Source organism: Hippoglossus stenolepis, chromosome 8 (assembly GCF_022539355.2).
Source record: "Hippoglossus stenolepis isolate QCI-W04-F060 chromosome 8, HSTE1.2, whole genome shotgun sequence".
In the NCBI taxonomy this organism is placed as follows: domain Eukaryota; kingdom Metazoa; phylum Chordata; class Actinopteri; order Pleuronectiformes; family Pleuronectidae; genus Hippoglossus; species Hippoglossus stenolepis.
Genome location: NC_061490.1, coordinates 863,686 through 985,865, shown reverse-complemented (window position 1 = coordinate 985,865; position 122,180 = coordinate 863,686). Strand labels below are relative to the sequence as shown.

General features: G+C 39.5%; 1 protein-coding gene across 6 annotated transcripts; it reads right to left on the bottom strand.

Moving 5' to 3' along the window:
• Nucleotides 1-2,302: 2,302 nt before the first annotated feature.
• Nucleotides 2,303-77,770, bottom strand: LOC118113466 (neurocalcin-delta A). Of its 6 annotated transcripts, XM_035163198.2 has the most exons (8): nucleotides 77,582-77,770; nucleotides 75,000-75,127; nucleotides 57,715-57,772; nucleotides 41,747-41,857; nucleotides 23,269-23,679; nucleotides 14,509-14,614; nucleotides 5,889-6,008; nucleotides 2,303-4,588 (listed from the first exon to the last, which is right to left on the bottom strand). In XM_035163198.2, exons 5-7 carry the CDS (start codon nucleotides 23,644-23,646, stop codon nucleotides 5,911-5,913), a joined length of 582 nt encoding a protein of 193 aa, XP_035019089.1. In that variant the 5' UTR covers nucleotides 23,647-23,679; nucleotides 41,747-41,857; nucleotides 57,715-57,772; nucleotides 75,000-75,127; nucleotides 77,582-77,770; the 3' UTR covers nucleotides 2,303-4,588; nucleotides 5,889-5,910. The 6 variants fall into 6 exon arrangements, with proteins under 6 accessions (XP_035019089.1, XP_035019088.1, XP_035019090.1 ...); XM_035163197.2 differs by lacking the exon at nucleotides 41,747-41,857; XM_035163199.2 differs by lacking the exon at nucleotides 57,715-57,772.
• Between the last annotated feature and the right edge of the window lie 44,410 nt (nucleotides 77,771-122,180).

Here is a 122,180-nt window from a genome sequence, read left to right as displayed (position 1 = left end):
TTGGCATCTGATAGTGGTGGCGGACCACGATCAAGGTGGCAGCTGATGGTGGATCCTGATGGCAGCAGTGGATCATGACTGTTGTCTATGGTGGCATCAGATCTTGATGGTGGATCATGATCGTGGTGGCTGCTGACCGTGGGCTATGATTACAACAAGACTGCTTGATATACAATATTTCTCCTCAGATACTCGACCATTACTGACAATAATCCATCATTTAATTTACCTTCTATTATGCTACAAAGTGTTTATTCTAATCAATGCTGCTAAAACCTTTATCTTGATGTTCTCCTTTACACTTGACATCTATTGCACTTCTGTCCGTCCTGGGAGAGGGATCCTCACATGTGGCTCTCTCTGAGGTTTCTACTTCTTTTTACCCTGTTAAAAGGGTTTTTTAGTAGTTTTTCCTTACTCTTGTTGAGGGTTAAGGGCAGAGGATGTCACACCTTGTTAAAGCCCTATGAGACAAATTGTGATTTGTGAATATGGGCTATACAAATAACATTTGATTGATTGATTGACATTAGCATTCAGCTCAAAGCTGCTCATTCATTTGCAGCATCGAAAAAGTTGTCAGCATGGCTCTAGCAAAGGGCTGTTAAATTTGGTTGCTGCTATGCATAATCCAAGATTGCCCCCCACCCCTGGCTAAATTAACCACCCAGGCATTAAAAAGAGACTGTAGTAGAAAGGAAAGAAAATGGAGAAAACAGGTTTACATGTATCCTATGACATCTGGAAATCTGCAATGATAACCCACCAAGCGACAGTTGAAGACGCAAAAGCATCCTTCTTTTTTAACTTGATTTTAATCAATTAATCTAATCCCAGAATTTTATTTAAAGTAATAGATTCCATCTATCCATCTCCAAAATCAAACCATTCACACCCAGACTTGGAAAAAGTAATTCATGCACTAGTCTTCTCTGGACTGGACGACTGTAAGTCTCTCCTCTCTGGCATCAGCCAAAAGTTACTCTCCCACCTCCAACTAGTTCAGAACGCAGCTGCCCGGCTTCTCACTGGTCTTAAAAGGCAACATCACATCACCCCGATCCTTGCTTCTCTTCATTGGAATCTGTCCATTTTAGAATTGATTTAAAGATTTTACTGATCACTTTTGAAGCATGCCAGGGTCTGGCCCCAAGCTACATCACAGAATTACTGACCCCTTATGTGCCTGCACGCAGCCTTAGATCCTCAGGTGGAGCCCTGTTCGCTGTTCCAAAGTCGAGGTTGAAAACCAAAGGTGACCGTGCTTTTGCCATCAGGGCCCCTCGGCTTTGGAACAGCCTACCTGAGGAGATAAGGCTCGCAGAGTCAGTGACTTCTTTTAAATCACTTCTTAAAACCCACTTTTATAGACTTGCTTTCATGTGATACTGTGATTTTATCGTTTTCTTTTCACCTTTTACTTTACTTGTTCACTTATTTTTATTGTAATTTTACTGCTTTTACAAGTTTTAATTTACTTTTCTTGCTTTGTTGTCAAAGCACTTTGTAAACTCTGTTTTTAAAAAGTGCTATATAAATAAAGTTTATTATTTATGTTATATAATGTATCGTACTGAATAATCTTTTGACTGTATATAATATACAATATAATACAATTCATATACAGTCCATGTTATCAAATGATAGTGTTTTTCTTCTGTTTAGCTGTAATGCTCTAACACAAAAGCCTCTTCAACAGGAGGAATATGAAAAAAATTGAACTACACTGCAGCTTGACCTGTGGTGGAAAGGAACTAAGAACACATATGACAGTACAAATCTTAGGTACTTCATTACACTCACTACACACTGGAATACAGTGAAAATTTGTTAGCACCCCTGGTCAATGGACAATGCCAAGTTTAGGGGGACTTGGAGATATGAGCTTTTACCAAGTAGCTTCTTAGGGCGAAGGCTATGGCTTGTTCATGTTCATCATGGTTGGAAAAGGCAACATGATTAAAAGCTTGTGACTCTTAAAACCTTGTTCCAACATTCTGCAGCCATGAGCAACTGGAAGATGCTGTGTAGCACTCTGAAAATGAAATGAAATGACTCAAGAGTGTGAAGTGCATTGTTCTACACAAATATGACCTTCATGGAATCAGACCAAACCTTAACTGTGTTCTCCCCACATAGTTCAGCATTTGAGCTTTTCAAAGAAATGTCAAAACACACCTGATGCAGTCCTGTGGACTGATGAAGTTATACTAAAGTTTTCTGTACAAACTATGTAAATGCAACACTGTCCCTGATCGAAATTATCTTCAGCTATGGTCAAACATACAAGTATAAACCAATATGATATCTGAATAATAACACTGGCCATGATTTATTCATCATGCTAGAAATGAAAACCACAATTACACAACTAAACAAACATCATTTGAATGGTTGCACACAATAATTTGTAAATTTAATTCTAGCCTTTTAAAGTTGACAAAAAACAGAATCCTTTACCAAAAAACTGCAGTCACTAAAATACAGAATACCATACAAAACCTACAAAATGCGACAATTACAAACATTTTGTTCAACAGATAACATTTGTACAGTATAAATTTATACAATACTGTTTTTTGTTTTTATTTGGCACAAGATGCTATTTTGTGTTTTAACAGAAATGTTTTACCTGACACTGCTTACAAAGGAACTAAATTATAAAAATACAGTAAAAGCAACACATTGTGACAGTGTCATTGCAGTAGTTGTGATTCTCCGTGTGTTTGTCTGCATCTTTTTCTTCTTTACAAAAAAACAGCAGTTATTTAATAAAACATTCAAAGCTTTTCTAATCGGGAACCAATGTAAAAACTGAAACAGCTTTGCTCAGGTACGTTCCCGGCTCCTGGCTGAAATTCCAAAAAGTATCTAAGGGGGGAGCAAGGGAGCTTCCTCCTCTTTGTATATGTTTCTAGTTGCAGCTGAGCTAAGAAGGACGGCGTGAGGAAGTGAGAAAACCTAAAATCAATGATTTGTTGTAAGTGTTTTATTAAGTGGGACACCAGCACTTAAGTTGCCATTAATTTGATGTAATACTATAAATTGTGTAGATGCCATTTAGTTGATAGTATATACTTAGAATTGGGCAATTTTAAAAATAATTACTGAGCTCAACTGCAACAGAAAAAATATATCTTTGCTGAATAACCAGCATCTCGGCTGAACAGCATGTGTCATTATGTGTCGTTTGGTGTGCATGGCGTTTGTCCTCATGGTTTCCCTCCATAAAGTTATGAACCTTCAGATGTGTCATCTTTGGCAGTCCATGCACCAACAACACTGACTACTGGTCGTACTAATGACAATACCAACATACAGAAGTGAGTACAGAGCTGGGTGGACGAATAGTCGCCGATAACCATAAACACACATTAAAAACACACACATGCGCACGAGCCACATGCATATGTTATTTAGTCTATGCACTGCTGTACCCAACTGTTCCAACAACTGATTCAACATGCAGCATTTAAAGAAACCTGAACGTGACTGTAAAGAAATGTGTGTCTGTTCTTCACATAGTACATGTCGAAAATAAAGAAAGTGGTTTGCATGCTTGATATCCTGCAACAGCTTAAATACACAGACAGATTTTTAAAAATTATTATTTCACAACATCTGTTATGAACTAAGCATTCTGGACTATGTAAATTTGCTTTACAAATGTAGTTACACTTTAAAATATCTACACTACTCATAATACTTTAATAACTAGTTTTCTATTTGACCTGAAGATAGAGCACAGTGACACTGTAGCTCTATAATTTGTCAAATTCTAACTGGTATGAAAAACCACTGGAACAGATGATGGGGATAGATTTCATCCTTCATTACATCAGCGACAGGTCACAAAATCAGACTTTTGATTAGGGTGTACTGTTTATGCATAGTAGCATAATATAACATGTTCTTGTTGTCCCAGAACAAAATATGAAACAAAATCTATCAAGTTTGCAAAAATACTCAAACATGCGTACACATTCTCACAGTAGAAAAGAGGAAACTAAAAGCAGTACTCATTCTGAGTGAAGGACAAACCGTCCTCTCTGTAGATTCAATGATCTCACCTATGATACGTGCTGTTGTTCAACACCATCATCCCTCGTCTGTTGTCTCATGCACACAATCCATCTATGATACATGTTTGAGTGATGGAAGCTCTGTGTCACCCTGGCTGGAAGCTCAGGGGGCACAGAGAGCCAAGCAAAGACACTGATACAGATACTCCAGTTTATACTGTATATATACAACCTACTGTAGACCTTCTTCACACTCTGACATGCCTAAAGGACAACTGAGGATTCCTGGTCAAATACAATCAACGGGGTTAGAAAACCTGATGAGGATGTGGGAAAGTCTTCAGGTTTTTGTTGGAGTTTGGAAGTTTTAGAAAAAAACATCTTTAGGTGAAAAAACTGTAGGATGTGGCTCCTGTGTCTGTCTTTGAAGTCCTCAGTGCAAATTGATGGCCTCTCTTCATCGTCATCGTCATCATCATCATCATCATCATCATCATCATCATCAGCTCATCTTCCTTCATCATCAGTCTGCTCCATGGTGGAGAGTTAAGGGCATTTAGAGTCACCTAATGAAGCAATGCGAGGAGACAAGGTGAAGATGAACAGTCAGATCAGCACTGAGACACACAACACAACAGGTCAGTGGCTGCCAGGTCAACAAACGCTGTAGCCTGGCTCCGCCCAAAGAGAATAATAGTGCCCCAATCCGCATCTCCATCTATTACAAGAAACACAAGCTGTGGATTTATGGAAAGTAGCCAATTGGAAGTAGGAATGCATTATTGGACTCTAGAGTTATAAACGCATGCATCCTATAATATTCTGTAACTGTTCCTTTAAATTATGAAATCAGTGTTTGGTTCCTTAAAATGTCTCTTTCCTTCTAGATCATTTGTAAAAAGGCTACACACGCACGCATACATACACACATAGGACAAAATCATCATCCATGATAACAAAACACTAGAACTAAACAGAATTAAAATAAATCATGTCACAAGAATAATTTACACCTTTACAACATGGACATTTGACATCTCATGTCTGTCTACAGTTCATCATTACTAGACTTTTCCTCGCCCCCTTTGTAACACAACTTCTTTATTCATCTATCTGTAGTTTGAGGGAATATGTGGTAGTTCGAAGAAGAAAAAGTCCAAGCAAACTCTAGAAGACCTACTGTAGTCTCCCCCAGGAGAGAGAGGGCTCTCACTGCTTCTTGTAGAAATAATAATCATCATCACCTTCCTCATCGTCATCATCATCTTGACATTCAACTGAGAAGTAAAGTTGTAGCCCAAGTTCACAGAGTGATGAAAGAAGTAATCTCTCACTCATCAGAGCTCAGGGTTTAAATAAACAGCTATGGGAATACTGAGTTTTTAAATTTTTTTTTTACAAGAGTTGCCCACAAAGACAGTACTTCAAAAATCCTACACATGGAGGCTTTACAAAGAAGAAACTTCTTAAACAACTTCGGTGCATGTTTCAAAATACCAGGCCACCTCCTACAAAGTCTCTCATATCGGTCCATGAGCTACAAATAGTCACACAGCCAGTGACACTGTGGATGACCCATCCCACATCCTGCACAGTGCACGCAGCCTCTGAATAGCTTCCCTCCAGCAAGCCTCTTCACTGCCTGGGAGGCACAACTGTTCGTAGGAGAAACACCTTCATTCCTGAAACCTGAACTTGAGCTTTCCAACGGACACGTCCTGTTACAACACCAGTGCACTTTAAGTAACTATCACCTCTCTGAACCTGCTGAGCCCTGCAAATTTTTTAACATTTCATTTTAAGTACAGGGTGAAAGTGACATATGCTCTATGATTTTGAGAGTGAGTTGCTGACTGTGAGACCTACAGGTTATGTCCGAGCCTCAGGTTTAGAACTGTCCTGCACTGCTGGGGTCGCACTGCAACAGGCGGACGATGGAGGGGTCGCTCTTAGCTCCTTTGATGAACTCCTCCAAAGACAGTTTACCTACAACACAGACAAGACCAGTGTGCAATAATCATTTTGTTATTTTTGTCATTTAATATATCTATAAAACTGATGGATAGTAAGGAAAAAAAGTCTGCATTGATAACATGTAGGATTGCAAGAGCTACACTTCTTTCAACACATAGTTTGTTTCCGAAACAAGCAGATTCTGACAGTATGATGGTGCCTTTGACGTCCTCATTAAAGCTAGGGTTGGATCCTGGAAAAGCTGGCAATTGCAGGCTACACTGACTGACAACTGCTAGAAGCCGACTTTATCATGACTTGCTCGCTAAATTCTGGCTTTCATCTCTGCTTCAACGTTGAATGTCTCTCCGCCTTCCCAGCTGAAGGCTCCGGTCATGTGCATTGAGAGCACTGGCAGAGTGTGCACAGGCCGGCAGATCTGTTGGTGACAGACGGGTACACCAGCCAATAATTTAATTCAATCCAAATGTAAGGATTGGTCATGTTTATCACGGCCCTATGACAGCCACAGACATTTTATTTCCAGGCTACCTCATGCAGTGAGGAAGTACATGTCCATGTCAGTGCAATTCTCTGGACCGTGGAGCAGAAAGACCTAAAAAACTTTAGACCCGTTTGCTGGAGCGGCTGATGAAATCTGTGACATTTGAAAAGTAATTTAAATGTGAATCTTCTCTGTTCTCACTTGAGATTTCACCTCCTTCATAAGTGACTCTTAATGATGTCCCTTTTCTCACCAAAAGGTGGCAGTGTTGATGATGTTCTTCTTTCTCTTGACCACCCACCATTGTAACAGAGACACTCGAGCTTCCTCTCCCCCGCTTTTGAAGAGAGAGCGAGAGCGAGAGCAAGAGCAAGCTCCTTGCTACTTGTTATTTTTATCAGAAAGAAAGATAAGACATTTCCATGTCCAGTCCCAACACTGTCTTTCTCCCTGTTGCACTTCTGCTTCCTTCCATTTCCTCTTCTCTCTCCACTATCTTCCACTATGTCTCCTCCTCTAATTGTCCATCTCTCCTCCTCTTATTTCTGTGTCTCCTGTGCTCAGGATCACCTTTGGAGTTGTTCTGCTGTATGAAAGGGCTTTCTGAGTACATGCACTACAATTGTGTGTGACTCAAGTGTGTTGTATATGACTGGAATCAAAGTGTGAATTCTGCCATCAGTGAAAAGCTGCTTCAGACGGGAGAATGCCTCAGGTGTCAGAGACCAACTGTTCAATACATTTGCTTTTAAATGTCTGTAATGTCTTAATTCACTGAATTCACTATCACTCAATCAATCAAAGATTTCTAACCCTAACCCTTTTAAAGGGATTTTCCGCATCCTGATAGATAAACAATAGCAAAATATAAGGAAAATATGTGCATGTTGTAATGGCAGATTTTGCATTTGTGTAATGTTTAATAGAAGAACAGATATGTATTTAGAAGAAGTAGATAACAAATGTGTTTCTGTGACTTAACTACGGGAAGTTGCAGAAGGAAGTGTTTATGGCCCTCACGTGTGTGTCTTAGCAAATGCTTCACTGCAGGGGTGTTACTTAGTGTGTCTGATAGAGATGGGTGAGGGGAACTCTGCATTGTATACAGGACTGGGGTCTTTTGATGTTGTAAATCTAGATAGGGGATCTCGGAGACAGATTGTCTCACACCAGAGGTCACACCAGGGGTCTGAGACGGAGATCTGAGACAGGAACTCTGCCCAACCTGGTCAGACATCAAGAGGCTGAAGAATACCTTTTGGCTCCTCGCGGGGAGGGGCTTCTGATTGTATAAGTGAAGTGATTCTCCTGTGCTCTGTGCTCATTCTATACACGTCACACTAGGTGGCTGTGTGGGGTGAGCCCACCTGCAGGTGTTTTAGTTGAACTTTCCGAGAGACAATGTTATGTGTGTATTATTATACAATAGAGTATCATTATTCTACAGAAACTGCCACCACAATTTTGGCGTTGTCGGCAGGGTCCCTCGTGTGAGCAGACACTCTGGATCTCAACGCTGAGGAAAGTCTGGGACTCATACCTCAACAAAATGAGGGCCGAATGCTTGAGAGCCAGGAGTGCACTCACTGAGGTGATCCAACGGACCTGGTGTGGAAAACAAGCATTGTCTCTCGGGTAAGTAAAATTAAAATGTTATGACCTTTAGGAAAAGGTCCAATGTTGTGATCTATTAGGAAAAGATCCACATTTGTTATGACCTTTAGGAAAAGGTCCAATGTTATGATCTTTAGGAAAAGATCCAGGAAAAAGAGATTCACTCATTCATTGTCAGGGACAGACGTGTCTGCACGGCAAGGTTTTGGAAATCGGTGTAGGATCCATGAAGCTTCGTTTCGATCTTTAGGAAAAGGTCAAAAATATTATAAATAAGATTGGGCTCTGATGTCGGGCTCATGACTAGTAGTTATTATTAATATATAGTAATATTATTATTATTTTGCAATAGAGGTGTAGCTGGGACAGAAGGACCAAGGCCAAGTCCGGATCGTCTCAGTACAGCAATCTGTTGAAAATCTGATAATTCCAGTACATGTTATACCTGCATGCGTGGTGCTAAAGAGAAGTGTGGATATGAGATTTCTCTAAGGCATTATATCAGGCAGAGTATTTAAAATGTATTAAGGAATCAAAAACGTAGGAACAATAATGGAGAAATTTGCCAAGTGATCAGGAATTACAAGAGGTAATTACAATTGGCAACATTATATTGGAGATGGGTTTTATTGTTCCTTACAAAAGCATTTTTTGAAGGTTGGTTGAAGGTTAAAAGCATTTTGGTGTTGGTTGAAGGTTTAAGGTTACTAACACTAAAACACTAATAAACTAAAACTTAACAAATTTTGTTGATGATATGTGTGACTGTGAAAGAAGAAACATGTAGAATTTGATGAAACTGAACTGAGTATTTAAGCTGAGGATTTCAGCTGAGAAAGCAGAGGAGAAAAGAAAAAGAGAGGAATCTGAGAATCCTCAAACTGGAGAAAAAGGTGAGTATATGTTTAAATATATTTCGGGTATAATTGTTTTTTTTTAAAGGCTAATATTAAAAGGAAAAATAAACAACCTCATAATAAATCTTAAAATATTTTTTTTTAAGAGAGAGAAATGATTTGGTTAAAAAATTAAATTAAGAGACTTTTAAGTTCTTTTCCCATATAAGCAGAACTTTATTTTCCAAATTTCGTATTCTGCTGAACAAACCAGAGTTAAATTTATAAAATAAGAGTCGGGTTCACAATTGCTGAGACAACCTATTTGAGAAAATAGGTTTAAAAATAGAGAGGATGACTTTTCCGAGCATGGGAAGTTTGAGTTTAAATTATCTTTGGTAACTAAAAACTAAACTGCGTGTGAAAAGAGAGAAATAAAAAGAATAAGAACGAAGTAGAGAGGACAAAGAAAAAGGAAAAATGAAAGTAGGGATATTTGTGCTGGATTGAAGAGTGTATGGATGTTGTTTAACTGAAGTGAATATGCAGGAACTGAAATAATCTCCAGTCTCAGTGTCTCCGACTAGATTCTGATCTGGACTCAGCTCCACCAAGAGGTGGGCAAGAGAATGCCCTGGGAAGCAGCGCACACAGTGCAATTTGATTATCGGTGAGCTGGGGACAGTGAAGGAATTCATCTGGTGAGGACACTAAGATGGAGAGAGAGAGTTTCAAGCACGTCACTAAAGTAAGAACACGGTTACACACACACCATGTGAATTAATGTTAGACATAGAACAGATGATTAAGATTGCTATTGACCATTGTGAGCTTGATCAGAAGATCAGTAGAGAGAGGCCTACTGTACTTTATGCTAAATATTTTCACAATGATGTGTATAAACTAATGCCCGAACACACAAATCACAGTGAGTGGTAGAAACATCACATATATTTGTAGATTCAGGAACCGGAATCAGTTAATAAATGTGAAGAGTGTGATATTACTCCTAAAATGAATGTTGGATATCTCATAATGATTGGAGCAACAGGTACAACAGTGATAGAGAGATGCACTGTACAATTGCTATTTTTCATCATGTGGTTGAAGGGATTTTTAAGATTCATTTTTGTTGTCACCACACTGCCTGATAAATCTTATGGGTAAAGATTTGATGTGTTCATTGAGTGGTATGTTAAATTTTAAACACCGCAGGGCATTAGAGGTAACTGGAGTCCAAATAACATCTGCATTTGTTAGATAGAGAAAGGGGGATTTGACACTAGCATATCAATGGGAGGTCTAGACTCTTTTCTACTCTCTGGAAGTAACACCCTCTTGCGAAAGGCAGAGGCAGAGAGACTTCAGACAAATGTGAACATAGATGTTATTTACTCAGAGAAGCGGACTTTTAAGTAAGAGCAATCTAAGTTTAAGAAGGTTGTAGAGGATGTTAATTAAAGAAAGGATAAAGTAAGTTGGTTGTATTGAGATAGTAAACACTGTGTTGTCTTAGTAGTTTTGATAGACTCATTGGCTAAAAGATTTGTTAAAATATCAACTTTTGATTAAAATACTACTGGAGGGGAAAAGACATTTAATACCAATAAGATATTTTAAAGAGGGTTAAAGGTTAATCGCAAACGATTTTCCATAGTGATAAATGAAATTAGGAGTGTTGAACTCATTCCTGAATGTGGTAAATCTTTGATAAAATGTATTAATATTTTTAGTTTTGGTGTAAACAGTAATGATATTCCTGAGTTGAAACAGGTACCGTCATGTTTGTGGACCGGGCACAAATATGTTTTGGGTCCGATCAAGGGATAAGACCCAAATAGAAAAGAATATCTGAATCCTCGTATGGAATATGTAAAGATTGTCTGTTAACACACTACTTTTTTCCTGTAAGGAAAAACAAAGGAAGCAGAGCTTCAAACAATGTTTTAGAGTTTCGACAACTGCTGAGAGAGCTGTGATATTTGATGTGTGATATGTGACGCTGTGATATATGACTTTACTGGTGCCAATATGCTGATAGGATGATTTTGCTTGAGCAAAATACCTCCCACCTTTTAACAACCAGGTGGCTCAGATATGGGACAGTATTGCCTTAGATGATAGACATCACTATTTAGAGATGCAATGTTTTTAACTATGCGACTCTCTTCCCTACATCAGTGGGGATAGCCACATGATTGCGTAGCAGTTTTCTTAACTAAAGAGAAAAAAGTTTTTTTTCTCCTAGTTTAGATTTAGATTTAAAAGATAAACAGCTGATTATGCAGAAGTGATAGTTGTTTGGTGATAAGTTCAGCATCAAAGGATGCAGCAACTGAGATAACCAAGTGGGTTTACGACTGTGTGATACAATAGAGGCTAAACCACTCCCATCACACTATTGTGCATTGACTGAAGAATGCAAATATGCTAGGGACAAGAGTGTTAAGAGCAACACTAATAGCAGGTTTGCATGGGGGTGGCATGTGATTTTGGCCGAGTTGACTGAATAGGAGATTCATGAACCTATTTCACTTCACACTTTCATCTGTGTGCTGATAGATGCTGTGTTATTATGCAAACTGTATGCAGTCTGCAAATGAGGAGTGCATATTAAAGATTTTAAATAATAACACTTAATGTAGGTTATAGGAGCTATAAAAAAGGGTCAATCGCAATTAAATAATTTTTTTAAGAATACAGATTTAATTTAATAAATTTAAGGAGTAAACTGTTTGGTGGATAACAGTTTGTTTGGTGGCTGACAGACTTATGATGTGGGTCACATGGATGATATTGTTTAACTTATGTATGTTTCTTCATTAGTTTGAATTGACACATGACTGTAGTCAGTGTGTCAAAAGGGAGGAATATAGATATAGGATATTGGGTGTACAAGAAAAACACTCTAAACAATACTCAATAAAAATTTTTTTATCTGAGTCGTGTAATTGAATTACAATTAAAATAGGTAAAGAAATCCAGATTCCACAAAGTGAACAATCCACCACCAAACAAACAGTTTGATCATTTATAGAGGAATTTGATAAAGATTAACTTGAATTAAGTAAGTTAGATAAATAAATAAATACTGTCTTGTTCTTGTTGACATGTATGCTATGCAAGTAGAAGCTTTCCCCACATCTAAACAGGATTCTTCAGCAGTGGCGCAGACACTGCTCGGAGAACTCATTCCACGTTGGGAAATTCCAAAAAGATGTCCACTGATAATGGTACACCATTTGTAAGCACAGCTTTAAGGATGCTGGTGAGTATGGGTATCGACACGAGGCAACATCGTGCCTATCATCCCACCAGTGGCGGGGCAGTGGAAAGAAACAAACAGTGGAAAGAGACAACAACACATTGAAAAAACGAACTGGTAGATATTGTGTAAACCTGTCCCCTGTACTCTTTAAAATCCACAGGCAGGTGATGGACTCCCTACCGAAATCCATAGACAGGGAAACTGCATGATCTGAGACCAGGAGACTGGATTGTGGTGAAGGACGTGAGAAGGAAACCAGGAGAGCACGTCGATGGAACGAGTGCAAACCAAGTGCCTCTCACCACACAGACGGAAGTGAAGGTCAACCTGGAGACATGCAAGCCATTGAAGGAGGATTTCCGGAGCCACGAGTGGATTCTACAGGACGGAGCGTGCGTTGTGTCAGTGTGCGAGCCTTCAGCCTTCAATTGTTTTGTGTTTGCAAGCAAGGAGAGGTGTGGAAATGATTAGGGCCACACGTCTCTAATCTCAAGAAGAGGCAACACTTTGAAGAGGGGTTGGCGAGGGCACTGCTGATACAATAGCGCCGAAGGGGAAAACAACGACACCTGATGGGACGACTGGGATGCAGTTCGAGGGAAAAGATGGTTTCCCTGTTCATGAACACCGTCATCGTCGTCCTGCCACCAATAATATGGCATGTGAAACCTTGGCAGGAAGAAAACCACGAAATATAACCTGAGCATCAAAGTCAGGACAAAAGGAGAACTCATGTTCGACTTCCCTGATGAACTGACAAAGCCTGGAGAATGCATGGTTTGAGACCATGAAAATATCAGAGACCCAAGCTCACTAACAGATTCAACTCATTGTGTGTAATCAAGAGATAAGAGTTCCACAGTGTGAGTGTCTCCAGATGAAAGGTTTTGAGGACTTGCCCTGGGAGCACTGTGAAGAACACACACAAACAGATGAGTTTGCTCTGGAGATGGAAGATTAACATCTTTAGAGGGGGGCTGGGTTTTCAACTCTTTCTCCCACTATCTAGAGTCAGGAATGACTCTGCATCACAGGATGGCTTTGAGAAAAGATGCTAGCCAAGAAGGTGTTTTGTCACATAATCAGGACGAATTGTGGCACATACACAGTGAACATTTTTGACAATATGATGCATATCGTTTCAAATTTTTAAATGACCTATTGTCCAGAGAAAGAACAAGGACACTCAGATTCCTGAAGGGCGGAATTGATGGTCACGCCTACTTTTGAATGATTGCAAAATATGTTATTGAAGTTTGTTGAAACCTATTTGGATTTTCATGTGTGTACTAGTGTTGTTGAACTGTTGTATTGTCTTTTGAGTTTAAGACTATGGTTATTTCCTTAATCAAGTCTATGATTGGACGATATGTTCAACTTCCTGAAACTCATCTATCCTGGATGCTTCCTTCCAGGATGATGAGATGGTATAAAGATGTATAAAGGATATTGAGCCTTTTAGGCTCAAAGGGGGAATTGTAATGGCAGATTTTGCATTTGTGTAATGTTTAATAGAAGAACAGATATGTATTTAGAAGAAGTAGATAACAAATGTGTTTTCTGTGACTTAACTACGGGAAGTTGCAGAAGGAAGTGTTTATGACCCCCACATGTGTGTCTTAGCAAATGCTTCACTGCAGGGGTGTTACTTAGTGTGTCTGATAGAGATGGGTGAGGGGAACTCTGCATTGTATACAGGACTGGGGTCTTTTGATGTTGTAAATCTAGATAGGGGATCTCGGAGACAGATTGTCTCACACCAGAAGGTCACACCAGGGGTCTGAGACGGAGATCTGAGACAGGAACTCTGCCCAACCTGGTCAGACATCAAGAGGCTGAAGAATACCTTTTGGCTCCTCGCGGGGAGGGGCTTCTGATTGTATAAGTGAAGTGATTCTCCTGTGCTCTGTGCTCATTCTATACACGTCACACTAGGTGGCTGTGTGGGGTGAGCCCACCTGCAGGTGTTTTAGTTGAACTTTCCGAGAGACAATGTTATGTGTGTATTATTATACAATAGAGTATCATTATTCTACAGAAACTGCCACCACAATGTCAAACCAGTTCACAAGTTACAATCACAGATATTCTCTAATACCTGATGATTTTCGTTTTTTTCAGCAGCAGAGTCAGTTTTAACTTGATGCAGCATGTTTTGGCTTTAAGCAGAGTGGTGACGCCAGTGGGTGTTTTTATGATCTTAATACAACATAGTCTTGTCATCAAAATGACCAACATGTTGTTTTACAATTATCAATGTGAAACTACCTCACTTAAAATAAGATAATCAGTAGATGGAGTTCAGCCTACCATCCCTGTTGGTGTCCATCTGCCTGAAGATCTTCTCTGTCCTCTTCTCAGGTGTAGACTCATCCTCAGGCATCTTCATCACTGAGGAAACCATCTTATAGATTGCCTACATGGAGACACAAGTGAGATCATTTAATCACAAGAACTTTAGTAGAATATACAGTATACATATATATCTGTGTATTTCCATCTGACTGTATCTGACAAGTGTTGCAAATTTAGGAATGCATTTACTCCCCAACACACTTGATCCTGTCAACTATTCATCTTTAATTTTGATAGTGGTTTTACTGTGGCACATGTATGCGCTCTACTAAGTGGCATTGTAGTTTTGTATCACACTATTTTAACCCTTGAAGGTTTACAAGATACTGACAGTACAGTTGCAACGGTTATACATTTTGAAACATTTCATCTCAATTCCAACACTAATGGTTATTTTAGAGCTCAATCTTAAAAATATTCTGCCTTCTCTCTTAATCTTAGCAAGCAAAATCTTTACAGAAAAAGTTTCATTCCCTAAGCACAACTCAAGTTTTTCCATAATGTTTCGAAATAGAAGAAAATAACATTAATAAAAGGTAAAAAGTATGTTCCTTATGTCCTCATAGACAAGACAGTAGACTTTCCAGTTTGGAAAGAAGAAAACACGTTTGAAGAGTTCTTTCATGACATTAACTCTCTGTCTGTCTTTAAATAAATATTAAACAATAAAAACAATGCTAACCATGGTTCTTTATCAATTCAGTCCCTACATCTGCACACTTAAAAGATCTCACTCTTTAAAATTAGAAAATGTAAAATCTGTCTCTGTAATCAGTCACTCAAGTTAACTTGACATTTTAAGTTTATTAAACTTAAGATGAACTCATGTTTAGTTAACTCTAGTTTAACATTTTCAAAGCTCATAAAGTTACACAAACTCAATTCATTCATACCTTTAACCTTTAAGTTTACTCACATTTTTAAGGCATCAAGGGAACTTGAAACTATTGTTTGGGTTTTTCTGTACAGATATTTAGTCCCAAAGATGCTCAACCACAATATGAATATTAACTTCTTTTCTTCTGTGCTGAATAGGAAACCTTCACCATACTTTCCTTTTCAGCTTGCACAGTTGCTGCTGTGCTACAGTTTGTTCACCTGAAGATTAATTCACTCTCACAAAAGGGGAGCTACACCGTTTTCATTTGTTTTTGAAAGAATTAAGAGAAAGTGTAACAAAGAGTGTAAAACAAACAGATGATAATTAATTTACTGAAACGAGTAACATTTATTATGCTCTTTCACAAAAACAAACACAGGTGTGTCATAATAGATTCTCAGAGTTTGCACCCACTGACAGGAATGTTTTCGTATATGTCAGCTCGTAGCACTGCTTCACCGCTCTGTGATTACATTTTCACAGTTTAGGTGGAGGGGTGGAGACAAACATGTGCACATACACAATCCCACACAGACTATTCATCAGTGTTGTGTCTCCTCTGCTCTCTGTTGCATTACAGGCTGTTTGACAGTAAACAGTGAAATCACAACCCACTCTCTAATAAAGAGGCGGGCTTGAAGGGAATGGGAGCTGACATGTGAACAGAGGATGTTTGATTGTAATTACAGTACGGTGGGAGCTTTAAATAGGTGCTGGCTATGCCTCCTATTAGAGGCAGGGCGGCTCAGCTTCTGGGTCAAAGTGGAGCCGAGAGACAAGCAGCATCCATGGTTAATATCAGCCTTCATTTCTATTTGGAGCTCGGTCAGTCATTATTCAAAATCCTTCAACCTGCTGGTGAGTGTTTAGTACATTTAGCCAATATAACATCATGGGGATTTAGCTGCTTATCTAAAGCTATGCAGTGGAATGAACTTAAACTTAAAAATCCCAAAATTACAAGCAACCGATACAAATTTGAATGATCTGCAGCTTATAGACACAATATTTCGGACTTTTTTGTCTCGATGCTCTGTATTCTACACTGACATCTAATGAATGATTCAAATACACAACAAACAAGGACTGCTTGATTTAAAGTACAAGTCTGTTGATGCCATTATCTTATCATTTCTTTTGTGTGTCTCATACATCTTATTTTTCTTTGACACTGAGTGCTACTGCCATTTAAAAACTATTAAAACAGTAAGAAAAAACACACTGTAGTTTATTTAGACTCAATCCCACATGCATGACCTGGTGGCTAAAGGTGCCAACCAATTCTGTATTAACCTGTGGCTGAAAGCAAAGCCTTGTCACTCACATTTAAAGATTTACATTTTTGCCAGGAACAACTGTTCCAAGAAAGGGATGGAACTAGGGTTGGCTACCAAAGTCCGTACTTTTAAGGGTTCTGACAAAATTACGTTGGTACAACTGAGAAATGATAGATGTTAAATGAAATGGTTCCAAATTTTGGTAGCTAAGATCAACTTCTGGGTAAGAGAGTGTAGAAAGAGAGAGCGAAATTAATTTAAATCCACTTTAAATCTGGAAATTTATTTAAATCCACTGTGGCGATAATGCACCTGAAAGCTGAAGACGACTAAAGTGATATGCAGTGAGTCATTACACTTTTCAAACATGGACGCAGGCAATGGTTGCTGCAATATTTGTTATGTTAATGCTAAAGTGGCCAGAGCAACATTTATTTTTTATTGATATTATATATTTTATTGACAGTTACAAAAATAGAAATAAATGCTGCAATATCATTTAGAGTCAGTTTTTAGATCGCATATTTGAGGGTGTTAAATTATCGGGCAGATTAATTCTCTTATATCTAAAGTAAAACCAGTGTAATTCAGGTTTCTTCTGTATCCACAGAACAGAATCTGTGTTGAAACTGTTTGAAGCTTCCCATCTTTTTTCCCTCTCAAGATGCCCTACCTGTGAGGTATCCTCCCCTGTATCCCGGCTCCCACCTTATTCTATACATTATTCTTTATTTCTCATAAATCTAACAACAACACCTCAACCTTTTCCCCTCTCTGTCAGCAATCTTTCCTTTATTTTTTGGTAACAAAATGTACATTTTCAGACAGATTTCACCAAGCAGCATCCAATCTACAACTTGAATGCTCCAAAGAGAAAAACAAAGGTTCCGTCATTCCCTTTCAGCCAGTGAGTGCGGAAAGAGAGAATAAAAGGGACAATTCCAAGGGCCCAGCACAGACAGGGGCCCTCAGAAAACACTATTATTGTTATTATTATTAATAAGTTAATGCAATAAAAATTATATATATATATATATATATATTTTATACATGAAATAAACGTGTGTTTTTCTCTCCATATTTGTCAAAACAGGATAGGCTTTATATTTCACCCCTCTCTCTGTTCACTGCATGGTTCAGTCTTGCTTGTTTTCCAGTGGGCGCTAGAAGCAGAACAGAAGGTGAACTGTCAGGCCCTACCTACCTAAATACCCTTTTCTAATTTTTATGCATCATTCTCCAGGCAGCACTTTATGACTAATTTGTTGATTTGTGTTTAAAAAAAGCATTTTATAGATATATTGCCCATCTCTATCGCACAATAAAGTCCATAACTCACTTTTAAAATGTATTGAGTGGTTATCTAGCTCATTTGGGGAAGAGTGTTGTTCTAGTGCACTGTTTTCTGTCTTTCTTTCTTTTTTTCTATTATTAAAGGGATAGTTCACCAAAAAAATGAAAATTCACTCATTATCTACTCACCACTATGTCGATGGAGGGGTGGGTGAAGTGTTTGAGTCCACCAAACACTTTAGGAGTTTCAGGTGTAAACAGTGTTTCAGCACAGGCGACCACTTCTTAAAACAACCGAAAAAACCTACTGCTTGTGTGGTGTCATCCAAGTGTCCGCAAGCCCAGACATTCATATTCGACTCGAAACGAGGTGTTTTAAGCCTTAAAGTCCACTACCGGAGGTGGCGATGCTAGTGGACGCAGCCACACCATGGTGTGCCTGAGGCTCCATTAACGCACCTGGGAGGACACTATCAGTGGACATTTAGGCTAAAAACATGGTGTAAATGACGCTGTTTCGCGTAGAATATGAATGTTGGGGCTTGCAGACACTTGGATGACACCGCACAAGCAGTATGGAGGCATGTTACGTTTTTTTCTGTTGTTTTATTAAGTCTGAAGAAGAGGGCACAATTAACTTCAATTGTATTGGATTCGGCTGCTATGCTGTTTGAGACTCCAGAAGTGTTTTGTGGACTCAAACACTTCACCCACCCTTCCATCGGCATAGTGGTGGGGAAGGAGTGTCCAGTATTATATTCTTTAAGGGGGCCCGACATTTCTAGCAACTATGCCTCACTGATCACTGATATTTGTGTTTCACACTGAAGGTAGGAATAGAAGGTTAGAAGTGAAAACTATTGAGGATCGGATGAGACGGATTTATCTTTCTCCCTGCTTTCACATTTGGTCATTATCTGAATAGGATGCGCCAGGCTGGCTGTGATCCATGTCATTCAATTACTCCCACAGCAAGGCTAATTATGAGCATCACCAGCATTTACACACACTCTACAGGAGAACATTTTCTACCCCCCAGTCACTACAGCAAATGGAGGTGAGTGAGAATAGAGAACATGGAGAGCACCGTGGGAGGCATGACCGGGCCCTTTCGGTAAAGCATTGGAAAAGTGCTGCCCACAAATACTGGTGTGACAGAAAGAATAAACTAAAAAAACTGGGCTACCTGCTGTCATTTGAGGATTCAAATAGTTATTTCTGTAATGGCCAACAATGCAACAGGCTGCACAAACAAGATTCAGTACAGGAATAACAGTCTACACTATCAAATGAACTGCATGTGCAAAGAATTCTCCTAAAACCAGAATAACATTGAAATATCCTATATATCTTCATCAGAAAATGCTAGACATTTTGATGTTTATTTGTCTGTTAGTTATCAGGATTAGGCAAAAATTTGTGAATGGATGACCATGAAACTTGATGGTAGGATGTGGCATGATCGGGAAACAACCCATTAAATATTGGTACGGATACAGATCCAGGAATTCTTTCACTTACTTTAACGTTGCGGGAATAAGCATTTTTCAACCATCAGGCATATTTAGAGGAATAAAATCTATGAGTGTATGTATGTGGTGCGGCTGGGTGCCAGTCTAGTTTCTATAATCATTATTATGCTAATTATCTTGTATGTAAGCACACCTGCAAAAAGAATGACTAATGAAAGAAACTAAAATATTGGACAAATAAAAACTTTGATCTAAGTTCATACATTAACACTTGTTGGCTTTCAAGAACTGAAAAACGGTTGTTTTTGCTTCAAACAGCGTTTCCAGAATTAGCTGGTTAGCATGGATGTAGCCAACAAACCTGCCAACAAGCTCGCTAGCGTTCGCTCTCAGTAAATGCCTGTCCCTTGAGTGTACTAAAACTGAAGAAGGTTATCCATTGTCAGCAGAAAGAGTTCATAAATAAAATGATGACAACTGATGGTCGACAATATTTAAATTAAACTTTTCAAGAGAGCAACAGCCTGGATGCTCCACTACACCAAAATGACATGGCACCATCTAATCGGATGAGTAAAACACAGAGTTCCTGCTGCTAAATTGCTACAGCTACAATCACATTTGAGAGTTAACTACAATACTCGATAACAAATGCAACACACACACACATGCAAATTTATTAGGCAATCAAAAACCCACTCAACTTTTCAACACTCTTGTTCACTCACATTAATAAGCCCTGCAGAGAATCACGTGAGCAGCGACACAATTTATTTATTACTTTCTATCCTTCTGTGCAGGGGAACCGCACCACCCTTTAATGAAGAGTAGGTGGAGGGTTTACATATGTCATCAGGAGGCAGATAGAAGTGACAGGCTTCAGTCTGAATCACTGCAGGCGGTCTTGAGGTAGGAGTTTAATCTTAAATTGACAGTAGGTGTGATGCATGTGAGACATTATAAACTGATATTTACTTTGGAGTGGCTACTTGGACATGACTCAGAAGACTTGGCTTAATTAGCACAACTTTATAGCTACTGTAACTATATAGCAGTGGTTCAGAGAAAGCTTCTAAAATATAAACCAATGCTCTGTGAGATTATGATGGGAGTGACATAAGAAGAGTATTTACTCAAAACTATAACGCAGCTTTAACACAATGGAAAAGGTATATAACGATGGACGACATGATGGCTCCTCAAAAGTGAAGCCCCGATTGCCCTCTTGTGGCTGACTGTATATAGGTCATGAACCCTGCCTCCTCCATGTTAGTTGATGGGATATGGGTGAAACATTGACAACTGAGACTGACTCACGATTGGTCGATTGTGTATCGGCGGGACCTCGCTACTACGGCTTCATCCTCCACCGATCGCTCCTGCTCTAAATGCACAACATGGCAGCATTCGTATTCTAAATATATTTTGGCATAATTTCTGGATAGTGGTAGGAAATGGAAAAACATTGTCCATCTACTGTATACACAGTCTATGGTTTACAGTTACTTCTAGCTGCGAGGTTAAAGACATTTAGCATGTATATCATCTGAAGAACTGAGGAGCCATGTCTCCCATCTTACAACACCAATAAAGTCAGAGTGTCATTGAAAAAGAGTAAAAACCTACAAAAAAGCAATGGTTCGAAGTTGCACGAGGAGTTATTGGTGGAAATATGTCTTTTGATAAAAAAGTAAGCAGGGCCCAACAGTTTAAAATCTACTTATTACTATGAATTCCACAATCTGTGTACAATGTCTATGTTATATTAATTTTTCTGTTTGAGATATTTGTTTCTTTACTATTAAAAACAAATTTGCCAGCTCTATGGCTTGTCTCCAATAAGTAAGTATGCAACTCATTTCCTCACTTAGGCAAACACCTCATGTTTATAAAAGGACTCCCAGCATAAAGACAAGGTGAGAAGAACTAAAAGCGAGTTGAATTTGGGTGATACTGAGGCGAGAGAAACCGCCTGCTGTTACACAAATGTCCAGGAAAAAAAAAAGAAAAAAAGATGAAAAGCAGGCTGACACACTCACACACACACTTAGACTAGACTAGATATACTGCATTTGGGTGTGCGCGAATGGTGTGTTTACTTGAGGAGCTCTTGTACAGGAAATGCCAACCTAACCACTCCCCCTTTTCCCTTGCTGTTTTCTTTTTTTTCTTTTTTTTTTTAAAGGTGAGCTGTGCCCTGCTATTGAGCTCAGAAATAAAATGTCAGTTTACACACAAAAAGTATGTTTGCAAGATGTATAAATCATGTTTTGGTCATAGGAAAAAATAACAAGGGTTTCTGAAATTCAGTCAGTAATATCTCTTTTCAAACACCAATATCTTGCTATTAAGTTTGAAATCCATCCGAGTCGACTGACATGTATCTTTATTACCTTTATGAATAACAGGTTAATATGCAGGCTGGGGTTTAAATATCCTTCCTCATGTTTCCAGCATAAGGCTGTTTTTGGCAGCTAAAAAAGAAAATAAGTAGGCTTTACAAAATATGCCAATGCTTGTGATGGAAAACAATAGTCTTAAAGTGATAGCTAAAGGGATAGTTCACCCAAAAATAAAAATTCACTATTTATCTCACCACTATGCCGACGGAGGTGTGGGTGATGTGTTTGACTCCACAAAACACTTTTGGAGTTTCAGGGGGAAACAGCGTTACAGCCAAATCCAATACAATTCAATTAAATGGTGACCGCTTCTTGAAACGTATAAAAAAACAAAACATAAAATGCCTCCATACTGTTCCTGTGGTGTCATCCAACTGTCCCTAAGCCCCGACATTCAAATTTGATGGTCATTTACACCGTTTTTTAAGTCTAAATGTCCTCTGATATCCTCAGCCCAGAGCCGTGTTCACAGAGGACATTTAGGCTAGAAACACGGTGTAAATGACACCATTTCGAGTCGAATTTGAATGCCTGGGCTTACAGACACTTGGATGACACCACAGGAGCAGTATGGAGGCATTTAATGTTTTTTCAAAAACGTTTTTATACGTTTAAAGAATTGCTCACCATTCAAATGAATTGTATTGGGCTGCAACGCTGTTTACCCCTGAAACTCCAAAAGTGATTTGTGGCCTCAAACACAGAGTGGTGATTAGATAATGAGTGAATTTTCATTTTTGGGTGAGCTATCCCTTTAATGCAGACATTAAGCCATCCTTAGAAATGTTCAAATGGAAGAATGTATACACTAAACAGCAGACATGGATTAGGCTAAGGTTTACTTCCGTTTGCTCCTGTAAATGGTGCGGAGCAGATAGAAAATCTATCATTTTCCTTTCTTGATAAAGCTACAAGCCACATGTAAAAAAGGAGTAAAGCTAATTAACCACGTTCTGAAACTGTATCCATGTGCAGGACAAGGAACATTTCAAATGAGTCTAACTAGTCCTAATATGTAATTTTGAAAAGCACTGACATGAAGCAGAGCCATAGGTCCTCCTGTTTTTAAAATGCCTGTACTGTCATAAAGAGTGTGTTATGGATACACGGGCCATACTGTTAATACAACGGTGGTTAAGAGTCAGTGGCCTGGCTAATGTCACAGTTGAGTGGATGTTTGAATATCTGTGATTCACGTGATTGCAATTTTTTTCAGAATTGAATGATTCGCAGTCAAAGGCCACCTGAGGCCTTTATGACATCAACACTTTCTTCTTGGTGCTACAATTTTCTTTTTTGCACTTTTCAGTATGTTAGACACTGAGAACTTTGGTTACTCATTATCTGTTTAATATGTACTATTTGTGTACACAGATAGCATGCACACTCACCTGTACTATCTCCAGCATCTCAGCTTTACTGATGTACCCGTTCCCGTCCAGGTCATACATACTGAATGCCCATTTCAGCTTCTGCTCCAGCTTGCCACGTGATGTCACACTTAGTGCAATGATAAACTCCCGGAAGTCTATTGTCCCATCACCGTTAGCATCAAATGTGCGAAACACATGCTCGGCGAACTTTGAAGCGTCTCCATAGGGGAAGAAGTTACCATAGATCTTCTTGAACTCCTCCATGGACAAGTTCCCGCTGGGGCAGTCCCTTAGGAAGCCCTTGTACCACTCCTGGATCTCATGCTCGGTGAAGTCGGTGCTCTCAAGCAGGTCCTGCATCACCTCAGGACGGAGCTTGCTGTTCTGCTTTCCCATGTCTGTCAGTCCTTTTGATCAATCAGCTCACAGCTGGAGGGGACAGAGAACAGAGAAGGAGATGCTTTTAGGATGAGATACATGCAGATATCAGTTCATATCCTGAGCAGCACTATGGCCTTTTGATTACTAAGTCCCAGCTGAGCGACAGAGATAAAAAGAAAAACTGTTTACACATTTAATTAAACAAACAAAATTAATTAAAAAGAAACTTTTCTCTATAGGTGACAACATCACAAAGGGAGGAAAATAAACTTGAATGACTGAGACCTTATGAGCATATCCACATGATGAGTTGTTTTTGTGACCCAAACTGCATGAATTTAAAAAAGTAATGGTTGGAAGTGTTCAATATTCCAATAAGTGCAAACTTTGCTCTTAGCATCTATTTGGTCAGAGAAATTTAATAAGCTGGTTGATGGTTTCACATGCCCAGGTACCCCCTTCTATCCCCTGCTTTGCCCTGGTCCAGGTGAAGTGACACAAAAAATACAACCTCCATCAGGGTTGTATGAATTGCTTTGAGATTGACCCCTCCACGAGGACTAATTTTCTTTGGAAGACTCTACCAGGGGCTGTTGACCCGACAGTGCAGCTCCTAGGATCAACAGGACACTACATTATTGTGGTGATTTTCAGATGAGAGTCAGCACCTCTAAGTCTGAGGACCTGGTTCATGGTTGGAAAAGGGTTGGCTGCTGCCTTTGGGTTGAGAGTCAGTTGATGCCTCAAGTGAGGAAGTTTAAGTATTTCAGGGTCTTGTTCACAAGGGACTTTTGTGTAGTGACCGAAAGAATGACATCGCAAATACATGCTAATTTAGTAAAATGATGGGATTAAAATTCCCTCCTTGGATGGCTGGGTTATCCCTTGTAGATATAGGAGCTCAGATATCGGAAGGGAGCAAGGAATAAAGCTGTGGGTCCTCAGCCATTTTAGGTGGTTCAGGGTAGATCACTATGGTTGGTTTGTAGGAACTATCCATTCAAGTTTTTTTTGGCACGGTCAACTGGTAGGAGGGCCCTGGGAACACCTTGGGGTCCACCAGCAGAAACTAGAAAACGCTGCAAAGGAAACAACATCTGGACTACTCCACCTGCTGCAACTGTGACCAGTCGCAAGCTAGACAGAAAATAAAGGGATAACATTTTGTGGCAGTGTGTGGTTTTACCACACATCTAACTGGTGTAATTCTTTACACCGTGAGCCCCAAAACAAATAACTGGTAATTTTACCATGTGTCCTTCTTTCTGTGCCATTTCTTTCATAAACTACAGAGTAACTGTATCCCTGTTAAATTCTACTTTACTTCAAAAGCGTAGTTTAGCAATTGGTTCTACTGTAGGGTGTTGGTTTTGAGGTCTGATTCTGATCCATGCATCAGCTACATAACCACCAGACTAAGCTGAGGAAGCAGCTGCTGCGTCCTCAAGTGGTTTTGTCGAAGTATAAACCAAAATGTAAGCAACCGTTCTTTATAAACTAAAAACTCCAAAGTGCCATATGCCTAACATGGATTTAATTAGTCTATAAAATCTCTAGACACACATTAAACTTGGCTTTAACGCACAGGGAGGCAAAAGATGTGTTGTCAAATGACATTTAAACTGAGTTGCTCGACAAACACAATTTAGATTCTCTTCCTGGAACTGGAGTATAAGTGTTTGTAGTGCCAATCTTTATGAACAGGATAAAGCTTATAATCCCTCTTCACAGTCAATTCAAATGTTCATTTAAAATGAGAAATAAAACATTGACTCTGAATATTAACAATGATAAGTCATCATCTATATGCAGTTGATCCAGCCACATTGCTTTACTTTCTAACAATAAACTCATGCTTATCAAAGTGACTGTTTTCTGTCTGCCATGTTAAGTGATTAACATGAGTACACACTATTCTGGTAGGATACTACCATTCCATATTGATATTATATATCATATCCATATTTTATGTCTGTGTGCATTTATGTACCTCTTACACAATGTGTATATGATGCTAGTCATAAATACATATTTTATCACTAAATTACTGCTACTGTTTTATTACGGATATTACTATTCTATCTATCCATCGATGGATGAATGGATCTATCTTTTTCATCTATATGAGACTATTTCTTATGTATAAATACTTTAAACATTGACACACCTTTCCATTATGCTAAAATCTGTTTATTCTAATCAATGTTGTAAATATTGTCATTTTGTTAATGTGTTCAGCTACACGTTGAATTTATTGCACTTCTGTTCTTCCTGGGAGAGGGATCCCTCACATGTGGTTCTCTCTGAGGGACAGAAGGGAGTTTTGGAGTAAAAGAAACATTGACAGTGACGAGAGACACAGTGAAAGAGTTCTGAGTCTGTTTTCTATCTTCCATTTTGTTAACACAAACAGGAAGTGCCTGCTCCATGGTCTCAGTGATAATGTGCTCTAAAGTAACCACCCTCTATATTTTATGGAATAATACATTATTATATTTTATCATGTGTGTTATAACAAGTGTTTCTGTAAATACAAGAATCATAAACATGTTTGAAATGAGACATGCAGTAGTATTATTAACATTCTTTTGTGTTTCTTGTGTGTGTTCAGGTTGTATGGACATGTACTGTATTTATGTATGAGTTCAGCCCTGTGCATTGCCCTGTTTGCCTTGCTCTGGCCTACAACTCTCAGAAGATGAGTCACTTGTGTACTCAAATGTAGCAAGGTCTTTTAATACTACTGCACTTCATGAAACCATAGGAAACGACAATAGCTTTACTGCTATAATTTCATATTGGGAGAATGGAGAAAACTGAGCAGTTCAATGTATCATCAGCTCAAGTTCAATTATGACAAATAGTTAAAACACTATTCTGCCCCCAAGGTTCAATCAAGGCTACCACTGAGTAGAAATTCCATACAGTAAGCAAGGATATTTGAGAAGTGATAACATATCAGAGCCTCTCAAAGTCTAATGGAAAATCTCCAGCTCCTAGCGTTCTGTAAAACTCAGTAAAATACCCAGTGAGGTGTTCGACAGCTTCTACCTGTTTTTGACAAACAGGATGATGAACACAGCTCTTATGTATGGGTGGGGCAGAATCATAATGAGAGTGAAATCACTTGAGTGGCTCATGAATGAATGCAAGAATGATTTTCACAGAGCATTATTTTTTGACACTCTCCTTTGTTTACCTCTATCACTAACTTATTTGTACAGTCACACTGAGCTCTGTAAAATCAACTGATCAACATTTAAACAGCAGCATATGGAAAATGTGTGAAGGGAGATAACATGGAAATAGATAACATTTCACAGGCTGCACATACAGTATATCAAAAAAACAAGATAACATGGAGACTGGAATTAACACAAGGGAAAACTCTTAATGCCATGTGGACGTTAGAAGTTAGAACCCAGATACTAATACACATGGCAAAGCATATTTGAGTAAATGTTGACAAATTTAATAAGACTGAGAGTCAGCCATATTAGCAGGTCTGTGAGCCTGTGTTTAGTTGTACACTGGTGCTTGTAGCTATATGCTAACAAAAGCATGCTCACGAAGACACTATGTTTAGCAGCTATGCTTATCATATTTTATTGTATATGAATGCCAACATTTGCTAATTAACACTAAACACAAGTAACATTTGAGGCTGATGGGAATGTGTAAATTGATATTTTCACCTGATGAAAATTTAGAGGATCAACAAAGATTGTACATATCATCTCGTGGGAAACATGAACCTGTCTACCACAGTTCATGGGAATACTGTAACTGTCAAGACATTTTCCTCAAAACAAAGTCATTCGGATTTATTCTATAAACCACAAAATGTATTGCAATTAATCCAATAGGTGCTGAGATTTTCAGTCTGGATTAAAGTGGTGGACTGACCAACAGACCATCCAGCCATGCCACTAACCTGACTAAAAAGTAGAAACAAACTGCATGACTAAATGTGGATACAATGCCATTTGAGAATGATAAACGATGAGGTAGTAGTAGTAGTTTCTACACTAAGTCCAGTGTTACAATTTACAAATACTATTCAGACAAGAAACTTAATTACTTTTATGCATGTTCTCCACAGTAATTTAAATTTATCTGCTTGATTTTTACTGAATCTAGTAAGCAAAGAAAGCGCAAGACCTTCTAAATGAAATAAAGGGGTACAAAGATTTTACATATTGCCTTTAAATAACATCTTTTGATTAGTAAGTTTTTGTTGTTTAGTTACGTTTTATTGTCTTTTAATGGCAAAAACTGCAAAAAAAGAAAAAACTACTTTTTTGCCAATTACTGTACTCTTTATAATACTGCTACAGCGACTGACCCTCAGAGTGATTACGGTAATGGAATGACATACAGTACATGTGCACACACATGCACTCACACACACATGCACTCACACACACATGCACGCATGTACGCACAGGCGCGCGCGCGCACACACACACGTACATCTTAATTACTAACCCACTCTGCTCTGTCACCTGGTATGAGGCACTTTCCAGTCCACACACAACTTTAGCTATACAACCTCTGATGACATGCTCAGCCAACTGAGCGTGAGTGTAAACTCAGCAGAGGAGATGAGATGAGGAAGTGGCACGACTCAATCAAACACAGACATGCAATCTGGAGCCTTGTGAACATTGTAAATATTATTATTCTGTTGACTTGCTCTCCTACACACAACATCTATTGCACTTCATAACATCCTGGGACAGGGTTCCCTCACATGTGGCTCTTTCTGAGTGTTCTACTGACAAATCTTGGACAGCAGATCACAAATCGAAGCAGCATGATAGGGACTGCTTTGTTGCACAGAGGCAACTCAATAAAGAAATTAAAGTTAGTGTTATTTCCACACTGCTGTTGCATCCAGTCAAATTTTGTCTCTTGAAGCAAACTACCGACTATCTCTACAGCCAACAACAGATTATTGTTCAAATCGAGGGTGCAGACAGTGATTCAGATTCTCACGGGCCTGAGACCCGCTGCTCACGCAGGCAGTGTGGACACTCTAACCTGATAACATGGGTGCCTAAATGAAAAGCAAGACGATCAGCGACGCGCATGCGCAGCTCACGCAGCCAGTGTGGCCTGTGTGTTAGTTTACAAAGACACACCAGTTAAGCTGCTGATGTTTTCCAATCACTTCCTTTTTGGACAAAGTAACTTGACTTAACTATGAAAACACAAAGCTTCTCAATGATGAAAGGCTGTGTGGACTGTGATGATGTTAATGACGTATGAATACATGTTTATAATCTATTACAGTATTTATTCCATTTTAATTTATAAGAGAGAGAGGTGAAGAGACTGCAGCAGTGAGAGTAAGAGGAGACAGGGAGGCAAGATGAAAACAAATGCATACTGTATAGTGTGTATGTGTACACGTACACACACACACAGACACACAGACACACACACACACACACACACACACACACACACACACACACACACACAGTCTACTCAACCTTGTCTACACCTTATTTCATACTCTTTATCCTCAGAAGACCAATTCACTCCCTTATGAAGAAATATTATTGCAGTCACCATAGTAACATACAGCAAAGTCTTCCAGCCATTGACTAGCTTTCTGGCCGAGCGCATACACACACACAGTCTCTAACTACAGGATGTGTGTGCCAGTGTATGTAGGTGTATGGGTAGTTGTGTGGGTGCATCTCCAGTAAGAAAACGAGTTAAGTTACAAGTAGCAAACTGTGATGAACACATGAAAAAATTCAGAAAAGTAATGAAAAACCCAATAATCAAATAATAACTGAGACACAAAATGATCAGTCTATTTTGCATTTATCTTTTCATCTGAAGCAGTTTTTTCTCTGATGAATTACAATCAGCAGTATATAGACAAAGTAAAAAAGGAAAACCTTTACAAACAATTCTCACCTCATTTCTGAATGCAAGGATGCATTAACAAGGGGGACATCTCAGTCTTTTTATTGCTAAAATTTTCAAAATCCATATATTCACAATTAACTTGACAGAGTGTTTGCAGTTTCCATCATGTCTTAGAGCTACAGTCGCCAGTCGCCGGACTCCCTTGCAGGATATTTCAAATACTTTATCTCTTTTTAGAATAACACTGGAGAATAGCAGGGCAGCAAATATGGATGTGGGCTCTCTATTGCAGCTGTACACAAAGGCAGGCCCCTGTCAATGACTTAAATCTTTGGATCCCACTGTGCAGAATGCACACCTTCATCTGGATTCAAAGAACATTCAGCAAAGCCTTGGTGACCTAGCTGCATTCTGGTCTACTCACAATGTGCAAGACTGTTCAGTTTTACACAATACAAGACATGCAGAAACTATACATAGAATATTGGTATGAGTATAAAAGATATTTAGAATTAGTATTCAAATGGCTCATGCCATAATTGTACTAATAAATGTAGTAACTCAATATACAATAGCCTTTTTTAAAAAGTCACTAATGTATGAATACATATGGCACTAATTAAAAAGTAATTAACCTGTATCTTTTTACTCACTGAAGATATTTCTTAATGAAAAACATTAAGAAATAGATTTAGTTTGTGGAGCATAAATGAGAAAGAAAGAGCCCCCCCTTTTTGTTTTCTTTCCAAAAACATATAACCACTTTGTTTTTCTAAATGAAAGGCAGCAGCTTGAGTCTTCAGGACAACAGGCAGCAGGACTGACAGGAGTGGGAATGGGGAGGAAAAAGACACACGCACACACCAATCTATCCACAGGGTTAGCCGTCAATGTATCTGTTTATGCTTTTCCAGATAAAAAAAAAGTCCAAATGCATCTTATTCTACCCATTAAGCTATAGCCTCGGTTCCAAGGAGTCCTTCAAAAGGAGAAACATCTCCCCTCAATGCTCTGAATCTGGGAATTGAAATAGGAAAACAGGCAGTGGCAAACAGCCAGGCAGTAGCTGGATAGAGAAGCTGGATAGAGGGTGAACCAAGAGGGGGGCAGATGAGTTTGTACTACTTGGACTGAAGCCAACATTTCTAGGATCGGCTCCTTCATGCTTCCCTTCCCTTTTGTAATAAGGCTGACCGTTGTGTAAGCTTCTTCCAATTAAATGAACTCTGAACCTGATACAGGAGACAAACAGTGTGTGACTCGAGTCAGAGTGATTGGTGGCTGCTACCTGGTGAGCGTGATGCTGTCGTCTTCAGCCCTTATACTTTTAAATGGCCCTCTTATCCTTCATTAAGTTGCTATGGTAACAGACCTGAGAGGATGTTGTGGAGGAGGCAACCACACATTGTGCCTACTGATTCTGGAGAAGAAGAGTGTACCAGTGAGAGGCAGATGACACACTTCCTCAAGTCAATTTCATAATCAACTTTAAGGGTTATGCAACTTAATGTGTGAAGCCCCAGTGCAGAGGTCCGTAGTCCCAGCTATGTGTAATTGTTCAGGTATTAAATAAGGATTATATAACAATGTTACTATTTATACTGGCGTCCATTAGATATACAAATGTGTAAAGCTTTACGATAACCACGGACTAAACATTTACTCAGCTGAGTCACATTTAAAACTATTCTGGTGTACTGTTGTAAGAGTCACATCTGTTTGAGTCTCTGGGTGGACTCTCCTTCTTCGTCCAACAGAAAATAACCCGTCTTGTACACAGAGGTCATAACTACTTTCTTTGGCTCTTTGTCTGCAGTGCCTTGGTGGGAGCTCCCTGCCTGCCAGGCAATGGATCACTGGACCTGGTTAATTGGATGTCTAACTGCTGGGTCCCAACAGGGGGGAGACAGTATAGATATCCCCCTGTCTCTTATAAATTATATTACAATTCTCTGCCGCCAACATCAATAGCTTCAACATGAAGCCTGACTCGTCTGATTCATGTCACTAAACATTTGCAAAGCCCAGCCACATTAGTCAATAATCGTGACAGATTTCTAACTTTGTTTTCCAAATGATTTTACTTCCTGCTCACACATATTAAACTGGAATTACCATGTTACAAGACGTAACTGGTAATATAGTCTCCTGTAATATACGTGATTTATGGCACTGAATAATGTCCAGAAAAGTGTTTTGATGTCATGCATATAGTTCAGAAATGTATTCTTTTGAGGTATCCCTGCTTCCTATAGGACTACAGACATGACCTTAAGCTGAGAGATCAAAAATGTATTTATGATCATTTGATAGGAATGATGCCGTCATGATATAACCATGAAGTCAGAAAGTAACGTCATATAGTGAGGCCAGTAACTTTTGCAACAAATAAGTTAAACTAGTTAATCATTTGTCATCATACGGAATAAAGATATCATGATGACATCATTATGAAATGTTGTTATTACAGCATAAAAAGTTAGCAGTGCCTGATTGAGGTATAGATGGTGCCCATGCAGTAAATGCTTTTCATTAGTCCTAGTATTCAAATGCAAAATGTAAACAAAGAATGTTAAATAAATTTCTTACACTTCTCCTTTTGTAGTTTGGTTTTGGAGAGGGTAAACAATAACAAACCACCATCAAAGCTGTGTATAAACTAGCCATGCCTAGCTACACTTTGTAAGCTAGGACTGGATGTTTGGTGTTCAGTGTCGTGGCTTAGGGAACTGTCAGACAGTTAACCTTACATGTGCTCAGTTACATACCCATCTGTGTATTAAACACATCTGAATAAAATGCTCCTGACAGACCAAAGATAATGGATAACTTTCTATAAAAACTTTCAAAGAAACTGATGGTGGATGATAACAAAAGAACTGCCTCACACCTGCTGGACACACGCACCCATTAGTATTGTTAAAGTTGAAGTGAGTTGGCTGTAAAAGGAGACAAAGAACCATTACAGATAAGAGTTGTTGAGAGCAGCTGGAGAATGAATGGCTGTTACAGGATGAGTGCAAGGTCTATCATGTCTTATAGTGTATGCTTAATAAGAGACAGAGTGTAAAAAGAGCGTGGGACAGTAAAAAGAAAGGGAAGGAGAAAACATGGAGATGGTTCTGATTGAAGACTGCCCCAGGGGATTCAACAAAGCTTGCTCTGTTTCCTGTGGTCAAGAAAAATATAGAAACAGGATACAACATCATGGAAAATAACAGAACGGAAGTTACATCACAGTAGAGGTCATGGGTCACGATGAACATAGGGAACTGGGATATGCTGAACAGTGAACATGTATTAAAGCCTAAAGGTTACTGAGAATTCACATTAGTGGACAGTTACACTGAGTGGTTTTCATTGTTGTGAAATCTAATAAAAAAATTGGAAACGGTTTAATGTGTATATGTGTAATTATGGTTTTGGGCAACCATCAAAGTAGCTATATGTCACACCACGGGCACTGCTGCCAATCAATGATAATTTTCACTTTTTGGCAATAATGGATTTACAGGATGTCTGTGTAAACAAAGTAAAGTAACTTGGATTGAATGTATAAACACATGTACAAAGTCATAAGTTGTGAGACAGAAGGAGCTAAGAGTGGTTCTGACACGTCTACCACTGCTGTTGTTATTCAAACTCAGTCGTACACAAAGAAAAACACACTGACATAGTATGTAATCACAAAACTAATTCAGGATCTCCCTTCCACATATTGCATTCAAGTTACTTTTAAGTGAAGATTCAGACATGGCACTCTTCTCCTTCTCCTTTCGCCTCACATATAAGATGTACATTCTGACAGCCAAAGATATCTGCAAGCACTGAGGAATTCCAAGTAGCTGTGTATTAGAGATCCATAACCTCCCTGCTGCTACATAGTCATTTACTCTCATCCACAGTGGCTGAGAGCTGTGTCTGAGCTCCATCTGAAAGGTAAAAAAATCGGATAGAATCAAAATAATGTAGTGAATAAATTGATTTTTTTTTGTTATTCCCCCAAAAAAGATCAAATTTGATGTTCAATTAGGTGAGGAGTGAATTATTAAATTATTTTATTCCTAATATCTAATGTGTTTTCAGTGACCCAGTACCAAATGTTCTTTCATTAAGTCTTCTATATCCAAGTCTTGACAGTAATCGAGAACCATGCCTCAACAAACATGAAGAACATTCGGGTCAAGTAAGCACATAAATTAAATTTAGCCTTCAAGAAACGCTTGGAGATTTGTGATCAGAACAATAGACTATGGTGCAAAAGAGCCAAAAAACATGCAGATAATTCATTCAATAACTATGCTAAACTTTTGTTGCAATTCAGTATCTTGCTAGACAGTGGTTTATTTTATGTACCATGAATGACACAATTCAGCTCCTTACCTTATAACTGAGGTTAAAACTATTTTCTGCATGGTACCTGTCTAGAGCTGGAAGTGTAATTATTTTGCTCTAGAAATTCAGTTTCCTCTTTCCTTTTTCTGACAAATGCTTCAAAAATGTTGTTGAGGCTGGGGGTTGGGCTGGGATATGGACCCAAATAAATGGGCAGCATCAGGAATTGCTTTCACCTGCACAAAACAGCAGCTGAAACTATGAGGTCAGATTGTCTGTGTGGTAACAACTTAATGGATGATAGCGTGTGGAAAATAGTGAGCACAGCAATACAATGCAGTGGCAGAGCAAAACACAAAGTTCAAGATCTTTTATGTGATTATAAGAAGTGTAAAAAAAAAAATTAGGGTTCATTATGAAACTTTGGCAGGGCAAATAAGAATATGTCTAGAAGGAACACTGCTTTGAGCCCACTTATAGTTCAACTTTGTCCCTACTGTGTGGGACAGAATGAAACTTGGTGGAGTAAAAGCTACTAAACTGAGTCAGTTCCACAGCTGGTAATTTTGGTATTGATTGTTTTTCCTGCTAAGAAAATAGCGAAGAAATTAAACTGAACTCACTTAACTGGACTTTTCAAATGTTCTCATAGTAGGCTAACAATCACCTACCTGACTAAAGCAAACCCTAACCCTTTTTTATGACTGTTGTAGGACTGCATCCATTGATTAGTTTTTCTTAACAATTATTCTGCTGATTAAAGAAACTGCAAAAACATGCCACTCACAATTTCTTTAGGTGATGTCTTCATATTGCTTGTTAATTTAAAAGACCAATACTCTAAAACCAAAAGATACTCAGTTAACTATAATATAAAAAAAGCTAGTGTTCTGTTTAATTACTGAAATCATTCATTGATTAGCAAAAATAATCCAAACCATTACTGAAAATGTACATTATTTGTTGATTGACCAATTATGAATCTTTTGGACTCAATGACCACAAAGCAGCCTTTAATAAGTACTATCAGATATGAAGATTCCAGTGCATTGTTTTTTATTCTGAACATTGATGATTTTTTTGAAAAAAGAATTAAAATTACAAATTCAAAATAAAACTTGGATGAGAGTCATTTAGTTTTGTCTAAATATCTGTACAGCACTATCACATGCTCAGATGTTGTCGTTTTCCCATGCTTCCTTTTCAACATTTTGCAAATTGTTCCCCATTCCCACAACACATTCTCTTTCCATCACAACAAGCAGATACATAGAAACACATTCCTTTTATCTGTGTAGCAGTACATTATTGCTTGTAAAAAGTCACTGCAGCACCAACTACCATAACTAAATACCTCATAACTAAACCTCATAGGGAATGTTCTTCAACATTATGACAGGGGACTGAAGGAACACATTTATCAAGTGCCTGGCCGTTGCCTCAGTTGCTGCACTGTGGCTTCAAAGGTTAAACAACAGGTTTAGTTTCTGGCAAATCTTTTCTTTTTTTCGATTCACAGAAGGTGAACTTTGAGTAGTAATTTCCAGTGTAGTGAAACTGACTCAAATTACTTCCCTTACTATAGGGTGCATTCTCAGTTATGGCAGCCAATAAGATCTTGTTTGAGCATCAAGTACAACCAAGGAACACAGCGACAGGCTACAGGAAAAGAACTTGTTTTTTTCCCGTGTGTCCTGCATGACACAACAGTCTGTGTGAATTCCTCTCTGTAACTAGAAATAGAACATCTGTTTCCCATAGTTTGCCTAAACCAATGCCTGGCAGCCTATAGACCTAGACTTTCCCTTAAAAATGATATATGTCAGCGAGTGTCTGTCTGTGTGGAACCTTTTAACTGCAGGCAGCCTGAGAGAGCATTCTACAGCCTACTGAGGCTGGATTTGGGTTAAATGACCTATGACCTCTTCAAATAAACACCCATGGGAGAATGACAAAGAGCACGGATGACCAGCTGTCCCTTGAAACTAGCTCTAACATGTCTGTCCATAAGCAATTGCTCTTGCAAATCACAGAGATCACGACTTTCGCAGAAGATAGAGAGTGCAATTATTTCTACATGGCTGCTCTGAAGGAAATTTGTTTTATTTGCTACTATTCCACGAATAAACTAATCTCTAGGTCAATTACAGCCCAGCAAAACACAACTGAGAAAAACTACTCTTCCATTATCCAGGCTAACAATGACCAACAATACAGAGCATTGCTGTTTGTCCAACGTGCAGTGAACACATGAATATTTCCATAAGTGTGGCTGATGTCATATTTCTAAATGTGTTTTTTCCTCTCCTTACAATCACTGATGAGTCCCAGGCCACAGCTGCTCACACAGGCAGCTTAAAACATCACAATACCTTGGCAAAGAAGTGTAATTGTACCCCAACTGTCCTGGTTGCCCTGTCCCTCTTGTTTTGACCTGCATGAGGAGTGCATTCAAAGTAGTGAAATATGTCACAGCCAACTCAGTGACGGGACCATGATGTCTGACATTTCCACAATTCAGTTAAATGTTTGAAAATGTTCAATACATTTGAATTAACACTGTACAAACGCATTAAATGCCATTGTCATTGTTGAATGCCCTTTTAGTCACTCAGGTACACACAGAGACAATTATGTGGACAATGCCCCATGTCTCATAGTTTATCTCTTTGATAAAAAACAATGGCTGAGTGGTAGAGCGATTGCCCTCCAACCAGAAGATCGGCAGTTCGATTCCTTGGGCAAGATGCTGAACCCCGAATTGCCTCTCATAGAACAAAAAAAAGTGCTGCTAATAGATGCACCGTATGAATGTGTGTGTGAATGGGTGAATGGCAAACTGTACTGTACATCAAGACTAGAAAAGCGCTATATAAATACAAACCAAAAAAAAACAAGTATATACCAAGCCTAATGCTAGAATGTGCTCGGTGAGGGTATTCTAATGCAACAATGTGTGACAAACATGTTACCGGCTTGAGACCTCCAATTCACCCAGGGAAGCTTTTGTTCGGCTTCCGACACAAGACACAGTGTAGTAGAGGGAGCTCTTATTGAGTGGGTGTTTATGTGAGAAAGCCCACATTTAACAAACTCTTCCAAGTGCTTCACAAATCATTTGTAAGTTGTACCATAAAACTGTGAGTGGTGCTGTATAGCAGTGTCTTGATGAGTAGGTTTGTATTTTGTGTCATGTATGTGCAAATGCATGATGCAATAAATAATTTGTTTAACCATTTTATGTGATGAAATAAATAATTTCAGCTATCTGGCGACAGAAACAGAAACATTTCCTTTTATAATAAAGTAAATATAATAACAGCCAGTCCCTTCAAAGTCACTCCTTATCTACTCACCACTATTGAGGTAAATGGGACCCCTTCTTCAGACGTAATAAAACAATAGAAAAAAACACAACATCTCCATACTGCTTGTGTGGTTTCATCCAAGTGTCCATAAGCCGCGGCATTCAAATTTGACTCAAAACAGCGTCATTTACACCCTGTTTTAAGCCTAAATGTCCTCTGATATCTTCCTCTGAGGCACGTTTACGTTCTCATGGGCACACCGGAAAACCGCATACACTGCACACAAGCTCTCGCCTAAGGGCATGCGTGGGGTGCGTTTAAAACACGGTGTAAATGATCTCGTTTCTAGTCGAATATGAATGTCGGGGTGTGCGGACACTTGCAAACTTACAAATAACAGCGGTGAATCCAGAGGGTGCAGGTGATTTGTGTAGGCTTCTTGTGATAATAACTGTTAAGTAGATAAAAACACTTGCAGCTTTAGAGCTAGAACCAGTTGGTAACTGATGTTGATTTATTATGTTATTCTAGAACCCCCTACCATGCCATTTTTTATTTTCAATTCACCTGAAATTCCTGGTCTAGTAGTATAGAAGACAATTCTTCTGCTACATCTAAAAACACACCTGGGGCCTCATTTATAACTGAGAAAGTATATAACTGAAAGTTGCATACGCCACTTCTCACGCAAACGTTGGGATTTATAAAAACAAAACTTGACAGGAGAATGTGCGAACTTCTGACCCATGCGTACAAACATTTTGGAGACGGGAAAATGACGATGCTGATGTGACTTACATTAAAACCAACAGCGTTATTGGTACTTGCTTGACATAACTGTTCCATACGAACAACGAACAACTTCAATTGAAAATTATATAAAACAACTTACAGCAAATTATATTCCTATACCATTTAACAGCAGAGTTGCAGAGTCATTAATAGTTTGTCATAATATCTTCTAACAATGTGCGTATATAATCAAGTACAAGTGTGTGTAAAAACACTTGTGCGTAATTCTGCGTGATGGTTGCACTGGCACTGATAGAGTACGCAAATGGAAGGATTAGGAGGAAACAAGAGTTCAGTGATCACATATATTTGTTGTCCCATGATGCTAACTAATCAGCTGATATAGATTCTATAAATCTGTGATCTTGGACCTTTGTGCTGAGTCCAGTATTACACAGATCGACCCGACGGAACCGAACCATCCCAGTACAAACACAAGCTCTCACCACTCTAGTTTATTAGCTGACAGGTATGTGTGTAGCATGATTAACACTGTATAATATTCACATACCTTCTATGTAGAGCCTCTTTTAATCATTAAAATAATAATTCTGTTAAATTTTATAGATTGGGGACATTTTTTGCCTTCACCTTTGAATTAGATTTTTTTTACTTATTTCAGGCTCCATTCTCTTGAAGTCACTCTCGCTCACTGTATTATCCGCAGCAGCAGCAGTGTATCAGTGTATTTCTTTATTAATGACATCCCTGCTGTGGCCACCAAACAATCCGTCTGTCTTCAACTGCAACTCACTAACAAACACCTCGATGTCGGTGTCAGAAAGTTGCTCTTCTTCTTTTCATCGCTTAATGCCACGATTCACCATGGAAACCCATTGGTCAGCAGGACAATTTAATATTCATGCTTTGCATTGACCATTTATGGTTGAATGTGGGATATGAGGCAGATTCACGTACGAACGTTTCCAGGTGGACTGTGATTTATACAGGGAAAATTCTGTTCAGGTGTGCGTGTGCACGGTTTTATAAATGCGATTTTTCTTTTGCGTACAGCATTTTCCGTTTTCATGCGCATGTACATTTTTCGTATGAATGCTACGCATTGTTGTATAAATGAGGCCCCTGGTATTTTTAGTTCCTAAAATTGGATCATTATCTGTGGTTGATGATGATAATGATGATTTCTAGTTGTGTGATGTACTGATGGTGACAAAGTAGTCTTTGTCTTTATTAAGTTCCTTATGTTAAAATAACGGCAGCCCTGCCAGCTGTGTTGCTTCGAGGTGAAGTGTTGAAATTTACCAACATTTTGGTAAAGCAAGCAGTTTCAAACATTGTGAACCATGGCACAGGACGCTGTAGCTGTTTCACATTTCCAGGTGGAAACCAATGGTTGGTTAGTGAAAGCTTCATCTCAGAACAAGTTGCAGGATGTGTTAAGTGTTTAAACTGCAACTCTAAAAAGCAGTAAGTTCTAGCAAGTAAAATTGTTTCAACTCTGCATTATTATGCTATCCATCCCAGTTGGATGTAATACACTGGTGTTAAAGATATAAAGAAGTGCTTATTTATAATTTGGATGTAGAAAAATATACACAATATCAGTAAAGCAGTTTTGTTGTCTTCACACAGAGGATCTGACCCAGAGAAAAGGACAACCACAGAGAATAAAGCTGGAAAAAACCTGACGTGACACGGTGTGTGTTCTTTGTAACCGAAAGGCTGAGAAAAAAATGAGAAAATACCATGGTAACCATGTCGCCAATTTTACATGACAGATTTAAGTTAACTGTTCAATACGTAGATCTAGCACTTGCATGCGTTTGTGTGTGTGTGATTCTGCCTCAGGGTTATCTGCTTAGTGTAAAAATGGTTTCACACAATGGTTTTGGCATCACTCACTGTATATATTCATTCTAAATAACAGCACATTCATATATTTTGAATTCATATTTTCATGTGAAATCAATGAGCCATTGTGTCAATACAGCACTACAATAAAAGCTGTCACCGCCTTCATTTTATGAATTCAGTCTCCGCATGTCAATGTTAAACTTGCAAGGTTATACAATTACTTTTTTTAAAGTACTAATTTGGGACAGTATTATATTTATGTATTTTCATCTGTAAATCTGTCTGAAAAACATTCAACAGCACAAACACAACGAGACGCTCCGAGACAATCCACTGCAGCAGGATGTCAGATAAAGCTACAGGCCGAATTGCTAGCGGAGTGTGTGTGTGTGTGTGTATGCAAGTGACAGTGCTGCCAACATGCCACAGTTTATAATGCGCACATGATATGCAAACACATAAAATCTAGATAACAGTATTTTTGTGCACAAAATTGGGAAATGACACTAGTCTCCTAATTCAAAATGGCCTCTTGTGGTATTAATGCAGCTAATTTCAGAACAAGAAGACATTTCGGGAATGATGTGAGCTCAGGCTCAGGGGATTGTTGGAACTGTTGAACACAAACCATAAAAGGTGGAGGAAGACTAACATACCTTATAAAATGTAGCTTGAACAATCTATTAAATGTCACAATTCGTAGAACTTTCAGTCTGCTTCTGAGGATCCTGAAGGAACATTTACATTTTATCATAAAGCAGCAATAAAAAGTATAACACATACCAACTCCTTTATCTAACCTAAAAAAAACTCATTACAATGGACAATATAAGGTAACAACTCCTTCCAAAAAAAAACAACCATAAATCCCATGTGATCATCACCTCAAATTCCAGTTTGTGTCCTTCAGTGATCTTCTACATGTTACTAATGGGCATTCACAGTAATTATAGTCAGTAGATGTGCGACTATGATAATTCAGGTACAGAGACAATGACCTGTTATACGCATGTTTGTTGGGTTGGAGGAGGGAGGCACTGCTGAAGAGGAGGAGATAAAGTCTCACAGCAAATGAAGAGCTATACTTCTAGAGAAGTAGATAGAGAAGAAGGTGGAGTATTGAAGGGAAATCTGGACAATTTGTAATCCTTGTTTCCTTTCCACCCTATTTGGGCTAAATGGGGGCTGGCATGCCTTTGTTTGAGGCACGCAGGGAGTTGGGGGTGTGTATGTGTGTGTCCGGGGGTGGGGGATGTCTCAAGCGTGACATTTCTCGAGAAAATTCCTCAAAGAAAAATAAATAAATAAAATAAAATGACCTGATCTCACCCCAGTATTAAATATCTTTACAAAAACAGAATGTCTAAACTGACCTTGAGACTATGAGCGTTACATTTTTGCAGCACATACCTCTGAGGCTTTCCCATCCCCACTGAGGGAGGGGGGCAGGTGGCAGCTGCGCTGCCCCTCTCCCTGCCTCTGATTCTCTGGCAGACAGAGCCAGCAGCTCCAGCCCACACTACTGCCTCTAACATTAGCAACACTTTGGGGGAAAAATGTGGAGCTGCCCATCACATCCAGCTACATGCATATCACACTCAGCCCCCATAATGATCAACCTCCCCTTCTCTATGCCTTCTCTCATCAGTCATTTCCTGCAGGGTGAAGGGGGGTTAGTGGTTGAAAACAGATCTGGCTGCATTTGCCAGGAAATGAAGCAGCTAGTCTTCTCCCCCCCCATTGAAACCTAAAACATTGCACTACATGTGTGCACTAATTCGATTCTCAAGTTCATCTCGGCCATTACAAAAAGAGTTCCCTCACATTCACAGAGACTCATTCACTCGCTGTCTGACTATTCATCTAAAAGACAATCTCCCCTCTGCACAAGTATGTGACTCAGAGGCAGGAGCTACAAGCTCTTCTGGAAGAAACCACTGGCTTCTAAAGCACACAAAGAGAAAACACAGGAAGCTTACCTCGCGTTGTAGCAATGTAGCTGCTCAGCAGTCCATCACCGAGCACTTTCTCCCTAGACTAAGTTTGTGTCAGCAGCAGCTGCAGGACAAGCAACAGGCGAGGAAACAGAACTGCACAAGAGAGAAACAAAGATGAGAGGAAAAGAAAGGGAGCTTGAACAACAGAGAGGGGGGGTGAAGAGCAATGAATGAATTACTGAGACAGAGCTAAAAGGTACACACAGAGACTCCTAGCTTGGGCAAGAGGTTTGTTAAAAGCCCACAAACTGACTAGCTCTTCTGCCTGCCTGCCCAGCTTGACGTCAGAGTGGTCACATGACCTCAGTCTAGTGCGGAGGGGAAATGAAAATGGAGGAGAGACAGAGGGAGAGAAGGACTGAGAGACTGAGAAGCCTGCGTTGCTGTGGTAACAGGCATACTGCACCGCAATGATTTCAATAGGTCATCTGACACACGCACACACGCACACACATAGATTGTAACACAGAGGAGCGGGTAAAAGCCAAGCTGCGTGCTGCACAGACAGACTGACCCAGACAAGATGAACAGAATGAAGCAACTTGAGAGAAATAAAGAAGAAATTTAGAAACTGAGACAAATTTGTTTCAAGTTTACTATATATTGTTTTCAAAGTTCTCAGAAACACATGCAATCAAAAAAGGAATGTACACAAGACAAGCTGCACTTTTAAACTCGTGCTTAGGCTCCTTGAACCAAAATATATGCATGTTTTTCCCTGATTTGTTGCTTAAGATGAAAGGGCTGATGCGTATGTGACAAAATAAAAAAAAAATGGCTTTCGTTATTGGAAATTGAATTAACCTATATATGTTGCCACTCTAATCCAAAGAATCCCTTACTCCATAGGATTCCAGTTATTCATTCAGCACATGACTAACAAAATAACTATATATACACAAAAGAGTATGGAGAAAAGTAAATAAGCAACTAAATAAGTTTCATTACTCATTCATTAAGAGGAAAAAAAAGTAGCTCCAGTTAAAACATTTTTTATTTCACACACACACACACACACACACACACACACACACACATATATATATATATGTATAATACTGTGACATGGGAAACAATCAAACCTTAACACAAATAGCTAGGTTTAACACTATGACCAACAGCTAACCGGCAATAAAAATTAAATCAATGGTAACAATTAAGACTGGGGTATTGGTATGTTTACAATGTATCGTCTCATTAGAAGAGTGGACGTTATGTTGTCACTAAGGCACTTGCTTTATACAAATTGACAAAACCTGCACATTAAATTCTATTTTCACAGTGAAGACATCCAAAATCAATAAAGGGTGCAATGTCAAAAAAACCTTAAGGTCTGTTTGAAATGTCCAATTGCAATTTGTCAAGTATTAAATCAGCAACTTTACAGATAACTGAAAAAAAATGTATAGTTCCATGAGTTCTCAAATGTGTGACACCGACAAAAAAATACAGTTTGGACAAATCAAGGAAATATTTTCTGATGAATCAATAATTCAAACATTTGTTGGTCCCAGCCACAGTAGTGTGTACTTTAAAGGAGCTCTATTCAGAGCATTCACAATTTTAAGATTTTTAAATGCTGGTGTATGTAAGTATCAGCCCCGCTCTAGTTCAAAACTTCCGAAATGTGCTGTTCATTGGGTCAACTTTATCAGTGTGTGTGTGTGTGTGTGTGTGTGTGTGTGTGTGTGTGTGTGTGTGTGTGTGTGTGTGTGTGTGTGTGTGTGTGTGTGTAGACTAGACAAAGACCAGTTTGAAGAGAAAAAACATTTCTAGGCCAACCAAAGACCCTCCTTATCCCACCCTCCACCATGCTGTGAGTATGAACAGCTTTGGTCTGATTACATTCATTTGAATAGCATCTGCTGGCCAGTTGAATGGAGTGCTGTGGGGCCCAGAGCAGGGTGGGGTCGTGTGAAGGGTGGGGCTAAGGTCAGCCGAGTGAAACCCCCCCCCCCCTCTGGACGACTGTGAGTAAGGGTATGTATGACTGACTCAGAGCCACATGGACAGGGACACAAGATGAAATGCCACAAAGGGTAGAGAGAATTTGCAGAGGACTGTGAAAAGTAATTTAATGAAGCCTGCTGCCTGGATAAATATACTGAGGAGAAGCAAGAGGCAGGACTGAAAAGCCAAAGCACAGAGGCTTAGATGATGTAACAAAGTGAAACAAGAGTCTGTGGCTTAATTGACAGAGGGATGAATTATAGTTAGATTAAAGCCTTAGATTAAATGGTACTTGGATTAGTGGGCTGACTGGTGATGCCTTAATACATGGTCTTTCAGAATAAGTTTTAAAGAAGCATTATCTACTATGTTAAAAAGCTAAACTGTATATACTGTTTTATAAGAAGTGCCTCTGAAGGTCCTCATAATGAAGGGAGGGGGAATGATAAAGGCAAAGTTTTAATTGGTATAGAAACAGGCTTTGGAAAATGGCAGCAACATTCAGTTACTGCACTGCACAACATTTTCACCTCCCATTGATAACTGAACCCATCATTGTGGAAAGTGGGAACAACTTATAGGTTTGTATTAACTGTAGACCACCTTTTGTGACTGTGGATCTGGAACGACAACCTTATGTGACTTTTTGAAAGGTGCTTCACTGCTTTGAGTCTCTTTTGGAGGAGCAATTCTGTAGAAGAATGGTAACAGCTTTCTCTATGTGTGAGTGTGTGTGTGTGTTTATGTAGGGTGGGTTAACAGGCGCTAGAGGGAATTCCTTCCTCCAGAAGGCTCAGGAAGCAACAGCATGAGAGGAAGTGAAAACAACTTCTCTTTCCAAGGCAAACCCTTCAGAAGTTGTTCCTTTGGAAAAGGAAACGCTCCCTGCGCTGTGTCAGTGTTCTCACTTCTAAAGACCTCCAACATTGTCTGCAGCATGTAACTATAATCAGTAGTTACATTATAGTTAGACAGGTATGAAACAGCAGGCTCAAACTCACACATTTCTAGTATCTTAAATGAACCAAAACAAGCAGTTGTTTGTGTAAATGTATGTTTCAAATTGGAAGTGGTTTTGTAAGAGTTAATTGTTATGCCATTGTGAGACCTTGAAGCTCAGGGTTAGACCTGTATCAGAGAGCTGTCATGTAAATCTCAGTGGATTGGGGGTATTACAGATTATAAAATAGATTAGATAAATAGAATAGAATCCCATCACTTCCCCTCTCGACTGGATTATGATGGATATTCTGATGGGCATCGGCCCGTCATCCTAATCCTGTTTGCAACTGATGCAGATGCTCTGGCTGGAATACTAACTTGTAGCAAGAACTCACTGTACTTGCATCCCTACACTGGCCACTGGTCAAGTATAGTATTGAGTGTCAGTGTTCTTTCTTTGTTTCTAAAGTTTAACATGGTCTGTTGCCCCACAACATCTCTGTCCCCTTTCTATCCCCAGATCTCTCAGATTCTCAGACCAGTTGCTCCAGGTTGTCCCTTAGTTGACGTGAAGGGGTAAGGGCAATTGTGCGTTGGTTGTAGCTGCCCTCAACCTTTTGAACTGTTAACAATTAAGTGTTCCTCCACCATAGACATGTTTAAGACCAAACTGAAGGCCCCACATTATTTCTCAGGCTTATATTCTCTTCTTCGCTTCTTATCCCTTTGTGCTTTACATTTTTAAACTGTTCCTTACTTGTGTGTGCACCTATTATGGGACTGGGCAATAAAAATATATCAATAATTATCGCTACATAATTTCCATCAATAACAATTTAAAAAAGGTTCAATATATACCACTATATTGCCTATTCATTGTGCAAGAATTCTCCTTATGTTATATTACGAACACTTGGCTGTTATATGTCTATGACTTATCAGCTGCCAAGGAGGGACGGCCCAGAGATGTTAACAAGGTTTGAGTGCTTAATGTAACGAACCAACTAATGCATACAAGAACAAAGTGATTCCTCAACAGGTTTGAGATGAAGTAGAAGGTGATGTTGGTGTTTCACCATTTCGCTCAATGGTTTAAGAGCAACATGTGGGAAGCATGTTTGTAAATGCATCTACATCAATCAATCAATCAATAAAATTGTATTTGTATAGCCCATATTCACAAATCACAATTTGTCTCATAGGGCTGAACAAGGTGCAACATCCTTTGTCCTTAACCCTCAACAAGAGTAAGGTAAAACTAAAAAAAAACAACCTTTAACCGGGGGAAAAAAACTTTGAAACCTCAGAAAGAGAAACATGTGAGGATCCCTCTCCCAGGACAGACTGAAGTGCAATGGATGCCGCATGTAACTGAACACATCAACAAAATAACAGTATTTAAAACATTGATTAGAAGAAACAGTTTGTATGAATTGAAAGAGTTGTGAATGAATGTCAGTCATGATGAGTATGTGAGTAGGTGTATTGTATGTCAAGCAGTCTTGTTGTAGTCATATTCCAAGATCAGATGCCACCACTATCCACAATCCATCTACATGCTAAGTTTTGTAGCTATGAAAGGAAGAAAAGGGATCAGAGCTCTACAAGTAAACTTGTGGACAACATGTAAACTGAGTCTCAGGAACATTTGATTTAGATTAAAGCTCTTAAATCAATGCTGGATTTTTACACCTGCAGCACCCTGTACAGTGAGCAAATGTAGCCAAAGTCTAGTTTTACTTGATATAGGCTCTCTCACCTCAGTAACTTAAGCTGTTAATATACTTTAACTACATGTTCTCATGGCTTGATGGAATCCAGTATATCCAGTGTTGTTGTTGATCATTTTAAAACAAACTTTCAAAAGCTGCACAATTATCCTTAAATACTACAGTGATGATAAGAATGTGGTGTTGCACAATTAATAAGTGTACCCTCTCTATGTAGCTGCCAGTAACAACACATAAATCAGCAAAAAAAACTAGCCAGCACACAGGAAAGTGACTTCATGTTCTACACACACCATATGGCTATGACATGTAAATGTGCAGCCATGCATAACCTTAAGAAACCTTTTTTTACAGAAGCTTCACTGTGTAACTCTATTATCACCAATAGAGACAACCTCTGACAATACATACTCCTTTATACGACAGCACTAATACTCAGTCTCTTGATAACAGCTGCTGTTCTCATACTTTTGCATGTATAAGTTAATTCATTTAATTAGCTGCTCACTGAAATGAGTGGACAAGATTGTTTAAAAACAAATCTCATTTGTTACATTACTGTGGTACATGAGGTGGGCGAACTGATGCAACTCACTCATCAGGCTAATCTAATGTACGACAAGGCTTACCAAAACAAATAGAAAGAAAGTATCTTAAAGGTCTATGTTAAAGGTGGGGTTGGTAGGTTGTTTCTGAATTATTTTCTTTTTCTTTGTTGAATTCAACTTCGATGATTCATTTGTGAAATTAACGCATGCGCAGAATGACCCGCTCCATGTACCCATACCTGCCCCCACTCACTCGCTCAGAGCGACACACGCAGTGAGATCAGAGCTCGTTCACGTGAAGCAGCCGATCAGTGACTTCGTAGAAGAACAGTGAAATACAGAGTTTCTCTGGTCAGAGCTGCTCAGTGATCAGCGGCGCTGCGTCATGATCAGAGCAGAAGCTGCAGTTGGTTTGTACCGAGCTGGAGTTTCTGTGTCCTCCTCCACTCTGCTCTCACTGTAACTAATAAACTCATCACTAGTTATCAGGACCTGATCAGCACATGAAGTCACTTAGTGTTTGTTTGATTCGCTCCAGAGTTTATGAGGCTGCATTTAAACATCATGAAAATGACTCGTCAACATTTTGTGCTCAGTACAACACGAGACGTGACACTCAGTCAGGACGCAGACATGATTTGACACCATGGATTCCTAACCAAACACATGACTGTACGTTTGTCACCTTAATCATCCCAATAAAAAATGAACTATGAACGTGAACCAGTTCATTTTCACCTGCATGAACTGAACTTGGAACTCGTTCTTTTTAAGTGTGAACTGGCTCAACACTGCTTCTACAGATGGGCTCAGATTCAGATTTCACATTCACATTTAATTGTGTAAAGGTTTGGTTGTTTGTTTGATATAAAAAAGAAAAGAAAAAAGTTTTATTCAACCATCCTATATTTGCTTAAAAAAAAAGAGAGCAAAGGCTAAGATGCCCCAATTGTTAAGGAAAAAGGTTATCTTTGAGTTTGATAAAAAAAAAAAAAAAAGTTCTAAATAACATCATCCTATGTTTGCTCAGAGGCATAGCAAAGAGACACATTTAATTATGGTGTGGTATGTTTTAGTTTGATATTTTTCAATCTTAATAACTATCATTTGGACTTGTCATCAATAAAAAAAACAAATGTTAAATGTATATATCTTTCCGTTACCACAACAATATACAAAAATGGGAATTTTTCGGGCATTTAGAAATGGTGGTTAATCGTGATTAAGCTACCCTGTGATTAATCTGATTAAAAATGTTAATCGTTTGACAGGCCTAATATACACACACACACACACACACACACACACACACACACACACACACACACACACACACACACACACACACACACACACACACACACACACACACACACACACACACACACACACACACACACACACAAAAGTGCCCACTCTCGCTGGAGTGAACGCCGCTCATGTTCATCATTTGTAAACTGATTTGTTCGGTTATATACAGTACCTACCTACTTTGAAAACTAAAACATAATCACTTTATCTTTAAGTCTACTCCGCTCCTCCGCTCCCTTCACTGGTTACCGGTGGCTGCCCGCATCCGTTTCAAAACATTAGTACTTGCGTACCGTGCTGCGAACGGATCGGGTCCAGTCTACATCCAGGACATGGTCAAACGTTACACCCCAGCCCGTTCACTCCGCTCTGCTTCAGCCAATCGGCTTGTTGCTCCCGCACTGCGAGCTAAACACTCATCAAAATCACGACTGTTAGCTGTCCTGGCTCCTAAATGGTGGAATGAGCTCCCCATGGACATGCAGAAAGCAGAAAGTTTAAACATCTTCCGCCGCAAACTAAAAACACACCTTTTCCGACTATACCTAGAATAAAATTTGAAACTAACAGTTTAGTAGCACTTAAATGGCACTTACTTATAGCACTTTGTAGTTTAGCTTTTTTGAAGAAATTGTACTTTCTTGATTCTTGTTGTTCTGGGTTTGTACCCTCATGGTTGAATGCACTTATTGTAAGTCGCTTTGGATAAAAGTGTCAGCTAAATGAAATGTAATGTAATGTAAAAGTCCAAGTGACAACTCATCAAAAGTTGAAGAAATTCCCTCAAGCACTCTAGAGATATCAAATTCAAGAGGCAAAAAACACGTTTTTGGAGCCACCGTGACCCTGACTACTGAAATCTAATCAATTTATCAGTGACTCCAAGTGAATAGTGCCAGCGGTAAAGATATTCCCTACGGGCAGTCCTAATATATCACATTTATAGTAACATGAGGTCACTGTGACCCTGACCTGTGACCTCCAGGTACCAAAATCGAATCAGTTCATCTTTGAGTCCAAGTGAAAGTTTTTACCAAATTTGAAGACATTCCCATAAATTGATCTTTAGATATCATGTTCAAGAAAAACATAAACATACTTTGTGAGGCCACCGTGACCTTGACCTTCGGCCTTTGGCTACTTAGATGAAATCCAAGCTCAAGTGAATGTTTGTGCCAAATGTTAAAGGATTTCCTCAAGGTGTTTCAGAGATATTGCATTCACATGTAAAACATTTGCTTTGTGAGGTCACAGTGAACTTGACCTTTGACTTTTGGCCACCCAAGTCTATTCAGGTCATCCTTGAGTCCAATGTTTGTGCCAGATGTGCCGGAATTCTCTTTGGGCATTCCCGATATATTGAGTTCAAAACAATGCAAGGTCATGTGACCTTGACCTTTAGACCACCAAAATGTAATTAGTTCATCTTTGAGTCAAAGTTAATTTTTGTACAAAATTTGATGACATTCTCTCAAGCTGATCTTAAGACATACTTTGTAAGGCCACTATGACCTTGACCTTTTACCCTTAGCTACCAAAATCAAGTGAGATAATCCTTGATTCTAAGTGAATGTTTGTGCCAAATGTGAAACCCTAACCTGAACCCCCTAACCCGAACTGCTTGCATACCTATCCGTCATTACCTGGCAGATTTAAGTTAACTGTTCAATACGTAGATCTAGCACTTGCATGTGTTTGTGTGTGTGTGATTCTGCCTCAGGGTTATCTGCTTAGTGTAAAAATGGTTTCACACAGTGGTTTTGGCATCACTCACTGCACATGAATGGAATCTTTAGCTGGGCAGACATACATCGCTAAAGCATAGACGAAAGCCAGTGAGGGAGAGAGTCACAGAAAAGTCGGCTTTTAACCAGTTGTCAGGCAGTGTGCATTCATGTTTTGAGAGCGTAGCTTAGATGAGAGGGCTGCTGGGAGGGATGGGATGTATTGTGGTATGTAATGTGTAAAAAACAGAATATGATGTACATTTACCTATTAATCAAAATCATTGAATATTCAAAATTACATTTAATTTACTCAATCTGTAACAATAAAAGAGGTGCACACTCTAAAGAGATGCACTGAATCAACATTAGAAGAGGTATTTAAATAATTGCTGATGGGAAATGGCACAATATGCATTTAAGCTGATGCTGCTGTATTAAAACTGTGAATAAATTTAGTAAAACTTAAATTAAGAGTGCATCTCTACGTATATTTTTTTGTCTTTCTCACTCAGATATTGTGTGAATTATGTCTTCTGATCCAAATCTAGGAAGAGAACTGTAACTGCAGTCATCAGCCAAAATAATGTCTGCCCACAGAGAGGAAAATTATCTTTATTCTGATCAGTAGAGGATATGTTATCTGTAATGACACACTGAGATAATACCATGAGGGGAAAAGATGAAGAAAATCATTCATCATTCAAACACTTTTGTCTACTTAAATGCTACGCTTTTACACCCTTACATGACCTGCTTTGGCAAATCTAAACTTAAACTTAGAAATAAAAGATTTTTTTGAATTCAGAAAGAAACATACATTGCCGGCCATCCTCCTCCATCTCTTGCTTCATACTTGCTTTCCATCACCCTTGTTCAACCACGCTGACTAGACACACTGCTGCACTAAAAGGAAAAACTTCAAGTTGTCAGAGCTCTGGGCAGTTACAAATATCTTTTCTTTCATGCTGAAAGTGATGACCGCAAGATTTTGTATCAAGGATTTTTATGGAGAGTGAATAGTTTGGGTGCTCTGACAGAGTAGTCTTAAAGGAGGTGAAAAAGACAAGGATACCATCATGAAATCTCATTTCAGCAGAAGAAATATAGTACTTGTTGGGCCATGGTTCTTTGTGAAACCACACTTCGGCCTACATGTGCCATCAAAGCCTGAAGCAGCATGTTCCCCCAGGACTCAGTCTCCCAGGGGCCATCAAAAACCAGAGCAAGGAACTCAGTCTCCCAGAGGGCATCAACTTCACACAGAGGGGTGAAAACCCCCCCAGGGACACAGGTTTCAACTCCCATTGGTCAGTCTGGACCCCATGACCTGTGAGGTCACCGGGCCAATATAAGCCTGTTTTCCCCCTCTTCTGTTCTCTTTCTACACTCCCTCAACGGAGAGAAGGCTGTCGAGCCTTTTCCTGCCTCTTCCCACAATCCTTCCACAGGAGGGAAGGCTGTGGAGCCTCTTCTCCAGCTCACATCTTCTCTTCCCATCCAACTCTTCGAGAGGAGCACAAAGGTGCAGCTTCCAGCTCATCTCACCAAGGAAACCTCCTCGCCCTCCAAGCTCTACCAACGTCCTAGCAGCTATGCGATGTCCTGCTTGAAAACTTCCGCCAGCAACTGAGCTACACAGCTCAACAGAAACCAGCAAGACGACACAAAACTGCGAAATGCACAGCAACTTCCTTTTTCCCCTTTCTACGGACTGGTAACACAACTGGGCTTAATAATTATACTAGGCTAAGCAAGACTGTTTATTCGATTCTGTGTGAGGTTTATAAGTTTGATTTGTGGTGTTGTGATATTTTGGGTACAAGTTATTGAGAAAGTAATGTTAGTCTGTTATGCTCTTCACAGTCTTTCGTTGCATCCAATCTAGTAACTTCCTCTAATTTGGCACACACACAGACACACGCATAACTCTTCACCTCATTATCTCTACAGGTCGTAAACATTCCAATAGGGGGGGGAAGGGTGTTATCTTTTTGGCCAGCCACCATCTTGAAAGCACGCTGACTCACACAGACACACACATACCTATCTTTGTTTAGCAATTAGACCATTAGTAATTTGTGTTTTTATACTTTATTATATTCATAATAAATGTTTTTCTTTCACAAATGTTTTTTCATTAATGTTGCATAAGTGAATTTTGCCAACCTCTACACTGTCAAGAACCCCATATCCTTCAACTTAGCTAACTATCTATATGGTAATTTTGGTTATAGTTATTAATTTAATTGTTAATCAGAGTTCCAAATTTGTAGTTAGAACCTTTATGAGACTTTATTCAATAAATTGGCTATCTTTTCCCTTCCTTTGAAGGGTGGTGCCCCGAGGTGACTTTAATCAATTAAAGTTATTATTTAATATTAATAATAAAATATTAATATTTAATATTTTATTTTGATAACCAAATTTATTGAATGCCGAAAGGCACACCATTTTATGGTATCACGTTTAATGCATTATGGCACAACATACTATTAACAGGTGGAGATAGAACTCAAAACAAGACAATGCAAGAACCCACTGTGGTCAGTTTGTGAAATTGAGGATGAAATCTGTTTTGGAAAAGCTGTAAACAACTACTCTCGGTGGAAAGGGTTGAGCAATCATTGAGCCAACACCGTGATGCCCAAGCCCTCTCATTCGACACTGACATAGGGGTGCAGCCTACCCGCGCAGACTACAATTTCAGTGTCTACTATAACTTAGAAAAATATATTTATTACTTGTTTGTGGGATTTCCCGACAGATCAACTTGAGCTGTAGAACTGATGAATATGTAGGCTAGGCTACTTTAACACCCGGGGGACACAGGCTGCAGTTTCACCATGGAATGGCTATGCCACGGTTCTTCTGCATGTCTTGGTTTTATGTTGTTCACACTGGCACGTGTCTGCTGCTAGTATAATGACTGTATTTCCTCGAATAAAAGTCGGGTTATGTACTAAACTAAACGCAACAAAAGTACAGTATGAAGCCGTGTATCTTCCAGTCTTGTGATAAGAACCAAAGCCTTGTTAAAACGATGAATGGATGCACTGAAAAGCAAGTGCTTTTTTTTTTTAAGCGGGTACACGAAGTGTTGCAAACAATCATGTTTGTGAAACATTCAACAGAAAAATACTGAAACTGTGCTGAAAGATCATTTTCACAGCCAATTCTGCTGTGAACCTTGCATGGTACGCAGAAAATCGGCGAGACCTCAAATCTCGAGAAGAGCAGCGTTGCTTCTGCGGCTGAACTACAGCTGAACCGTGGCAGAACCGCAGGCAGTGTGGTCACTCTAATCTGTTAACATGGGCGGGAAATGAAAAGCAAGGCATCACGTGGCAATTCCGCGGCCGTTCTGCAGCCAGTGTGGCCTGGGTGTGAGAGCTATGAAATGAGAGATCTGTATATTCTAATTATTAGCCTATAGTAGCTCCTTACACCTGATTTTTACATAATAAATCATTTTAAAATAGCTGTTGTTTGGGCTACATTTATGTCTTCAATGTTCAACCAGAGAGAAAGTTAGAGGCTCATTTAAGTCTATTTGCTCCATTGCAAACAATGGTTCAACTTTACTCCGTCACATGGCATTCAGCTGGCCAATGGTGTAAAACTCAGTCGGTCACTCAGTCATAGATATTCACATTTCTAGGGCTAACCTCACTCCTGCCATCTTGGCAACAACACTTAAGCTTAGTGCTTGCGTACAGTTCCTGTCCTTGCGCACTGCGTCGGTTGCCAAAAATGCACCTCTCATGCACCTGCCCACTTTTTGATCTTGCTGCGGGCGGCGCTGCTAACATGGATGAGCTGGAGGCAAGAGTTTGCCAACAGGTCTGTCTCTACAGAGATCTCTCTGCTCCTATGCTCCCTCCAGATGGCTCTTGGAGGGAGATTGCAGAGACTGTTGGTAAAGACTAGGCATTCTGCAGGAAACTATGGAAATACCTCTGTGAGTATAAATCGAAGCAAAGCGCACACAAGCCTAAAGCAATGCTCCTGGAGGAAACAGGCCGGTGCCAAAACTGTGTTGTGTTTCTTCTTCTTCGCCTCAGTGGCCACACCTGTTGTTTAGGAGAAGACTGCACTGAGTCACCGCACCTCTAGCACAAAACAGAAAAGTGCCTTGCAATGACAAATCTGTCAGGGATAACTGTGACTTAGGCTTTTGAGTGTGGCTGCTCCTGTACATTACAAAACATCTGATTTGGTAATTGGACTGAGAATATTTGTCATACAAAACAGCCTAGTTACAACTACAGTCTACAGTCATGCTAGCGGCTCTGTGAAATGTGTTTCCTGTTTTCAAACAATCTAAGATGCAGGCACATCTGAATGAGTTAAAAACACATTTTCTAACAAAACTAAACAAATAAAATGAATCTTAATGGGCTCTTGAACAATCAACATAGTCTTTCTTCTCAGGAGTGTCTACGCACCACGACGACTCTTCTCTCCTGGTAGTCCTTGTAATTACATTAGTGTGTATGACTCAACCTTTGATGTGTCTATATTTCTTTACAATCCACAGAGGCGAGAAGAAAATTATTTACAGAAAGTTTTATTCAATCCAATTTGTAGCTGTTATACAATCTACAGTGTCACAAGAGTTTCTCAACAGCATTGCAACCCACTCCATCCTTGGTGATTCAGGAGCTATAAACAGAAGCCAGAAGAATAGCCTGATGACCAGTCTGTCCCATCTATTGTTTTTCATGGCAGACAGCAGGCTGGATGCAGGGCGAGGATTAGCCAGAGCCCACTGTCTCAGTCTCTCTCTTATCAGAGAGCAGGTTGAGAACCAGGAGCGGGAAAAAGACACATCACCTCCTCCCTATTAGTCATGCTCACTATACTGATACACACATTGACTCCGCACACATATCAGTAATATTTACACAGAAACAGAGCAGTTGTCCCTGCATACTAATGACTGTCTACTGGCATGGAAAGGATGGACAGATGCAGCCAGCCTATCAAATGTCAGATATTACCAGATTCATGGAGTAAGCAGCAGCCAGGCGCTTCCTGTGAGTCACAGTTTTTTCTCACTTTGGACAACTGGAGATTTGAATCAGGAAGAGTAACTTAACTCTTCTCCATTCACTCTCTTTCTCTGTTAAACCAATCAGATGATTCCCAGCATTCACAAGTCCATCTACTGACCTCATCAAAGATCCTGCTCCAAATTAAGCCTACCCAAGTGGCAACCTACCGTGACGTCACCCATTGGTTTGTGAACTGCCGTTTTGAAGCCGAGAGTTTTTAATTTGATCAGCACCATCTTGGCAGTTTGAAGCCAGAAATGTCCATATTTGGTAAAAAGGAGGAGCTGGAGGGGTCGGTCTAAACGCTGACCTCTGAACCACAGGAGTGTAAACACGCCCAATTACACCAGATACTGACAACATCGAGCTCCTGACTGCGTTGTGAAAACTAGCTATTAACACAGTTAGCTTCCATCATCCGAGTTAAGTTCATAGCTGAATGTTAAAATAATATGAGAAATATGTCCAGATTACATTTCAGAGCAGTAATAAATTGTAGCTGAAGTTAGAGTGTATGCTAAGGTTAATTAGTGCTGTGTTAAATATTTTCTAACATGTGTTTTATTCTGCAGAACATGGAGAGACTTCAGATAAGATGTGGGGCATGCCTTCTGATCATTGAGCAGCTGTTGATCATAGAGGAAACTCTGTGTTTTCACTCCAAGCACAGACACACACACACACACACACACACACACAGACACACACACACACACACACACACACACACACACACACACACACACACACACACACAAAAGTGCCCACTCTCGCTGGAGTGAACGCCGCTCATGTTCATCATTTGTAAACTGATTTGTTCGGTTCAGCATTCACCAAGAATATGAACAAACTATCAATAACTCTGAACTCTCGTAAACTAGCCAAAACTCTTCACCTTCTTTCGCTCTCTCCATGCTCTCTGAGTCTCTTCCCTCCTCTCCTGATACAAAAATACGCATGAGCGCAGGAGAGTTTTCTGAATGGACAGGGAGTGAGCTGTCTGCTGTGAGAGGGGCATGAGAAGAGAAAAGCGAATTTCATGCTGAGGGCTTCAAACATTCACGTGAGAATACGATATAGTCATCTTATACATCACACGTAGTACAAGCCACGATACATTGAGTATATTCGATATATCGCCGAGAGAGAGAGAGAGAGAGAGAGAGAGAGAGAGAGAGAGAGAGAGAGAGAGAGAGAGAGAGAGAGAGAAGTGGGCATTGGAGTCAGTGTGCGTGTGCCGTTACGTTTCCCTCAAGTTCCGGGACTCATAGAGAAGCTATGTAATTCGTTTATAGTAATCAACTGCTTATTGTGATCAAACAGAAAGTTATATGGAACAATATTTAGTTTAAAAGTTGCCAGCTAATTATTACCCCTGTTCTAGAGTTTAAGTATCAAATTGAATGAAATAGCTTAATTTCAATGAGACTGTTTGTGGTTGTCCTCTTAAAAAAGTTCAGAGGTTTCACTGACAGCAAGCGACCTGACACTTGCAGTCGGCCCTTGTTGAAAAGTGGGCCTCTTAACTGGACAAGCTGCAGCTGTCCCTTAGTCTGAGAGCCCCCTCAGGCCAGTGTGTGTGTGTGTGTGTGTGTGTGTGTGTGTGTGTGTGTGTGTGTGTGTGTGTGTGTGTGTGTTTGTGGTTGGCAAGTTAAAGTTAGCATATCAAACCAAAAGTGTGTGTGTGTGTATGTGTGACTTTGTGTAATGGCCTGTGTTTGGAGGCATTTGAGGGCCTGGGAACTGTGTGGAAATCACATTGGGCTTCGTCTGGCTCATCTCAGAGTCATGGGAAACAACAGTACCAGAAACAAGAGGATCTATGCACGATGCAGCTAGACCACCAAACATTTACCAGCTTAGCCTAAACAAAATACACAAGGACTATGACAGGAGAGAGCAGTTTTGATTATGATTATGATACTATAATTTCATCACCAAGAAGTTACAAAGATATATTCAACATGCCACATTTAAACTTATGGGATATTTATCATTCTGAAATTTTAAAAAGATAGAAAACTATGTTTTGAAGCCTTGCATAATATTTTAAAAGGCTGAAAAAAATCTCTGAAAACATTATTTTATAATTGAGTTTTTCATTCTTCAAAACTGTTCACCTATAGTGCTAGTAACTTTGTGGACGTATGACATATTTATCCCTATAAATTCATGTTTTTCCCCATTTAGTCAAATCTTTTTCCCTTACCAGAACAAAATCTCATTATCTAAAAATATGTATTTATATATGTATTTACATATTTGATCTTGTTCTAACTTTGCAAAGCCCTTTTTGAATTTGTTTTGAAAACAGCTATATAAATAAAGTTTATTATTATTATGTCTGTGGTCTCCCACTTTTTGAAAAACCGGTCAAGAGTTGAAACTCCTCTAGTGTGCAGCAGCCCTAGGCAGATCCACATAGTGATCTAGGGTAAGAAAATAAAGTCTCACTTTCATTCAGTATACTCTTCTCATGCTTTCGTATGTCACAATGTCCTTCATGTCATACAAAAGTCTTTGAACCAACACAACCAATGAGCAGTGTGTCCCTCCTGACTGCCCCAATGATTTTTGCATCCACAAAATAAAAAAACCCACAATAAGGCCGTCTATCCAGGATGATTCTCTGAAGATCAAATTACAGAATAATGATAAAAATCTGATTTAAATCTTTTTTGTGCAAACCTTTAGCGTCTTCGTCTCTCACAGTGTAATTTCTGCCGATCAGACAGCACAGTCGGATCTGTGGAAAACAAGGGAAATGTTTCAAATAGTTAAACAAGGCTAAGTGCTTACAGCCATGCTAATACTATGGCACCTAGGGATAAATGCTGATGAAAGCATACTCTCTTTCTGTCTTGGACAGATTCTGGAATATTATTGATTTAGTGCTTTTCTATTAAGGAGAGTAACATTGGCGATTGTCTGAAGAATGACCATTTATAATAATAGTAATTAATATTGACCAATGAACTGAGCAGTAAACTAGATAGAATGTGAGGAGTATATGAAGCTGTTTTTATGGCATGTCCTGTGGAGGATGTCCGGAGAATTGGGTCAAGACTTTCTCCACAGTTTGCATATCAACACACGCAACACGCTGCAGGGGGTTCTCTGCTCAGACGAGTTCACAACAGCAACAGATTCTCCACAGGATTCAGGTGAGTGGTGGTGTAGCAGGCGGAGGCAGGATGTCACATATTAATTTTGCTGCAGGGATCATGTGATTTTGTTCACAACACATGGACGCCTGCGTCGGTTCTTATAACCACAAACTCTATTAACATCTTTGTTGGTGTTTTCTACATGTGTGACACCACTTTTCAATCTCAGTTATTTTATATTTTCTCTCTGTTTTTCTCAGCTATGACAATACGATGCCATTTAAGCCTTTTCCTGTTGGGTGCCTGGAGAAGGGGAAAATATAAAGAAATCTAGCTTCCTAGTTGCAGCGGATGGGGAACACACTTCATCAGTGCTAAGGAATGCAAAAGGCATCAGGCTTGTTTTGATGTTACTTTGCAAACTTACCACAGTACAACATGAGACGTGACGCACACTCAGGACTCGGTGTTAAAGTGAGGGGAGCGACACGCAGACATGATCGACACCATTGATTAATAACTAAACACATGATTGTAACTTTGTGACCTAAATCATCCTGATAAAAAATAGAACAAATGAACGTGAACCAGTTCATTTTTGGAATCGGGAACTTAGTTGAAAACTTAATTTTTTTTTTTACTATGAACGTGATCTAGTTCATTTTCATCTGCATGAACTGAACTTTGAATTAGTTAATTTTAAGTATGAAGTGGCACAACACTGAGTACAACTATATATAAAACCTTATAAGCTGTGTTATCAAATATGTTTTGCGGTTCCAGACAAATTTTATTTGGTGGAAAAGAGGGCAAAATGGCTCTTTTGATAGTAAAGGTTGCCGACCCCTGCCCTAGCCTCTAGTAAAGATGATTGTGTACAAGCCATAGCCCTAATAAGCTACTTAAAGGGATAGTTTACCCATAAATGAAGGTTCACTCATTATCGACTCACCACTATGCTGATGGAGGGATGGGGTATGTGTTTGATTCCACAAAACACTTTTAGAGTCTCAGGGGTAAACAGTGTTGCAACCAAATCCAATGACAAACACAAAATGACTGATGATAATACAGACACAATGTACAGCATGAGCCAATATCCAACAATCACTAAGCCAAGCAGGATAACATCACACTGTGCTACTTTTAGACAATATATTTATAAATAATATGGACGAAAATACAGTTAGCGTGCTATTTATAAATGACATAGTGACCATTTGCCGGTGTTTACAATTTATGACCGTGATATTGAGAAGGACATGGAAGATAATAAAGTAGTAAGGACTGGATTGTTTTGGCCATGTAATCAACGATACAAGCCAAACTTGAGGGTACACTGAGGCTAAAGGTAAATCGGACTGGCTACTGGCTTGTATGGGAGTACTATGAAAGCCATGTGGCCCGCTCAGTAGATCAGACACCATTACCTCTATGCCTATTTAAACTAAACACTGAATATCCCTTGTATGTTCTAACGCACTAATTAATGCCTACCACCAGTTGATGTTATCAGGTGTTAGTGACCACCAGCGGATGTTAGGGACATGTTTAATCACAAGACACCCTCTTCTAAGGCAGGCCCACCACAGGTTAATCAAACCTGGGTGCATCTTAGGGCCCATTTGGGATCTTTCCTCCTTATCAAGAGCCATTAACTGCAGCGTTCTGCAGGAGAGCCTTTTCTGCAGGATGTGCCCGAGGGTAGGTGGAGTTGAGCATAGTGGGCAGGATGGATCTTCGTTCAACCACTAGTGAAGGTTTTTGGGTGAGGGAAGGATGTCATAGGTATCCTGCTTGCTTCCATACCCCACAGGTCCTTCCAGCTGATCTTCGTTTTCTCTATGCTCTCCCATTTCCTCCACTGCCCCTGTTTTGCTTGAGTGACAGCCTTTGCACATCTTGCTGGTTCTTCCTGATGCTGGATTTCCAGGACTACCAATTTTCGCCACTCTGAAGGAGTTGCCTTGTTCCACAGGGTTCTACTCTCCCCGAGGCCCAAACCTCCTCGTGCTGCTTTTGCCTATTAAGTTGCTTCTTTTGGTCTCTATTTCCATCCTGATCGATGTTCTTAAAGCTGCTGCTGACATCCTACTTCAGTTGCTGGACCTGCTCGCGGATCTTTGAAGTAGGCTTTAATCAAATTCAACATTACAAAATAACCAAAGTAATATTAAGGGCATATGGAATATATTAAATAGTATTATAAGAAAAGGATATTTAGTTTATCATTGATTATTATTGATAATGAAAAATATGAATGGTATGGGTCGTGGGTTTAACAACTTTTTTGTCAGTAAGGGACCTAAACTGGCTGATAAAATCAATGAGCCACCACTAGAAGGGTGGAGACTGTTAATGATCATGTAGATAGAAATCCAAGCTCTATTTTCTTAAGAGCAGTAGAAGAAAAACAAATCATGAATATTTTAAGCAAGTGTAAAAGTAAAACATCTACTGACTGTAATGAAAATGATATGACTCTAGTAAAGAAAATCTTTGATGGAATTGTAAACCCACTAACCTATATCTGCAACTTGTCATTCAAAACTGAAAAAGCAGTATTTATTCCTTTATATAAATCTGGTGACTAAACATTACTTCACCAATTATTATATCGCTACTTCCACAGTTCTCTAAAATATTGAAGGTTTTATTGAAAGGTTGGATTATTTTAACACAAACTGTTAGTGGACAGTCAATATGGCTCTAATGGAACTAACCAATGGAAATATACCAATGGTATAGATAATAAAAAATATGCACTGGGAATATTTATTGATTTAAAAAAAGCATTTGACACCATAGATCATGCCGTATTAATCAATAAAATGGGTTTATGATGGTATGGCATCAGAGAGGTTGTCTTGGACTGGCTGAAAAGCTACTGAACCGCCGACAGTTTGAGCAGATGGGTGAATACAGATCTGCATGCTTGGACATTACTTGTCAAGTCCCACAGGGTTCAGTACTAGGGCCAAAATTGTTTGTATTATATATTAACGATATATGCAAAGTATCAAAAATATTGAAGTTGGTTCTATTTGCAGACAATACAAATATTTTCTGCTCTGAAGAAACTTTATAGCAGTGGTCACATCAGAAAAGGGTAAACTATCAAACAAATTATCATTAAATTTGAACAAAACTTATGATGTTTGGAAATCGTAAAACAATTCAAGAAGTTCAAATCATTATAGATAATGTCATCATTGAAAGAGTGACTAAAAATACATTTCAGGGTATGATGATAGCCAACAAAATGTGCTGCAAAGTAACCACATATCAAATACGAGCAAAGTTGGCAAGGAGCATTGGAGTTCTGGGCAAAGCCAGACACATACTGGAACACAAAACATTGTATACTCTGTACTGTTCTCTGGTATTACCATATTTGAATTATTTTGTAGAGGTATGAGGAAACACCTACAAAAGCACCCTGCAACCATTATTCATACTGCAAAAAAGAGTCATGAGGATTGTACACAACGTTGGAAATCGAGAACACACTAACAACCTATTTTTAAGGTCACATGCATTGAAATTCAGGGATCTGGTCGAACTCAAAACAGCACAAATCATGTAAAAAGCAAGAAATTATTTACTTCCTGGCAACATACAAATCATGTTTATGGACAGAGAGGGGGGGTTAAAACTTAAGAGGGAAATTAAACTTTAAACAACTATGTTTTCACACCACTCTTAAAAGCATGTGCATACCAATTTGTGGGGTGATTTTGTGGAATGCACTAGTTGATGAAATCCAACATAGTTAAAACATCACACTTCAAAATGATGTACAAAGATATTATTTTTGCGAGGTAAAGTAATGTGGAAGGCGAATGTAAAGCACGGTAAGGGTAATACTGTTGCTAATGGTTTCTTATTTTTCACACTGTACAGGGGGCAATGTAGTTGGTACATGAAGCCCAATGGTTTAATCTGGGGAGGATCACTGGGGAGGAGGGTGCATTTATGTTATGAATTGAATTATTGATGTATTGATATTGATTAGGAGTAGGGCTGTTTATTATTCATTGTTGTTTTGTTTTTTCTACATATGTTTCTTTTTTAAATGTTCGAAATAAATAAACAAATCAAATAAAAAATGATTTACAAAAGGTTGTACGAAGCGCTGCACTGTTTTGGCTGATCCGCCGGTGCTCTAGAGGAAGGTAGAAGAAGAAGACATTCTGCTCAACAGCTGAAGCCCGTACAGCACATTAAGGGCAATAAATCACAAACATTCGCCTGCTTTTGCATAAAAAAAGGAAAAAGATCATGCTGGAACTTACTTTCATTTTCCTTTTTTAATACTTTAAACATTTATTTATTATTATTTATTTAAAAAATGTATTTGTTGACAGTATCAGGATTTATTATATTTTGATTCAATATAAAGTGTTTATTTCTATTCAACAAATTGCAAGACCTCTGGGATCTTGTTTCTTGTAATAAAAGCAATATTTTAACCACCACACCAGTGTGGGTGTGTGTTTTTTTAAAGACGATGTGGTTTTTGACTCTGAGGGAGTGGTCAGCTCCCCTGTGGAGACACATGGTCACTGAGATACTGAGAGTACTGAGATACAGAGAGATAGAGAGACACAGAGGGTTTGGAAATAAGGTTGTCTTTGAACAAAATGTGACAAGAGGGAGACCTCAGCCTTTTCACTGGTGCCATGGCAACATGTTCCACGCATACAGTAGGTAGAAAAAAGCAGCTAGAATCAGGTGTAAAAACAAGAACACTCAACTCCAAGAGAGCAAAAGCCCCCATTGTGTGTGCAAAACATCAAAAACATTAGCAGCAATGTCAAATGAGCAGGACGAAGCATTAATTCAAGGGATTAACATTTTATTAGCTGCAAACCTTTGGGCTCCATTTCCATTATTCAAAAGGATAACAGATCCTTATGAATGACCAAACCCCACAGCTCAACAAGCTAATTATGAAATCCAAAAACTTAGACATGATTTAGCAATTGTCAGCTATGCTCGTGGTCAGTGTGAGTGACACAGAGATTTTCCATGTGCTATTCATATTGAATAGAATACCATTTGTCATTCCACCATCATATTGTGGTGCGGCACAAGGATCCCAATTGTATGAAAATTACAAATACTTGAAAATTGATATGAAAATGTTCAGCCCAAAAGCAAATCACCAGTGCAACTTATAGCAGCACTCACTGATCACTAGGGCTGCACCTATCGATAATTTTTTTAGCGATTAATCCAACAATTATTTTTTTCGATTAATAGATTAACCTAACAATAATAGTGAACTCTACTGTGTGCTGCCAGGATTTACTACCGTAAAGACGGAAAAAGCTGCGCAGGTTAAAATAAAACTACCGTAAATGCAAGAAATCGAAACGCTCCATCACAATCTAATAACAGTGTCTGGGTCCGTATAGAACGGCTCCCTGGGTCCGGTCCGGACTATTGGTGACCTATGCTAGATGATCGTGGGCGATTTTTTTTTCGCTTCAGCTTGCTCTTCAGGTGAGTCCATGCTTTGACTGTGCGCAGCCACCTTTCATACAACGCGTAGACGTACGTTTTGCAAATATATGTATTTACATAATCGATGATGTCGACAAGTCGCCCCAGCCCTACTGTTATTGACAGATATTTCAAATCATTATTTGAGACAGTCTGACCCACATATTCTAAAATTCTTGAGGTGTTGCACTTATTGCTAAGCTTGTCAACAGATTAACTTTTTTATTTGTTTTCTTAAAAAATAATATACTGACAGTATCTAAATGCAGGATTTCAAATTAGAAACTTTACAGTGCATTTCATTTTCAAAGAACAAATCTACAGACAAAACTTGCCCAGGAAGTTTTCATCAGGAGCACATGTACATCTTTCTGTTTGAATCTGTTCAAGCCCAAGATAAAACTAAGCAAGTCCAATGTTTTCCTCGATTACAGCAACGTGAATCAAGTAGACACCCCAGCTAACGTGACCGAACTCCAATATTATCACATCCTGATATGCTTGCGTCAGGTATCCACACTCTAGTACAGACAGCTAAACAACATTTGGTGTCAGTGGTCCGATTTTCACAAATCAGTATGAATCTTGTGTTGCTTGGTGACATGTGGTTGGTGGACATGCAGATGATTCGTACTAGTGCTGCCAAACACTTGGAAACTCCTTTGATGGCTGACAGTTGACTGATAGATATTCAGTTTTGCAGACACTGCTCTGGTTGACGTTCTAGCAATCAGCACGCTGGCTGCATGCTCCCTTATGTCTAACGGTGTTTGTGGTCTTTTGACGTTCGAGAAGATCTGACTTTTAGATCAATAATCAAGTGAGCAATAATCATCCTAAGTAATTAGCATCTTAATATTCCACACAGATCAGGTCTTGACAAAAAAGGAAAGCTCATCAACATGGATTAAAAAAAAATTGTGAACAAAATTCGAGAGGAATAAACCTTTTGGTGTGTGTGTGCTGAGAAAAACTGTTAAAATCTTTAATTTCAACTTGAAAACAGGAGCAGACACAGAATCTTTTCTTCATTACTGAGGTCTGTGATTATCCTTGAAGTACAGGTGACACACACTAAATGGCCCTGCTTTCCAGGATGTGCGGAATACACTACATTTATCTGGGGTAAAATGTATACATTATCATACTAACTGTATGGCAATGGTCTTCTTGTCACTTAGGAATGGCTGTCTTTCACTGCTCCACTACAAAAACCTCAGGGATGGATACAGAAATGGCAGCAGGTATTAAAAACAACATAATACAGGGAGAAAAACAGAGAAAGACATAACAATGCATTGCCAATCTCCTAGGACGCCAGCCCAGGCAGTGTAGGTGTCTGGACGAGACACGCTTCATCACTGATTCGCTCATCTGCTCAATAAAACTGGGCTGCGGCTCCAACGAGCTGTCGTCCTACCATGTTCGCTGAGGTATACTCCCACATGTAACCCCTCCTCTTATTTACAGCTTCTCTTGCGCTCCCCTACTTGTGGCAGACCAGCTGTCACAGTTTCCAGCCCACTCATTACCATTACTCTCTCATGTAACTGTCGCTCTGCGAAGCTTTCATCCCACCTCTCCTCTACTGTGCACTGGGTGGCAAACTGGAACATTATATAAAGAGAATGTGGGCTCAACTCGTGTGCATGTGTGTGGATGTGTGCATTTACATATGTATATTCACCTCCATTGACAGGTTTATGGATGTAATATGTTAATTATGGTCATAAATGTGGCTTTAATATAACAAACTGTACAAACGTAAGTAAAAACAGAAAGGCCTAATTCTGCAGAGGGAGTTTAATATCCATGATATTGTGTTCTGGCAGAATTTCATTAGTTCTGTTTTATGACAGAGGGCAGAAGATTTCCAGAAGTGTTATTATAGCAACCTCTGTGATATAACCCCCACTTCCAAATAATAAGTCTCTCAAAGGGTTTAGAACAAAAGTAATTCATTTATATGAGTGAATGCAGTCTGCACAAGCTTTTTTTTAATTGCTCATGCTTGAAACAAAAAATCCCACTTAAATAAATGTTACTAGAAATTCATGCTATAGGATTGAAATAACAACCATTTACGGTGCCTAAAAATCCCTGTATTGTCAACTGAATACCCAGGGTTTCATGCTTGTCTGACAGCGACAGGCATTTCAGCCACCATAGAATTCTCACACAGTGGGAAAGCCTTGTGCTAATTCAGGGCATCCCCGTGGACTCTTGGCCAGCCAGGGTGTGAAGCCAAAGCCTCTCAGTAAAGCTCAACTCCTCTTAGCTCTCCCAACACAACCTAGTAGCAAGCGATGCCACCACTTCTGACAATCTGTCTGGCCTTGGTGTAGGGGTGTCAATGTGAAGCTGGTGAGGTAATGAGTGTGTGGTTTAAGGGTGTCATAGTGCATACAACTTTTAGAACATGAGATTAAAAATACACGTCTGTCAGGAACTGTTTGACTCCGTCTGCCTGCCTGTCTGTATACAGTATCTCTGCTTCACCTCTGCATTAATATTTGTAATGAGGTCTACATAAGAAGTCTCCATTCTGTTTTTTCTTCAGTCTGTATTAATATATCAATGTGTGCCTTTGAGACATCAGATAGAGGTTTAGCAGCTGCTGTACAAGCCTAAACACGCAAGTAAAAAGTAAAAAAGGACTAACGGTGTGCTTAGCTTCTGTGCGATTTCTCTCATCTTCACATTCAAGTTCCAAAGCTGCCTTAACAAAGACAAATACAGAATGTGCATATTCATGTGTTTGTTCCAAGACTTCATTAAACCTGCAACAGCAGATTTGGGGCAGCAAAAACAAGCTGTATTGGCCGATTTATGGTTTCTCAGAGCTAGCTCATAAGATGTGGAGCCCGATCCTGTTGGAAATCAAGATTGTGCATTGTTGTTCAAAAATAGCAAAACTGGAAGGCTGAGTTAAAAGCCAGCCACCATATGATATAATGATATAATGATATTGAGTAAAGATGGGGATAGCACTGCACGTTTTCACAGTGTTTCCAGGAAGACGTTCATGGTGGTGCAGTTAGTTAGAAATAATGTACTTTTACACTGTGTAAAAAAGGAGAAAAATATAGAGCTAGAAAGGCTGGTACAAAATCTGGCTTTTCACTCATCTCTGCACAGCTGCCCAATCTGGGCATGAAGTGGGTTTGAATAACAGATTGATGATTTCAGAAAGTTACTGAAAGATCTACTGCAACTCCCTTCTGGCTGGTCTGCCTGCTAGTACCATCTGACCCCTGCAGCTTATCCAGAATGCAGCAGCTCGAATGGTCTTCAACCAACATCACTCACACTACTGTGCTCCTCCGCTCCCTTCACTGGTTACCAGTGGCTACTCGCATCCGCTTCAAGACACTAGTAGTTGCGTACCATGCTGCGAACGGATCGGGCCCAGTCTACATCCAGGACATGGTTAAACCTTATACCCCAGCCCGTCCACCCCGCTCTGCATCTGCCAATCAGCTAGACTGTTTGCTGTCCTGGCTCCTAAATGGTGGAACGAGCTCCCCATTGACATCAGGACAGCAGAAAGTCTACACATCTTCCGCCGCACACTAAAAACACATCTCTTCCGACTACACCTTGGTTAAGAAGATGATGTCTTATAACCACCGTCAACTCTGAAACTCATGAAAAATATATTAAGTTTAGTTTTAATAGCACTTATATATTACACTTACATGTAGCACTTGTGGTTTGGCTTTTTTGAAGTGAATGTACTTACATGATTTTTGCTGTTCTGGGTTAGTACCCTCATGGTTGAATGCACTTGTGAGTTACTTTGGATAAAAGCATCAGCTAAATGATATGTAATGTAATGTACTGTAACGGGTGGACACAGACCTCCCCCGATCCAATATTGGGATTGAGGCTATTCAACATAGACCAATCAGACAAATTACACATCCTACTTCATTCTGACAATGATATTCATAATTTAAAAAAAATATGGAAGCAAATTATAGAGGAGGATTTTTTCATGTCAACAACTCAGACAGGGAGATGAGTCGGGTTCTGAGTCCCAGTGAGGACACAAACAACTGTAACTGTACATCCCAGTTGAGTTTTTAATGTGAAGCCCACACTGCGCTGTGCTGGAGGTGAGTTTGAAGCCACATAAAGAGCAGGCAGAATGACATACAAAGAGAGATGACACAGCTGCAACCCATTAAGACAGTTCGTATGGCTGCACTATGATATGTCCCCACTGGATCAGTTGTTCCACACTTACTGAGAGCACCTGGGTGATGTTGAAAGAGGTGTTTGCCAAAACTATTTCAGTGGGACTACTTGCATTGGGGAATTGAGTCATTTACTTTGCCTCTGAGCAGATGCATGGTATATATCTAGGATACTGGGGCCTGTTTCAAAATGGTCACTTGCTCTAATGGTGCTAGTGTCCTGTCTCACGACTGATGTTGCTTGTAACGTGCAAATAAATATAAAACAGGGTCCCATATTTGTCTCTAGTGACCAAGCGGGTCACCAGTACATTGCTCCTTTGGATTGGGTAAATGTGTCGACGAAACTTCTCTCATGTTGCAAGTTGCATATGTCTAGTATTTCTCTGTCTTGCACATATTCCACAAATCCCTGAGGAAAATATCTGTCTCATTGGCTATTATATGCTCGACAATTTTCCCCAACCTGTTGCTAACTGTGCCTGTCTGTTGTTTTATGCTGAGCTAATAGGGTATATTGGGTTTGTTAACTGACAACACACAGCCTGCTGTGCCTGAACATAATGTGGATGAGCGCGAGATTGAACCAAAAACTGTTATAGGCTCGAAAACCAAACCAATAAGCTGAAAGATGATCAAATGCTCTGTAGAGCTGAGGGGAACTTGAGAGGTTGTTGATAATCACTAAGTGTTTCTACTGTTATCCATTGAAAGTATTGATTATAGCAAATTTGGGCAATATCAAACTTGGCTCAGGTGTTACTGCATGAGCTCAGTGAGTCAGAGTATTTTTTGCTCCACAAAGGTAATCAGTCTTCTTCAGATTTTGGCTGATCCATACAGTTTTCAGCGACCAACAGTCAAATGCAGCACTGACTCCACTCAAATAAGTTTCTGCACTTTTATGATGAAACAGAAATATTCTGCTTTATTTAGCATCAGGCCCTGAAGCCCATCACCAGATTGTTAGACATCGGCAGTTGGTCTCTGCATTTCTATCTGATCCTAATGAAGGAAAGTCATGCCAGACAAACAGATGGACAGAAAGACATGTACAGACACACATACAGAGTTGAGTCTAACTGCCAGCTGGTGTGTACAGCTGACATTTGAATGGGAGGCTGCAGAGGGATGTAGTTTTCTGGGAATATCAACACAAGGGTGCAAAGGTAATCGAGAGCAAATAAATATGATCGAATGTAAGAAAGACCTTCGTGTAAAATTTAAAGATCTACAACCACTGGGAACCACTGGAGAGCCTTCTACTGGCAACAGGACAGGAACTGTTAGGTCACATCGCAAAGACAAACAGACTGGTGATAGCACTCACACTCAGTGCCTGTAATAATACAATAAGAACATTTGTATATCCTTTAAAGGTTATACACAAATAAGTATGTTTATGAGCAAATTCTGCTTAAGCCAGTTCATAATATAATACATTAATAATAGAAGATGAAAAAGGAAAAAGGCTAGTATTGGACTCTTACCCCAAATAATGCAAATGGAGTGCATGGTATTAGCCATCAGAGTTTGGAAGCAAATCCAAAATTACTGCAGAGTACAGGGTCTGTTATCACATCTAATGGCACTTTGTCCTATGATCTAACATAACAGACAGGCCTGCAGTGTATAGGTGTGATGACTCATAGGTCAAAAGATGGCATCTGACATAGCCAGGTGTCGACATTCAAACATCTATGGACTGCAGACTCACTCTGACATCCTCCTCTGGGGCCACATTTACTTTCCCACGCACACACAGCACACACAAGCTCCTGCCCAAGGGCATGCACGGGGTGCGCGGTAGCACCGCTACTTCCGCTAGCATTGCTATTTCCGGGAGAGGACATTTAAAACATTGCGTAAATACGCTGTTTGGAGTTGAATTTGAATGTCGGGGCTTAAGGACACTTGGATGACACCACAGGAGCAATACGGAGACATGTTGTTTTTTTCTGTTATTGGATTTTGCTGCAACGCTGTCCAGAAGTGTCTTGTGGACTCAAACACTTCACCCACACAAAGCGGCTTCTTTTGACATAACCTCACTATGCTTTGATTGATCAGTTTGGCTGCTACCTTACTACTATGCACCTTGCATGAAGGATGCTACAAGATATACTGTATAAGGACAAGAATTCAGACCACAATTGAGCATTTGATGAAAGAAAAAAGATTTGTGTTTACTAATTAGGCAATTGATTTATCACTTTGATGATTACAAAATCAATGCTGAGGTGCACTATCACACCAGTGATGATTTTGACACTGGTTCACCGCCCATAATGCCATAGGTAAAAAATAATAATAAACCTACAAAAATTCTAGTCTGACGTCAACCTCGGAGAGAAGTAGGCAGGCACAGTTAACAATAACAACATTTGGATTGTCAGCTAGTGTGGGTGCAGTAATAGATCCAACACGAGTTGTGGGGGAAAAAAAACCACTCCCCAAGTGTGGTGTATGGAGATATATCATATCATCAGGAAGAACTAATAGCCACAAACCAGTATGCAACGGTGCCACAGAGAATTTCAAACAAAAGGAGGAAACACAGGCAAGCCTATCCTGAAATGTTAACGTTACAGGGGCAGATGGTGGCTGTTGTAGCAACGGTCAACAAAGTGTTTACAAAGGCAAACATCACCTTGTTTAGGCTAATGTAGTGACAGCACATGATGATATCTGTGTGCTCACAATGTTAGGTTACTGTCATCACGGTTCAGTCTGTTCCTTTATTATCCCCCATGGCATAACGATATTTTAAATGAATATATTCACGTCAGTTTACACTACCGCTCGCACACAAACTGGAGGAGTGGGGATGTGTGTTTACGCTTGCACATTTGTGTGTGCGGAACCCTGTTTTAATTTTTTGCTGTGGTTTTGAATTTGGTATAGATAATTGTGGTATTGGTACTGACTATTAAATCTCTGGCAAAATAACACTTCTTTATGGGCGACTGTGGCTGAGGAGGTAGAGCCTGTCGTCATCTAACCAGAATGTCGGCGGTTCGATCCCTGTCTCCCTCATTCTGCGTGCTTTAGTGTCCCTGGGCAAGATACTGGACAGTACAGTTTTGTACTGTAAGCTCTTTGAGTGATCAACAAGACTAGAAAAGCGCTATATAAAAATACAGACCATTTACGATTCTATTGTTAATATTCACAAGGAAATCTGCCCAAATACACCAAGTTTACGGTTGTGAAGTGCTGGCTGAGTGAGTTACTGCTGTTGTTATTGACGCAGTTTACCTGGAGGAAACACAGTGAGAGTACAGTGATCAACAAATAGTACTCCTTAACAGATTTTTCACCCTCAACTGATTTTTCATTATTGCTGACGACTTCAATCATGTTAATTCAAAGACTGTTTCACATGTCAAGGTCACGGCATGAGTGCGCAAAGCTTGGATACACATGCACTGAGCACCCGCTCCTCTCAGGAGCTCCGTGAGCCAGGAGGGCCAGCCTGGCCCCTCTCACCATCCACAGTGGCTGAGTCAGAGTGCGTAAAGAGCGGATACACATGCACTGAGCGCCCGCTCCTCTCAGGTGAATTTCGCTGGACCTTGTTAACAGCCAAGTTATTAATGCTAAATGTCACATTCCCTTGAGACTGGATAGAACTGTTGAAAAACATCCTTTTAGGAGCATAGGCGTACTGAACCACTGAATAAATAGAGTATATCTCTCTATTCTCTCTGATGTGATGGCTGTAACTGCCCTTTGACAAGGCGTTTGATGTAAGATCATGGTGGTGATCTCTTTTCTTTTAAAGGTTCAGTGTGTAAGATTTAAGTGAAAAGGATCTATTGGCAGAAATTGAATATAAAATAATCCTAGGTGTGTTTTCACTAGTGTGTTTCATCTAAATTGTACGAATTGTTGTTTTCTTCACCGTAGAATGGACCCTTTATATTTAAATTCTTTATATTTACATCGGGAGCGGGTCCTCTCTCAGGAGGCGCCATGTTTTTTACAGTCGTCAAAACCGGACAAACTAAACACCATTTGAGTTTTTATGACAACTGAAGGCTACCACAGGTTCTCTGTCATGTTTGGAAAAGGAGGGTGAGGTGAGGGGTATTCAGGGGCAACATGCAACTTCTCCACTAGATGTCACTAAATTCTACACACTGAACCTTTAAGCTGCCACAATGTTTATCAACTTACAGGCATTCCACCTAAAGGAATCTAATATTTATGTTGTTTTTTTGTTGCTTTTTTTTTTTATTCATGAGTTGTCTAGTAGTTTGTTAATGGCTCGGGGGGCAAAGGTTTGGCACCCCTGGTATATTTAGTCCATTAAAACTGTAATACAATTTCATTTCCCAGGCATATGATGTACAATAAATGACAGTAAAAGCTGAAAATATTTTTTTTGTGGGTTCTTTGACACAGTGTGTGGAAACAGGTTCATTAAGTAGCTCTATGAGTAACTAATCAGTCACAGAAAAACCCTGAATGATGTCAGTTGGGTGTTTTTTCTCACTCACACTGGTTGAGACCTAAGACAACTAGTGAAAGTGTTTAATTTTAGAAAGAAAGTTTCGAAACACCAGTTGTTACTCCCACAATGCATGACAGACTAAAGAGTGAGCCATATTTTCAATGTGATAATTCAGCCAACTTTTCTTATTTCTACACCATAGTTTTGGTTTGTAGTGTTTTTATATTTCACTGCAATGTTAACTATAGTGCTCAGGCGACATATTGAAACTTTGATTTGGATTGATGATAACTGCCATATCTGTGAATTACTGGAGCTAGAAAATTTGAAGAAAACATGGTGTTGTTTCAATAATATGAAACTTATTGGCATGGAGTCATGATTGAACCCGAATCTACTATATTCACAAATGATCTGTCTTGAATGGATGGAATGAGGAGGTGTAGTGAGTTAGGCCTTATAGTGAGGGCGGTGGCCAGCACATCATGTTCCCTTGTTCAACCTGTCACCAACGTGTCCATGTTGGCTGAGACCATGGCTGAGACCAAACAGGACCATCAACTATCAGTCATGAAGCCACACTCTGTCGAGCAGAGCAGAGGGACAGGGGAACAAGGGCAGATCTCCCACTGTGTTAGTGAGATGCTGTGATATTTGCCTGTACAGTGGGGCTTCAGGGAGTTTTTTATCAAAAATATATTATATAAATATATACACTGCTCAAATATATTAAGGGAACACTCAATCGTCACAGTAGAAAACCAAGTCAGTTAAACTCCAGGGATATCAATCTGTCCATTTAGGAAGCACAAGTCATTGTGAATAAATTCCACCTGCTTTGGTGCAAATGAAAGTGACAGGTGCAATAGAGAGGCAAAAGCAAGACAACCCCCCAAAAGGGAACAGTTGTATATGTGGTGACCACAGACAATTGTTTTCTCCTTATCCTTCCTGACTGATTCTTCTCTAGTTTTGTGTTCTGCGAGTGTCCTTGTCACTACTGGTATTCATGAGGCTGTACCTGCAGCCCAATCAGGTAGTCCAGCTCATCCAGGATGGCACATCCATACGTGCAGTTGCAAGACGGTTTGCTGTGTCTCCCTCAGCAGGTTTCAGCCCTGTATCTGTTGCACATCTGCTCAATTTAACATTTGATGCACAGTTCAACTGACATTTACGTCTCACCTACAGCTCCTCCGGGTAATGTCTATATGAATTCAGGATTGCAGTGGATGTGTGAACCCGTTCACACAGCGCAAAGCTTCGCTCTGAGCAACCATCTGCTGATCCACCTCTCGGCCTCTCATTGACTGGAGCACAAGCAAACAGAATGGAGCCTCTCATTTGCAAGGCAGTGGTGATGGTTTAGTAGAAGGTTTGTCTCAAAAGTCACTAGATTTATTACTAGGTGCTTTTTCAAAGAAAATCAAAGGCTGCTAAAGGAGTCTGATGATTACATTTTAAAACAGCAAGGGACAAAACTCAGCTAGCTGACCAATGGTGTAAGTTCATCACAAACTCAATTCTATCACTCACTCTGTCAATCAGTCAGTCAATCAGACATTCGGATATGTAGCGCTGGACCGTGGTTGGTCCAGCCAAAGAACAACCAAGAGGCAATGTCAGCTCTCTTGCTTAATGCCTATAAAGTAATAAAAAAAACATCTTCATCATGTCTTTACATGGACCATATCTATAGCTCTTATCCTGTTCACCACTGTCATTTTTATTCATTAATAGTAACTTCATTTTCAAGAAATTTTGAAATGCTGCTGACCCTGTTTTAGTTTGAAAACTCTGGAGTAGTGTTTTAGTCTGATGGGCAGAAACTGAGACTAAGACTAAGACAAAATCCCAAAATATACTTGCTGATAACCACACGTACATGTATGTAAGATGGTTGCTTCACTTATCCTGCGTCTGTTTGGTGCGTAGGTTGTGGACATCCTCAGAAATTAATGCAACGTGTCAAAACCACATAAAAGTCAGGACAGTAGCGAGTACTTGACAGGGTAAATGGGCACATCATTAGCGGCATGTCATCAAGTCAGAAAACGCAGAGTTTTGAAGACAAGCTGTGTGACCAGTTCTGGAATTACCCACTTTTCCACATTTCTGTTTTGATCTTAACATTAGCCAAATGTTAATCTCCTTGAGTGCCATCATCTTAGTTTATGTTTACTGCACACAAATCAGGAAGTGGCAGAAGAGAGCGGTGCACTCTACAAACAGTCTGAGTTCTGTGGTGTGCCCTCTACTGGTTGCCTATGCATGTGCATGGTTTAACAGCGAGTATATCACACCCACATTTTTTCCTGATTGGGTCTTATCAGTCCTGACTCGACTAACAGCTGAATGCAAAATGTTGCTAACAATTACTGTCAGTAGCAATTCCACCTGATCTTAGTTCCGAGAAAAGAAATCCCTGTTCTTATTTTTTATCATTGCTATTTCTCATTCGAAGCATTTTAAGTAACTAAGCAACCAACTGCAGAGTAGACAGTCTGCTTCCTGTTTACACTGGCACACCCATGACCAATGTTAGTGAATGGCCTGGATGTATTTTCAAGTATGTTGGTATAGACGGAGATTACTTCCAACACAGATCCAAAATGTTTGTCTAGACAGAGATTGTATTTGTGTGGATGTAGCCTTCATGTAGTCCTTAACAATTAATTTAGTTTCTGTAGTTGTGTCACTCACCAGATGGAATGTGTAGACGCCTTCAGCCCAGGGGAGAGGTGTCACACTGCTGGCTCACTCCCTCTGCTATCTCGGTTTACAGTGTCCTTCCTTATTCACCACTGACCTTCACTGCAACTTAACAGCACCTGAGGAGGGATGTAAAGAAACTAACTTTTCAATTTAAAAGTATAACGGTACTTTCTGTTTAATCCTGTTAACTAACTAACAGAAAGATAGACAAACAAACGCAGACGAAAACATAACGTCCTTGACAGAGGAAATAAAGAAAAAGAGACACAACTAGGTATCATTCACCTGCAGCTCTGTTTAATAAACAGGTTAGCCTGACTGAAAACATGTCACCAAATTCCTCATCAAGCTTTAACACTAGCAATGAAACTCCTTCCTTTTCAGCCAGTTGATGTCGACTGCAGCTGTGAGGGGGGGATATCACAGCCTGCAGATGTGCGACGTGCCCCAGATGTTGGCTCATCTGTCTCTCCGTGCATGTTATGAACTCCAGAGATGAGGTGACAAATCTACTTTGCACATCCAGACACCTTCCACACTCTGACACTGCTGTAATATGTTTTACTCTCCTGTCACATCACAAGATAAAAACAAATCCTAATCACACTGACTGAGAGTCAAGTGGAGTCAGTTTTTTTAGTGCAATGTCATACCAGAAGTTATCTCAGGGGACATTTCCTAAAGAGATGTGCTCAATAAATACATGTTTTTCACTATTAAGGGAGAGTGATCTTGGACTTGCTCCAACCTTAAATTGGAATAAACAGCTGATTAAACGATTAGTTGATTTTACAGCTAAATTAATCTGCAATGCTTTTAAAAATGTATTTATCTTTTATGTCGCTTTTCTAGCTAAGAATATTTCCCCAAAAAATGTTCTGGTTCAAGCTTCTCAAGTGTGAAGGTTTATTGCTCTGCCTTTTATTACAATGATTAGAATATTTTTGTCATTAATGGGCTCAAGGTAACAGACACTTCTCACAAACATTTAAACATGTCATTATACATCTGCAAAGAAGAGCATAGGCATTACAACACCAAGTTAGCATGCAAAATACCAGGACCCTGAAACTGAAGCAGCAAATAAATTATTGATGAATTATTTGGCCTATAAACCATCCAAAAAATGATGAAAAATGTTCATCACAGTTGGCCCTTTTCCCAGCAGACATTTTGCCATGTCACAATAATACAAAAATGAGTGATGGCTAAATTCTGAGGGATTAGTTGTAAGATTGATCGATATAAAAAAAATGATTGTTCTTACCATTAATCTAAATATACTGTATCAATATAAAAAAAAATACCAGTAGTGACAAGGACACTCGCATTGCCTAATATTAGACCGATAAGTCGAAGCAGGTGTCTCGTGTATACATATACATGTCCATTACTGATATCTATTCATAAGAACTAGATATTTGTAAGTTTAAAAAAAAGATCTGATGACAATGTACTGGCTAACTTTAAAAAACAACAACACATATTTGTATTTTAAAAGAATTGTGACCAAGATGCACAATGTGGGCTGGACATTTTTCTATGTAAAAATAAATAGGCCTATGTCAAATCTCTGTTGAACTAACTATATAATAATGATAATATTTCTGACTTAGTTAAGCATTTCTGTACATTTCTGTACGTTAATATGGCTTGATCAATGAGTGTGGTTGATTTAGCTCAAGCTTCTCACTCATCTTACTGTGATTTAGGGCTGGGCGATAAAACAATATCAAAAATCCTCACAATACAACAAAAGTCCAGGATATATTGATATAATGCTTGTTCATTGTGCAAGCACAGTGAGGCAGTATAATAAATGACCAACAACCTCAGATTTGTAAAATGTTTTGCTGTTTATCAAGTGTTTGCCCTTCTCTGCTCAAAAGGAATAGCTTTAAACCACAACCTTCATTCAGGAGTAATAATCCCTCCGAAATAATAATGTGACATTTAAAGTGACAATTATTGAAATTACCTGATGTGATTTTTTCCCCCGTCTGTATATGATTTTGGCCATATTACCCATGCTTTGGTTCACATAATATATTCAAGGATGAAAGTCGTGGATATTGGTGAAATCTCTGTTTTGGGAGTGTGTACAGAGAGACTACACACATGGTTAAAGACTGACACACACGCACACACACACCTCTTCACTTGAGCATGTACAACACAATCTGAGGAAACCTAGTGGCTCAGGTCATACACAACAGTGAGACACAACACCGCGGACACTACAGATGTAAGTTTGGGAGAAAAGCCGGCGGAGCATTGAAAGGGGTGCAGGGGTGGTTTGTATCCTACGCAGCTCATACTAGCATAACAAGCTAAATGCTACTGTTGATGCTTCCACAGCTACACACGGTTCAACACAGCACAAACCCTGGGAACCGCAGCTAGCTACAGATCTGATAAGCCACAGTGCAGGGACGGAAATGTTTACCGGACTGTTTACATTGTTAGAGGAGGACACGGTGCTGAGTTTACCACAGTAACTGTGTGTTGAGTCTCCAGAGGAATGAAAGTGAAACATGCTGTAGACAGCTGAGATCAAACTAAAGACTCACCGCTCAGGTTCAATGTGTCACCAGTCGTAGCTTCTTCATCTGCCGTGAAATCTGTACACAGCAGCACAAAGCGACACGAACACATGAAACCACAACAAGTGTCAGTGTGGCTACATCAAAGATCGCATTCAATGAAGATGTGCTATGGGAGGAAGATCTGGCTCATCTTCCGGCCTGTGTCCGGCATTACGCATGCGCCCTTGGGAAAAGCACTGATGTTTTGTTTCTGTGAAACGACGGTGTAGTTATTTTACTATATCTATAGATATAGATATATATCTATAGATATAGATATATCTGTGTTTGCATTTGTGGTATTTTGTTAAAGAGCAGAGTAAGACTTCTGTCTTCTTCATTCTATCTATTCACCCCCACAGCTAGAGCGCGATACAATCATTTTAAAATCAGCCTGTGGCGTCATCTAGTGGGCAACAAGGGAAGCTAGACATTTTCCTCAGGATTTACTAAGGCACCATAACAGAATTTGATGATATAACTATTTGTATTAATAATAATAATAATAATAATAATAATAATAATAATAATAATGTATTATTATAATTATTGTTATGGTTATTATTATTATTATTATTATTATTATTATTATTAGACCAAAAACATTGTACGGCATTAATAGTACATACAGATCATCATTATAAACTTTACCTTACATAATAGTCCAGTAAATTCAAGGCTGTCATTGGTGGTGACACTTTTGTGTTGATTTTAGCCAGAGCTTGAGACTGATTTTTGATTAAGGAACACTTTCTAAATCCCTGATGTTTGCTGGTATAGAAATCCACTTCCCCACTACTTTAATTAAGAGAGCAGATTGACCAAAGGTGGACTTGTGAACTGTGGCATCCAGTCACCCCGAGTGGACGCTCTACCCCTACCAGCATTACCACTGCTCTGATAAACATCTTGCAGGAAGAAAAATAAACAGTTATTAAAACTGAGGAAATTATATTTTTCCAGTATGTAAGACTGATAACAACAACAAAAAAATCTATTTATATATACATATATATAAATTAAATTAAATAGCAACAATCCTACATGGCCTCAAAATATAAATTCTGAATTCAAATGCAGGAGGTGAATTGATAAAGAGAGCTGCTTGTCATCCTTCTTGTCTCCCTACGTGTTAACTGTTCCTCGTTATTCATAGACATCCTCAAGAGTATATATGATATACAGTATATATATATATATATATATATATATATATATATATATATATATATATATATATATACTGTATAGTGGGTTGAGGGTTTCCTTTCTTCAGTCTCTTTTTACACTATAGCATTTTCCATTGTTTTACAGAAACTTTGTATTCTAGAAAAAAAGCCTGTTTTAATAAACTTTGGATTAACCGCAAGCACTGGTGTAACAATTTTCAGAAATCATAAGTAAATATAGAAAATGCCCAACATGAGATGTGCCAGTCACTACAAAATGAAGAGCAGTTACAGGGAGACCATCACTAACACTCACAGAGCACATACTTGTGACCGGAGGGTTGAATCGACTCACCAGAATCTTTCTAAATTGAAACATGAATTTCTCAGTCACTTCTCTACCCGGAGACCCCTGTTCTCTTTGGTTCCTGTGCTGGTGCCTGGCTGGGTTTAGTTATCCATCCGCTGCTTTACGGATGACAATATTTTCAATACATGATCATATATATCATATCACAACTGTGAAGAATGGCACCCACATCTCAGAGTTTACATCCTTTAATATTTATTATAGTATGCTGCAGGACTTGGTATGATATCTGTGCAGAGAAGTCAGTGTGAATGAATGAATGAATTAATCAATCAATCAATCAATCAATCAATGTTAAAGGCAGGAAATTAAAAGGAAGAGGCAGGGAGTTGTGTGTAGAGAATACCAGCAGGTGGTGATCAAGTTCTGTGCTCCACAGTTAATTCCCATCTATGATCTCACTTCATCTCATACAAGTTCGGGTGCAAAAGCAACATTAATTCAATCAATCAATCAATCAATCAATCAATTACTTTATTGTCGGTCATTGAAAAATAATGTCTGAAATATGTGTGTGTTTGTTTGTGTGTGTCTGCGAGTGTTGGGATGAGAGGCATTGTCACAGCCAATAGTTTTGGTAAAGCAGGTTTCCTCATATAACCTCTGCCTCTGTTTAGAATCTTAATAATTATCCTCCCCACTTCATCTCAGGCACTTTTTAAAAACATGAATCACGCTGCACTGGATCACATATAGATTTCTGAACATTCTGTGTTCCCCACACACACACACACACACACACACACACACACACACACACACACACACACACACACACACACACACACACACACACACAGATCAGTCAGATCTGTCTATGAATCTACTCTCACTTTAATGGGTAGAGACATAATAAACAAGAAGTGATGCCAGGCGTGGTAATAAATTCTGCAGGAATACTAATTAGGGTTTTGAAGGGTCAGAGGACTGTTCCCATAACAAAAATTACTCTGTCACTTGCTCCTGACATTGTGGTTCTCACATTATGCGCTGATGTCTGTTCTGAGAAAACACTGGATTACTTCAAACAATATTTTTATTATAAAATATATACATAATGTAAACCATTAGAAACCATAGAAACCATAACAACTAGTTATCATGGATCATATCTATACTGCTCATTGTTAGACTTAATTGAAATATTGTTTCTGGAGAAAATCTTGATGTGGGTGTGGTAGAAAGAAATCAAACTGAAGGAGTTCATCATTCATAGGGACTATTGTCCTGGAAGCAAAACAAATCTATGCTTTGTTTGGCTGAATCTTAATTACTGTTAATCACAGTTAACTGGCCAATAAAGTAGATAGAATTAACGGACAGTTGCGGCCCAAATGACCAATCTCTCCTCCCAAACAAAACCCACTGAATGACGGCGAAACATTCTATAATAAGTAAAGCCTGGCGATCAGAGGGGAGCGTAGAAATGGCCTAAAAACAAAGGAATCTGTCCAGAGGGGAGGATTACATTTATCAGGACTGCCGAGCTGCCATGCAGACAGAGACAGGATCAGAGGGGGATAACTCGCAGAAAGCAGGCTTAGTGAAAAGGGAAAGAAAAGCATGAGGAGTCTGAATAATAAAACACTGCATGTATGAAATAGGACAAAAAGGTTTTTAATTATTTCCCTTGCATTTTGGAACATGAAATTGCTAATTATGTCAACAATGATTTTGTAAAATTGTTATCTCCAGAAAAGATTTGCTCACGCCTTTTACGCCGTGCAGCATTTTTAAATGAATTAATTAGGCGATCACAGTAATTACTGTTTATATTGTTGTTAATGAGCCCAAAGGCAAGCGAGCTGCACTCATCCAAATTACAGTCATGAGGCACGGAGCCAAGAAACAGTCCAAACCAGAGTACCGCATGTTAAACATTCCCCCAGTCTTCCTGGTTAACAAGCAACCAAGAGCATGGTGAGGTATTCTTTGATGTTTCATATATTTTTGACCACCCATTTTACATATTATTACATGTCGATACAGAATACTGTTTTTAACCTTTGTTAATGTCATCAGCCCAAAAAGGCACTATTAATCAGATAGCAACTGCAGTTAAATATACATGTAAAACAGACACATCTGATCACAATCACTGTGTCATCTTCCTCATTTCTTTCATTTCATTTGTCATTTTGTCAGACATCTATCTCAGGTTCTTCGTCCCCATTTGTCAGACTTGGTCTCACATTTACTGACAGCATCTTGCCCATATTGTATTCATCAAGCTCTGCAGCTATTTGAAACACAATAGCTGAGCATTGCAGTGGAAAGGTCTTATTATAAATAATCTGTGCACACACACGCACACACACACACACACACACAGATCCATGTGGAAAATCTGTGTTCCCTTGTTCTTTATTTGCAAAAAAATGTCAAAGCAAATTGTCTTTCTTTCTTTCATTCAGGAACTGAAAATGATTGTTCTTTTAAGATTTTGATTGTAATATGTTAATAGAGTAAAAAAGTTAAAGAACATTTTATTTATCATAGGATAACTATACCACATAATTAAGTTTTTTTTTATGCACAATAGGTGAAAGTGAAAGGAAATATTCTGGGACAGTAACAATTTATTATTAATATCTAATAAGATCAGGTAAGTGTACTCCATGATACACACATTCTTTGCAGCTACTATTTAACAATCATGGGCTACAAGAAACAATACCCTGCCCTGACACAGAGACAACGTTTTGGTTCTTTGCATATGGCAAAGTGCACACACTAAAGTCATTATTTTGAATATATATCGTGATTGTAAACATATTTCCTTTTTTTCCCCTGAACCCCCTCCCTCAATTCATGATTAGAATTGAAAATATACCAGATACCCAAGACTGACCACATATATAGGCCTTGTATAAAACTGTGTGTGTGGTGTGCTTTTATTTGAATAACAGACGCTGTGAGAAAGAGAAAGAAAAGCAAGAGGTTGCACCTGCATTTGGGTCCATCCAGAGTTGATAAAGTCTTCCTCCTATAAAAGAAGAAGGAAAAGATATTTCTGTCGCCTTGGTTACCGTCTGCACTAAAGCATTGATAAGGAAACAGTGTGCATTCAGAGAGCACTGAGGCCTTGTGTATGACATCATACTCCTGTGACCTGTCGCACAGCCAACACATGACTGAGAAAGGACCTGCCATAGTTTACTCTTAAATTCAGGTGTGCTTGATACAATGCATTTTTTTGTGTCATCAGCACTTGAAGCAAGTAAAGAATTAACCAAGACCAGAAGAAATTAAATGTGTGTGTGTAAAGTAGCTTTGAAGTTTAACAGTGAAATAGAGTCTTTGTCCCTTTATTTGTACAGAAACTCAAATGAAACCACTGGACACATGAAGCGGAGGCAAAATGACACATGGTGTTATCTGCAGTTGGCTGTGTGGCTAAAAGGTGTAAGCAATACTGGTCCCAGTCTGTGTGCTCAGGCTGAGCGACAGGCAGCTGCAGCACATGAGGACAACAGCAGTCAGTAGCAAGTAGGATGCTGCCACAAACTGTTCTGACTGAGAACAGACAGAGAACGGAACCTTTATTCAGAGGGTCTCACACACACACACACACACACACACACACACACACACACACACACACACACACACACACACACACACACACACACACACACACACACACACACACACACACACACACACACACATTTATTTGTACAGTTGCACCCAAACATGCGTAACATATTCATATGTGTATGTAAGAGTGATGTGTTGTATGAGCTTGATCCGGACCTTTTCTACTGTCCAACCACACTCATTGCTCTGAAGTAAATTAGTAACTTCTGTATGTTGGTTCAAATTACATGAGCCTGTTGTCTGAGGTTGGGATTGGATTATTGAATGATTGTGAGTGTGACTGTGGAAAACATGAATGAATGAACTCTCTGATAGGTGGGCGGTGACGTGATCCAAAGTGTTCACCATTCTATCCTTGATAAAACCTCAGTGTGTTTGAAATTCTGGTGAAAGCACAGTGTTTCACATTTATCAAGGTACTGACAGAGAAATATGTGTAAACTGGATTTTAAATTACAGGAAATGTTGCAGCTCCATCATTGACATAACCAAATATAAATATGCATGGATATAGTCAAAATAAACCAAGGTAATACAAAAAGGAAAAATATAACCTTTCAATGTTTTATTCACAAAACAAATGTCTATAAAAAGATTGCATCAGAAAAATAAAATGCAGAGGTGTTATTTCTAGATATTATGAAAAATGGTGTGTAATTATTCATACTGTGTACATCAATAACTTGCCTTGCAGTCCCTCATTCTCTGTCTCTCCCTCAGATGTTTATCTAAATAGATGCTCTCTAATTAATGTGTCTGGAGGCCGTATTATTCTTTGAGGATGATATTTTCCTGTGATGAAAGGCAGAGAAGGTCAATTTTAACAGAGACCCATGGGAGAGAACAGGACGCGCAGAGACTGTGCGTGTGTCTACCTGTGTGCATGTGCACTATTCTACACTGATTGGTTTTAATGTGTGACAAGATTAATCGTGATGTGTGTGTGTGTGTGTGTGTGTGTGTGTGTGTGTGTGTGTGTGTGTGTGTGTGTGTGTGTGTGTGTGTGTGTGTGTGGTGCAGGTGTCACTCATGTTGAGGGCTTAAAAACAATAATGTAATAGGGACTTGTCTTCCTTATTGGGACAAAAAAGTCCCTATAACCTACATTTTAGGGTGAGAACATGTTTAAAGGTTTGGGTAAAGTCAGATTTGTGTGTGTGTGTGTGTGTGTGTGTGTGTGTGTGTGTGTGTGTGTGTGTGTGTGTGTGTGTGTGTGCATTTTGACTTAATTCAAAATAAGCCGATTCTAGCTGGAACATCTACACTTGTGGCATACTAACGTTTTTATTGCCCTTCCTAATGCTTATTCTGAAAACATTTTACATTTACATAAGCCAAGTTGATCTGATTTAAGTGAGGAAAAGTCACAGTAAAACAGAAAAGATTTAATAGAGTTCAAAATGATAAAGTACAGTGTTCTCCAGAACTGCTTGTGATTGACTTCTTTGAATTTAGGGAAATTGTGTGAATAGCCTGAAACCTTTTTTTAAAATGTGACATGGGAACTCATGGAAAATAAATGAAGCACTTACATGTTGCATTAACTTCAGTGTTAGTATTCTGAAATGGCAGAGAAAGACAAATCACACGAGTTCCAGGAAAATGATTCTCCCTTTGACAGAATTGTAGTTGGTTTGTATTTGGAACAAAACCTTTTCCTCAGTTTTGTTCTAGGATATCATCTCTCATTCTTAGTGGTGCTTAAATGATTGGATATTAGAATTTTTTGATCTGTATATTCTCATCACCATTGATCATCTTGACTTTTCATTACAGCCACAAGGTAGTTAGAGATGATCTATCATACCTTATTTACATCATACTAAAAGGTGATCTGCATTAGAAATAAGAATAAAGACTGCCTTGGAATAAATATGAATGGAATTGCTGCAGTTTAGGTTCTGCAGAACATCTTGTTTGTCCAAACCTCTCTCCTATATTACATTCATATACTACTACACAGATTTTTGCAAAGGCAGCCTTTTTTTAAATTAATGAAAGCGATTAATTATTTATAATATAATTATAAACGGCAGCACAGTTGTCAGGAGGTGGTTGGGTTAGATGGCAGACATACAAAGTGCATCAGTATATTATCCTCATCTGTGGCTCATGCCTTATTAGAAGAAGCATATATCTACTGTTGTGCTGTCAATGTGTAAAGGTCCAGAATGCTATGAAGCTAACCAAAATACATCACTGCTGCCATTTTACATGCAATCAAAATATTCAGAAATATTACTGTTACCACCTACAAAATATAAAGTATTTTAGTGTGAGAACCAAATCTTTTGTTCTTGTATCATGTAAACAAATCTATCAATTGTTACAAACCAAATCCTGTTGTATTGCAGGTAGCACTGTTGCTTGTCCAAAACAATTAATTTATCTGGGCCTATAATCAGCAAAAGTGCTTTCAATGCATATTATTATATTATTCAGAATAGGTCATGGGTCAATAGAGTTATGTTTACGTTGCTATAATGAGGTTATCTTAGAAGTCAAGATCTACATAGCTACAGACAATTGTTTGCATTGCTGGACAAACAAAATCCACAACGTTGCTATTTCTGATATAAAAGGAGTAGAATGTGGCTCTATTCACAGATTTTTCACTAACGATCTCTTGAGAAGCACATGCAGATGTGTCATCCATGTATTACACAGGACCCTTCCATAGGTTGCTGTTTGGAAGCTAACCTTGTCCTGTGACTTTCCACTTATCTAGAGCATTGGGGAACTCTCCCATGAGGTTAAAAGTTTGAATAATTCATCTCATTATCATTATCTAGATTCAGATAAACTGGTATAGCTAGACTTTAGCCCACTTATCCCCACATCACCTGTGTGCACTGTCATTTATGCTATAGTTTATATGCTCTTCAGTTCCTCCTCATAGTTTACCTCTGAACCTAGCTGCTGTGATTGCAACTGGCTGGAACCTGCAATAATGAGACCTGCAATTAGCACTGGCCAATCAATGGGGTAATTGCAGAGCAAGACTGATGGACTATGAGGGGAGAGGAGGGGTTTGCTGCCGGCACCATATCGATTTCCCTAAAACCAATTAGTTGGTTTCTACCACTTTGGAGTGTTTGTCCCCAGCCATCTGCTTCTTTGATACAGAGCAGAAAACATAATGTTGCATAGATTGTATGCTGCACTGATCCACGTCCTATCTGTTTGTGGCTGATGAGGGAATCTAAATTAGGATCTTTGTCCATAAAGACAGTTACATTTAGTTTGTGAAAAGCACAAGCCTTATGCCACAGACACAAACCCATCTTTTAGATGAATGTTTATTATTTTCCTTCATCATGGACTGTAATGTGCTAACAGTGTTTTAATATTGGTTTCCATGTGAAAAGGTAAACTAACAGTTTAAAATTGCTAAGCCCTGCCCACATAGACTGCATTTACACTTGGCAATGAAATATGTCTTATATCCAATTTATCTGTGTATAATGTAAACCTGATAACATTTACACATGGTATTAATGTGACTCCAGTGTCCACACTGAAATCGATCTGTCCAGCTCACACTGGCCTCTGCATTAGTCTTAACTCCATCCACGAGTGTCTCGAATAACAAGAGAACTGAGGAGAGGGCTGCTTTGTGTGTGTAATAGCTAATGGCTGCTAGCTTAAATGACATATGAAGAATTCATTTTTTCAGACAGTCTTCACTCCACGAACTTCCACTCCCAATGAAGTCCTCCATACAGGCCTGGTATTGATTTTGAGTTCCAAGATGATCTTTTTTCCATTCATGCACTAGTAATGTGCAAAAGGCCAGTCAGTCAACCCCCCTAACCCCCACCCCCCAAAGTGAAGCCATTATTGCATGCGACTTGTCCACCCAACCATAATAATAGAGCCACTTGAGATCAGTACTGCAGTTTTTTCCTCTCCGTCTTCCTCCTCTTCTTTTTTCAGGAGCCACAATCAGAAAAAAAATATTTCGTGCTTTTCACGGAAAAGCTAAATGGATCTCTAATTATAATGACCTTCTCTGAAAAGGTTGAGCAGTAATTGGAAAACAGCCCTAGAGTACAGGCCATCTTCTGTAGAAGTGGCGAGCATGGAGAGTGAGAGAGAGAGAGAGAGAGAGAGAGAGAGAGAGAGAGAGGTTAGGTAGGGGGAGAGGCAGAGATATGAGGGATTTGTGAGGCGGATCAATTCAGGCATCAGAATGGCAAAATGAGAGATTTTTCCTTCCTTCCTTCCATCTGTGTCCATCTCTAAAACCCCTGTGTCAGGGTAAAAACAAATTGTTGATTCAGACACACAGAGGTAAACCGGCAAAGGGCTGTGAAATTATAATGATAAATGATTGATTTAACGTTAAATTCCTCACCAAGATTTTGCTCGTTCGATGATCTTCCTTTCAGAAATGCAAAAGCACATTACTCACCTTGAGATAGTATGGGTAACTTTGCCCACATCTGATGTGCTGTCTTATGAGTCTGCTGTCTTTTCTGATTAATTTAATTAAAAGTGTGACTCCCGAACCATTATGCAGAGAAACCTAACTAGAATGATCTTTAAGGAAAGATATAGAAAGAGGGTTGAGGATGGTAATTGCTGCAGAAAATTAAAAAGTCCTTTCGGATCAGTGAGGCAGCATTTTTATCAACAAATCTTTCTTCACATATTGGATTTACATTTATTTCTGCAGCTATATTAACATAGGGTGGCTATGTCCGTGATTTTCATTACCAAACAAATAGATTTTAATCTATTGTTCATTTTCCTCAGAGTCATCAGAAAGTGACTACCACACACACACACACACACACACACACACACACACACACACACACACACACACACACAAGCACACGCACACTGCGCTGTCTATCTGAAGCATGTGCTACCCGTCTTTCTGTCTTCTCTGCTGTCACAATGGCGCTGAAAGCAGGAAGAGAAAACTGCCTCCTCAAGCATACTCTCTCCTTCCCCTTTATTGTCTTGAACAAAGCCACTTTATTAATCCAAAGGGGAAAGAGAGAAGAGAAGGAAAGGGAAGAGAACAAAAAAAAGGTGGGGGAGATGGAGAAAATAAGAGAGAGGGAGGGAGAGAGAGCGGGGCGAACAGAAAAGCAAGTCAAAGCAGTTTTGAGCTTCATCTCATTTTTCTTTGAGAACTGAGGAGTGAGAGAAAAAAAGAAATCAATTATGGAGCACACCTGAATATTATTTCAAGCACCCAGCCACCCACTCGCTAACCGTCCCCTAGAAAACCAAATTACTCAGCAAACTTATCGCTTGCTGTAGCAGGTCTGGTATTAAAGAAAACAATCAAGCAGGCCTGGATTAATCTCTGACAGGCGCCTTATCTTTAACTTGCACCTTTGTTATTTTCTGATGAGCTGCTCTTTTTTTCCCGCCACATTGTACCATACCTCACTGCCCCCTTTCATTTTCTCTATGGGCCACGGCAGAGGACCTTTCAGTTTATTAAAAATCCCTTTATTTGTGAAGAACAAAGAGGTGGCGAAGGCAAACAATAAGGTCAGGCAATCTCCTTTCTGCCAGCAGTCGCTCACCTGTTATTTGGAGTGTTATCAGTGCAGGGGAGGGATTTGCTGTAGGTGAGAGAGACGGACAGGACGGCAGATGCTGCTGCTGCTGCTGCTGAGGGGTAAAATAAAAGCTGATTGACATATATCAGCCTCCAGCAAAGACCTTTTGGCTGCTATTCATATCAAAGAAAAGAGGTCTCTGGCCACTGCATACCCCTGCTGGTATGTTATACAGGAAATAGAGATTCAAAGGGCAATGCACCAGAGCGCATGCATGCACATAGAAATACACATAGAAATACACACAAAGAAGTTTCATTATTCCTGTGGGGGAAAATCATTGAAAAACCTTAACCCTAATACCAAGTTAACCACCAAAAAGCATTCCCCACAAGGAAAATAGATTTTTTAATGCAATCTATAAATGTCTGCATGTTGTAAACATACAAAAAAACACAAACCTGTGGAGTCCACACATGCATCTACGCACATTCACATGCATAAATTCATTTGAACACACACACACACACACACACACACACACACACACACACACACACACAGCACCGCACACACACACGCACAGCGGTCTTGTCATTTGATGCACGGCCCTGGTTGCCACAGTTACTGTAGCTTGTGGCTGATGGAGCTAAATGGTAGAGAGATGCCTCACAGATTGCTCCTCGTTATTTACAACTGACCCTCCCATCTCCCACCATTTGTCCTTGACAGCCCAAACAGAGAAACACAACTGAACACAGCTGCACTGCTGAAACACTGTGGGGTCAGGATGATGGACAGGTTACTGCAGGGATGAGATACGGATATGCATAGTTATGATGTCAGAATCAACAAAGATGAGACATGGCAGTGTTAAATGGAAGGAAGTAGGAAGAAATATGTTTAATTTCTCCTTTTTTCAATGTGAACATAATTTCTATTTTAATAATTCTACAGTGACAGACTTTTCAAATAGCTTTCATAACATTCAAAATATGATGGCTCCAAGAATGACAAATTAGAAACAAATGACCCATTGATATTTTATTTTATGTTGGTTACAGCCGAGGATACTCCTGCTTCCTATACCAGCCTGTCCCAATCCTGCCTATAATCCGTTAAATTCCATCTGTGGCAATCTGAAGCAGCATCAGTTTGTGACAAGTGTTGCTATTCAACCTTTTCCATCTTATCTCCCTCCTTCCACAGAGCTGTCTTTCCTTCTTTCTTCCTGGGTCCTTATATCTCCCTCCCTCCTTCAGTCCCTGGACTGGTGGAGAGAAGATACATAAAAACTAACACCTGACCGCACGCACATGCACACACACACACACACACACACACACACACACACACACACACACACACACACACACACACACACACACACACACACGCACGCCACACGCACACACACTAAACAATTATGTTTAAGTCTCAAATAAAGAGCAACAAAGAAACACAGAAACACATATATAGACATACCTCACTCAGTCCTATATTCTAACTGCTGCATAGGTGAAGGTTGAAGTGCTGGCACAGGCTGCTTTTAGTTACACCATGTGAGCAGCACATTACCAGCACCAGCTTTCGTCCTCACACGGGATGCGTTCAGGCACAGTATTAAGTGCAGGTTATCCATGTTTTGGTGGCTCTCAGAGCCCAACACATAATTCAAGAAAAAACTGTTGAAGCATAAAAAGACCCATTTGGATGGCATTCCTTTGTGCGTATTGTGGGAAGAAAAAAAGCAAGCCGTTCCATGGCCAGTGCCAGCTGGATTATTTAAGATATATGAGCGTACATTATCAGTTTCATCAGACAGACTTGAGATGACTGAAAAGCACAGCTAAAAAATGTCTTGTATTGACATGCGCTTGTTAATTTTGAACACAAGCAGTAATTGTATGCATATTTCCAAAGTTTGGTGTTGTAGTAAGGTATAGGTTCCTCCCAGCAAGAGATACAGTTGTTCCTGTAGTACCTGGCTCTGCTGTAATAGTTGGAACAATCACACAAAAGAGGGTAAGAAACACAGCTCAAAAACGTAGGTGGGTCTTGGTGTGAGCAGATTCTTGCTTCGTCTTTAACAACCTTTACTGATAGACAAGCACGATCAGCAGCAATCCAGCTCATTAATTCAGCTTCATGGGAAATTTAGACTTCAGATGAGAGGCTGATCATGTGAAACATACTTGAAGCATATAAAAAAAAATGTAACTTCCGTGTGCTTATATTAACAATTGTGTTTCCTCTTTCGATTCAAGCTTCCTGCTGACAAATTTTCATAAATCTGCATTTTAATCTTGCATAGCCTTATGGTAAGCTTATAAACAGATTTAATTGCACCCATTTTTCACACAAAGGAATCATATTTGCATTTGCAGGTTAACCTGCCCTTTTTTCAGGCCCCTGCTTGAAAATGATATGCCCAAAATTAATAGAGTATATCTTAACCACAACTGCAGAGTCTGTATGAATAATCTTGGTATCTATGTAAAGTGAGTCTAACACTTGTGAGATTTTTGAGGTGTAAGCATCAGTTTAGATGATATGGGGTAAGATGGAACAAAATAAATGAAAGAGTTTATGTAACTTATGCAACTGTAGCCCTAAACTATCAAAAGCACAATATCTGAACATTATGTGTGCAAAACTTTAGTCTAATAAAGTGAAACAGATTAAAGTTAGGTTTAAAGTTTCTACACGGCTGAAGAGGGACTCTTCTCTTGTTTCTGTCCCTTTCCCACTCTCACTCTTTATCTCTCTCCCTCCCCTCTCCCCCTCTCATCATCCTCCACAGCTAGGGCGTCATTGTGGCCCTGTGTGTGCATTGTTTGATTTTGTTAAAGAAGTAAATAGATGCGGCAAACACTTGACACAGTTGTTAAACAGAGAGCATCTAAATGTCTCCTAACTCGACATCAAACACTATGTTAATGTCTGTTGCATTAGTGATAGGGAGCGAACCAGAGAGGAGGGAAGGATATACACAACCGTTGCAGCTCAGCGCAACACAGCTGAGCGTGGCGCCGAACAACTCAACACATCAGAGCGCAACACAACGCAGTGTAACACAGAAGAAGATAATCAATACAGAGGAGTGGTGTGAAGAGGCCCCCTCTTGATGCTTGCTGGGTGTTGGAGAGGTTGGGCCTTCTCTGAATACAAGAGTAGGGACACACACTGGAAAACACACTAAGTGCAACCGGTGACATGGGATTATCAGATACACGTCTGAAATGAGATTGCATGATTAGACTTATATTTGACAGAGCTGATTCTTACACACAGTGAGCTTTTAGTTCAGAGCGGTTAATAATTAAATTATAGCTCCCCCTCAAGTCAGAGGACATATCAAGGAAAATGTATCTGCTGAAATTGTTTTATTAAAAGGACTGATGTTATCTCCCCTACCAGCCCTATCACCAACAAAAAACATGGATCTGCTATAAATCTGTGTTTATTTTTGGAGCAACTATAATTTTCTTTGACTCGATTTACTGTCACTTCATTTCATTCACTTTTCCACTTCAGATGTACTTCTGTTGCACTGTTGACTTGTGTGGAGCAAATCATGGTGGATCTTTTGGGAAAACAAAGCACAGCACATAAACACCAAGATTAGTGTGTACACTGTATGTGGTTAGGTTATTGTGGTAACATATTGTTAAAGGATCAGGCTGCCATTAATCCATTGTTTTTCTTAAAGTCAACAAATCCCAATGCAAGACTAAAATTACCAATGAGATAGACAGTCTCTCGACTCTGTCTGTGGTATCCAGTCTGTCACAAACTGGTTTAGGTATTTAAGAAATAGGTTGCAAATAAATAGTTTAATTCTTAAACAGAGTATTTGTTGGGGACAATTTACAGTAATTGGGGACAATTTTCAGTAGTGAAATAAACCACATGTTAAAGGAGCTCTATAAGGTAAAGACATATATTATATATTAGGCTTTGGATACACACAATATTTGTTCGTAGTTTTATTTTTCGTCCTTTGCTGGTTTTGGTCTTCATGACATTTGTTGGCTGTAAACGATCCTTATATATAATATTCTTAAAGGAGAAATTGTGTTTTAGATTAACAGAGCCCTGTAGATTGTTTTGACTGTGTATAGAGATGGATCATAAATCTCTGATTCCACTCGTCAGTCTCAGTTGTCAATCATGACATTTCACTCCATTCTAGCATCAAATAATTAATTAAAAACAAATTTACTGGGATAATGAACACTTGAACAAACATCAGTGTGATAAGAACAGCCTAAAATGACAGAAACCATCTTTGAGAAAAATGGATTTGACATGTACTTTGACTTCTTTGTTTGGCCGATGTCCCTATTGCTCACAAGGAGGACGCTGGGTTTATGACATATACTGCAGCCAGTCACCAGGGGGCAATTGAGATGCTTAATTTTCACTTTTAGGCAGATGTCATGTTGTCCATCCTTATATACCCCTATGGGTTTGGTCAATAGAAGCGCTGTGGACTAGTGTTTTTAAAATAGTCCCCATGACAGATGTAAAAAATTAAGATATTTTATGAATCGGCCTTGCATATGTTCAGTGAAAAGCAAAAATGTGTTCCACGTGTTTGTTAAACACAGAGGATACACCTTGAGGTATTTTGGTGAAAAACACTTGATAATAACCATTGTTTGTTAAAAAGTCAGAATTAGAAGTCATATATATATATATATATATATATATTGTAAGGGTGTTTTGTGTCATGCAATGTGTGTCCATCAACCTCTGTTGACCTCAATGTTTTCTAATCCATTCACACATGTTCTCCTCAGACAGGTCCCACTGAGCTGTCTGCTTTTATGTGTGTGTGTGTGGTTGTGTGTGTGTGTGAGAGAGAGAGAGAGAGAGAGAGATGTATGACAGCCTGGGTGATGGTCTGACAGGAGGTATATGATCCTCTCAGAAGGCTGCTGACATAGAGAAACACTCGCACCACCTTCTTCTATGTCTGTGTACTTCCCTTCTTTCCCTCTCATTTCTTGCAATCTCACTGTTTCTTCTCCTGCCTCTTTTTCTGTCTCCTTCTCCTGTTTCCTTCTCTTTGCACCAACACTCCTTTTAATGACTGTTGCAATTATGGTTTGCCAGAGTCAATCCATTCTAGGCATCCATTTCTTCCAAATCTTTCTTAATTTTACAAGAATAAAGACACATTGACGAGCAGTACCTGGGGAATCGAGTGATTTGACAGAAATTAAAGGAACAAAGTGAGTGAAAATCTCCTGGCTGCTCTACTATTCTTTGGATTTGTTGTCTGATCACAGACTTGACCAAATTAATGTCAAATGGTCTTTCACTGTGGACTCTCCCCATGTTGAATCCCTGTCTGTGTTGCATGCTCTGCTTTCTCTTGTTCTCCTGAACCCACCATGGAGGAAGATGACTGATAAATAATAAATTGTCCCCCACCCCCCGCCAGTCCCAATGCTCCCGACTCTGAATAAATGCTTCAGATGAAAGCAAAGGGGATTCATTCACTTGCTTCGGCCCGTCCTCTGTGCCATATTAGATCTCAGTGTGCCAGTGTGATGTGTCTTATGGAAATAATAGCCTATATTAATGTAGAGGATGGAGGGAATAATGCACAGACAAGCACTTTTTTTGATTTGGGCAGTTATTTCTTTTTTGGGTTTTAATTAATAACAACAATAAATGTGTGTGAGTGTGTGAAGACCCAAATTCTCAGAGTTTACTAACAATTACTAACCTAATTAAAAAAAAAAAATTGGGTTAAAACTGGAAATAAAAACGTCAATGCTTAAATATGGTTACATTTAATTTAAATTGTAAACTGGCCCAATAATGATAATAAAACTGTTATGCTATGACAACAAGCAAAAAAGATGACTGGAGAGGAGAGAGGAGAAGAGAGAGGAGAGGAAAAGAGTGGAGTGGAGAGGAGGGGAGGAGAAGAGGAGGAGAAAGGTTGACTGAAGAGAAGGTTAGTGTAGGTTCAATCAAAACCGATTTGCTAAACCTTTTGCTAAAATAACTTTACTTGTCTCCATAGATCTAATGCATATATTTCTGTTTATTGTTTAAAAAAATTATACGATAAAATATTATACATTGGGGGCCCTAATGTGTTTGCTGTCTTATGCCTTAAGTCTAATGTATACATGATAATTTAAAGATATTTATGTATATTTTATATAATTTGATTCTACTTATGTAATTGTATTTTTAAAAATATAAAAAATGAAGTTATAAAGTTATATATAATACACATAAACATGTTTATATTACCATACTTATATTACAGTATTAAACATTGTTTTAAATAACAAAATATATAAAAATGGTCTTGTGTGTTAATAATGAGTTGTGAGATTTTGGTCCTCCTAATGTTCACTTCATGACTACGGCCTTGAGAAAAATTCAATCTGAATCCCCACAATGACAAACAGAAATGCCCAAACTGATTATGAGTGACAAAGCTCTGCCTCTCCTTGGCTATTTTATGAAGTATCACTGCTGAAGTATCACTGCTTGATTTGCAGATTAACCTTTGCTACATTTTTCATCATGGTAGGCTGAAGACCCCCCCCCCCCAAAAAAATAACCCTGCATCCAAACATTCAACCACCATCCATCTCACAGCACATTTATAAGGGAACGACTGATCTGCATTCGTGAGTGTGACTGCAAGTGATTGCTTTAGGGAACTCTACAGTGCAATGTGAACTTTGTAACCAGGGGGGACATCTCATAAAGTCTTTTTACATGAAGTAAAATGATGTAAGATATAGTTTAACATGACCACTTACATGTTTTTTTAGCTCAGAAAAAGGCACATACATACGTGCCAACCACTGGCACGTGTGCACATTATCCTGATATATTATTCTATCAACATGTGCAAGTTGGCTAATTACCTACATAAAATATGCTTCCACTCATGACATAATAAGGTGACCATCTTCTTCCTCAATTCCTTTAGTTTCTCTGTTAGTAGTTCAGACAGCAGAATCTGGTCAGAAAACAGCGACAACATATTCTCATAATCTCAAATAAAAATGTATGACTTCAGCATGGGTATTTATAGATATATTCAAATATATTCAAGCTTTCATATTCTGCAAACAAAGTTGATATTGCTTCATTAACTCAGCTGCTGCCGCCATACTCCATCACTGCCACAGATGTCTAAGTTTCTGCTGCATCATCTCAGTGGCCAACCTCCCACTGAAGATAGAGGCTTTTCTTGTGCAGTGGATAAACTTTAATGTGAGTTTTATGGCTTTCCTGTTGTTTCTAATGGTCTCTTGTATTTCCATGTCTTCATTGAGAGATCAGGTCTAAGTAGTGTAAGAAAAACAAAAAAAGGTTCAGTAAGGCTGCGAATAAAAAAGATATTTTAATATAGATCTGTAGTTTAATCACAGCTGCTCGTCCTTTAGGGCTCTTACTGGGGGGAAAAAAAATCAGCAGTATAAAGGAGGTGATGTGATATGATATGAACAAAAGAAACATCAGTTCAGGTGAGATAGGCTGAAGAACAGCTGGGTATTATTCGTGAGAAACTACTAGACACTGAAGCTGTATCGCACATTTCATAGAAAAGATGTGAAGGTGTTTGTTGTGGCAGCTTTCTCATCAGAGAATAATCACCAGACTCTGTGCTTCACTTATAGTGCATTTAACCATCGTTCAGCCTGTTTCTGGTTTCATGAATCATGTGTTTCAGATCGCACCTCTGAAGCTTTACATTCTATTTGTAAGACATTTATCTTTTTATTTCACATTTGAAGCACTTACGCTTACACTTCACCTTCTCTAAAAAATGTCAAACTGAAGAATCTTTCCCTTCGAGTTACCCTTGAGACATCTCCCTAAAATTCACAAAATGATATATTTTGGAAACTTATTTCAGGGCCGGCGCTTGGTCCCACCTTTAGCATTCTCATCTGGTTCCTGTCCACTTACCTGCCACCTTTGTTCCTGCAACTTATCCTAGCATGTGCTTTGCTCTAAATGGTCTGTTTTTATATAGCGCTTTTCTAGTCTTGATGACCACTCAAAGCTCTTTACAGTACATTGACACTCATACAGCACACATCATACTGCACTTATGGGCAGCCCTTTTCAGAGGCCATTTGGGCTTCTGTATCTTGCCTGTATCAAGAACACTTCATGGGGAAGACTGGGATCGAACGCCGACCTTCTGGTTGGAGGACGACCGCTCTACCCCTCAGCTACAGCCACCGTTAGTGTTCTCCTCATGTACAGATCTATAGATATTTGAGTTTTTCCCTGCTACCTGGTTTGAGGATTTTGCCTATTGGCCTGTGTGTGAATTTCTGTTCTGCTTCTCTAACTACATCAAGTCTCCAGGGAGTTTCTATATGTTTGAGTCCCTATTCTTACCAAAAACCTTACAAGCCAAAATTTATGTTAACACATAAGTCAGGTATCATTTCAATTTGACTAATGACCAATATGATTAAGGACAGAAGATGAAGAATTGAATGGCTCATGTGAAAGAGACAAGACAAATGGAAAATCTAGAAAACAAATGTGGTTTTTAAAAAACGGAGCAGAGACTGTGTGTATACGTTTGACAAACAGGCAGATGGAGGAAGGAGAGGTGAGAAAGACAGACAAAGCAGGGGGGGAAGGATAGAGGCAGCTGGTGGCAGAGGCCAAGCGGACACTGAGAGAGGAGAGAGAGAGACTTATTACAGTCACAGACTAATTACAATGCACTTACCAACACCAACAGGCACACGTCTCGACCACAATGCTCACACCTGAGACCTGCGATTGGCCGAAAGGAGGCCTAATGTCAGCCAGCGGGAGGTCTGCAGAGATTCTTTAATAAATAACGATGCCCCTGGATTCAGACAAGTGCACCTGTGCCAATTAACAGGTTCCTAATTGGCCAGAACAAAGTAGGATATAACAAAAATGTCTGTTCCTCTCAGCACACTGATTGATCCACAGGGGAAAATAAGGGTTGTTACTGTGTGTTGTGACAGTAGGTAACTAATTAGTAACTGTTGTATTTAAGATTAAAGCCTGTTGCATTTAGAAGAAAGCTTTTTTTTGAAAGAACAACACTTGATCGTTTTCTTTCTAAGAGTAAGATGAGGAGGTTGATACTATACTCTCATGTTTATATGTAATGTATAGAGATGGATATAGGTGGCGATCATCTTAATTCAGCATTTGGAGACTGGAGACAGCTGGTCTGGCTTTTAAACACTTTTTTATAGTCTCATTTGTTTAATCAGTTAACAAAGAGTAACGTAAAACAGCTATGTGTTGTTTTAGTGGAGTTATAGGGGAGTGAGTTAATGATACAACTAGGGAAGACGCTGGACTTATGTTCCACCCATAGAATGTATATAAAGATGACATGAGGAAGTAGAGATCTATCTATCTATCTATCTATCTATCTATCTATCTATCTATCTATCTATCTATCTATGTATCTATCTATCTATCTATCTATTTATCTATCTATCTATCTATGTATTTATCTATCTATCTATTTATCTATCTCCCATCCTATCTATCTCTACATGTCTTTTTGTGAATCTCTCTGAAGCTCTCCAATGCCTTATTTCTTGCTGCAGTCTTTCTCTCTTACTGCCTCCAGTCTCTATCTGTCCATCTGTGCTTACATTTCTTGTTTGGATCCTCTTAACACCATTTACTTACCCTGTTTCTCTTTTTCTCTGCCTTCTTCCCTCTCTTTCATTCATTCTCTCTGTCTCTTTTTTCCCCTTGACTACCCATAACACACACACACACTCTCTCTCTCTCTCTCTCTCTCTCTCTCTCTCTCTCTCTCTCTCTCTCTCTCTGCATCGCTCTAACCCTCTCTCGCCCTTGTCTTTCTCTCTGCAGCTGCACACTTAGAGACCCTTGCTGCATTATCCTTTTAATAAAGGCCTGGGCAGGAAGCACAGAGGCTGAGGACGAAGACAAAGACAAGGCCGCCATAGCTGCCACAGCAGCCTTCAAACCTCATTAACTTTTGTCTTGTTGCGGCAGTCACACACACACACAAACGCACACATACACACAATCATGTACTCACAAAAAGCCACAAAAGCCCTGCCGCCCACTCTGAGCTGTACTGTAAAAGCAATTGTTTTGTGTTTCACTTACAGAAACACACACGCACACACACGCACACCAACACACACACACACACACACACACACACACACACACACACACACACACACTCATGCACCTACAGCACAAACAGACCCATACTTTTGCTATCGATGTATACACACAACTCACCTCTGTTCCACATGCCTAAGTGTCCTTGGGTTAGATACTGAACCCAAAATTGCCCCTGACAGCTGTGCTGGCAGTGTGTGAGAGGTGTGTTTGTTACCTAAGGTTTGTTGAGTAAGGTCAGGCAGGGTCAAAGGGGTCTCTCTCTCTCTTCCTTGCCTGTCTCTCTCCCTCCTGCCTGTCTCTCTCCTGCCCATGTCTCTCTCCCTCCTGCCCATGTTCTCTCTCTCCTCCTGCCTGTCTCTCTCCCTCCTGCCTGTCTCTCTCCCTCCTGCCTGTCTCTCTCCCTCCCATGTCTCTCTCTTCTGCCCATGTCTCTCTCTCCCTCCTGCCTGTCTCTCTCCCTCCTGCCTGTCTCTCTCCCTCCCATGTCTCTCTCTTCTGCCCATGTCTCTCTCTCCCTCCTGCCTGTCTCTCTCCCTCCCATGTCTGTCTCTCTCTCCCTCCTGCCTGTCTCTCTCTCTCCTGCCTGTGTCTCTCCCTCCCATGTCTCTCTCTCTCTCCCTCCTGCCTGTCTCTCTCTCTCCTGCCTGTCTCTCTCCCTCCCATGTCTCTCTCTCTCTCCCTCCTGCCTGTCTCTCTCTCTCCTGCCTGTCTCTCTCCCTCCCATGTCTCTCTCTCTCTCCCTCCTGCCTGTCTCTCTCTCTCCTGCCTGTCTCTCTCCCTCCCATGTCTCTCTCTCTCTCCCTCCTGCCTGTCTCTCTCTCTCCTGCCTGTGTCTCTCCCTCCCATGTCTCTCAAATCCTCCTGCAAGTATCTCTCCCTCCTGCCTGTCTCTCTCCCTCCTGCCTGTCTCTCTCCCTCCCATGTCTCTCTCTTCTGCCCATGTCTCTCTCTCCCTCCTGCCTGTCTCTCTCCCTCCCATGTCTGTCTCTCTCTCCCTCCTGCCTGTCTCTCTCTCTCCTGCCTGTGTCTCTCCCTCCCATGTCTCTCTCCCTCCTGCCTGTCTCTCTCTCTCCTGCCTGTCTCTCTCCCTCCCATGTCTCTCTCTCTCTCCCTCCTGCCTGTCTCTCTCTCTCCTGCCTGTGTCTCTCCCTCCCCTGTCTCTCTCTCTCCCAGGTGCTGCTGCTGCTGCTGCTGCTGCTGATGGCTGCTACCTGTTTGTGCTGCTGCATTGGTTCAGCTCATTGGTTCCCCCCATTCCCCATCAGCCTACTGAACCCGGGACTCCAGAATAAAGATCTAAGATCTTCTGCTACATGTGCTGTTGGCTGAATGCTACTGCAACTATTTGTAAGGTTTGTGGTGGGAGATTTTTGTTAGGACATTAGGTAATTTGGGGTACCCTATATATACTTTTGCACACACAGAGTCACTTGTATAGACACACTAGGGTTATTGGTTGATGTCACCAGTGTATTTTGAGAGCTGCTTCTTTAGATAAGTTAGTTAAGCATTTTGGTTGTTTTATTTTAAGAATAGATAATAGATCAGGCCCTAGTTTGTTCCTTACCTTCCCCACATTTTTAAAACCTTCCATTTGTTTGAATGCACACTTGTAAATAAGTGTAAATGTGACAGTTTTATACAGAAAGTGCTGCGATTTGAATGTATGTGAATGGCAAAATTCACCTACAGTTTTTTGGTCTTGATGACCAAAAAAGTGCTATATAAATACAGACCACTTACAATTTACCAAATATGTAAACAAAAAATGTAGAAATAGCATCATGAGACAAGAAAGCCGCCCCACTCCCCTTCTCTGTTGTTTGCTCTGGTAGCCACTCCAGTAGTGTGTTAGTGCATCTAAGTTCCTCTTTGATAACTGTAAAATATGTGGCCCAGATCTAAAAGTGTAAAAAATAATAATTAAATAATATTAAAGACTCTCCCACCCATGACCTGACTATTAGCTTTGACAACTCCGTGTTAACCCCCACTCAGACTGCTAGGAACCTGGGTGTGACACTCGACAGCCAACTCTCCCTTACTGCCAACATTACTGTAACAACACGTTCCTGTCGATTCATGCTGTACAACATCAGGAGAATACGTCCCCTTCTCACTCAGAAGGCGGTGCAGGTTCTGGTCCAGGCCCTGGTCATCTCACGCCTAGACTATTGTAACTCCCTCCTGGCAGGTCTACCTGCTAGTGCCATCCGACCTCTGCAGCTCATCCAGAATGCAGCAGCTCGACTGGTTTTTAACCTAAATTCACTCACACTACTCTGCTCCTCCGCTCCCTTCACTGGTTACCAGTGGCTGCCCGCATCCGTTTCAAAACATTAGTACTTGTGCACCATGCTGCGAACGGATCGGGTCCAGTCTACATCCAGGACATGGTCAAACGTTACACCCCAGCCCGTTCACTCCGCTCTGCTTCGGCCAATCGGCTTGTTGCTCCCTCACTGCGAGCTAAACACTCATCAAAATCACGACTGTTTGCTGTCCTGGCTCCTAAATGGTGGAATGAGCTCCCCATTGACATCAGGACATCAGAAAGTCTACACATCTTCCGCCGCAAACTAAAAACACACCTCTTCCAACTATACCTTGAATAACATTTTTAAACTAACAATTTAGTAGCACTTAAATGGCACTTACTTATAGCACTTTGTAGTTTAGCTTTTTTGAAGAAATTGTACTTTCTTGATTCTTGTTGTTCTGGGTTTGTACCCTCATGGTTGAATGCACTTATTGTAAGTCGCTTTGGATAAAAGCGTCAGCTAAATGAAATGTAATGTAATTATTATAACATGGCTTGGTTGAATTTTCTGTTGTGATGCATTCTTTAAACTTGGAAAAACTGTCAACATTAAGTCCAATGAGTGAAAAGGTGCACACCCCAAATTTCCAATTGCCCCCCCCAATCTGAGCACTCTAGATCCGGGCTCTGGATAAGACCAGAGTCAATATTGGTCTGGCTTGTCCAAGATGGAGCCCTATAAGCTGCTAAATGGGGCGGCTGTGGCTGAGGGGGTAGAGCAGTCTTCCTTTAACCAGATCCCAGATTCCAGTCTTCCCCATTTGCATGCCAAAGTGTCCTTGGGCAAGATACTGAACCCTAAATTGCCCCTCATAGAAGAAGTACTGCTAATAGATAAATTGTATGAATGTGTAAATGGCAATAAACTGTACTGTAAAGTGCTTTGAGTGGTCATCAGGACTTGAAAAGCGCTATATAAATGCAGACCATTTACCAAATGGCTCAGAAATGACATTTCTCAATGCATAAATAATTAGATTTATGGTAGGATCTCAGCCACACAACCAGGTCAGAAGCACAAAGATTGCTAAATAGGGAGGGTAGATACCATTAAAATATTCTTAAAGACCTAAAACTCAAAACCAACTTAACTGTGACTGTACAGACAAACAAGTCACTGTATCTGATTTTTCAACTGCAAAACCATAATGGCTGACCTTCCTCGCTCTCTACTGCAATCAGTATTCAAATTAGTTGGAGGCAGTGTATGCACGTCAACATCTGAAAACCCCCAAAGTTCATTGACTGGTACAGTGATAATGATTTGACAAGATAAATCTTACTGGCTGACATCAAATTGTGCAGAGGATCAAGTTGGTTTAAAGAAAATACTGGAAATAAATAAATAATACTTTATTGTTTTTTTACAGTCATTCTGGTACAAAAAACGCAGAGCAAAGCAAGCAAGTGGCAGACTGGACAAAAAGCTAATTAATGTCAATAATCTGGATGTGCAGGTCAGTCTCTTGTGTAACTGTGTACCATAGCCTAAAGCAATTACAAATACATACTGTAAAATAACACAGGAGGGGAATTTAAAAGGGGTGTCAGGGTTGTTTGTGCCACTCAGTCACCCACTAATGAGTAATCAACTTTCACAGCTTGAGTGTTGGGGTGGTAATTCGGGTTGCACACCATGTTCCCCAACCATGGAGTAGTGATTCATTATCATGGAGATCTGTATAATCAAACAATTAGTGAATTTCTTCTCATCAACAAGGCCTGCTCCCTGTCTGATGTGTTAGTCGGTGACAGGGAGGGGGAGCGGGGGAGGGGTGGTTGAAAGGGGGTGATAGTCGTTGACAACTGGCTGCCTCTGTGACGTTCCCTGGCTGTTTTCCAGTTCGGGGCGTTGTGAGGGTTAAACAGCTCTGATGAATGCTCACACACTCTGTGCATGTGTCAGACTCAGGAGGTAAACCACTGGGACAGTAACTGACAAGATAGTAAAATGTGAGGGAGAGGGAGGGCAAGGCAGAGAGAGAGCAAGGACTGCTCATCAGGGGTAGAGAGAAAGAGAGGCCTCTAAAACTGTCCTTGATTGCAGCCTTACTGCTGGAAACACATTCATTTGAAATCCTTATGGCACTGGGAGACAAAAACAGAGCAACATTCTCACAATGCTATGGTTAAATCTACTGTGACTGCCTCAACATGAGATGACATTTATTTGACTGAAGGTTAAAATGACTCATTTTGTTTAGATCCCTCAGACCTGCTTTCTTGAGATCATAATACAAATTGTGTAAAAGCTCACATTCTGAAGCCATAGTCATCTCAAATACTATTGACTTATCAAATGTGGTGTCTTCTGATCACAGAAGCAACAATAATTTGTTTGGAATAAACAGGAAGGATTCAGGTAAAGAAGATACAGTGATTCGCTGAAAGAAGTATGATTTTTTTTCACGGATCACTTCAGCTCCAATCTCTTTGTCTGATGTTTAATTATCTTAAAGGGGACATAGCATGCCTATTTTACCACAAGTTGATATGGTTCCTTGGGGTCTTAATGAAATGTCTGTAACATACTTTGGTCAAAATACCACAAGGATCATTTAAAACAGCACCCTTTTTACCCTGTATAAAACAGCCCTCCACAGAGTGACCTGTTTTGAGTGCCTGTTCCTTTAAATGCTAATGAGCCAGCTCCCCCCTCCCCCCCATGATTTTAAACGATATAAATTACATATTTTATATGATATAAATTATCAAATATGCATCCCATACTTTGTATTCCCCTTCTGTTGTCCTGGAGTTTTAATTTTCCCAATCACATAATTAAATGTCCCCTCTGCCCATCCACTACAAGCACACAAACAGACAGACAGAGAGAGAAAAGAGAGGGGTGGGGGCTATGAAGACCATCATTTACCCCCAAACCCCGACATTCAACGGGTACAACAACAAGCAGAGAAAGCAGAATCGCGGGCTGACCTTATATATACAGTCTATGGGGCTGACCAGCGGAGAAATGCGCGTCCCATGTGAACAGCCAGGCGGCTGCGCGCTTGAGAACAGCCCTGCGCTGCCTCGCAGCGACGCTTCTGCGTCCGGTGTAACCCGGTGTAACGAGTGAGGGGGGGGGGATGAGGTGGGGGGTGGGCCAAGACCATGTAGGGAGACTTCCAGTACCTTGTTACGACACAAAACCCAGGAAGCTCAATCGAGTCACTCAAGCATGACGTTTCTGACTTAAAGGAACTATAACAAAACGCGCGAGTGTTTTTTCCCCAGAGTTTTTGGGGTTGGTAGACATGCCAGATACCCACATTAACCTGTAGAAGCACTAACAAAGTGGAATTTGCATGCTATGTCCCCTTTAAGATGGCAATGGCCTTTTTTGGGGGGCCTCCTGTGTAGACAGTGGCCAGGACTCCACCTTCCATCCTCCGTACAATATTTGCAGTCCGACTGGTTTCTTTCTTCAAACGAGTTTAAGATTTCTCCACACAAAAGAAAATCCTTTTGGTAGGTGTTATAGGTCTAGACGACATTTTGGCTAATCTCCATTAACAGGTATCATAGGAAGCTCTAACCTGATTGGAAGAACAAGAAATGGAAGGCTTCCAGCTCCAAACTCTTGTCCCTCACCTTCACATTCTGCATATTCAAACGTAGAATTTGTCTTTATAGATCACTCAAACTCAAACGAGTGATCCTTTTTGTCAAATCTGACAGCACTGATTGAGCCTTATTGATGTATAAAAAACAGTTCGAATGGTGATTGACATCTGGGTAAAGTCATTGTAAAACCATTTCAGAAATAATATGTAGCGCCTAGAAATTAAACAAATCAACAACAATTTTTAGAACAACACAACGGAGTGGAAATGCATGCCTCTCTCTCTCTCTCTCTCTCTCTCTCTCTCTCTCTCTCTCTCTCTCTCTCTCTCTAACTTCTCTTGTGTTTACACACAAATGCTTGTGTACATGGTGCATGAAAGGCAACAGAGCAGAGTGTGGCTGAGTGGTTAATCAGATTTCTCTGTAGTGTCCAAAGGTAACTGTGCCAGGCAGCAGGTAGCCATTAGACAAACACACAGTGCCTCTCCTGTGCCCACTTGGCATCAGATCTGAGTGAGAGAGAGAGAGAGAGAGCTAGAGAAGGGAGAGAGACAAAGAGTCACAAACTCAGTTTAAAGTGGTAATCTATGTGTTGTTCATTTTTTTCACCTCAATAGCTTCTTTGGTGCAAGGCAGTTTTAATTTGTTTTTACTGAAGTGTTTGAATTAGTCATGTCAAGTGTTTGGGGGGATGTCCTCGACAAGCTAGAGAGACCAGCACTGTGTGGAACTGAAAGAGGGTAAATGGTGACCTGAGTTGTTTCCCGAGTGACACTTCATGTCAGCAATGCAGTCATGAAATGTGTGTAAATTCTTGTATAGTTATCACAGTATGGATAATTTGTACTGACACATGGAAATGATCAGTGCTATTATTATTTGTAAAACCGATAAAACCTCTGTGGTGTGTTCCTCCTCCTGTGCAGTTTCAGTGCCATTAAAATGATCACGTTTCAAGCTGTTCTTACTCATATTTGCTTATTTAGACATTAACCTCACCCTAACCTTACATCTCGAGCACAGCTTACCTACCACCTACAATGAAATAAAAGACAATGTGTACTGTGTGTCACCAGGTAGGTTAAACTTATTTAATGTGTTATTATTCAGTTACTGTCATGGTTTCACAATATTAAAAACCCTAAGGAATATACTGATACCATGCTGTATTCATTCAGCTATGAGGCACTAGAAGACTCTTATTTGCCGGTCTGATAATGCAATCAAAACATTCACATGATGCCGCTTTATTGGTTTAGCAGGAAAACAATATCAGTCTCTGCCAGTGAATAATCCACTACCCAAAATCGATTTTTGTTTTCTGTGATAAATAGTGTTTCATAAAGGGAACAAACCTCCCTATTATTCCTACTACAATGTGTATCCCAGTGACATTACTGTATATTAATTACCCAGGGAAAATAGGTTGGAATACAATGTGAAAATGATGCACATATGATAAATAATGGATTAGACATATGTGTGTGTGAGAGAAGGAGATAAAAAAGAGGGAACGTGAAAAAGGTTGTACATGTATATTGAAGAGATTTACAGGTCCTTGGGTTAATGTGTAGATAGTGGATAAAACACAGCAGAATGCTCTATCTTTAACTAAATGATAAATATGTGGCATTACAGGGCCAAAATCATATAAATCATCAAAAAACAGTAAGCAAAACATTAAATTCCATCGTGCAATCTCTTAACCTTTCTATGAGATATTCTCAAGAATATTACGGATGATGTATAAAAGGGGACTGGCAAAATTGAAAGGAGGGATGTGAATAACGGGTGCTGAAATTATAATAGTAATAATACATTTTATTTGTATAGCGCTTTTAAAAGGTACTCAAAGGCACTTAACATGGTATAAACAGTGACAATAAAAACAATAACAATAAGGTATCATTATAGCAGTTAAAAGACAGTCAATTTATGTTAAAAACAATTATAATACATAAATAACTCACAGATTAAAAGCAGATTTAAAAAGGTGAGTTTTGAGTCCATTTTTGAAGGAGGTGAGTGAGGGAGAATGTCTGAGGTGTTGGGGAGAGAGTTCCACAAGGAGGGAGCAGCGATGGAGAAGGTCCTGTCCCCCCAGGTTCGGTGCTTGGACAAGGTAAGGGGGGTGAGGAGGTTGGTGTTGATGGATCTGAGGTTGCAGGTGGGATTGTGCCAGTGCAGGAGGTCAGAGAGGTAAGAGGGGGCGAGGATGTGGAGGGTTTTGGATGTGATGAGGAAAATTTGAAGCTGTATTCTTTGTTGAAAGGGGAGCCAGTGAAGGTTTTAAAGGACGGGGGTGATGTGGTCTCTGGTGCGGGACTGGGTGAGCAGACGGGCAGCTGAGTTTTGGACATATTGTAATTTGTTGATGACTTTGGTGGATGTGCCGTAAAGGATGATATTGCAGTTATCCAGTCGTGAGGTGATGAAGGCGTGGATGAGTGTTTAAGCTCCTGAGGAGGAGAGGGAGGGGCGTATTCAGGAAATGTTTTAGGTGGAAGAAGGCTGTTTTTGTGATTTGGTTGACGTGGTGCTCAAAAGGAGAGGGTTGGGTTTGAAGATGAAACCGAGGTTGCGGATTAGTGTGGATGTGGGAACAGTGGAACCGTCGATGGAGAGGGAGAAATTGTGGCAAGAGCTGGTGATTGATTTGGGGCCGATGATGAGGATTTCAGATTTGTCGCTGTTGAGTTTGAGAAAGTTATTTTGCATCCAGGTTTTTATATCTGTGAGGCAGTTTGTGAGAGTGGAGTGAGTGACGTGAAGGACGAATTATGAGAATGTAGCACTCACATATACAACTCCAAAATAGAAACACATTACTTCTCGTCATATTTGTTTTTTAGGATCAGGCTGGTGGTGTTTGGTGCCATTGCACCATATTTATGGCACCACTGGTCAACAATTCTCAACACAACAGAGTGAACAAGTGTGCACTTCAGTTGTTTCAACTAACCTTCAGCTGCACTGACATTGAATGCCCTTGACAGTTCACCACAAATTTAGCAGAAGAAAAGAAAAGTGCTGCGGAATAATATTCAGCTAAATTACTGCAAAATGTGTTAATCAATACACCTTGGAAATTCTTGACCTTAATGCTTTCATGACCCACCAACATTTTGTGGTAAATCCTATATATAGTCTTACATAAGGTCGTGGTCCCTCCTATTCAGAAGCAGCCTCTGCAACAACAAAAACAACTGCAGCTCTCTGCCCTTTGTTGGTATCTAGAGCTGCTTTTAGACCTGCACTGACCTCCTGATTACCTACTGAATTTATCTTGAGGGGTTGTATGCAAGAACACAAATCTACAAGTCTACTAATGACCTAGTAAAAACTCTGGATAATGTCTGAGTGAGCCCATGTGAAAATACCACTGGAGATTCTCCAGAGGATTCACTGGGAGGGTTTGGACATGTCTAACATGTGACGGATGCAAAACTGAAAAAACAAAAAAGAGCCATACACGTAGAAAACACAGACATAGACACAACAAGATTCAAGAGCTTTCGGTGACATGGGACAACGCTGGTGTCAATTTGCTGTAAACACAAACGTGATTTCCACAGTGGCCTCATGCATGCTTTGGTACCTCTTGCCTGAAGGATCCGGAGATTTTTCTGTTGTTGTTAAAGCGTCTGACACAAATACCAACTTAACAACCTAGATATTTGAATTCTCTGCATTGCATCCTTGGTCTGTCTACCTCATCTATCCGTGGGTCACTCATTTTCACATCAGTTTCAGAACCTAACACACAGTGCACCAGTGGCATACTGGGCCATCCTCACCAAGGTTACAATAAACATGCAGTTAAGCATCTTGATTAGGTTTAGAAAAAGATTGTGGTTCTGTGTAAAAAGCTATCTTGGAGCCCATCAACTATTTATTATACAAATTAGCCTCTTGGGAAAATGGCCAATATTTTGAGGCTTTTGGTGTAGAATGCAGATATCCCAATCAAGACTCTTTCTTCCATTCCCCATACACTGTTTACTGTCCAACTGTCTTTCATCTCACAAAACACAAACAGCGATACTTTTTTGTTTTGTTAAATTTTTTAAATTACTAAATTGCTTAACAATGAAATTGACTACAGGTTAAAAATATGCTGCTGACACATCTTTTATTTATCAGAAGTCCTTCACTGTGCTGTAAAATGATCATATATGACCCCATATAACACCAAGCTTTATCAAGCTTTAATAAAGTATTTAGATGCACACCATGGACCCTGTGCACCTTGGGTGCAGCCTCTGTAGCATACTCAAGGAGGCATCTTCGATGTTCCACGTGTGTGTGTGTGTTTGTCTGTATGTGTGTTTTATCTACTTTTTCCACCGTCGTCTCAATAAAAGTTTTGGTTGTATCAGCACAAATTAGCATTGATGGTACCTAGCTAATCTCACACAGCTGCAGAATGGAGCATTAGGGAAAGGGTGCAGGGCCCCGGCCCATCTGTGGAGGGACTGACTTGCGGTCCCCTGAAACCAACATCACTTTGGCCTTGTCAGATGGTCCCTGTAGTGTGGCAGGTTGTGTGTGTGTGTGTGTGTGTGTGTGTGTGTGTGTGTGTGTGTGTGTGTGTGTGTGTGTGTGTGTGTGTGTGTGTGTGTGTGTATGTGTGTGTCTGTGAGAGAGAGAGAGAGAGAGAGAGAGAGAGAGAGAGAGAGAGAGAGAATGTTGCTGTATGTGTGTCATTGTTTGCTGGTGTTGCATTAACTTGCAGTGTGTGAAATAGTGAACTAGTGAGTTGCTGTAATGGTGGATAAGCAATTTGCTGTAGATGCCTCCCTCTGCAGACGTACACAGCTGTGATCAAGGTACTTTGAAGAGAGATGACAAATTATTTCTCTGTACACTTCCTGTGAATTTGAGCTTTTCTTCTCGTATTGGCTCCAGTGTTGTCACTGCTATCCCCGTCTGTCCCTCTGTACTAAATATGGTTATTGTCAGCTCCCTTCCTCTCCCATTCATCTCTGATGTGTCCCCCCTGCTTTCTAACCAAGTGGCAGTCTGATGTATGTAGAATAGTTTTAGGTCTGTCACATGTCTCATTCTTCAGTGTGTCTGTCTGTGTCTCTTTCAGTGGCCTGTGCCCTGTCATGCTGCAAATCAGCAGCTGCTTGCATTTTCAGACTAAAGCAGGGAGTTGGAATATGAAGAATGATCTTTCTATCCCAGTTCATATTACTGAATGGCTGTTTTACACACTACACTTGCTAGACACCTCTGAATATTATGTCATCTAATAGATTTTGAATTGATTTTGGACTTGTTACCATGGCGTGAGTGGCATTTCAGTGGAAATGCCATCAGCCATCTTGTGGTTCTTTATAAATCTGATTCCCATCCATCCTACAAACAAAAAATCACATTGTAGTAAGAATACAGTAACGGCCTCTCTGTCCATTTCTGGAAAACAGTCCTCTCAAAGCTGTTTCATGTGTCCAAGTGCCTCTGTCAGACCTGAGGTGGTGCAGAAGCTCCTCTGAGTGTGGCGCCAGTGGCTTCACAGTCCAGCTGATAGCGGCGGATACCCTGTCAACACTGACTGTTGTGTCACGAGCACAAAAGAACTATGAGTGCTGCTGTGGCACACCGATGCAAACAAGTGAGTGGTTCAGCTGTGCAAAGGAAGTAGATACCTAAAGATGGTGGCCACATAATGAAATCTATGTAGAAAAATTCTAATCTATTGACTGCTTTCCATTATGGTCAGTGACAGGATGTTTGATTTGAACATTAACTCAAATACAAACACAAATAATATTAATTGATTGAGTTAATTACACCATCCAGTTTTTTGCAGACATAAACTAATTCCAAACAGAAAAAAAGTCAAAGCTTTAGTTTCACAAAATTGAAAGATTGACCATTGAGAAATAGTAAAAATATGACAACAGAATGCAGGAAATGTTTCTCTTTTGTAATGAATCCTCTATTATTCTTAACATTGCACCTCTCTGAACCTTTGATATAGACAACCATATGTTTTCATGAAAAATGGAAAGGTCAACAATAAACATAAAAAAACGACGAAAGTGAAAGAGAGTTGTATGATCTGTGTAACTGATCTTTCATTACAAACTTACAAAAATTCTTGCTACTGAAGAAAACATGCGACTAACCTTGATTTTTAGCTCAAAGCCAGCAACAATAAACAACATTAAATAAATAAGCATTACGGGTGTTCCTCATTGTGATACAGACATTAGGGCCCAGTGGCTAAGAGGAGTGAATATGACATGAAAAATTTGTGTGCAGAGTATTTTTCTGTCTCTCATCAAATCTTTGTATTATTTACTAATTTGCCATGGTAGTATATTCAAGGGTTGTAGTTTGTAACTTTAAAAAGACACTTTTTACAAATATTTATTTTCATTATCTAGATATGAATTAACTTACAGCATCCTTTTTCTAGCATTTAAAGGATCCACTATCTAATTTGTTTTAGACTGTTTTTACCTTAATGGCTAACAATGATTCTCTTTTAAACTGATCTTCGTTTGATTTGATGTCATGCAATTTTGTTCCCAATGTCTGGATTGGAATAGACATTTAGGTTTTTGGCACTTAATGAAAGGAATGATTGATTATTCCGCGTCACAACCTGATAAGGTTAAGCAAGATTAAAGGTCTGGTAAAAATGTCTTGTCCATGATCAAGTTTCAATGTCACTAACATATGTGTTTGTATTTTAATTACTTTTATTGTTCAAAGTGTGTTGCTGCTATTTTTCTCCAGGTCTCCCTTGTAAAATAGATTTCTGATCTCAATGAGACTAAAGTTATTTACTTTAATTATTTGTTGCAGTAGTTTTGCATTTTTGTCTCTCCTCTCCTCTCCTCTCCTCTCCTCTCCTCTCCTCTCCTCTGTTGCCCACTATCCTTGCTCAGCCCTTCAACATCCACAGAGACCATTAAGTTAATGAGACCTGAGGTAGAGGGGCTGCAGCAGGAGGCTGCTCCCTCTCTTTCCTCCCCCTACCACCCCTCTGTCACTCTGTCTCTCACGTCCTCTGTCGTATTCTTTCAGCCCTCGTCATTCTTCTTCTTTTCCTCTCCCACATCCTCCCCTCTGTCTGACTGTAGATTTATAATTTGATGCCCGTTGCAGTCACCAAACTTGTGCCACAGCAGCAAAGCTCTGTTTCTCAGGGGACAGACATTTCATTTCCACCTTCTTAACGAGTTAGTGCTGAGTGTGTGCTAATATGTGTGTGCGTGTGTATGTGTGTGTACAGGAGCAATGAGGAGAGCTGGTTGATGGGGGGTGGGGGAGGCAGACTTCATCGTTGTCCTCCTCCCCTCCTCCTCTTCCACACTCTCAGACAGAGATAATGGGGGAGCTGATAGCAGCCTTGGAGACTGCTGTGGCTCCAAGCACAGATATGGGCCGATAACGCCTCCACCACCTCGCCTGCTGCTGCTGTGTTGTGTGTGTGTCTTTGTGTTTGTATGTTCTGACTGTGTAAAGTGGAGTTAAGTTAATCCATACAGGTGTACATAAATGTGGGTGTATCTTTCCATGTGTTTTCTTTTTTGTGTGCCTTTTTGCTGTTAATTTCTTATGTCTTACATCTGCTCCTCTCAAGCAAGTGTGTGTGTCTCTGCAGCCTCCTTCATCCCACCAGACATTCCTGTCTCCTTTTTATGGGCACAGGAACAGCTGGCTGCCCCAGTGGGCCATTTTCACAATGAGACAATCACAATATATGAGCCTGGTGCCAACACACACACACACACACAGGAAATCACATACAGTATATGCAGACACACACTCTCCTGGCTACTGCTAATATGTTTCCTGGTGTGCTGTGTTACGGCACCATCAGGATCTAACAGCCAGAGTGTGTTACTGGTGCAAATGCATTTATCATCACTTTTTTCTTTTACTCCATTAAGATGTGAGAAGGATTTTCATTGTTATAGTTTAGATCAGACGAATCACTGAATGACGTTCAATTTTTTTTTGGGATGATGAATGGCAAAAGCTGAGTATTTTCGCTGAACTTCAAACAATGTCCTCATACAGCAATCATGTCCTGACAGTTCAAATGAGAAAATGATTAATCGCGCTTGTGATTAACATAATGAATTATTATGGAGGACAGGTAGAGAAATGATTTCATCAAGCCGTGATATATTTATCTTTGTTCACCTATGCACCTGTTCATTTCACAGCATTTTATTTCATGTGAGATTAGAGTGCTTTCCCATTTGTCAGCTTTGTTTGGAACAGTGAGAATATGATTGGGTATAAATTGTTTCCTTTTGTGCAAGAAAATACATATATATGATAGCCATGCTCAGCTTCCAACATTTCACACAATAGCATTTTATCCCTCTATTTTTACATAGTCTGTCTCTTCATTTTGCAGATCTAAACTGAAAACAACGACACATATTTGCTTTTATTTTCTGGTACACTTGCACTTACAGGAAACATGTGCTTACTTGAATGAAGACAAATGTGTTGTTATATACAGTCTATTATTATACAATATACTTTCGCAAATGTCTTAATACCGCAATCTCCATAAAAATTGTAAGTTACTGTAAATTACATATGGCATCATGTATTATCCACGATGCCATGCAAATTGTGGTTACCAACTGTAAATATGTTTTATGATATTTTTACTGTGTATTTTGTGGTGTTTGACTATAAAAATACAGCAAAGATTAACAGTGTACACTGTAGATGCATGAAAGGTTAGATGATAGAGGAGTCTTCTAATGTTCTAATGTTCTAAGATTGGATAATCTGTCATAGAGCACTACTGGCACAGCTTTGGCAAGTCTGAAAAAAATAATGATGTCATGAGAAAGTCAGTGTATCCTGCTCTTTAGCGTTTCTATCACTATTGGCCCATTGGAAGATTTGAATGGTGGCTGTGAAAGACTTCCTCATCAATAACAACCGATTAACTCTTGACCAACCAATGTGAAGCATTTTTTATTCTCTCTGTGTAAATTAATGGATAAATCCTGAACTTTTTCACTTCATGATGCGTTTAAGCAGACCAAGGGTGTGTTTGAACAGTTTATTTTGCTTATAAAGGTTCCTAAATGAATGAAAAGACCTGGAAGTGTTTAAGCAGTGTTTCAGTGTTTCCTTGGTCACACCTGTGCACCAAACATTTAGCTCTGTATTTGATCGAGTAGTGTTCCTTCCTCATCTCATCTCCTCTGCAGAGTTTACACACACACACACACACACACACACACACACACACACACACACACACACACACACACACACACACACACACACACACACACACACACACACACACACACACACACACACACACACACAGGCCCCGGGCTGGCCCCGCACCCACACACTCACAAACTGACACACGTGAAGCAGAGATGAGGGAGAAGAGGAGGAGAACGAGGTGATGTATGTTGAACAGTGGAAACAGAAAGTGTGAATACAGAGTTTCCACTACGGACCAACATTGTATAACGGTTAGTTGGTTTGTACCGTGTCAGAGTCTCTGTCTGAGTGTCGTCCCTCCACACTCCTGCTGACCTGCGCTCACTTTACACTGTAACTAGAAACACCAACACTCATCACGTTCAAGTTATTAATTAATTAATTAATATTTTTGAGAATGCACCAAGTTAAAGGTTTCCTTGTTCAGTTTACAGCTTTTGTTTTTTGTTTATTTTTATGCAATAATTTCTCAATACAGAGGTAAATTTTTTACACTAAATAATCATTAAAAAAAACCTTCGGAAACCTAATTTCCACTGTTGGCGCAGTTGTCAGATGTTGGGAACTATTATTGTGTGACAGATCAAGACCTTGATTGACAGCCAGTGTGAAGGAGAGCAGCCTCAAAAGAGAGGAACGCTGGTAAAATGGATGATAACAAGGGTTTTGCATGAATAAGTATACAGGTATGCCTTTCGATTTTGGCTTGGCCTGCGGTGGGCCTTGGGCAGAAAAAGTTTGAAAACCACTGCTCTAAATGATAAAGAAAGATGCGTCAATGCTTCTCCTTAAGCTTGGGAAACAACGGATCATCCTTTGAAAAAGGACAGGAGAAAATGTCGTCCCATGTGTCATTACAGCAGTAACAATTCAAGTTACACAACCTCGTAGTTGCACAAGGACAGACTCACTTAAATATAAAACAAAGCAGCTGTTTTATTATTGTCACATGATTCACAACTGATATGAATCCTTATTTTCTGAGCTCCTGATCTCTTGTCTGTTGTCTTATCTATCCAGTCAGGAGTCATGTTGAACAATAAGCATATTGAACTTAAGGATCACAATATCATCATCAGAACTAAATACAAATATAAAAGTAATTGCAATCATTCATGCACAAAAAACTCCACTTAAGAAATTAATAAAAAGGTTAAAAGCACGATACAAGTAAACTCAATATACAAATGTCTGAATATATTTCACTTTTTTTGTCTAATTTAATTATTACGTTAATTGCTCACCTTTCTCTGAATGTATATTCCTCATTAAATTGTATTATTTCAACATTTCAGTCCTGTTTGTTTTATTTTTGTTTTCAGTAATATCTATTTCAATTTTACTTCCTCTGAAAAACTGATGGTTAAATGTTACCTCTTCATGAACTAAACACGTCTTTGGTTAGAAGTTGTCATTCTGTTTCGTTTGTTTTCATGCCTCATCACTAACTCTTCTGTCATTTTAGAACCTGCCTTCCTCTCATGCTATGCAGTAAACTCATTCCTCTAGATCCCTGGCAGTGTATATATATATATATATATATATATAGAGAGAGAGAGAGAGAGAGAGAGAGAGAGAGAGAGAGAAGTAAGTATATATAAGATGTATAGTGTATATGTATATGATGTATAGTGTGTGTGTGTGTGTGTGTGTGTGTGTGTGTGTGTGTGTGTGTGTGTGTCTGCTGCTGTAGTCATTCCCGAATCTGTTGCTCATAAAAGCTCAAAAAGCTAAGAGAGACAGTGGTAGTACCCAGAATGCCTTGTTCTGCGGAGTCATACACACTTAGTAGTAGTAGTAGCACACACACTCCCAACTACACAAGACTGACATTCTCCTCACACAACTGCAGAGAAAAGTCTCCTGAGAAAGACTGCTGCAGGCACAAAAATGGAGAGAGGAGAGAGTGGAGAGAGAGCAGAGCAAGAGGTGAGGGAGAGATGTGCCTGGTGGATGAGGAGGAGGAGGAGAGAAATAGAAATTCAGATTTTTTTCTCTCTTTCCTTTGCACAAGCTGCAGCTGTTTTTTCCTCAGCGCTTGCGCCTTCACTACTAACTCCACATTGACGAGTTTCATTGCCCTCGACTGTATTGACTGCGGTCTTGGCAAGCACGAGGACAAATCAATTAAGAGCGACTGATACAGTGTCTGTGTTCCCCCCATTCTCAATAGCAAATAAGAGCAATTAAAAGCCGACTGTAGCACATGATGTGACAGTAATGCCCATAATGGATCGTCGCCAAGGTTCACATGCCAGATAATGTTGTTGTTTATCTAGATGATTGTTGTTGTTTATTCATAAGCCTGGGAGCCCCACCCCCTACACACACACACAACCCTGTGACACAAACAGACGTCTGTGATATTGAAAGGTGGCCATCTGTCCAATCAGGGAATCAAGTCAATAAGGGGAACCAGTTTGGGGGCGAGACCTGATTTGGAAGACATTAGCATGTGAATTTGTTGTTGACTGGGTGCCAAAGTCAGCAGCCTAATCGCTGCCAACTAGATGACAGCGTTTCCATAATCGATGGCTTAATATCTATATGGAAACATATGGAGGGATCAGGAGTACAGGCTGTGCTATTTCATTTTGATTTAGTTGCGTGCTGAATTTCATCTCAGCATGTGAAAGCTTTTTCAGCTGCTGTGCACCAGAAATCATTACTATAAAAATAAACTGACATTAAACAAACAGAGCAATGGAAATAGAACAGACAGACAGAAATATGGAGCTATATTTCAGATGAACTGAGACCTTGGGGATCTGACTTTCTCTTTGTTCAAGGTTATAGTTTAGTTTACCACACTGAAAAAGCATTAGAAACCAACCCAGATTTACATTCGTGTTGTCCAATGAATATTTATAAGCTTTCAGTATAGTGTATGTTACAAAGTTGCTGCTATTAGTTCATAAGGCCTCCTCCACAAATTGTTTTTTTCTTTTTTTAAAAAATATACAATAAGAAGTGGAAGCCTCACATTTTCAGTCATTTACACCAGGTAACCCACATTTTCTCTTTGCTGGAGTCACTTGTTTCATTCTTTACACAGTTCTCTTTGCTTACCTGCAGCTCAACTTAAAACACTTCACACACATCTCAGGATCAACTCTTGGTGGAAATATGTAATTGAGTGCGACTGTCAAACTAGCGGAGTTAGGCGGCTAGTAGCCATTTGCAAGTAAACACACAAAGCAGTACAGTCCTAAGTCCTCTCACGTTCATGTAATGAAGATGAGGCCTTCTTCACAGGTGGCTACCGTCATCTTCTATTCTTCTTCCATAATGTCTTTGTTATTGTTTGTTGTTGTTTTGGACTTGTGCAAATGAGAGGAGGATGCGACCTGGGCAGGAAAAAATTATAGGATCTCATTGTGGAAACATATGTGTATATTAAGATTAAAATCATATCTTTTTACAATCTGAAGTCTTTGGCATTCAGAACACGATGACCTAAAACATCACTAGCAACAGTTGAGATTACAATATTAATCTGTCTCTAAAGTTTATTTAATTTATTCCTTTGGCATTAATTAAGATTCCATCTCAACTAAAAAACAATACTTCTTTTACAGAGTAAGGGGCCCTATATATAGCAGTAATGAATCAGAAATATTCAGTGAGCCCCCGGTGAAGAATGACAGATCCTCTGTGCTCACCTGTAATGTCAGTTACCACAATTACGAGACTCTTTCTAGATTCTAGACTCTTAATTGAGTAAGGTATAATGTAAGTTATTTTATGTTGCTAATCCAACTTGTTTGTCAAAAAACCACAACACAAATTAATAATATTTGTACATGTCATAGAACAAAGTCTTGGAGAGCTTTTGGGACGTTTTGTCCAATCTCCCCATATTGTCTCTTCTTTCAGTTTAATTTCAGCCCCAAAGCTCAGTCAGATAACACAAATAAAGAATGCTGCAAATGCAAACAAAGGATTTCCTATTGAAATTGTGAATGATGTAAATCAGAACGCATATCTGTGGCTGGCTGCAAAGCTGTAGGAAGCTGAGACATTGTACCGCCATGAAATGCATTTTCTTCCATTTCCAAATATAATGGCAGTAATGCAGTTATTCAACATCTCTATTTGTCATCTCAGACTCCAATGTGATTTCTGCTTAGTTTCATGTAGTTCACCTTCAGGCAGTCGCTGTAATAAAATCCCCATTTTCCATTTTGAACTGGGATTCCCACTAAGGGACAATTTGGCCTATCTGTCTGCCTGTCTGTCTGTATGTCTATCTATAAACTTTCATATACTCACAGTATATTTTACTCATTTATTATTTTTCTTTGCTTGATCTGTCCATTAATTAAAACATTATTTATAGGGACAACAACACTCTAAATCTTGATAACAGATGTTAGAATGCAGACCACCAACATAAATCATCAAATTACAGCTTTTTAAAATAATTGCTTACCTCAGTATTGAGCTCATATTTTCAAAACTCTTCAGTCAGCTCTACAGTAATCTGTCTGGACTACAGTGCATCACTTGTCATTGCTTTGACAAACAATTATTCTCAAACTCAACCACCAGAGTTCTGTGCATTTAATTGTCTTTTTGTACATGTTAACATACTATTTTCAAAGCTGTTAAATTTGTACACCTAACCTAACACATAATAAATGTAAGTTAGACTGCATTTACTGTACATCAAAAGAGAAATACAAAATCAACAATGTATAAATTAATAATTAGTGCCTCATTTCATTTGTTGATGACCTCTGGGGATGATGTGCACCAGATGAGGGGAGAGGGCAGGTGAGACAGAATCCAGGATGTTGTTGTATGGAATGATGTTGGTTCACAGCCCGTCCAATGGTGCCACGTTTCCCTCCACCTTATTCTCTTATTACCGTAACATGTTTGATTATTTATTTTTCTGGGCCTGCATCCTTATTGCCTCAATCCATCTCCCTTTTTTTAAGCTCATCGTCATAAAACAATAAAATGAATTAGATGGTTAATTAGATGGTTATCCTTCATACTCCATTCAATCATGCTGATAAATAAACTGTATATGCATCTTAAACCCAAAGAGCATTGTTCTTTACTGCTTTGATTAAATGTCTTATAGAAATCATGTTAAAATAAATACACTGAAACTGCAAATATGTTTCGTAAGAATTGTGGTCTGTGGTTTGTAAGGTATTCATTGTAATTAACACGTTAATTTACTTTTCAGTTGATAATGAAAATATCAACATTTTTACATTTTCTGGTAAATAATACAGGATTCACTTGATATGACTGCAGCACCATGACACTTTGAATGGTTATATTTAGGCTTTCAGGTTGGTGAAAGATCAATATCTGCTTTAATGTTGGAAAATAAACAAGTTCACGTGACTGTAGACATAACATGTTTATTATCATGTTACTACAGATGAGACTATCCATGTTGTTACATCTGTGCACTCTATAGTCCACCGCCTTACAAAACCGCAGCATCAATAAATATACAACCTTGTTTGTTAAAATTTTTTTTGCTTCTGAATGTAATCCTGCCATAATGTTTCGCACAATATATATTTGCGGTTCCTCAGAACAGTTTTTAGTGTCAGACACTTTTCCTCTTATGCAGAGTATTGCTCCAACCTCCACCAATTAGAGCAGGAAAAATAATTATGAATCTGTCCGTCCATATTTAATTTTGGTAACATTTTATAAAAAAAATGTATAGAAATACAAATAGATGTACACAACTGAACCCTAATTACATCCTGTTTGATTCAGTAGATAAAAAAAATGAATAAATACTTGGATGAGAAATGTCATGATGTGTTTTAAAAAAAACACTTGTTGACATTTGTCATTTACAAAAAAGAGCTAAATAAGTGGAGTTAAACAGCTGAAGGCGTCTAGTTAAAATGCATTACTGTCTGAGTCAGAGAGAAACTGTAATGACTGGTAGGCTAAATGTGGTACATTGTTCCCTCTTTTGGAGCAAAGAAGCGTAAACTAAGCCTCATTAATTAAGCTCATTAGGTGAACAGAAACCTGTTTGATTGGAGGCAGTTGGAGCCCTTCCGCTCTGATGCAGCAGCGGTATTTAACTCGCCATATTGGCTGTCTGATGGCTGCACCTCAGGGTCATGTTCTCTGACATGGCTGTTGTCCCGGTGCCATCCCTACACACACACTTTACACAGACTCACACAGATCCTTTAAGGGGCTTGGCAGACCCCCGACTCCCCCTCTATAATCACTGTGTTCTCTGGGGAAGGGTTGCAGCCATTGGTTGCTCTTTGGAAAAGCTTGGCATTTGTCTGAGATCTCATTTCTGTAATTCATCGCATGTCTCCCGGGAGCCTCGGTTGGCACTGGTGATGCCAAGTCCTCCCTCCTCCTTCTACCTCTCCCACAGTGTCTATCCTGATTCCTCCTCTCTTACTACATGTCTCACTCAGTCCTCCTCTCTTTCACCCGTCAGTATTTGTATTTGTATTTGCAAGAGGCCCCGACTGAAACTGAACTAATGGGTGTACCAAATTGTGTCCTATCCTTTTTTCTCGAGTGTCTCTAACTGTTGAGTGTCGAGTCAGGCTGCTAAATTAAAATAAGGGATCCGCAGTAGGATTTTTGTTTCTTAATATTTTCCTCCCATATATAGTATATATAGTAGTATATAACTGTCAAATTATTAATACACACAAATGAAGAAATAATTACACATGAGTTATAAATGTGCAAAACATAATTGTGATTAATTAGAAATCAGTAAAATTGTACATCGGAACAGCATCAAACTTAAAGAGATGGATCGCTAGAAGATTTTCATTGCATATTTAAAAAGCAGGGCAAACCATTACATGAAGTATTCAATTGCTTTGGGGAAAATAAAACTTTAAATATATTTTATTGCCAAATTTATATTTTTATGATAAGTGCTGTTATGTCTGGCTGCTTCCCGTGAATCTGCAAGACTTGTTTTCCACTCAGAGCTGTACAGGTGAATTGCTGCTTCTCATATTTTGTTTATGAGGAAATGGCTGTTGGTGGCAGGCATTTTAAGCTAATAGCTGCTTTAAATAGCTGCAATTACTGAGAAGCATGAGATATTTAATCACTCTAGACCAATTAGTCTGTAATCAAGTAGTGTCCAAGAGTGAGCACGTTTTTGTCCTCCACTGTTCCTCTGCAAGCACCCACCATATATTTCTCCGTACGCCGGGAAGAGAAGTGATTAACACGCAGGGATATGGGCCCCCGTGGAACGGCGTAATGTGCAGTTAAATCAGGGAGAGAGGGAGGTGATGCACCACAGCTAAACCTGTTGTTGCAGTTTAACATATGCAGAAGGTTAATTCAAGGCAGAGACGCTGGCGAGCATCCTTGTTTTATGTGTTTGTGTCACAGTGCCTTGTACAGATTTGTGGAAAGGAGGAGTTGGTGCGTTTCTTCTGTGTGGAGCTGCAGTAGAAAAAGCTGATTGATCCTTTTCTTATTGGAGACAATAGTGACGGTAGATTCATTATCCTCTAACGGAGTGTGAGCTGGCAAGATTTAATCAGAAACACTCAGAAACTAACAAATAGGAGTCATGCAACACTCACTGGCACCTGTGCAAACAACTCCACTTGCAGCCTGGTCAATCCCTTCTTTTTAAGATAGTGATACTGTGATCATAGAGACCTTTCAAGTGAATGGCCTCAGGGCCAGTGTGTCTAGCTTGTGTGTGCGAAAAAGGTCGACCGATATAATTTGGACGTCCTTATTAAAAAGGATGAGATACTTTCTCACGATCTGGATCAGGGAGCACAAACATGAGGAGAGGATGGTCACAGGTAAGAATCAATTCTGTTTGTCATTTTTCTCAAATTAAAAGAAAACGCTGATGAAGCCTTTGCGCACCTTCCCTGTGCTCCTCCATCTTGCTGCTGCGCTGCACTGCCTCACTCCCAACAGGGGTTATTTGGAAAATCCTGCAGTGCTAATGTTGGACAGACACAGGATGGGGCACAACAGTGGTGGCTAATAAGCAGACAGAGGAAATTGTTAGTCAACATAGAGCAGGAAAGTATAATAGGAGAGTCGATGAATAATGTATCTAGGGATGGTAGCAGTCTCAGTGCTGACTAATAGAGAGAATTATAGCTGTATATATTATACAACTGTAATGGAAGGCTCCTGCCTTGTGTCAGTGCTGTAACACTGCAGTTGTGAGGGACATCATGTAATAGGATAATATTACTGTCTAAACACTGTACAGCATGTGTGAATGTAAGCATCAATGTATGACTGGCTGTTGAAGTTACTATACAAAATGTTATTGCCGGAAAAAGTCAAATTTATTATGTTACTTGGTTGCATGTAAATTAATTTTCATAAAAATATCCAATATATTTTCTGCAGATGTAAAAGTGTATCTGGACGGCAGCTACCACAGTAGGAATTTTAATTGATCGTGAGACCGAAAAGATCATGAGATTAGAGAATTAGCAGTAAAAATAAATCCAGCCTTAATTGAAGCAAATAAGAATTCATTGTGTGATCATGATGAGATCTCACTTTCTTACCTTCACTTTACATGGCACCTAACGTTGATACTTCCAACTGTTATGTGATAAATCAAATGGCATTATGGAAAGAAGTGGGTAAAGTATTATGC

Bases quoted from the DNA above. Each gene is read 5' to 3' on its own strand.
- LOC118113466 (XM_035163198.2), bottom strand. From the start codon at position 23,646: ATGGGAAAGCAGAACAGCAAGCTCCGTCCTGAGGTGATGCAGGACCTG. The intron at 14,615-23,268 runs GTGAGTGTGCAT...GTCTCCATGTAG, and splicing joins AGATGCTGGAGATAGTACAG to GCAATCTATAAGATGGTTTC. The intron at 6,009-14,508 runs GTAGGCTGAACT...TCTGTGTTGTAG, and splicing joins GATGGACACCAACAGGGATG to GTAAACTGTCTTTGGAGGAG.